The following is a 144,179-nucleotide window of genomic DNA, read 5'->3' on the forward strand; positions in this document are numbered from 1 at the left end:
ACAAAACAAAACCACAACAAAACCACACACACAAAAAAACCCAGCACCCACGAGAAACACGAGGGAACTGTGACACTGATTTCAAACTGTCCGCCCTTGAATTTGTCACCTGTAGCACACCGTTTACCCCGGGGGGCTGCGTCCTTTCTCCGCCGAGCGGGGGGGGACTGGAGGTGCGCGGCTCCGGGATGTTCCTCCCTGCCCCTTCCTCCCCTCCGTGCCCGTCGTCAGCCCCGCACTCTTCGGCACCGCTTTGAGAGTGTTGGCGTTGCAGGCCACCGGTAACAGCCGCGGGACAGGACGCGGGACAGCGGAACCCAGCCCGGCCCCGACGCGGCTGCTCTGGGCTCTGTAAGGGACAGAGAAACAGCCGTGAAAGTGAAAAAGCGGGGAAGGACGGGCCGGGGAGGCGTGTCAAGGGGTGCAGGTGCCTCAGGTCTGCCCGGGACGGCGGGAGCCCTTGACTCGCTCCGGTCTGGTCCCGGAGTGAGGGGGATGCTGGCGTTGGGACCAACAGACCTGGCTTGCGGCCCTGGGCTGCTGCTCCTCCCTCAGGATGAAGCCTCTCACTCATCACCTCTCCCCCTCACCTAGCAGGTGCCCTGCTGCCAGCACTGCAAAAGATGGCGGCTTGCTCTGAAAACAGCAGTCTCCCCTCAGGGATGGCTCACGGCGGTGTCGGCCCAGGCCCCCCTGGGACTCGCCTCCCGGGCCTAGACTGCGTCTTTAGGAGCTCAAATATTGCTCGCCTAAAGATGAAGCCTCAACAAAATGCACCCCCTGGTCACGGAGAGCCTCCTGAGCCGCACGGCCAGGGTGCACCTCTGCCGCAGAGACCCCGGGCAGGTCCTCGCAGGCACGGGGGCTGTAAGGGCAGCCTGTGTCCCTGTGTTCCTGCTTGGACTGATCCGGACCCCGAGAGTCAGAAGAGTTGAGGTGTCGTCGGGCAAAAGTTTGATGCTATTTCCACAACTGCGTTCACTGGGTGCCGGCAGAGATGCTCTTTGTAGCTGTCGCCGAAGGCTGAAACGTTTAAACGGGGCAGATAAATTATTAGGAGTAAAAGACTTGAGCGGCTTAATTGGGAAAAGCAGTCCTGGTTCCAACCAATGTCCGTACAATTGCACACTGCAGTCCACCATTATTCGAGCTTCATCTACTATGCACTATATACCACCGTCTCCAAAGGATTGTTGCCCTAGAAACTTGTTTTAAATCTCCAGCTATATATCAACACCTTGTTTTAGCAGTCCTTGGCTGAATTACAGTTACACAGTTTGGCGCTTCTTTCAAATTTCCTCCCATCAGTTTGGCCAAAGAAAGGAATTTTTCTCCTTTAGAAATGAATTGGCTTAATTAGTAAGTAGATTAATGGCAATTGCTGGTGAGTTGGTTTCCAGCAGAGTTTCACCAGAGAGGGTTAATCGGAGTCAGGTCTGGAATCTTTCCCAGAACTGGCTGCCAGCCATTTCCGTCAACCAATCAACCCCGTAAACAAACGCGCCATCCGCTGAAATAGAGTTTATTTCTTACTGTCCTCCCGCTGGAGTAATTTCCCCAAACAGCCGCCACCTCGCAGTGGGTTTGAAATGGATCGCCCTGAACTCGGGGCTGCTTATTTCCAGGTATTTCCCCAAATAGTTGGAAGCGTTTGCTCCCCCAGGAAAATATTTCTGGGCTGCATCGGCATTCAGTAAACACCTAACCTGCTTTCAGCAGCCTCCGGCTGAGATTTTGCACTTCTAAACAGCTGATAATTCCATGCAAAAAACAATTAACATAACAGGGCTATCCGAGACACTTTTCCAAAGCCTCTGCCTGAAATACGGGGCAAGGGAGAAAAAACTTCAGCATAAACTTTGACATCTTTTTCAGCCTTTCCACTAATTTTTTCTATACCGATAAAACGCATTCATACTTCGACTTGCAGCTGCATTAGTCCTGGAAAAAAAAAAAAAAAAAAAAAAAAGAGAGAAAAAAAAAAAAAAGAGAAAAAAAAAAAAAGTCCCCGCTGAGAAATGCATATAATAGGAAAAACAGATCGGCTGGACAGCAGTGTAATTAATGCCAGAAAGGGCTGAGGCCGGTTTCATAGTTTGTCTTTTGAGGATATCAAGACGAGACCTGGTGAAAAATGACGCATGCTTTAACATTTCAGAAAGCTGGCAACTAGCAGCCCTCCCCCCCTCCGCCCCTCCTTTTTTTTTTAACTTTATGCCTCTGAACAAAGGGGTCGGCAGAACTAGCTAGGTTGTAATGAGTTCTGTGTCCTTAGCACATTAAGTGCATCATGGAAACATATTGTATCGAAATAGTTTGGAGGAGAATACTGGGGATGAAAGAGAAAGGGTGCTTTGATCAGCTCCCTGGGGTCCTGAGTGCGCGCAGACCGACTTGCAAGGACTTATTCAGCTCCAGCGAGACACACTTACAACGCCATTCAAAGAAATTTGCATATCTGTAATTTATCACATTTGTCCCCAACATTTTTGCAAGGTAAATAAAAGATGGTTGAATAAAAAATATCAATCATCACAGAGCGAGGGAGAGCGGGAGAAGCGCGAAGTGTTTGTTTAACCAGACTGCGTTTGGAAAACTTGCTGAACGAGGGATAAAACCCACCCCGAAGCATTTTGCACAGTTTATTTCAAGTCGGCGAGGGCGCGTGTGTCGGCGTCCGGAGCTCTGCGTCCCCGCACGGCCCAGCACGGCCCGGCCCTGCGCTCTAACACTCCGCTCACCCCCCCACCCCACCCCCCCCGGTCAGTACCGCGCAGCGCCCCCCTTCACTCGGGCAGCGTCCCGGTCTCCGCAGGTCCCCGCAGAAACGCCTGACAAAGCCCAAGGGGAGAAGGGGTATGGGGGAAGGTAAAAATGTATCGCTGGGGAGGGCCTTCCCTGAGGGCCCTGCGCCGGGCCTTGCTCGGCTTCAGCCGTCGGTGACCGCACCGCCACCGGCATTTTCAACTTGACCTTGGCGAGGGCTCCGCGCCTTCGCCTCATCTGTCACCCGCGCCGGTGACAGTGATGCATTTCGCAGCAGTGTCGGGGCAGGGCACGGAGAGAGCCATCGGGGAAGGGACGGGATGGGCTGGCTGCGGAGCGGGCGCGGTGTCTCCGGGCGGTGGCGGGGAACAAAAGTTATAGAGAGACGCCTGTGCTACTAATTCCGTGAAAGGCGCGTCCCCGTGCCCCCCGCAGGAAGGTCAGTGTCGCGGGCTGCGCTCCGCCGAGGGGGGCCTGGCGGTTCCGCGCATCCCTTGTCCCTCCAACCGCGCCGTCGGGGCGCTCCCGCTGTCTCTGCCCAAGCCAGCGGGTACGCTCGTTCCTGACACGTCCTGGCTCCATTATTTCTCCCTCTTCCCAAAACTCTGCCGACCCGAGGCCACCGGCGGCGGGCAGACATCAGAGGGGCTGTTCGAGCCGCGTTGGGACCTAGAAAGGCGCTCCCCGCCGGCCCCGTATGCCCCGGGGCACATCTCGCTTCGGCGGCAAGGGTCAGCTCCCCATGGCTTCATTCGGGTGGGGGCCAGGGCCATCAGGGCTATCCGCGGAGGAGCCTCTCAGCCCCAGGGCCGGGAGCCGGCTCTCTCCCGGGACATCGCTCTTCTCGGGGCCGGAGCGCAGAAAGCTGGGGCGATGAGCGGCCGCCCTGTGCTGGCCCCGGCCCCCTGCGCATTCCGGGGGCAGGACAGCCGTCCGGGTGCCCAGTGGAGATGTTTTCCAAGACAGGAACCCGCCTCCGCCCGCCCAGCGGACGCCGAGCTCCACCGCCGAGGCCTCTTCTCTGCCCGGCCCTCTCACCGCACCCCGCCGCGGCGGGGAGCTCGGGGCTCCCGTCTGGGCGCAGGGCAATGGCGGCGGAGTGCCCCCGTCCGTGCGACCCCTCCGGGCTTCCTCCCCTCGGGAAGCGGCAACCTCCGCCCGGCGGGACCAGGAGCTCAGGCCGCGCCGCTCCACCTGGGGGTGCCAAAGCGGCGAGCGTCGGGGGGACCGGTGCGGCCCTGGACCGCCAAAGTCGAGCAGGGCAGAGGCGAGAAGAGTGGCCGGAGCCTCTCTCCGCCCCACGGCTGCCTGGCGGGGAGCCCCGAGCGGGGCGAGCGCGGCAGCACCGTGCCTCCCCTGCCCTCTCCAAGCCGCTCGGCGTAACAAGTTGCGCGGAGCAGGTGCACGGGGGAAGTGGGGGGCCGAGGAGGGCCGGGGCGGCGGGCGGAGGCTGGAGGAGCGGGGGACAAGGTGGGCAGGGGGTCGAGTGCTCCTGTGGGGCCCCACGGGGGCCAGCTCCGCGGTGCCCGGGCGGGCGCCGCGCCCGCCGCCGGAGAGCCGAGCGCTGCCTCCGGAGCCGGCGCCGCAGACCCAGGAGCCGCCCGGGGGGAGCCCCGCTCCTCTCGGTGGGGCCGCCACTAGAAGGTGCACAGCGGCGCGGCCCCATGGCCTCTCGCGGGGCCCCCCCAGAGGCCGCCTTCTACGCCACCGCTGCGCCGGGGCGGCCCTGCCGTCGCCCCCGGGAGCCCCCAGCAGCCGGGACCCCTCTTGGAGACCTCCATGCGCAACGCGGGCCGGCGGGCGGCAGAGTCCCGCCGCCGCCGCCCGCTGCCGCCTGCCGGGGCCCCGACGGCTGCAGGGCAGCGGCGGGGGCCGAAGCCGGGAGCCGCCCCCGGCGCGGGGCCGCCCCTCCCGCCCCCTCGGGGCTGCGGCGGCGGGGCGGGGGACGGCGGGGAGCGGCAGGGCGCACGCGCGCCCGTGCGGAGTCCGTCCCCGCGGCACGGCGCGCGGCGGCGCGGGGCGCGGGACAGGCGCGGGTGCGGGACGCGCGCTGGCGCGGGGCGGTGCGGCAGGGAGGGGGGAGCCGGACACCCCCCGGGGCCTCCGGGGCCGCCCCGGGGCGCGGTTTTGGCGCTCTCGTCCGCGCCGGGAGGTCTCCGGCGAGGCCAGCGGCGGCCGGGCGCGCCTCGCCTGCAGCCGGAGCCATTCATCCCCCGCCCCTTTGTTCGCCCTGAGAGTAACGCTGTGAATTAAAAGAAATGACAATATTTCGTATCTGCTCGCCCGGCCCTGAGAAGGGCCCTTGAGCCTGGCAAAAATCAGGCGGATCATTCATCGTGCCACCCCGCACCTGTGGGCTTGGCATTGAAAACCCCGCGGACCTCTTCCTATTAAACTTAATTATTCCCCCAAGGCGCACAATGGTTGAAATGGAGCAGGTTGGAGTCTGTTTATTGGTCGTAAATGTTTTTCTGAAGATCTTCTGAATCTCATTGTTAGCTCGTTGTTTGAGGCTGCCCTCTTTCTTTCAGACGAGAGTAGCCTTGGACTTTTCAATTTTCAATCGTAACATCTGCTTAATCGTACGGATCAAAATATGGAGACACAAAACATATGTAATGGTTGATTTGTTAAATCCTGGTAATGAGTTATTAACAAGGGAAAACAATAGGGCAGGATGGTGAGAGCCTTATGGTAACAGAGTCACTTTATGTAACGCCTGACGTTTCCCTTCTTGATAAATGGAACTAAGGTCTGAGCGCCAGGTGATAGCAAGAAAATCAATGTCTTTAGGGGCCGGCACTGAGACTTTTTTTCTATGTGAAAAATTAGGAGACATAAAATTTAATTGGCTGATCAGGGGAAAGCAGTGGTCTTAAGTTTAATTGCCAGTAGGCTTAGCGAGGGAGACAAAACAAGATTTGGGCCTGTTTGTTTGCTTGCATCCCAGCACCGAGTCCAAGTGTATCGTTGAAAATGTGTTTTATTATAACACATGTCATGCTTTACAGTTCCCATATTGTGTAAAGACAATAGTTAATGGTACATTAAAGACAAGCAAACCATGCCAACACGTCTTGGACACATTGTAAGGGCCTCTCTCTTTGCTTGCTTTAGGCAGCTGCAGTCCAGGACCCAGAAGCACAAAAAGAACAAGTTTGAAATACCAGGTGCATCCGAGAGAACCACGACAGGGATTGATATGTTATAGCCCAGGACATGAACCTAGCAATAAAGATATCATTGCGATTGTTTGCGGCTTCCACGCCATGTAAAGCCGGAGGCGCCGGAGCAGGCTGCTTTCTGGCAGCGGAGGCTCTGCCTCCCCGGGCTCCCCCGGCGCCCTCCGCCAAACCCGAGCACCTGTTGGCCAGACCCCGGCCCCGTCGTGGGAATCGCCTCCCGCCCACGCTTCCAGGTCTCGGCAGCGCGGTTTGTTGTGGAGTTATTTAGGACCATTCCCACCGGCTGCGGGATGCTTTGGAAAGCGGGAGGTTTACCAGGGGACACTCAACTGGTGTTTGTTCGACCTCGCAGCTGGTACTCGGTGCCAGCTAGAGATGCGTGAATGAAAGAGGGATGAGATCCCGGGCTGGGGAGGCTTCACGCCCCGCGCCTCGCAGGGCGCTGGCCCGACTGCCGGCAGATGAGCGGCCCTGGGAACCGCAGCGGGACGGGTTCACAGTGCCTGCCGCAGCCCCTGCCTGCGCACAGCGCGGCTCGGGAGGCACGCACGCCTTCCCATCCCCTTGCTGGCCGTGCAGGAGAGCGGACTGATGCCTCCTGTCTTTGGGGATTGGGTGGGGCGGTTGGTGTTGTAGCTTTTTTTTTTTTTTTTTTTTTAATGGATAATTGTCCGTTTCGGACAAGTAAATTGTCTTTTTACCTGCAGCATCACCAGTGACGCTGGTCCCGGAAGGACAGCATCAGCTCGCACATCCAGAGCCCTCACCTCCCTCCTGGGAGCCTGGGGGGAGCGACTGCTCGCAGGTGCCTCAAATACACCACACACACACCCCGCACCTCAAGACAGGCTGGGGATTTTACCCACTTTTGTTCTTTCCTGCTCCATTTTGCAGCCCCCACGGGGATTTGTGGCGAGGGGAGGGGGCGGTGGGGACGGACAGGCGGGCCGGTCCCGGGGCTCGGGCGGACCTCCCCCCTTCCCCCGGGGTGCCGTTGGGGCAGTGCGACCGCGGAGGGGCGGGAACCGTTGAGGGGTTTCAGGCAGGTGGCGGGGGCTCTGGGAGCGGGGCAGGGGCGCGAGGGAGGCGGGCAGCCTCCGGCCGGGTTGCGCCGGGGGGCAGTGCTGGAAGATGCAGAGGTGACCGCTACCCCCCCCGCTGACGGCTGGGGCGAGGAGCGGGGGCAGGCGCCTAGGAACGGCGGCTGCGTGGTTGCTGGTCACGCCTGCCCCACACTGCTCCTTACCGAGCCCCGCCATGTTCCCCACCGGCGAACCCCCCAAAGCTGCCGCAAAAGCTGCCAATCGGGCTTGCGGGAGCCGCCGGATCCCGCCGGGTCCCTCCGGCCCGGGGGACCTGCAAAGGCACTTTCCTCCTGCCCTGTGCGGCTGGATCTTGTCGCAGGAGCGCGGCGCTCGGGTGAATGGATGATGAGTCGGTCAAAAGGAGCTGTCAGTCTCTTTGAAGATTGCGTTTAAAGGGACTTGCCAAGTCAAGACGGGAGAGTGACAAGATAGAGACCCTGGTGTTTTACATGCGAAGGCCGGCTCTTCCGCTTCATCTGCACCATACTAAAGGATGTGTTGAAGCATTGAATCACAAAAAAAGTGGCACGCCAAAGAAAAGGTGCCACATAACAATGATTGTAGTGTTTTAATTGTGGGGGACCGCATCACCAAAGCCAATTGAGACGGACGGGGCTATACACAGAAGGAAACGATACAACACTTCCATAACTTATAATTAAGTTGAAGTCCGACTAACATTTGACTTTCTAATGAGTGTAATGAGATTACATGCCTGATGGAAGCATTTGTGCAAAAGCGACTTTCTGTGTTTAATGAGGTCCTAATACAGGACAAGATCGAATTATAGGTCGGCTCTTTTTCTCGCTCAAAGAGCCCCGTTTAAGTTCAATGACACCGGTGCCGCCCGCCTCCCGCCCGCTGCCGGACGGGGCGAGGCTCGCAGCCGGGCAGCCCGGAGTTTGCCCGAAAAATGGGCAAATAAGTAAGTAAAGCCCCCGGCCCCCAGCCCAGCCTCTGCGTGCTTGTGTGGGTAAGTAGCTACTCTAATTGCTATTGGAATAGATCCATGCCATCCGCGCTAGGGAACTAAATGTGTCTAACTAGGTTAATGCAATTAGCATGCATGCAACATATTGCTCCCACTTTGCGTCAGCTTTGGAAGAAAAAAAAAAAAAAAAAAAAAAGACAGAGAGAGAGAGGGAGAGATGTACAGTATATGATGAGTAATAATTATACTTTGGCTCACCCGGGCCGTTCCCATCCGCCTGGGCACCGCACGGGGACAGCTCTGCTCCGACCGCGGGCCGGGCATCTGGGGCTCTCCCGGGGGCCAAGCCGTCGGGGCTGAGCCGCGGGTGCCACGGGAAAATCAGCACCTGCGGCGCCAGGCCGAGCCCCCCGCCCCAGCCCCGGGCAGCCCCCTCCCCCCGGTAGCACTTGCACCCCCCCACCCCTGCCCGGCCAGCCCCTGCCGCCCCCTCCCTTCGCCCCCGGGCAGGTGCAGCCCAGACGCACACCACCCTCCCCCCCCCCAGCAGCCGGGCACGCTGAGCTCGGGCTACCAGAGCGACTTTGCCACCAGTTGCACGATGGCTTTGCAACCCCCGCCTACCGCTCCGAGGGGCGAGACGTACGGGGGCTGTTTCCTAGGTGCGGCAGAAGACGGCAGAGCCCCAGCAAGGGGCCGCGCACCCTCAGGGGCCAAGCTCGCCCGGCCCCCAGCCTGGTCCCCACTCCCCGACCCTTTTGCGAAGAGCTTTGTCCGTCTCTGGGTAGCGCGCCCATCCCCGTGGCCGCTTTGCGGGGGGGACAAGGCAGCGGTGCGGGGGGGGGGGACGACACCCTCGCAAGGTTGGTGTTTCGGGACTGGGGTCTTTCCGCTGGAAATCACAAGCAGAGCAGAGGCACTGAAAGGAGGGGACCTCCTAGAGATAGACAAAGACATCAGTTGGAAGCACATCAGGAGAGGACGTCAAAAGGGGTGGAGAGAAGGAGAAAGTGTCCCCTCGCCCGTCCTCCTCCCGGCTGGATAAGAGCAGCCTAAGCTGGCGATGTGGCAGAGCGGAGCCGGCCCCCGGGCTGAGGGTGCCCGTGGGGCTTTCTGAGGCGCCGCAGCGCCCCGGGGATTACCCCGCCTGCGCGGAGACGGGGTCGACCGTTCATTGCAGGGCTTCCGCGGGATGAGGCGGAGCTCTCGGCAGCCGCTTCCCACAAATACACTTGCTTCACAAGGTACAATCCAGGTTTATTATCAACAAACACAGGAAGAGTCCACGTGCGGCAATAAATTATTTTCACAGGTTCTGGCATTATTATTTTTTTCCCAAAAACAAAGGTGCTGGTGGAATAAAACTATTGCATATCTTAAAAAAAATCAGGATAAATTATATAAATTATATATTCAAAACAGACGATTCTAGTTCATTATTACTACTCCGTAATAAATAGATAAATAAAGTTGATTGCCCGTAGAGTCTGAATCTTAAATTACATTTACAATATAGGTCTCTACATACAGCATGTACAGGCAGGGCGGGGGGACACCTGCGCGGTGCCTCACGCCACGAAGTCGAAGGGGGGCTCGTTCTCGATGTCTTTGAGGCAGGGTTTGTTGTTCACCTTTCGTGGGTCCTCGGGGGTCCACACTTTGGCTGTCCGGATGATGTTTTGTTCCTTGAGCTGCTTTTCATCAGTCCACGACAGCGAGTGACCGGCCAGAGGAGGGAGTCCGTAGTCGGGGTCGCTCGGGGAGGGAGATCCTGGGAGACAGGGGGGAGAAAGGCAGGGGGTTATTGCCAGGGCCGGCATTCCTGCGGAGGCAGGCAGGGCCATACCGGGTCGGGTCGGGCTGCCACTTACTTGTGCCGCGGTGGCAGATGATGATTTTCTTGGGCTGGCTTGGGCTCTCGCTGCTGGTGCTGCGCAGCGGCAGATCGGACTGCACCAGCTCGCTGAGGAAGTTGATGTAGCCGATGGCCAGGCGGAGCGTGTCCACCTTGGAGAGCCGCTTCTCGTAGGGCAGGGTGGGGATGTGCGAGCGCAGCCCCTCGAAGGCGTCGTTGATGGACTGCATCCGCCGCCGCTCCCGCACGTTAGCGGCCTGCCGGAGCTGCTGCAGCTCCGCCTCGGAGCGCACCCGTCGCCGCCGCTTGGCCGAGCCCAGAGCCTGGAGCCGCCCCCCAGGGGACAGCAGCGCCGCGCCCGCCGCCCCGCAGCATTCGTAGGCGAAGGCGGGCGAGGCGGGCGACGGCGGGAAGCTGGAGGCCGGCGGCGGGCAGCGGTAGCCGGCCTCAGGGTCGCCGCCGTCGCGGTAGTACTCCTGCAGCTGCCGGCTGAGGAAGTCCACGTCGGGTTCCAGCAGCCCGTCTGCGGCCAGCGCGTCCCGAGGGGGCGGCTCGGCGAAAAAGTCCTCCTCGTCGAAGTAGGGGGGCGAGGAGAAGGAGTCCAGCCCCCCAGGGAAGTGCTCCAGCAGCACCGTCTCCATGCTGCTCCCGGCCCCGGCGGGGACGGGACGGGACGGGGCGGGAAGGGGCGGGGGGGGCAGTCCTGCCGGGGACGCGCCTGCAGCCGCTCCCGCCGGCCCCGCTCGCCCAGCCGCCCCGGCGGCGGCCTCCCCGCCCCTGCCCTGCCCTGCCCTGCCCTGCCCGCCCCTGGGTGGCCGGGCGGCCGGGCCGCTGCCGCCGCTCTCCGGGAGGAGCCGGAGCCGGCTGGCGCGCCGGGCCGGCACGCGAGGGGTCTTATAACGACATCCCCGGGCGCGTGCCGCTGACCGCCGCCGCCAGCCAATCAGAGCGCGCCGGGGGGGCGGAGGGGCGGGAGGGCCGGGCCCCCCCGGCGGGGACACGGCGGAGATCCCGCGGCACAGGAGGAGGGGCGGGGGGGGCGGCCCCGACGGTGCCCCCGGCCCAGCCCCGCCGCCCAGGGACGGAGCCGCAGCCTGCGAGGCCGCTCGCACCGGCGCTCCCCGCACGTCGAGCGAAGAGCTCCGATCAGCCCCGGCACCTCCTTCCACCGGCCCCTGACCGAAACGCGCGCAGTGGCGGTGGCCGAGCGGTGGGAGGGGACACCCCCGCGCGTCTTCCCCCCGGCACTTTCCTCGCTCCCCCGGCCTCGCCAGCCCCGGCCGGCTGCAAAGCCACTGTCGGAGCAGGCACAGGGTGGGTCGATGGCAAGGGGTTCCTCACGGCGTTTGAAATTAAGGCAATTTTATAGTAACATCACAATAAATCACGTCAGCTCCTTACGCCCGGCCCTGCACCGATTTTGACCGCATAGGGCCCTGTTACGTTATTCCTTTTCCCAGTTCCGTTGCCCTCTCAGGACGAGCTCGTTTGGCGGAGGCTCTGTTAATAATTCCCTAACTGACTCTCACTGATTAAAGCCTTAAAAATTCTCACTGGGGTGAAATGGATTACCCGGCAGATTAGGGGAGGATTATCTCTCTCATTAGCGCTGCAATAGTTTGTCCGGCAGAGTCTGTCGAGGTTTATCGAAAGTGACTTTCCAGTGTGCCACCAGCACGGGCAGAGATCAAACCCCGAGTGGAAACGTACCCCGCTCTATCAGCAGAGCAAGACAGGGCCAGATCCAGGAAAGTAATAAATGACTCGACTTCAAAGCCGCTGACAACGCCGTGATAACGGCAGGGAAACGCGTGAGTCACGGGAGGGAGGGAACAAAGAGCTTTGCAAGAGCAACTTCTTGGAAAGTCTTGCCTGCAGATGGGCCACGCGAAAAAACGAGAAGGAGGAAACCTTCGAGCGAAGCCAGGAACGCGCACACGTGTTGCCGGGGGATCGCTGCCACCGTCCCGGGATGGGGAAACTGAGAGAGTCTCCTCGTCGAGGGGCGATGGCACGGCGAAGCAGCTCCCCGTTCGCGTCCAGCCGGGGAGCGGGACTGGGGACCTCGAGGCTGGGCTGCCGTGAGGCGGGGAGGCGGAGGCTGCGGGCCCAGGGAGCGGTCGTGGGCCGGGATGGTCGGGCGCCCTCAGGCGCGGCTCCCTGCTCTGAGCATCACCTCCCGGTACCCTCCGCTCAGCCGGGCGAGTCCGGCCCGCCCGCCCGCCCGCGGCTGCTCTCCGGCCCCGCACCGCCAATGGCTCTGCAGCGTGAGCGGCCGGAGCCCCGCAGGCCCTGCTGTGCTGCCCGCTCCCCTCTGATTTGGAGTCGGGACCCGGGTTGGGAGAGACCCGAGGAGGGCCCCAGTGCTATCTCCTGCCCACAGCCGGGGCAGCTGCGAGGCCGGACCAGGTTGCTCCGGGCTTTATCCGGTCTGGTCCTGAAAACCTCCACGGATCGTGGCCTGCACAAGCTCCTAGGGCAACCTGGACTGCTGCTTCAGCCTCCTCGGGGTTAAAGGAAGTGTTCCCTTACGGTTATGAAGTTTGAATCTCTTCTGCTTCTCATGGTGCAAAAGGTTTTCCGTGTGCCCAGACTCCTGCTTTCATTCAAGCCTGGCCGCGCTACTTAGATACGGCCTCACCAGTGCCGAGTGCGGGGAATAATCCCTTCCCTTGGTCACCTGGGCTGTGATCGTGTTCATGCAGCGTAGAGATGCTGCTGGCATCCTATGTGGCCAGGGCACCTGGCTGGCTCCTGCTCGCCCCTGGACCGCTCTTCCCGAGCTGCCCTGTCCAGCCCAGCTGAGGGACTCACCTGGGGGAGCAAACACAGCTTCGGCACCGCACGGGATCCACGGTGCTCCCTTTTCCTCGCCTCGCGGCTTCCCGGGGCTCGCCCAACCCACTTACACAGCCAGCATCCCCTGCCCCCCGCTATGTGCACCCCAGAGCTGGGAAGGTAGATGAGTGGCGGCTCTGTGGCAGCGGGTCGTGAGGCGCTGGTGGGAGGGCAGGGACCCGCCGTTCCTAGCCCCTGAGGCTGCTGTGGGGGTGGAAGCGCCGGGCAGCCCGCCCCCCATCCCCACAGCCCCCAGGAACGGCCAGATCAGCCTTAGCCGGTCCTACAGTCGCGCTGCGCAGCCAAAATGCGGGCTCCTGTGCCGTGTCACCCGCCAGCAGCCCGCTCACAGTCCTGTGCAGTCTCCGGGGGACGGGAGCTCTGCCCGCAGCCCCCCTTTGGCCGCGCTGGCTCAGCTGGGGCACACCGGGGGACGTGCCTGATCCTTCCCCACCGCTGCCCCGCGGCCGGGCGGAGCGGACACGCCGAGCCACGTCTGCGGTTGGAGAATCTCATTTTCCAAAAGCAAATTATGTAGCTCTTTCCCTCCCTGCCTGGCACGGCCTTATCTGGGATGAGGGCAGCCGGCGGGTGAACGCTACGAGTGAAGACATCGTAGTTGGAAGCACAAGTATAAATCTAGCACACACTGTACATTAATCTTCTCAGAACCATGTCACTCCTACCCCGAAACACCGAGAAAAAGAATAAAGCAAAACTCTAAATCCTAACATTGCTGAGGTGATTTCAGGGGGATTTCCTGGCCACAGAGCTGGCTCCGTTCCTCTCCTGCATGCCCAAAGACACACGGCGAGTCCTTGCTCCTGCCACACTCCGGCTGGAGCCGGGGAGATCAAAGCCCATGAGCAAACCACGTCGAGTGGCCCCTGTCACCACCGCACCCACTCGAGCCAGTCACACACACAGTCCTACGCTGACTCATGGCCCGCGTCCCAGCACTGACAGAACCAGAGGGGGAGTAACCCCCCGAAACAGGCTCTTTTCTCCCAAACCTTTTGCCACCAACCAGCCTCCTCCCAGAGCGGCTTTTTGACCCAGGTCTCTCCCTGAGAGGGAGACGGGCGCCAGGGCATGTCTCGTTAATATGGTGGTGAAGCATCTCCCCGACGGCCAAGTGTGAAGGCTTTAGGGGGTGATGAAGAAGGAGAAGCAGGGTCTCCGACACTAATCTTAAGGACGTGTGCGCAGAGAGGTTGGGGGAGGCCAGTCCATTTACCACGCCCGGAGTCTCTTTCCCTTCCCCAGAGCCGCCGGTGCCCGCTGTGCCGCAGAGCCGCGGTGAGCCCCACGGCGCTGAGCACCGAATGTCACACTGTGGAGGTGGCACGATACCCGCGGGCCATACAATTCGGGCAGGTGGTCTGGGAGGCAAGTCTGTGCGGTCTGTCCGGCCCTGCGAGGCAGCTCCGTCAGGGCCGACGGGCATTTCGCTGTGCCGTTGGGACAGCGAGTTCCCCACCGCTGCCTGGCAGCTCCCGCTGACGGGAGCGCGCTGCTGTGGGGAGCAGAAGGGAATCCACTGTTACCAAACTGTTGGGGACTCGGAGCCTGTATTGAAACCGTTCAGATCTAGCAGATCTTTGGAAAGCTTGCAAGCAGTGCCCCAGGGGAGGTAAGCGATGCATGGGACGGGTCTCGGTAGGGCTCTTTTCCCTCTCGCTGGGCACGGCCGGTCCCTGCGTGTGCGCTGCGGTGCGAAGGCAACGAACATCCCTGACCCCGGCCCCGCGGCGCTCAGTGCCCGGCGCCACGCCCGGAGCAGGGGTAGAAGCTGTTCCCTCATTGTGCCGAGCTCAGCCCTCGCCCGTACGGCAATGATGGCCCTAAAGGCGAACGGTTCCCGTTTTGTACATCGAGAAATAAGTACGGACCGTCCCCGAAGGAGGAGGCGCGGGAAGGCTCCCCTCGGGTTGCCCAAGACATTACGAAAAGGAAACTTGCGAAAACCAGAAACCGGTAACAGAGCAGCCCAGGACATGGCAAAGCACCTGGGCAAGCACCGTCTGTGTCGCAAACGCCCTTCTTTCAATATTTGCCCTGCGCTGTGTCTTATCCGGCCCTCTCCTGCCCGCCGGGAGGGCTAGCTGGGAGGTCAGGGGAACGACACCTTCCAGCACCACTCTCCAGCAAAGAAAACGTATGACCAGCGCCTAACACTTCCCTATTTCAGTTTCCCGAGGGCAGAAGCCAGGTGGGGGGGACCCCAAGAGGTTCACTGCCTTCCCTCCGGAGTCCATGACCACACGACAAGTCCAGTTGGCATCCACGTTCAAGGGAACCAGGTGTCGCTAAAGGTCCAGAGATTAGGAGGGACACGAAGCTGGGGCAGGGCTGCATGCGGCCCCCACTCCCGACCCGTAGGCCCACGCAGTGCTCCACCCACCTCCCCCTGGGGAATAAGGCAGAGGGCGCACTCCCTGCACCCAGGGCAGCTGGACCACTCAGACTTGTCAGGTCCTCCGGGCCTGCATCTGCTGGGGTGCTCGGAGCTGTACACGGCCCAGCTCGAGAAAACCAAGCCTTCAGTGAGGGATAGGGCCCGACTTTGTCTCGGGAAGTCGATAAAGACCTCCTCTGTGGGCGAAGAGCTCCGCAACACAGTGGTGAATCCACGGCGCCTCTGCTTCCCAAGGGCAAGAAAAGCGCCCGGCCGCCAGCGCACATCCCTTCCCGCTGACAGGTTTCATCTCGAGATCGGAGCGAGGCCGGGCAGTAGGAGCACTCTCCGGCCTCGGCGGGGCTGCAAAGCGCGCACGACCCCCCGCGATGCGCGGATCGTGGAAGGGTACCGGCCCCGCCTTGTTGACTGCCCCAACGGCCGCGGCGCTGAGCACGGCGGGCCATGCCCGAAGGTTCGGCTCCGGCGGCCTTCGCACCTCCCACGGGTCTGCCCCGACTCCCAAAAACACCTTTTCCATCCGCACATACATGCTCCCTCCGAGCACCCGCACAGGAGCAAGAGACGTTGTGCTGCTCCCCAGCCCCTCCGCCGGAGTATGAGCCTGGCGGTGAGAAGCAGCAGCGCTCGTCTCGTTGTCTCTCCGCGACCGCGGAGCCCCCCAGGGATGCTGCGTGGGGAGCGCGGCCTGCCGCTGGCCCCCAGTGGGAAGAGGCAGCCGGGCCCTCCGTCCCCCTGCCCCCAAGCTCCCCCGCCGCCGTTTCTAGTGCCCCCCCCTCCCCCCCAGACATCCCCCGGCTTCTATTTTCTGCTACGTTTTGCCCGTAACAGTTGGGAGATGGAAAGTGGGTAAAAGCTGGAGTTAAGTGAGCAGCTGCGAGATCCGACGTGGAGAGGAGTCACAGGCGACGGGGGCGAGGTCCACAGCAGAGACTTCTGAAGTAGTTCCAAACTTATGGATACTCCAGAATAACGAAGCCAGTTAGCTAAAGCCAGCTCTGTTGAGTTTTCCAGGCCTAATATCCAGCTCTTATGTTACCTGCATTTTTTCTAACTGTCCTTGCTGATCCAATGCCATGAAACCACAGGCATGGAAAGACAAGGCAGGAGAGTTCCCCTTTCCTCCATGATAACACTACACAGTATTATCCTCAAATCTTCATCTCCACCCACTCAGAGTTTGGTTAAACAAGGCATTTCGGGTCCCTAATGCCACAGTGGCACTAATAATGAGTATGGCCATTTCCCCCTCGAGAACAATCAAACTCACCTGCTGACCTATAAGGATTCCTTGGTTTGCTGCACTCTGATTTCAATGCAGCGAGGAAGCAGGCGGCTTTTGAAAAAACGGACCAGAGTTGGCCCACTAGCTGTGCAAAGGATATTTTAGCAGGAAATAATTTAAAAAACCCAAACCCTACTGCAATTGCTGGTTTCAAATGGCACTTCATTTAACTGTAAAATACAGCATCTTCTCAGGACTTTTTACCATTTAAAGCATAATTTAAAATAAGCTTTGCTCTGTGCAGCCTTGGGGGATTGAGTGTGCCCTGGTAATAAACTTCTGTACAACTTTCCTGCTCTGAAGGCGAGGGGAGGAGACCCGCACGCCTGCCTGGGGGTACCAGGATGTCCCACCGCACGCCTGGCACCGGGCAGGTCTACGCGCTGCCCGACTCGGGAGGACGAAAACCGCTTTGCAGAGATGTTTGCGAGAGCTTTTATGCTTACCGCGGGCCAGCAAAGCCCCACCAGCCCTCACCACCTCTGGGCTGTGCCCCGGCCCCCGAACCCAGGTACCCAGGACCCACGCGGCCCCGCGGGCCGGACCCCGGAGCAGGGACAGGCCCAGCGAGGTGCGGCGGCAACGGGACCCGGCGAGCCCTCCCCTTCTTCGCCGCCACGTGGGGCCCATAAATACGGCGGGGAGAAGCGCTCCCCCCTCGTCACCGCTCCCGGGGCGAGCGCGGCGCTGCGGGGCGGCTGCCTCACAAAGGCGGCGGGGCGGCCCCGGCCCTCGCTTGCCCGGCGGAGGAGGAGGCACCTGCAGCCGGGGTCGGCCCTCCCCTCCGAGCTGGTACCTGGGCGCTGCGCGGGTAATGCACCATAAAGAGCCTCCTTTCAGGCTCTTTCAAGACGAGATCGCGGAGGTCACCGTGTCTACAAACCCCCCTCTGTCGGCCGCTCGGGCCGGGGTGCCAGCGCGGCAAGCTGGAGAGCAGGCACAGCCCATGGGAATCCCAACACTTGTGCCGCCCGCTCCCCCGGCCCGCCCTTCTCCCCCGCTCCCCCGCCCCGAGGAGCCGCTGAATGTAACAAATGAGCTGCAATCGATCTGCGGGCACGGGGGAAAATCAAATTATATGGTGCGGCTGGGCGGCCGCGGCCGGCAAAAGGTGCGGGCGAGAGGAGGGCGGCCTGCGGGCTTCGCTCCTCCGGAGCGCTCTGCGCCGAGCGCAGGGGCTGCCGGCCTCGGCCACGGGCCCCCTCCCACCGGGCTCCTCAGGCCCGCTCGGCTTCGCCTCCCGTTCCATGGAGGGGGTCGAAGTGCGCCGGCCGCGGCGAGGCGGGAGGTCGCCGGCCGCGAGTGACTCATCCAGCTAAAGGCGGCCCTGCCGGCCGGTGCCCCTTGCACCGAGGAGACCTACGGCCTCCCGGCCTCGCTGCCGGCCTGCGCGCAGGCTGCGCGGCGTGCGGAGGCGCGAGCAGTAACGGCAAACCACCTGGGATGGGATGGGATGGGATGGGATGGATGAGGGGCACTCCAGCAATGTCGTTCCAGCAAAGGCCTGTCCTCCCCTTCTGGTGCCGCTTTGAGGTCTCCTCCCCGAGATCCTCTCTCGGGCCTGGAGCTGGCAAAAAGAAGCAGCCCCGTTCCTGGCATCGGTGCCGCCTGGCCTGTCCCGCACCTGCGGAGCCCGGGGCTCGCCGCCCGGAGGACTCGCCGCGCCGGCCAGAGGGGAGCCGGGCACCCGCCAGCCGGGACGGGCAGCACCTGCCGGGGCCGCGGGCTGTGAGCAGGGGGGTTCAGACAGTCAGCTCGTACCTGAGCCCTGTTCTCGCCCTCCAGACGTGCGAGTGGGGACGGCTCCGCTTGGGAAAAACCCCGCGCAAGGCCGGCGGTTGTCTGGGGGTCCATGGGAATCTGGCCACTTGTGCCGGCCGCAGCCGGGAGGGGGCTGTGCTTCCTTTACAAAAAGAGACACAATTAAGCAAAATGCTCAATGAACATTATAAATGATGTGCAATCGCCTCGCAGATTGCTTAGCAAATCAAATTATATGGTTGCTCACGGATGATTTCCATGTGCTTCAAAACGCAAACAGGTACTTTCTTGATTTTGGGGTTTTTTTTGGTGGTGGTTTGTTTTTTGTTTTTTTTTCTAAAGGAAAAAAAAAAAAAGCCAGCGCTTTTAACATTGCGGAGCAGTGCCACACGCTGAAAGGCGGCTGTGTGAATATTCACGTTCTCCTTTGTTCGCCTCGGATTTCACAATAGCCCGGGGAGGGCACGTCCACCGCACTCTTGTAAATTTACCAATCCTTGACCAAAACCGCCAGGCACCTGCTTGGCAGAGCACAAAGCTGCCTACGTTTCCACCAACAATTTACTGTTTCATCAGCTCCTAAATTGGCCCGACAATAGAAGGACTCAAAGCTAATATCATTTAAATCAACGGAGATGGCCGAGTTCAAGGCTCCGCCGGCTGCGGAAGCGGCGGGACCGCTGCTCCCGCCCGGCTCCTCCTGCAGGAGCCTTTCAGGTGGGAGCGGGGCGGGCCGTGCCCTGCCTGCGGGGCCGGCAGGATTGACCCGCCGGGCGTGGGGCGAGGGATGGTCGGAGGAAAACGCAGCCCCCATGCGGGGATGCTGGGCGGGTGCCGGTGTTACTGGACGGGAAGGATGCAGGACACCACAGCGGAATGACACGGCGACAAGGCCAACACCACGGCAAAGAACAGGCTCCTAGACCAGCTCAGAAGGCGCGGGCAGCCTGGAGCAGGGGCTGGCTTCCTGGGATGCCCGCTGGCTCCCCCGGGCTGCCCGCAGCCTCCGGCGGCATCCCATGGGCACGGCAGCAGCCAGCCCGGCCCCGCGCCACCGGCAGCGGGGGTCCGGTGGCAGGGTGTCCCTCCCTGCCCCCGCGGGGGGTTTGTCAGCAAGGCCACTGGAGGAAAGCAGTACGCAAAAAACATGTTTAATAAGGAGTCCCTTATTTCCCAATACAGAAAACCACTCATGGGGAGCACAATGGTTCGCTGAGGACAAGGTCCTGACAACACTCTGCTTATTTGAGGATCGCTCATTTGAAAACTATACAAGGGGTATAGAAAGGTTATTAGACAGAAAAACAAAGCAGATGAATGTTGATGAAAATGCTAGTTGCTCTCCGTACAGTTTTTAAAAGGGTGTTAATGCTCCCTAACTGTCAGGAGGCACTATGATTTGGTCCTAATTTTTTCCTCCCTGACAACTTCTGATGACTAAAAGCCCTGACCCAACAACAGGGCACTTTTCCATCCCAGTAAACAACATGTTACACCATCTCTTCCATAAATGTATCCAGCTCTAGATAAAAAAAAATAAAAATCAAAATAAGGTTTTCTGGTCATTGCTCCTTGTTATGGGTCAGAGACACCTTCTGTTTTCTAATATCCTCCCCTGATTTCTTCCTCGCTGGCTCATGTCCATTTGCTCTTGTACCAGTGTGGATTCCCACAAAAGATCTCAATCTCTGTGGGATTTTCCCTCAGGTTTATATACTGCAGTCACATTCCTTCCCAGCTCTCATTCTGCCAGGGCAAGAAAAGGAAGTTCAGGATTAGACTCCCTGTTTCTTTGTCACCCAAATCACCTTTCCCTCCCCCTTTCTCCATATGAATTAATCTGCTGGATAATCAGAACCGTAACTGTACGTAGTCATCCAGGAGAGTACTCATAGCTCCTTGGAGAATGCCGTCAGCATTTGCCTTTCTGCCAAAACCCTCACTTCATAGTGAAGGGCTATATTTACCCTTTTCATGGCCATGTTCCTCCAGCAGCTCATGATCACTTTGTCATTAACTAGTGCGCCAAGGTCTTTTTCCTCCTCTGTCTGGCAAGGACTACTGAGAGCACAGTCATAGCACATGTTCTTACCATACGTCCCAAATGTGTGACCTTCTTAATACTGCATTTCATTCCTATTTACCACTCAGGTACTCACAGTCCTAGGCTTCCTCCTACTGATTTTTCAAGACTCCTCCATGCTGGGATGCTCTTCCTGCTCTGTGGCTTTGTCAGATGTTAGCAGATTCCTTCTTTTGTTCTAAAACTGTTCATGAAAATTTTCCGCTGAGTCCATAAGACCAAAGAGATCCTGGGCCATGGCACAGGGGCATCAAGTTCCCTCACTTGCCTGTGCTAGTGGTAAAAGCCTTGGGACTGCTTTTGCTAGAGATAATTTCTGTGTCTAAGAGCTCTTGACGTATTTGTCTAATAGCTTTTAGAACTCAAGCAGCAAGTAGTTCTATTAAATTGTTTTATTAAAAATTATTATATACTATTTAGTAAAGCTGAGTTTTAAATGAATAATTCCTGTCTTGGAAACTGATGCAATATTTAGCAATGCAGGTAAAACAAGAGGCTTAAAACCATCTTAGGTATTCATGTTCCTCATGCATCTCTCCTCATCTACTGTCCAACCCTACAGGTTTCTCTCCTGATGAGACATCCTACATCCTATTGGTGTTTTGTTGAATAGTCTTGGCTGTAATATGATAAGAAAACTACCCTAATGATTTTTCACTAGGAAGGGCTGACCTGCCATGGTTGTTCGGTTCCAGGACAGGATTTCCAGTGGAGATCCCTCAACCCTCATTTCTAAGTGCAGTTGGGTTTTTCTCCAGCCCAGAGTTAGACATCTTACATTTGCTGGCTCCTTGCTGAGCCTACTGGCTCACTCTTGCATTCTTTGTTGATCACCCACCTCTCACTATACCAGGAGCCTTGGGGCTGGGTGCCCAGCACCTACAATTTCGGCATTGCAAAACCACATCTCTGCATCCATTTAGCCCTGAGGCTTTTATCTTTGTGGAGAATTATTAACCAAGTCAGGGACATGAAAAACATCTATTCAAGGAGATGCTGCATTTTCTTTGGAAGTTGTCCATACATGAGCAGCACTGTTTTACCTAGCCTGGTTATCTCCTCTTCAATGCTCACTATCCAGGAGGCGCGGGAGATTGTTGTCCACTCCACTGTATGAGAACCTTTCTCATAATGAGGACTGTTATCATGTCTCCTCTCAATGACCTCTTCCTGAGACTAAGCAAATCCATTTCCCTTTAATGTGTGCTTTTTAAACACCTTAACATTTTTTGCTGATTTCTGCTAAATTCCCTGTAGCATTTCTTCAAGTGTAATGTCCAAACTCAAACATTGTACAGAGGCTAAGCCTCACCAGTGCCAAGTAGAGCAGAATAATTACCTCAGTGTTTTTACCCATAGCACTGCTGCTAATATATCCCTAAATGACATTTGTTTTTCTGCATAGGTTTTATCTCACTTATAATCCCATGCATTTTATCACGCATGTAATCCCTGGTTTACGTGGTTCACAACAGCCACTCAATCCATTCCTGCACTATTGCTGCCTTATTAGTTATTCTTCATTTCAGAAACTGCACAATTGATCTGTCTTTTGTCCCAAGACTGCGTTTTGTACTTGTTTTTATTACAGTGCAGCTTATTGATTTCAGGCAAGCTCTCCAATCTGTGAAGATCAATGTGAGTCCTGATCCTGTTCTCCAAATCAACCTCTCCCAGCCAGTGCTCTCAGGAGTTGAATTAAGTACTCTCTTTTCCAGTAGCCAGTTCATTACTGAAAACACTGGGGCCACAACAGATGCCTGCAGGTCCCAACTTGGCACGTCCAGCTTTGACATTGAACTGCGGATGTGTTCTCTGGTATGATTCAAACATTATGATTCTGATTTCATTTAGATCTTGTGCCATGATTTTGTTTGTAAGAAGAGTAAGACTTTTGACACCAGCAACATCGACATAAATCACATCTATCCCTTGATGCACTTGGCTAGTTAGTCCTTTAAATAAGGACACTGAATTAATTCAAAGTGATATGTTCTTGATTAATCCATGCTGATATTTTCTACTGCCTTCTTATCATTTATGTCCTTACAAATTGATTAATAATTGACTTTCATTATCATGGTTGCACTGATGGATTAATACTTCCCAGGATCCTCTTCTTTGCTCCTTTTTGGGCTTGTAAACACATGCCTCTGGCATCAGTGTCCTCAGGCAAGTCACTGACAGTGTGAGTCTGCATTGCCTGTAACTTTGGCCAGTCAAAAGCTGGATAATAATTAGGATAGAGATTTCAGTTTGTTGCATACAGGAGCATGACATGCATGGTCTAGTATAATGTTAATACTACTTAGTATCAAATACATTTATTGAGGGTTGCAGATATGACACAGGACCCACAGGAGACCCGCACCTTTCTGGAAGCTCAGTTGGAGCTTCTATGCAGACTATCCATGCAGGAAAACCGCGAGCATCTAGAATGGGATAGGGCATCTACACATATGGTAAAGTAACTGCATCCCTAAATATAAGGTGTTCATTAGTAGTCAAGGGGAAAAGATAGGTGTAACAAACTGTCCTCAGGAGGGAACTGTCTTAAGATGGACTCTGCTGGCCTTTGAAGATGCCACTCCCATTTCACTGGCATTAGAAGGACTAATATTTTGGCAGCTATATGGTTTTCAAGGCATTCTGAAATTTAAATGGTTTAAATGCCTAGCAAGAGTTTTGAAGTACTTAGAGTGCCTTGCTCAGACTGGCCCATCCTTATGCTAGCTGATTTTCAGCACTACCAAAGACACCCAATATAGGAAGTTAATTACTCCAAAGCCTCCCGAAATCTGGAGTACCCTCTTTACATGCTTATAGCTCTCTAATTATCAAGAGAGCCTGCACTGATTAAACCTTAGCTTGGGCATTTGTGTTGATTGAGAGGAATTCAGGGGTTTATAACTCAGCCCTGTCTATCAAGTGCAGAAAACAGCCTTTTGCTCACTCTCAGGATGTTGCAAAGATAACCATGTGAGAGCTTGCAGGGCACTCTGATCTGCCACATACACCCAAGGCAGAAGGTTTTGATGCACCGTTGCAATAATAGAAACTCACCTGAACTGCTCACAACCCTGAGCTGTGTCAAGACCTTCCACCAGACCTACAGACAAGACACTGATGGCAGGGCAAGCCTAACACAACAGCAAATGTAGTAAATAAAGAAAACATCAAAGATCAGATTACAATTACTTCTTGTTTTTTGTTACCAAAATGACCAAGACCTCTTCTGGACATAGTGAGTCTTGAAGGAACTGCAAATCCACAGGTTGAGCTGCATGCATACACTGATGCTCACCTGATGTACAAGATTTTGACAATCAATTATAGCTGAACAAATGAATGACATACAGTACTGGTAAGAGATAGCTGGAGCATTTCCCTCATATGTGCCTTTGTCTGCAAGCTGTCAGAAATCTGTAGAAATAATTCCACTGCCAGTAGCTTCCAGGCTGTTTGATTTAATCCATGCCTCCATCAGCTTCCCCATAAACAGAGCCCGCAAGGAGTTACAACAGAATAGCTCAGATCCAAATGAGCTGCTGCAGTTTCCCGCCCTAGCATGAGGACTGAACCCGACTTACCCTAGGCCACCTGTCCCTGCTCACCACTGCAATGTACAGTAGAGGGATTTAGCCCTTATTTGTAATCTTTTGTCTGCAGCTTTGTTGTTTGGGTGGGGCTGCACCTGTTCTTGGGGAGTGGGAATCCCTTAATTACGGCTGTGGGACTGGGCAGCAAGAGCTGGCCCTGTGCGCTGGCACACAAAGGCTTAGGGGAATGCGTGTGAATTCAGTGCCCTCTTTATGCCAAGCCAAGACTGAATGCAAATCCTCCTCAGGTCTTCATGGCTCAGCTAGTGCATTCCCAGGGTTTCTGCCTTGTATTTCACACGCTGGATTGTCCTTTCTTTAGAGGGCAGAGATGCTGCCTCCCTGTATTTCAGATTCTTGGAGTCTGCAATTGTTTAGGAATAGCAGTTGAGGGATAATAATACGTTTCAAAGTGGACTTTTGGCTATAGCATCAGCAGTTCTTTCTTGTTATCAAACTGAATTTTCTTGCTGAACATGTACCTGGTGCTCTGAAGTGCTATGTTAGTAATGATAGCTTAAGTCACAAAGACACCCAGGTTATCCCCTGTAGTGAATCCTCAGGCATGATGCAATCCCAATCTCTTCTCTCGCTAATCCCAGTTACCTGCTGAAGCCCCTGTCCATGCTGCCTCGCTTCAGCGAACGTCTCATCCCTCCCTCCCCTGCCCTACACTTCCCTCTGCTCTTGAGACTTCATACCCTGGTGCCTGGAATCACCAGGTTTTGCCCCCTCTTCTACCTCCCTATCCAAGCTTTGCCCTTCTGCATTTCAAGCCAAATGTCAAAGGTCTTCCACCAAAATGCCAGCAGAGAAGACAAGGACAGCAGGGCCAGCCTCCACCTTTTAACTCTGGAGGTCCATGCCACAGTGACCTCTCACGACTACAAATTTGTGCCTAGACCTTGCGCTCCCTGGCTGAAGTGCGACCAGTTCATAAGGAAACTAGAGTGTAGCTGGCTGCTAAAACCGACCAAGCCTGAAGGCAGACATCCCCCGCAATCACAACACAACAGTTTATCCCACCCTTTTCCCCAGCTCTAGCCAGTTTCCATGACTCCTCACGCCAAACGCCGGGGGGGCGGCGGGAGCCGTGAGCTCCCGCTCTCGGGGCTCTGCCGCCACCTCGTGGCGCCGCGCGGAACGGCACGGCCAGGAATGGTCCCTGGGATGGCGCTGCCGCCGCTCCCCCGGCTCCCCGGGGGTCTCAGGCGGCGGGGCGGGCACCAAGGCCCCGATACCCCGGCGTGGGGCTCGGGGCCTTCGTGCCCGCCACGCCGCCAAAGCCTCCTCGGGGCTGGGTGGTGCGACCTGCCCTGGACACCCCCGTGCCTTTCCACAGCCCGGTACATCAAAATGGGTTAAACCCCCTCCAAAAAAAAAAACAACAACAGGCTGCCCAAGGCACAGCAACGCCTGAAGCACTGCAATATGACCAAAGTAAGCCCTCCAAATGGTTGAAATTTGCTTTCTTGCTGATAGCGGCCCTTCCCACCTGCTGCGCTGCTGCCTGGGTGGCTCGTGGCCCACAGCGGTGCGGTTTGAAGGCTGGAGCCGGCAGCAGATGATGAGCGCCCAGTCCCACCGTGGAAGACTCCTGTGAAAGGAATGAAAAGGGGGCTTAGCTGCGGCACCCTTCATCTCCCTGCTGCAGAACGCAGAACCCATCCGCCTCTCTCCTCCCCTTGCTCCTCGGCAGCGTGCAGATGGAGACCTGACACGCGCACCTTCTTTGAACAAGTAGTAAGAGCCGCAAGGATAACTGGGGTTGAGAGCCAGCTGTTGTTGAGTTTATATGACAAATTAGATGTTCAGATGTAAGACTGATTGCAATTAGATTGCCACCTGCCATTGCTTTAATCTGCATCCCAGATTTTTAATTGTTCGGGGGGGGGAGGGGTGCTGTTGGCACATGAATGCGTAAGGACTATCTTAAAAGGCTCAAAGCATTAGGGTTGCATCCTAGTCATGACAAGTAGGGCCACCCCGTTTTTTAGTTTTAGCCTGTACTGTGAATTTTGGTCTCATTTTTGAGCAGTTTCTTCGTAGGCTTTCTAGGACTTCTGTACTCTATGCTTCCATCCACAAATTTATTTACTTACTTTAGCAAATGCAGATTATTTAATTTTAGGCTTGGCCAGCTCTCTCCAGTTTGGTTTCTGGAAAACCTTCTGCTGTCAAGTGGCCAGCATTAATTTTCATTCTGTCTGATTTTCAGCAGGTCCCTATCTGAGGCCTATTCTTCCTGGCTGTTACCCAGGTGAGCAGTCCCACTGCAGTCAGAGTGGTAATAGCTGTCAGTAATTGGTACTTCCACGGGCTTGCAGGGTCAGGGCTTGCTTCTTCCCCTCCTTTGGATAGTGCTGATTTGCTTTCAAATCACGCTTCATCAGAGAAAGAGAAAACGAAGATTTTTGAAAGGTTTGCTATCAGGTTCCACAAAGGGATGTGCTTGGGAGAAACATGTTGATTTTGTTGGAGAGACACACAAAATAGGCTATGATTTGCATAAGGAGCTACTGAAAGAGGGGGAACTGAATGAGAGGTCAAGGGAAGTGTTTGCATTGATTTCAAAGAGTATTGGATCAGATCCACATGGAGCATCTGCATCCTTTGATGCACCAGCAAACTGTAGATAACAAGCCTCTCTTCTCCATACATGCTCTACCTACGGCATTATGTGGAGAAAGGCTTTGAGACTGGCAACGGCACAAGCCAGTCTTAAAAGATCAAGCAGGTCTGTATAATCTATTTGAGAGAAGCTGTTTTTTCTAGGTGATCTAAGGTTGCAGCAGGTTTGAAAGTGAACGTACCCTAGAGGTCACTGCAGAGCAGCCATTTGAGCCTCTGTGTTTCTGAGGGAAAGCTGTCAAAATATGCTGGAATATGAAAGTAGATTTAAAAAAAAAAAAAAAAAAAAAAGTAGTTTGACGTGCCTGTGAGTAGTCACTGTCCATTTCTCTTCAAAACCACCAACTATTTGCCACACCTCCACAGAGCAGGATCCCAAAACTGTACCCCGTTACCTTTCTTAGATGGAATGTCACCTCCTTCATGGCACACCCCCCACCTCATATTGCCACCTACTCCCTATACCGCATCTCACCCTGTGAGGTCTTCTTGCTGCAGAGTAGCCCAACTTCCTCATCCTGTCTGCATCACATCTGCTTAGCACCCACAAGCTGACCATGGTCCCAACAAATGGTCTCATTTGTCCTTCTGCAGCCAGAATAACGATTCTGATAGCAGAGAGGTCCTTGCAGCCACTCTTGTGGTTGCCACAAGCTGGGAAATCATCACAAGCACAGCTGAACACCTCTGATCAGCTGTAGTTACCTGTGGAGAGGTGCTTAATGGACTTAGTTAAATACCATGGCATGGGCAGAGTGGAAGAGTTTTACTGTGTCTCCTTAGAGCAGTTAATCTGCTATCTTTGTTCTAAGAAAGGCTTTTTTACTGGCAATTTCTGCCTATTCTTGAGGCAGGTGTAGAGCAAGAAGGTGAAATATTGCAGAAAAGAACTAACTCAAACTTTAAGACAAGGCAATATTTAGAGTCTAGAGCTGGCCAAGCCACTGCCTTACAAAAAAGAGCCATGGATCTTTAACATCCAAGTGGTCAGGCCCTCAGTTTGACGTCTCAGCTGATAAAACAGGAAAGGTGAAAGCAGGGGCAGAACCAATCTTCTAACAGCTGGCTATAGGAGAAGACAAATTTGTAAACTGAAAGAGGGACAAAGAAAAAACATTTACCCCCTGCTTTTAATAGAGATTCATTCATAAAAGTAAAGCGAAGGCTACAAGGTCATTGAAAGTTACATGTGATCTGGTTTTGGAAAATGCCCTTCTTAGAGACCAAGCCCAGAGGCAGAGGCTATTTGGGCTATTGCCAAGGAGAAGTGTCATGTAGGCCCTTTTTTTCCTTCTCTGAGGGCCTAAGGAAACTCCAGCTCGACATATTGTACATAACAAGGTTTAATGACCTTTTTACATAATGGACCTAAGCATGAATACCCAAGTGCATTCAGGAGAGGCCCAGGACTAAGAGGTAACGTAAAGCCTGAAATAGGGAGGGAACATTTTCTGGATTGGGAATAGGGTCATGCCTGGGCCAGTGAATGTGTGAGGGTTCATTTTGCACCTGGTATTCTGATTAACAGTGCGGTCAATCTCCTGAACCTCCCAAGCATGAACACCTGCTTCTCACTCTGCTCAGATCCTAGCCCTTCACAACGCTTGCTCCTTCAGTAATCCAAGAAAATGCATAGGCATCCCATGGCTCTGTCAGCACCGTCCCCAAGAGGCTGTCACACCAGGGAGGACTGATCTCAGCTTCCCCATTCCTGAGAGCTCACAGTCAGCTCTTTAGCTGCCATCCTCTACATGCTTTAAGCCTACCAGCTGTGTCCTCACCCTTCAGTGCCGATTCCTTCTGGAAAGGAAAACATGAATATTTCTTATATCTCTCTGACTCCAGCACCTTCCTCTGTGTTGCCTTTGTCTCAGTCCTAACAGTTGTGCAAAATACTTTGCTATCCTTTCCTGTTCCTTTCTTTGATCATAAAATGTTCATGAATCCATCTTCATATCTTCCAAAAATGACACCTGAGCAAAGATGACCTGGCTACGGGCCATCATTTCTACCTCCAATACATCAGTAATGTGGCAGGGCAGCACAGTCTTTGTTTCCAGAACTAAGCAGGCTACTGTCCCCGGCAAGTTTTTCTGGAAGTCACTTTGTAAATACTCTCAAACTGTGTGCTCAAAGGAGGGGAGCTGGTTGAGCACAGCTGATGCCTGCTCTGGCAACCTCCTGAGAGCCTGCAGGCCAGATCCCCACAGTGACCTCCAGCAGGAGCAGATAGCTGCTGACTCAGATGTGGGCACACTGGGTGATAATCTCTCAGGCACTAAGGGAAATGGATGGAGTGTATGGAGCTAGGAGGGTTCAGGCACAAGGTGAGGGTGAGTGCAGTTAAGAAAGCCAGAGCTTGGGGGATATTACAAAGGGATTTCTGAGGAGGAGAGAGGAAGGATACTACAGAGCGAAGAAAAAAAGAATAAAACAACAACTACAAAAGAGAAGACAGTAAAAGGGAGTGCAATAATGGGCATGAATTTCTCTTTCTTCTGCCCCATGGCAAGCTGCCAATGCCTTCCACACACATTCCTTAGCGCTACTAAAACCAGTCCCCATGGACACACCTGCCTTGAGACAAATTCTTTTCGTCTTGAAAAAATCTGGGCACTTCTTCAATAAAGAGCTTTGCTTTTTAACTACTTTGGCTTTGTGAATTTTGGCAGCAGCTCACACTTGGAGAGCTTTTGAGAACCCTTTCTGCAATCAGATTTCCCTGCCCTGTCCCAGGGGTCTGTGGGCGAGTCACTTCCCACAGCTGTCCCTCAGCTTCCTATTCTGTGACATGTGGCTCACCACTGCCTCAAAGGGCCAGGGCCAGGCATCACTTATGTGTAAAGAGCTGTGAAATCCATGAGGTTGATGGGGAGCTGAGCGTTACATGACATGCTGTGAGGGTAGTGTTACTGCAGCTCACCCCTTGGGTATAACAGGAGGTGGGACGGGCACAGGAGCATGGTTTAAAACACTTCGCTGCCCAGTGCAAAAAGTCATTAGTGAAAGGAAGAGGAGACAGTTCAGTTACGTGGTGACAGGATTCATTTCTTCTACACAGTAGTGCCAAGGTTGAAGACCAGAAAAGAAAAACATGCTTAGGAGTACTAGCTAAGCCCTCACCATCTTGTTCAAAGCCAGAAAACCAGCAAAATCCACACTGAGACTTCTTCAGTTCCTTTTCATGCAGGCTGCCTCCTGAGCCACCACATACTGGAAGTATGCTGGGGTGGCCAAATCCTATTTTTGCTCTGAGAAAAGTCTCTCTTCTCTTGTTCCAAACAAAATCAGAGTAGATGGTCAACAATCTTAAAAGACAATACAAGTTATTTACAGGGTGTTGCAATGGAAAAAAGCATCACTACAGTTCTGTGGATCCATGGCTAAAATAATGGGCATTACAATTTCTAGCAAAAGAAGGGTGAAGCTGCTAGTAACACAAGAGTAACCTGCTTCTTCTTTCCTTTCTTCTCTTTGTGCTCACAAAAAAGCCGTGCCGTGTCCCAGGCAAAGAAGTTACTGTTAGCAAGCTGCCTTGCTTCATTTCTGCCTAAAGCTGTCATGAAAAAAAGAACATCAGTTCATTTTAGAGTCTGCATGGCAATACACAGCACACAGCCAGTGTATGTAGCTGCCTAGTTCCTAACCAAGCCTGTACCACCTTTGCATACAGGAAAGCTGGAGAGAGACTTTTTACACAGGCATGTAAGCATGGATTAGGGGGAATGGTTTTCAACTGAAAGAGGGTACATTTAGATTGGATGTTAAGAAGAAATTCTTTACCATGAGGGTGGTGAGACACTGGAATGGGTTGCCCAGAGGAGTTGTGGATGCCCCCTCCCTGAAGTGTTCAAGGACAGGCTGGATGGGGCTTTTGGGCAACTTGGTCTGTCCCTACCCATGCAGGGGAATAGACCTAGATGAACTTTAAGGTCCCTTCAAGCCCAAACCATTCTATGATGCTATGATTCTTTATGTGCCGAAGTTGTCCTAGTTGTATTAGCTTTGGTTTTAATACCACAGCTGGAAAAACATATGGTAATTTTACCTCCTCTCTTTCAATAATTCATTCCTCCCCCAAACAATCAAGCACCAAACCAAGTTTTAGAAAAAGCAGGGTCTGAAGATCTGGACATTGTTAGGAGCCATGCAGAGTCTAATTCTGGCTTGGCTGCCAATTTAATTTATAGTCTTGAGCAAGTCAATTAAATTCTCATCAAGTCTTCCCTCAGTAAAATTAAGAATAATTACTTGCTTTGTAGAGATGCAGCAGAGACTGAGGAAATCTTTAAATAGTTTATTCAAGATGTTAAAATCTCTTAAGAATTATGTAGAAACCTCAATTAGGATTTATCAAAAGATTATTTAAAAACACAATAGCATAAAAAGTATCCTCATTGAAACTAATTAATGAAATAACAATGTTGAAAAACTTCTAAGATGTGAAGGATGGAACATGTCTGCGGTTGCCTGGCAGAGTACATTCAGCTCAGAGAAGCAACTGTGCTCTATTTGCTATGGTGGAACAAACTCAGTGCAGATACACAAGGAAATTCTTGTAGTCTATGATACTCTTTAATAGTGTCTTCCATTTTACCATTTTTGTTATTCAAGATCTGCCAGCACTTTGGATCTTTAGCTGGGATCTGTCCTGGTGTGGTTGGTACCGCAGACACAGAAGATAATTAAGTCCCCTGCTCCAACGAGCTTATGGTCAAAGGTCCTGAATGTCCAGCAATTTACATAATATAGGGATGAGGCCATAAATATCAACAACTCTGTTTAAAGATATAGAATTAGTTTGTGTAAATGCATCATCACGGGAGATAAGCTCAAATTCATGATGAAAAGTGTCACAGGGATTCCCCTGCGAGATGCATGAAGCACAAAGTAACAATGGAATCATCACAGCTGTGGGTGTACGTCAGTTGCCTGGACGTGCTCTGTGTGCATTCTGAGAGGTGCAAATATCAGGGAGGAGGCCCAGAAGAGGCAGGGTAACTAACTGGCCCTGCAGAGTGTTAGATGGATCTCCTCTGGTTTTGGCAGCCCAAGATAAAGCACAAATGCATTTGAAGAAAACTTGACCTTAAATTTACTGAGGCAGATGTTACTGGCAGAACACAAGCCAGTGCCATCAGCACATCTGAGACAAAACACAATGTGGGGCCATGTTGTCATAGATCTTGAATGTAAAAAGTAGAAATTTGAGCTGATATATAGAGAATGAAAAGCCACAAGAGGGAACACTAAAACCAAAGACACAGCTTGCATTTTTATACATTAAGGTCTTTGCATATCCTCAAAGTTAATTGTTAACCTAATAATAATGCTGTGCTCAAGAGATAATTATCTCATACCAAAATGAACATGGTCCTTCTATCCCATCTTGTACTGTAAGACAAAGAATAGAAAACAAGGCTATCAAATTTGCCATTTTATAAAGCAACATGTCCTGGTTTGAGCCAGGATGAAGCAAATTTTCCTTTTACTGATTTTTTTTCCTTCAGTAAGCTTTCTTTTAACTAGTAGCAGAGTGTCCCAGCTAGGAATGATAACAAATGGTGGAATGTTTTTCTAACTGCTGGGGCTTCAAGGTCACACCTTCACTCTGCCGGCTCAGACACTGCGGAGAGATCTATAACCCCCTGTAGGAGGCTGAGTTAGACAGACAGCAAAATGGGCCAGAGATATTCCATTCCATGTATCTACATAAGCTCAGAGGAAGGAGAGAGATCACAGAAGACAACTTCCTTCCTGCTTCTTCTTCTCTTCTCTTCCGTCCATTGCCGGTGTCCGGGGACGACTCCGTCCATCCAGCACCGTCAACCCCCAGGCTCCAGCTCTCCTGACCCTCATCACTCTGTGCTTTCTCCAGCAGCAGCTCTGGGATTTTTTGGGACTGTTCCAGCTCAGGAGATGCTGTGGGAGTTGCTGGGGGGTGGAGGGAGTCAATAGGGGTTTTGCACATTTCCAGAACATCCTGAACACATTTGTAAATAATTGTGCGTATTTTCTTTTATCATTGGTGTTTAATTAAAGCTGTGTAGTTTAGTTTTCAATCCAGCAAAGTCTCTCTCTTTTTCTCTCTCTCCTTCCCTGCCTGGGTGGGAGGGGGAGGGGATCAAGAGCATTGTTGATTCTGAGTCAGATGGTGACACACCACTGAGGAGTAAACCATTTGACCCATACAATTTTTTCACAAGTGATAATGTAATAAAAAGATGGATCAGGTAAGAACTGCTGCCTTATCCCCACCATACTACTCGAGATTGCTGTGCATCCAGTTCCAGCCACTATCTGATACAGCAAAGAATGTAAGAGGAAGAGTCAGACATTGGCAAAACAAAAGCCTCAGAAGAGCTAATTCAAGCAGTTCATACCCATTTCCTTCAGTCACTCCTCCTTTACCTACCCCTTCCCTTTTCCTCTGCTCAGCCTGCATCATCCATTTGTACAGCTGTGCTTTAACAGAAGAGGGGCAAACTGCCTGCAGTGGGGAGGGCTGGGGGTGGAAAAAGAGCTTCTGTTCATTTGGGGTTTATTCCAAATTTATTACTGGCCATGCTTGCAAAGCAAAATTATTTCCCCTCTCCCCCTACTGATACACACACAGGGGTACATACAGACATCCAAGCACTTTTAGATTTACAGTGAAGCAAAGGGGCAGGATGTTCAAACACCTCTCAGTATAGGTACTCCAAACTGCAGGTTACACAGCCACACTGTGTATTGGTGGCACAAGGGCCATTACTCTGATTTGTCACATGCATTGAAAGCCAAACCTTCCTCTTTTCCCCATTTTCAAATGAAAAAGCAGAACAAGGTTGCTCAGTTCAGTGTCTGTTTTCTCTGGGGCAGCAGAGCTAGGTTTATGCTGATTTTTTGGTGACATATCAGTGCAGGTCAGATGCTGTCCTTGAAGATATGGGTCTGTTTATATATTTACGTATCTGCAATCAACACTGCAAAGCTAAAATGGAGCCTTACAGGACATTTTTCTCAGGTCATCCTGCTGTACCAATGAGGAGGCTGCTCAGCACAATGCCAGGGTGTTTCTGCATGGCAGAGCATGGGGCAGCACAGACACAGCAAGATACACTCTACTGCCTGCAACAGACACCTCCGATGACAACATGACTGTCACCATCTATGAGGCTACACAAAACCAGTAGCAGCAAGTGTCTGTTCCAGTGACACGGCTTCACACCTCCAGTTGCCTTGGTGCCATTCGGGTTTAGGTTGGCTGCAGTGATCGCTGTCTTTGTAAGAAGTTTTTTAAAGTTTTATGAAATGGTAAAGGTCTCTTGTAGAAAGTAAAGACGAATTTAAAACTGCAGAGCTCCAAGACAGAAAGAGCAAAAGTAAATTCAGTGCAACAAAGGTTTGCTTTCTAAAGACATTAAGCAGTTTTAAGACTACACACTAATCTAAGTAAATGAACACACCCTTGTTATTACAGAGGCAACCAAAGTGGGAAGAATGGAAACAGGCTGTTACAGGTAAAGCCAAATGAGATGTTGCTTAGTAACTCTCAGCAGGGAAGCATTTCAACCCAGCCATTTTAGGGAACCTGATGTTCTGACTCAAAGATTATTTTCTCTGGAAAAAAATCTGAAACCAGGAAAGCTCAGTTTAACAAACACACAATTAATTTTCCTGTTACAGCAAACCATGGTGACAATGCTTGGGAGAATACAGATGTATTTATGAACTTGTACAAGGAGGAACAGACAAGGCATGTTTTCAGCAAAAGCATCACTTTACTGAACATGTTTTTTCTTGCTGATTTTTCACCCCAAATACAGTAAACTTCACATTATTTTTTATTTTCAAATTGTGAAATACACAAGTGATAACAGAAGTCTGGAGGTACTAGACAGATCATCCTATTATTATAACATTATTTCTGTAAGATGAAGTTCCTGGAGCAAACCCTACATCAGCTCTGCTGTTGGACACAGGTGGAAAAGAAGAAAAAATTGGTTCCTCCACTTGTTCTGTTGCCTGGAATCATTCTAATTAGGCCCTTCTTCAGGACTTTGCTTTTATGGGTTCATGGAGAATTCATTTGGCTTGGCCAAAGGTCTCTCATATCGAGGGAAAAAAAACCCTCAAACCTTATATGGCGATTCATGTTATTTTTGCTTCCCTTTAGAAAGATATGATGTTTCCTATGAAAGTAAAAGCTCTGGGGTGATCAGGCATATACATCTGTGTTCCTTGCTGCCACAACTACTGTTCAGCATAGGCAAGAGTAAGGTTCAGGACAGCACTTCCTTTCAGCAGCCTCATTACAGATAATGATGATAGATATGAATGTAAGCTATTGCATAGATTTTTTTAAAAAAATATTAAAACATGGAAAAAACAGATAAACATATCACACTATCCATGAAAACACAAACTGCCAAAGAGTTAACACATGAATATGTATTTTATCAACACTGCTAGTAGCTGGAAAGCAAAGCTGTAATAGCATAAGTACTAAAATTTGAGTTCTGTGTTAAAAGTGTGACAGTTTTTCACAAGCCTGTTGTACAAGCAGTGAAAGGATGTTCTGTAAGCCACAGAGATTCATGTCTTACTGTCCAGAGCCTGGTCTGAAGTTTAATGAGACACTGTTGATACAGAACCTCTGCCCAGAAGGTGTGGGACCATCATCAAACACATGGCCTAGATGGGCGTCACACTGCAACAGAAATTATGTACCATTATTACCATTACAACTATGGCCCAACATTATGCTGCTATCTACTGTGCTATCTTCAATGAATAAACTGCTATGATCTCTCTCTTGGGGAGAGATCAGAAATACATCCTGGAGTTATCACCTCTGGCCAGTGGGTGAATCCCAAGATGCAGTGTGTTAAACTAAATTGCATATTCTTATACCTTGACAGCAGTAATAACACAGATTTAGGGTTGGGAAGAAATGGTTAGGGGAGGCAGCTCTTTAGAAAAAGGCCTGGGTGTCACAGCAGGTCCTGATAAAAGCATGGGTCATGGGTTTGGGAAAGGTAAAGGTGCAAGGACAGGAACACTGTCTATAATGCACCTAAAGAGCCTCTAATCTCTCGTGCAGGCCATGCCAGCTGCAACAACATGTCCAGCTTTGCACTGTGCTTTGAGAAGCAAAAGGATCAATCAGAAGGAGTGCAAAATACAGCAACGAGAGGACCAGCACTTTAAAAAACACTGCCTGAAAAGGAACAATTGAAGGAATGGAGCCTTTCTAGTCTAGAACAGAGATGAGGGAGTCAAAATAACTTCCCAAAAAGAGAAGGGTGGCTTCTGTGAAAGAAGAGAACTTATAGAAGATAGCTGTGAAGTTGCAGGCCACCACCATCGCCATGCAGGACAAATAGTAATAAGCTTCAACTGCTGAAAAGCAAACTTAGTGCTTTCTCCAGTGTCTAACCAATAGTAGGAAGACATAAATGTTACAGCTCATTATCTAGTAAGCCTGTGGAGTTGCCATCACTGCATATTTCAAGAACAGCTTCAGCAAACACCTAACAGGACTGAATTAGGAAGAACCAACCCTGTGATGGGGCAAATGGCTAAATCTCAGAGTCCCTTCTACTGTCTGTTGTCACATACTGCATTTCACCTGGGGTCTTCTGAATTAATTTTCTGCCTAAACTCCAGCCCTTGAGTATACATACACAACTACTCTCCTCAGTCACATAATTTGTTGTATCCCATCCTGACTGCCTATATTTGATACTTTACTCATGTGTTTCCTACCAAGAAGTGAGACAGAATGGTTCCAGTGATACCATAACTCTCACTGCTGTAGATAGATTAATTAATGGGCACAAAACCCCCTTATTTATTAAGATTTAGGTCTTTTGGCTATCACCTCCAAAATAAACGTACCTGTTTGCAGACAACTTCAGTTCTAGTTGATCCCAATGAGTTATCTGGTCGTCTCATGATATTGGTGTTACTTTCATCTCTGCCACAAGTACCATAAGCTTCAGAAAATGATGGCCATCCAGTCCCAGAATTGTATTTCTTTTCTGAGCTATAGTGGAAATCAGATCTTCTTGTTAATGAGTAACAGAGATGTTACCAAAAAAAGTCTGGTTTTAGTAAGATCATTGGCGTTTTTCCTCACCCTTGTCTTGTACTACTATTAGTGACATTTGGCACAGTAAAAGTTTTCTCACTGGCATCAAACTGTGCTGGAATCTCTTCTGCAAAGGAAATTCTTGACTAGACCACAACGGGAGCTATTGCCTCACCATGTCCAGTCCACTGACAGTTTGGTATTTTCTAAAGCTTGAAAGAAGGTTTATTCCAATAACTAAGCACATGATTTAGCTGAATTACACCTGTAAACTTGAAGTTTGCAGCCTGGCTCAATACAGCACAACCTTCGAGAAGAGAGTTTACGAGAAGAAACAAAGTATGGAAAATGAGTATGGAAAATGGCTGGGTTGGTCCACCAGACCAGGCTCACATCTGATGATGGCTTTGGCTTGCAATGACCCATCAAAACAGTTTGGTATTCCTGTTGACCGACAGGATTATCAACCCTGTTTAGTTGCAAATTAAAACCTAGAGCATATTGGGGAATATGATCAGAAAATATTTGGGGCACTTAGCATGCAGGCATGAGGTCATGCCTCCTACTTAAAGTTGTGTTGGCAATGAACACTCTTCTCCAGCGAAGAGTGACCTAGTGTGTTAGAGCAAGAAATGAAGGCAGAATCACATACTACTGGGATAAGTGGTCTGGAGACCAACCACAACCGTTTCCTCCCTGCTTCCCGAACCCAATGCTCTTACTGGCACCTCGTGGTGGATGGAGGCAGCAACACCAGCAGCAGCTTTTCTGGGATCAAGGGGATTAGTCCATTAGTCAAAATAGAGTTGAAAGCAAAACCTCTAGTATATATCATTTGTATTTTGGTGGGATATTAATACAGTCCAGAAAAATCTGAAAGTCTGACATGCAATACCTTTTAGAAAGACAAGATAAACAAGCAGGGCAAAAAGCTTAAAACATTCAACCCAAAGAACAGTGCGTGCTGCAGCATTTTATGATTCACTGTACAGAGCTGTCTTTTGGCAATGCAACAGTGGAAATAAAAGAGGATTTTCAAACACAGAATTACCAAAAGCTAGTTAGTGTGTGGGCTATTGCTCAGTCCATTACACCAAGCCACAAAGACCCATGAGAAATGCTCTCCTACCACCTCCATAAAACCAGGGAGAAATCTGGCACAGCACAGAAGCAGGCTGCACCAAAGCAAATGCAGTTTGCAGTCTCTACGTTTATACAAGAAGGTATTCAAGGCTCCAGACCTACTTCTTTCTGGCCAAAGAGGGCACCCTGCCTTCCCTGCTTCTTTTTACAAAAAGCACACTAACACTGTGCCTACTAGCCAGAATCCCAAAGAATAACCTGGGGGAACACAGACATCTGTACATGACCTCTGAGTTTCCCTGACATATACCTGTGTTGTTTCTTTGTATATTTTCAAAATACTTCAATCAGAACGCTTAATTTTTTGGACACAAGGATCTTTCTCCTTATTCATAAACAGATATTGAGTATCTGCTCTGAAACCCTGTAGAGTCAGGGAGTGTCTTGAATACTGTGAGGGTTTTGCATCTGACCCTGACTGACTCCATTCTTTACATGCCGTTCCCAATACTTAAGTTTATTGTAGATGTTTTCCACTGCTAAAGAATCAATCTTTTGAGCTGTTAAACTAGCTCTCCACAGAAATGGTCTCTATGTGGTTTTATTAACAGTAATATCACTTAGATTCTCTAATAGAAACATTTTAGTACCCAAAAATATTGCTACTCAAGATCATATTCATCCTTTGAAGTATTTCACCACTTAATTTATGGATAAATGGACTTTCCCTAAACATATGCATTAGATTAGCCTTCGACGCACCATTCCTCCAGCACATGTCATTTACTTTGATCCCTATTTCAGTCATCCTGGATGGAAGCCAGATAATTCTAAAAAGTGCTTTTTGCTGTATGAATCTCAGCTGTAGGTTTATGGTTGGCTAAAGGTTTGAGATTTCATTAGAGAACCACAATTTGCCATCTATAAAGGTTAGGGGTTTGTTCCATGTATTTTGAGTTCTTTCAAATGAATATTTGGTAGCAGAAGGTAATAAATTTTGGTATAAATGTATACACACACATGTTCTTTGAAAGAAAGGAGGAAATGCTTCATGTTTACCTGTAGCTAATGATCTAATACATTTGAAAAAGAAAGGATGTTTCTAATGCATTAGGAAATAAACATGATGAATTAATCTCTTATCAAATACCATTTTTGCCCCTCATGTCTAGTGCCCTCCAAAACATAAAGCATTCATGCAGAAAAGAGTTTCAGATAATTTTGCACATTCAATAATTTTCAATTTTCTTAAAAGGTTTTTTGTTGTTTTGTTTGTGGATTTTTTTTCTGTAAGTTTGGGGAATTTTTATTTCCCTGTATCAGCTTTAGCATTAGTTTATGCTTTAAACAAAAGTACTTATATTCTCTGAGAACTGGATACTGCAAAAATTAGGATGACTGTTTGGTTATATTGTAGTTTAGTTAACATTTTGCAGCAGAAACAATTCCCTCCGGTGCTCATCTCTCTTCATGTTGGCCTGTCAATATCTATTGTCTAATATAAAGGATGTGTAGATTGAGGGAACATTTGAAGGAACTGAAGGAACTCTTCCACAGCTTAGTAATTTAAAATTTCTCTAATTTTATCTGAATTTTCCAGAGGTATTTTTATTTGTGTTCAGGATATTCTGCAATGCTGCACCAGCTTCTGAAATAATTTTATTCAAACGCATTTATTAGCAAACCTTTACAGAAGAACACACATTTAATAAAATATTTAATTGCATGACAATCATTTTCTTAGCCAAAGGAAAACAAACTATTCACAATTATCAGCCTCCAATGTTAACATTAAATTTCTTAGTTTTGGTTTATTTTTAACATAGCCAGTACATTTTTTCCCCCTCTATCAAGACCTATTGTTCCTCAGCTTCCCATCTGAAGTTTGAATTTGAAGCATCCTTTAAAGTATTCATAAAAATGGGCATATCAGCTGTATTCCATTGAGCTCACAGTTGGGAATATAAGAAGGCTATTTTCTAGATAAAAAATATGAGGAACTGTCCTTTCTGTTTCAGTTACAGAGACCAGAACACCCTCTGCACATCCCACTCTGAGGCACTCTGTTTCCTTTTACTTAGACTTTAATGAAGTTGCAAAATATGTAGTATTGTAAAGAGCACTAAGGTTAATAGTGCAGTCGTTTGCAGTCAGGTTTTTTTAAGTAGATGTAACAAAACCGCAAAAATAGCCAAATTTAATTTAGGGAACAAGAAGGGGTGGGTTGAAGAGGAGATCTCAGCTGCAGTACAAGGGACCTAGCAGTAAGAACACAGCAGCCAGACTAAGGCAGCCCAAAGGTCTCTCTAAGCCCAGTGGCATGAGAGACAGGAGAAGACTATGGAAGAGCACAAGAAGAGAGCGTAAACACATATATTTTGTGGCAAGTTCTGGTTTAGGGAACCTCTTCAGGAGAGAATTATTGTCAACCAAAAAGGACAGTGTGTGTAGCAGGAAGAAAAGGCAGACCCTAATGTAACAACTACTCTCTGCTGGCCTCTGGAGATCCTCATATGCTCAAGAAAAGGGCACACCATGTGCCCGTATCACCACAGGTATTTTGGCAATCTTATACATAGCACTCAAGCACCACAGGATTGCTCTTCTGACCTACAGTTCCCGTTCCTCTCACGAAAAGACACCACCCCTCCTGCCACAGTTGTAGCATTTTACAGATGCTGTGAGGCCTGAAGGGTGTTACCTGAACAGTGGGGCATTGCAGCACACGCAGTAGTATATTCCCGATTCTGTGTTATTCAGATAGATTCCACTGAATGGCTTTTAAAAAAGGAAGAAAAAAAGAGAAGTTAATAATGCAGGTCTTTAAAAGCTCACCATCTGGAACAACCATGTAGGAATCAGATTCAAAACAGGAGAAACACCATAAAAAGAAGGCTTCACAGGGGGGCTTTGAAGAACAAACATTAGCAGCCTAAAGAAATTAAGGGGAGGGTGCCTTTAGATTAATAGTGAAGACTACCCCCTGCCCCCAGAAACTTTGAGACAGTCAGATGCATAAATCATCCAGGTACCAAGGCTGAAGTCATGACCTCTGAGGAACTTGTAAGAAATGCAGGATCCCAAAGACCAGGGCTCTGCTACAAAGTGCCACAACTTCAAAGTTGCTCTACAAAGGGACTCTCCTCCTCTATGCTTGGTCTGGAATTGGGATCCTCGTTTTACAGAAAAGAATTTGGGCACAGTTCACACAATTTAATCCCACAGTACATGCTCTGCAGGCAGAAGCCCCAGCTCTGGGCTAGGGATGCTGGTGCTCCACACACAACACTACATAGCTTCCATCAGAGAAGGAAGAAGAGCACGGGGACAAGGTCCGTGGGTGATATGACACACGAGGAATAACCTGGCTCCTGAACGGAGTGCTATATATAAGATTTCCAGGGTGAATCTACATATGACTAAAAAAATGAGACTGCAGGACAAAAATATTATCTTCTTTCTCCCCTCTGGAGATACCTCCACTAGTGCCACACAGACAGGTAAGCTGGCAGTAAAGTATCCCAGAGAAAAATAAAATATGAAAAGAAAGTGGAATGATTTTTCATCTGCAAACCAGCCTGGGTCAGAACAAAATCCACCTGGTTCAGTATTAATCTAACTTTCATCCACAGAAAGGCAGGAGAAAACCTGTGAAGCGACTGAGTGATGAGAGCTCCCCAAAGCAGGTTTTTCTCTACCCAGCAGGTAGAGGTATTAGCTTAACCTTGAACAGCATTAGTGCTTTTACTTACTGGTTCAGTTCCTTTTTCTCTTGTAACATAGAATTGCTCTGGAGTCAGTTTTTTTTTCCAGTCTGTAGCAACAGTTGCTTCAGCTCGTTTAGTCAGAGAACCTTTGTCTTCAATTAGAAATAGAAAGATAATTTGTATTATTTTACCACTGTTCTAATAACTGTTAAGTTGATCTTTTCCATTACCACCTCAATTCTCCCAAAGTTTCTGTGGGTACAGACAGGAGGGCAATTCAGGGACATAAGAGCAGGGGTGAGAGCAGGACTTTGCATCTGCTTTCCATTTTGTGGGCTACATATGGAGAGCAGCTCCAGCATATCACTTCAGAAGACTCTGAAACGGTCACCTATGAACCAAGACACCACCCACTCATTCAGTTCAGCCTTTGTTCTGGATGCCCTCTACCTGGGAGTGTTCAAGGACAGGTTGGATGAGGCCTTGAGCAACCTGGTGTAGTGGAAAGCATCTCAGCACATGGCAGGGGGTTTGGAACTTGATGATCTTCAAGGTCCCTTCAAACCCAAACCATTCTATGATTCTGCTATAGCTTGAGATAACTGCTGGTCTCCTGGTGCTCCTTCCTCATCCCAGGGTACTGCTGAAAGGTTTGGTAGTTTGCCACTTGGAAACCCTCAGAAACTAGAACTAGTGCTCATTTCCAGGCTATCAAAGACTAGACACTTTCACGGGCATCAGTGGAAAGTGGTGCTAAGAAAGAGTCCAGGAATAAACCAACACCTACAGCACAAGAGAAACAGGGCTACAGTTAAGTGGGACTAGGAGAGCAGCAGTCACTCATTACAGTGTCAACCTCTAGCAGTGCCTGCTGTGATTCTGCACACGCTGTGCAGAACGTCCACGGTGGCGTGAGACTGACAGAGAATTAAGAGATTGGCTGAAAAGCGAGGAGTAAAATAGCTTCATTTCTTCCTCATCAAAAAGTCTGAGGTGGAAAGCCACATCCCTGCTTATCTCCAATCAGCAGAGTATGCGTGAAAAAAAACAGCTCCTGAGTGAGGAACGCTTGCCTGGACTCGCCTCTTGCAGCACGGAGCTGATACTGGGGGTAAAAATGGAATTTGAAAGTTTCAGTTTAGCTACAAAAGCTACAGCTCAGCCTGCCAGCTCAAGAGCAATACCCGCAGCAGGCTGACATCACCCCCATCGCCAGAGGACAGCAGGGCCGGGGATGCCCTTTCCCCCCCTCCCCACCCTCCCGGGGGAAGGTACCTGTGCTCCCAGGGGCGGTGCGGGAGCGGACGGTGCGGGAGCTCTGCGGCGGGGAGCGGAGGAGGAGGCGGGTCCTGAGCACCCTTTGGAGCAGAAGAGCCGCCATTCCTGCGGGGCGGGACTAATCCACACGTTCAGCTTAAAGACCTGCACTTTATAGGAGCAAAGCACCCGCTAAAATACTGGTGCTGCATCTGCAAGGAAAGGTTTCAATCACTTCCTAGCGAGAGGCAAAGAGACCGGCTTACAAGTCGCACGCTTGCTGCAGCCATGGATACGGCAGAATCCTGCCGAGGCAGCTGATGCAGCCGCTCGAGGTGGTTTCGAAGGAGAGCGAGTCTAGTATTTGCATGCACAAGTGCTCTTGCTCTCCTGAGTGAATGCTACAGGCTCTTGATTGAGTAATTGTGAGGGTGATGAGCAAAGTGGCCACGTGTTTACACGGTGTGATTTGCAGTCACAGCTGCGTTGACTTGGTCTATAAATATCCCTGTAATAGGACCTGTGTGTTAGTTTGGCCTCCTGTCCCTAAAAGGTAGACCTAAACATGACTCAGTTTGCTAAGTTAAGCTTTGTTGCCGTTTGTTGTTGTTTTTTTTTTTCCAGAAGTTGCATTTTTTATTTGGAATTAGTTCATCAATGCTGAATGATGTGGAAGGAGCTGTTTTGATTGCATCAGGTAACAAAGCTAGTAATGGTATTTAATACAAAATAGCTTTATTTTTTGTCTGATTATTTTTGAATAATCTTTAAATTAAAGCTAAAAAAAACGGTGTTGTATGCTCAGTCTTGTGTATACACATGCATTTTATTGAACCAACCTCATGTCTAAGCTGGTGAGTTCAACAGAACATCCCGCATAGCGTGTGATTGGTACCGTGGCTGTAATCAAAAACTCTGCTCAGACCCACTAAGCCATGCATGGAAAGGTGGAATGAGGCAAGGCTTGTAGATAATCACATTCTGTCTGCAGTGGCAGGGGAGAAAGGGGCACAGAGTTGATTAATGATTTTGTCCTGTATAATAAGACACAGTGGAGTGAAGCCAGAGTACCTTGATAAAAATCGTGGAGATATGTGCCTGTGGTTCCTCAGGACCATGATTCAGGGTGATAGGGAAGCAGGGCTGCTGGGCACTGAGGAGAGGGCAGGGTCTCTGCTGTAGGCAGAAAGACAATGTTTTTCCATGTTCAGCCATTTCGGGAAGTGAAGATCAGAGAGAGATGTTTCCATGAAGATCAGAGGAAGAGCCTTCCAAGCTCCCTTGTAGCAGTCATTTAGCCACTGTTTAAGAGGGAATTGGAACATGTTAGGAAGCCCTTGGAGAGAAGAGACCAAATTTGGCACTCCCCTGTTCTGGCAGATGACTTGGGGCTGGAAAGCAGTGGCAAGAGATGGTATCACTCGGGGGGCTCACTGCCACTATCTCCCGCTCAACTATGGAAGAGAGGCATTTACCTCCCGTTCCTGGCCTTGGTCTCAGGCAATGTTTGCTGCTGAGTAGGACGGGTAATCAATTGAGTTCTCCCTGAAGTATCTGGGAAATTAAGGAGAGTGAGAGAAAGTGATTACTCCTGAAATTTGCATGTTTTAATGTAATTGACATTGATTTAACTGGATCTTCTTTTAAAGACAAAATTCAATAAAAAAATAAGCCATCAGTCCCTTCCTTGCAGCTCTGTTATTGGTACTGTCCCAAAATGCGCTAATTTCAAGGCAGTGGGAACTGAACCAACACAGCTCCGTTGCTGTGCCATCTTCCCCAGGCTCTGGAGGAGGGGAGTGAGAGCCTGGGCTGTGACCCCAGGGAGCAGAGGAGCAGGAAGCATTAGGCTCAGCAGCCCCAGCCTCCACATCCTCTCTGTTAAGCAGCGTGCTGCAAACCACTGCCTGGTTAAAATGAGCATGGCTGTGGAAGAGGCAGGTGCATTCATCCCAGCGGCCGTGAGCCACACTGGAGGCTGTGCGCTGGCAGGGCGGATCCTCCATTTTTCCCTCCAACAGAAGCCTGACCTTCAGTCCTCCGAACCAGCGTGACAGGTCTTCCTCAAGCAGAAAACACCCCCCCAGCTGGAGGCATTTCATTTTTCAGATCTTCAGTGCTGAAAAACCAAATCATTGTCCTGTCATGCCTGTAATATTGCCTCCCATGGTTACAGCACATACCAAGCTCCGTAGCTAAGCAGAGAACCAGCCTGCATTTCTCCCCATAGACTCTTATAAAAGTCAATTAGGCTGTTACTTAATTTTCCTCCTTTTTTTTCTCCCTTACGCTGAAGGGTAAGCAGTTTAAAGTCTCCCCTAGCTACATTATGTAAATTTTCAAGTAAATTCTCCCTGGTTTGTAATTCAGTGGGTTTATTGTTAATAATGTTGCTTGACTCCAGCACATACACAAGCTGCATCCTGGGAAGGGTCAGAATGCTGTATTAGATGTGTGTGGATGGGGGAGAAACTCCTCATCTCCTGTAGTGTTGCTTTGCGTGGAAGCAGCAGCAGCTTGTGTGTAGGTGGGTGAAGGCAGGAGTAGGAGGGAAGCAGTCACGGTCCAGACTATCCTGCTAATATTTATTAGGGCTCTAACCGTTTCCCAGCCCAGGCTCTGTCTTGACTGACAGCTTTGGGGACAAGCAGAGCACCACACAGTGCCTACGCTGGCAGATACTGAGCAGTCAGGCAGGAAGCAGTGAGGTGCAGAAATCAAATCAACCCCATTCAAAGTCAAACCTCTGCTTAAGCAGCTTTTGTTAATAAAGCCGCTTGACATTACTACCTATAGAAGAAAACACTGGTATTTGTATTTTTGATGCATTTGTATGGAATCAGTCTTCCTCTACATGTTTTTTCATACCTAAGGTATGTCCCATCCTAAGGGATGTTCCTGTTGAAACATATGGGACCTCAGCATACAAGAATTTGGCTTGGACCTGTCATATGTGGTGGTACTGTGAGTCCAGGTCTCTGGTGAATGAAGGAAAGGGAACTGGTATGAGTATTTTGGTGGGTAGGTTGAATCTGTGGCAGGCTCCATTTTCCCCACAGAAACCCTCACTGCTTTTGTAGGAGGTGATCACAGGAACTCCATGTCCTTCCTCAACAGAGCCTTCCCTCTCCTCTAACAGACTGGATAAAATTCCACAGCTATTTTCAAGCCACTCAGATGTGATGAAACTCTGACTCCTGGTATATGGAGATAGGTTTCCACATGGAAACACTATCCAGAGATATGCAGTAACACTGGTGCTGAATTCCAATGATGGAGTGGGATTTCAGCAAGAATTATTAGTAGCAGAAGTGCCAAAGCATCTTGGAAAAGAGTATTGCTGGTTTCCAGAGGCACATAGAGAGCGAACAAAGATCTGAGCCTCTCTGAAGCTGATCCACGGATCCTGCCAAGATTCATTTGTGGAGTAGCCTGATGTGATTCAGATCAAAGACATAATCAGAAATAATGATCACATCGCTTCTTGCCTTGTTTGCTTTATGGTTTAATATGTCTTTTTGGTAATTGTAAGCTAGAGGATACCTAATTATTCTGACCTCTGTCCTTAGAAAAAAATAGGTCATGTTTGTGGACTAGCCTTCTGCTGGAGTTTAAGGATGAGATTTGAGGAGAGGAAGAAGAGGAAAAGAACAGGGGGAGGGGAGGAGAGAAGAGGAGAGAATTTGAGTGGGAAGGGACCTGCAAGTTTTGTCCACTATGACGAATGCTTTCAGTTAGATTAGACCAAATGCCCTCCATGGGTCCTGTCCAGCATAAATTATTCTAGGATTTAAAATACTATGAGAAATTTCTTGCAAAATGAGTGAAGACATGAATTCAAAGTGAAATTAATATTTTGCAATCACTCCTTGATAGAAAACTCCACTCTGCAATCAGGCCACCTGTTCAGCTAAATGTAATCCATTTTGAAAAGTAGACACACTCTGGGATGGACTGAGTGTATCTGCAGGGGCAGCTATGGGAAGGTTACAGACTGTTTCCCTGGGTTGCCCCATGCGTTCCCAATATCATACCATCCAAATTCCTTGAGCCACATGGACAGTAATAAATACATTCCACAAACTTGTGTGTGATTTTTTATCCCTCGTACCTCAAGGTAGTGAGGAACTGGGATGGTTCTTCTTCCACCTAGTGCCAAAAGCATGAACAAAGCGTTGAATGAACAGTTATTTGGCAGCAACTGCTGTAGCAGCAGCTTTCTGCAGGTTATCTTAATGGATTTATCACCCTGAACTAAGCCCTGACCATCTGTTCTATCCTCTAATCACAGATGCAGAAAAAGCTAATTCACGATTGCATCATAAAAAAGTGAAATATAAGTGATTTAAGAGTGGGGTATGTCATGCTTCACACTCTGATTGGAGGAAATTGCTTTCCCTTCAATAAACTGAGTACCCTGGTAACAGAGTTTGTCTCTTTCCCAGCAAATGGGAATTCCTCAGGAGCAGGGCACACCAGAAGTAGGTTTTATTCCCGCTCACTCATAGAATCAAAAAATCATAGAATCAATCATAGAATCACAGAATGGTTTGGGTTGGAAGGGACCTTAAAGATCTCTAGTTCCAACCCCCCTGCATGGACAGGGACACCTCCCACTAGACCAGGTTGCTCAAAGCCCCATCCAACCTGGGTTGGATCATCTTAGATGTATTTTAAAATTTGGGATTCACTGAAGTGCAGTTATGAACCTTTTTTTGTTCTGTCTTAGATGAGCCCCAAAATGTGTATTTTGAATGCATTTTCTAACCAGGAAAAGCACAAACTCATGCTCCTTAAAAATCCCTTATAATTGCATTTCCTCCATCTCACTTTTGCTGTGATGCAGCCATGTCTGGTAGAGTCTCCCGCTCATTTTGTTCTGGTAGCTCATCTTCACTGCATTGTTCTTGGTTTGGAAGACCAGCAGAAAACAGGGTGCTGAGTGCATGCCCTGCTTCTCATGAATGACCTTTAAGTCTTTCCTACTGCCACTGTCCGAGCCATCAGCGGGGAGAATGGTTTAGGTGGGAGTTCAAGTTCTGCTTCACTTGTGTTGTGTGGGTAAGGCCTCCTGGCAGTGTCTGTCCTCTGGAAATCATACTAAAAAATGGATGCAACTGGACAAGTTAAGGGGTCAAGAAGTAGCTTCTTGGTCCTCTGTATTTTTTATGGGGTACATCCTCCTGCCACCAGCACCTCTTCCCAGTGTCACATGGTGTGCCCTGGGTCTGCAGCAGCTTCAGCAGAACTTTCAGCAGCCCTAAAAGGTGTGACCAGCTCGCAGGGGAGTTTGATGGGGCACCAGTGAGGCTGGGCTCACCTCTTGGTTCACTCAGGTAAGAATTGTGGAGTAATGAACGGGACTGTGGGTAAAGTAGATGGATAGTGGAGGGAGGGGAAATACCACAAAAATAATTTGGCATCTGGGGTTTTGGAGGCTTTTCAGTTTTGGTTTGTTTCCCCCCATCCCCCTCAGTTATCTAAAACTAGATTGTGATTTTCTCAAATGCATGTTATTTGAAAATTAAGAAACATGTAGTAGGGTGGAAGCAGTGCAAGACTGCAGCTCCCATTAATGGCAGGTGGATCTAGGTTTAAACTCACTTATATCAGAAGAAGCAAAAATTGGATAATGAAAATACATTAGCACCCACAGCACATGATTCTTCTGTATGATCTACCATAGATCTGTGTCTTAAGAGTCCCCATTTGTCAGAGAATAATTTTCCAACTTGGAAATTAGACATAATTACAAAAATCTCTTAAATCTTAGGACACTGAGCAGACCTCCACCTTTTCATAATTTTTTCCCTGATGCCCATTAAAACTAATGTCTTGACATTTTGAAAAGCCTTTTGTCATTGTAGAGAGGTTGGTGTTGGTCTCTTTTCACAGGTAATCAGTGACAGAACAAGAGGGAATGATTTCAAGCTGCAACAGGGTAGGTTTAGATTGGACATTAGGAAATATTTCTTCACAGAGAGAGTGGTTAGACACTGGAATAGGCTGCCCTATAGGGAGATGGTTGAGTCACCATCCCTGGATGTGTTTAAGAGTTGTTTGGATGTGGTGTTGGTAGATAGGGTTTAGGGTTTAGGGGAGAACTTTGTAGAGTAGGGATGATGGTTTGACTCGGTGATCCCAAAGGTCTTTTCCAACCTGAATAGTTCTATGATTCTATGACTCTTGAATATCTTTTTGACACCTGGCCTTTAAGGAATCTTCTTTCAAACTCTGTTACTAAAAGCATCTTATTTGGAGAAGTTTATATTACAAAGGAATTTAAAATGTGCTGTGGCTTCCCCCCCGCACTCTCCCCCCAAAACCTTCTTACAGCTAGGAAGCACTGCTGATCTGTAGAAGGTTGCAGGTCAGAAAACACAAGAGGTGAATATCAGAAACAGTGACAACCTAGAGGCACCTTCTGGAAACAGCAAGAGAGAGCATTAACAAAGAACAGGGAACACTGAGTCTGTGAGCTATAATTTAGGTGTGGGACCAGTATGTGCTGAGGTGTCTGGTCAGGTAGTTGGCTCAACCTTTCTTGCAACAGAAGGGTGAACTGGTTTTGGAGGAGTTTCTGGTCCATAAGTAGTTAGCATCACATTTTACAGCAAACTTGCACAATGCTGACACCACAAAGGGGAAAGATATTACTCACTATGGAGTCCACTGGAGAGTTTGTTCTTTTTGGCAGTTTTATGCAGCATGGATGAGGGAGTGAGAAACAGCAGTGGTCAGCTGTAAAGCTTTATGTAGACTGGAAAAGGTTTGCTCACAGGTAGATCTCCGCAGAAAACCTAACAGCACTGTACCTTCTAGAAGAGTCTTCTGCTGAAGAGTCTTTTTTGTCTCTTGGTCTAAAATAGGCAACAGACCATGTGTTAGGACTGCTGGAAGACAGGGTTGAAGAAAGGCTGTGCTGTGCTCACTTGCAGGGTAGGACTGGGATGAGGAGAGCTGGTTGTAAGCAATATATGGGTACAGCCTGGGCAAAGGGCTGCATGAGCCACAGGATCTGCTGCCTCCTTTGATACGATTGGTTTTCTCTCTCACTGTATTTCCCCCAACATTCATTCTACTTCAGGCGGGAAGTGGCTTAAATTATGCTTTGCACATAGTTTCCATAGATGACATCTCAGCATGTCAGTGAAACACCAGTGAACTGGAAGAACAAGCTGGTTCATTAGCATGCAAATAAGCTCACTCCTTAATGAGGGAAAAAGCTTTTGCTAGCTAATTTTGTCTCCAATACACTGATTTCTTCCATGTCCTACAATTAACATTTTTATGAGTCCAAGACAGGTATGTGCGTATGTCTTTCCCTCTGTGTTTCTGTGATTCCTGCAGGTGCTCTACCTGTATCTGTAAACTCTGCCTGGGTGATAATGGACAAGAAAGGCCAGAAAAAGTCATTCCAAGATTTCTGATATCTTTCAGTGTCAAAGACAGTGTTTGTATAATAGAAAAATAATTAGCTCATTAAGAGGTCTGAAGAGATGTTAATTTATCTGCAAAGTTCTGCTGTAATAGCTGTATTGGTAAAGAGTGTGGAAAAAAATCCTACTCCGAGTCCCCACAGCTGTGCAGCAAAGCCTGAGGTAAAGTGCTTGAGCTGAATCCTTTGGTTGTTTCCCTCTGTGCTGTCTGGGGAGAGGTGCAGCTGCCTGGGAGGAGAGAAGACACCATGGCCCAGCTGTGGTGGCAGAGGGTTTGCTTTCTGGATGTGCCAGTAGGTGTCTGTCCACATGTTCCTGTGCTGTCCTCTTGTGTTTTCAGCTCTCTGTGGTGCTTCGTGTGTTCTGGATGTGTTGATGGGAACTCAGCAGTTAACACATTTTATCTGAGCACTGATTCTAACCCCCACCATCTGCAGGCACAATTCCTGCCTCCCAGAGCTCACTTCTCAGCAGGGTGGCATCCTCCTGGCCACTACAGCTGCTCATGTCCAGTGCCTCACATAGATCCAATGTACAGCATTGAAATAGGTCTTTTTAAGTTCAGGGGAATAGTTTACACAAACGAGAAAGGTCTTTTGTCAAGGCGTGGTAGGGGTTTGGCCACTGCTGCACTAGCAGGAAAATTTGATTTTGAGAACAAGTGATATGAGAAGCAGCTGGAGTTGTTTAGCCTGGAGGAAAGGAGGCTGAGAGGAGACCTTGTCACTCCTTACAAATACCCAAAAGAAGGTTGTAGTGAGGTGGGTGTTGGCCTCTTCTCCCAAGTAACAAGTGATAGGATGAGAGGAAATGGCCTCAAGTTGTGCCAGAGGAGGTTTAGATGGGAATTAGGAAAAATTTCTTCACTGAAAGGGTTGTCAGGCCCTGGAATAGGCTGCCCATGGAAGTGGTGGAATCACCGTCACTGGAAATACTTAAAAGACATGTAGATGATGTGCTTAGCAACATGGTTTAGTGGGACTTGGCAGTGTTAGGTTAATGGTTGGACTTGATCATCCTAAAGGTCTTTTCCAAACAAAATTATTTGATTATTCTATCCCTGGACATTGCTCTCCCAGTATGGTTTGTTGGATAGATGTATCTTAACAGGCAGACTACAAACACTCAGGATCACAGGGTGACCACACACCCAGCCAACACAGGTCTTTCAGCTCATGTGCTGTCAAGGTTTAATACTGGACCAGCAATTGAACGACTGACAGATGTTCTCTATTAACCCCTCTCTCTTCCCAGAAGGGGAAAGGAGACAGAATAAGGGAGACTTGTGAGTTGGAAACTAAAATACACAGCTTTAATGAAACTGTAATGATGAAAAGGACAATAATTAAATATATAAAAATAAATACAAAGCCACTATCGTGCTTCCCCCCAATACTGCTCACATCACCGCCACGGCTGCTTGACCCTCGTGATCTCTCAAATTTACACCGAGTATGATGCATATGGGATAGAATACTTTGTTGGGTCAATTCTGGTCACCTGTCTCGTCTGCTCCACAGGAGGATGGCAGATGTGACCCCTTTTCTTGCTTTTGTTTCCAGAGCATAAGATGTTTAGCAGAACCAAGCAGTGACCTGGTTCTTCATACCGTTCTCCAGCAGTAACTATCAACTTAGAGTATTAACAGTCCTAGAAGCAGACACTGACCAAAAAACAGGCTGTTAATTTCAGCAGGTGCTGTTACTTAGAAGAGATTTAACTGACAAGTAAAATTATATAAAGAAAATTGTTTCTACCCAGGCTCAAACCAGGACATTGTCAAAAAAAACATCCCATGACATGAAGGGTCATAATTAAGATGATGAGGATAAATACTAATGGGCACACAGGCTGGATGTGGGAATGCTTCTTCCCCTTACTTATGGCTTGATACAAGTAATGTTTCATTGTCTGCAGAGGCTGTCATTTTGATTTGTGCCTGTTCCTCTGGGACTGCTGTCACTGAACAGGCCATGATAGTTACTTAACATTCGTAAGTTGCATGACCGAGGCAGGGGCTGGGCTGAAATTGGGTCCTGGGCTGCAGGTAGGGTGGTGGTCCCAGGCAATTGGGTCAGCGCCATGAAGGCCTGTTGCTTCTCTCAGGGCCCTGAAAATTGATCTTTATCACAGGAATTTTTTATCACATATCTTATAATATTGTACCAAATAGCCCAGGGGCCCAAACCTGCTATTGCTGCCTGAACCATCACCTCCCTGCTGGCTGTAGCTGTTGTGTGGTGGTACCTTGTTATGGAGAAAAAATGGCTTAAGAAGCATGAAAACCTTTGTAGTATAAAATCAATTGATCAACAACTACATCAATAAACATGACTCTGCTGACTGTTCGTTTTCATACATCAAAGAAACCTTTGGGTTTTTAAACGGAGCTGCCACTAAGCCTCTATTTTGCCACTTTAAGCTCTGTAGCACCAAGACCTCTGGCACAGGATTAGAAACCCCATTTTCACAACCAGCCTCTGAGGGCAGAGAAAGAACATTAAATGGAGAACACTTCTGGGAGGTTGTGGAACTCTAGAAACCAAAACAGACAAGATTACCTTGAAAGACACTTTTTTTTCCCCACTTTGGCTAGTTAGTCCTCACACAATGGGAATGAAAGCATGGGAGTGATGGAGTGAAGCTTTGAGGATGTATTCTAGTTAATCAAGAAGGATAACAGAGATATAAGAGCTGTTTATTATTTATTATTTCCTAAGTTTTGAACTCCAGACTTGTCTTTATTGGATACATCCTGTTCTTCAGACTCTTGCTCCGGTGTGTCTTTTTTTATCTTCCTCTAAAATCAGGACTAACAGAGCATATAACATGAAATGGGCTAAGTCCATGGAGTCAAAAAGGCATCTCCTGGAAATGTGGACAGTCTATCTAGTGAGCATAACAGCTGTCATTTACTGTTGTGCTTAGTAACCCAGGATGGCACAAAAACACAGTGGCCAAATCCTTTACTGCGTAAGGAAATAGTGTATCTCAGAGGCTTGGAGGATGAAACACTATGTCATGTCGGACAGACAGTTTCCAGAGACAACTGTTTTACTTTTTCTTTTTTTTTTTTTCATGATGCTGAGTCAATTTGGTATCTCCTGGTTGTTCACCTATTGCACAGCAATGGAATTAAGTGTCCTAGTATCATAAGGAAACCTTAACTCATGTTAGAGTTCAAGAAGACCACAGAGCTATACAGAGCACCCTGAGATCAACATCAATACAGGTTAGGCTTCCCAGTGTAATCCCTGACTTTGCTGCAATCCAGAGAACTTTAAAGACACCTTATTAGACTTTGCATAGTTAGATTATTGAAATGAACTGCACTTGCTACTTCATATCCTTTCATTCTAGGAAATCATGTAGCAAAATGTTCAGTAATTGTCAATTGTAATGGACTATTAGGAGCTATTAGGAAAAAAAAAAAAGGCTACACCACAAACTCTTCTTATGGAGGTCTAGTCTCATCTCTTAAGATACAGTTAACTACGAGACAAGTAAGGAATAGCACAATGACCAAAGATATGGGTGGGAGGCCACCCAAGAGATTATTAAATATACCCTTGCATGTAAGTATACTTAGGGAAGATAGCATGGAGACCCATAAGAACACAAGCCTTATGGTGAAACTAAGTAGGAAATTAATGTCCTGTGTCTCTTCTGCAACAAAAACTAGAGGATATTAACGAAAGTAGCAGATGACAAGTTCAGAATAAATGAAAGGAGATGCTGCTTGGGACAACTGTAAAAGCTATTAAATACATAAGCATATAGCAAGTCCCTGAACTGCAAACTGCTGAATACTACCGAAGTACTCTGGAAGTGTATAAATGTCTTTGTTCAATGTTCTTAACCTTTTCTATATTAACGATTGCTGGAGATGGGCTACTTGGTTGGACAGACTCGTTGCTTGAGCCTGGACATCCATTCTTATGCTTTCTTCTTTGCTGCAATAGCACATGCCATCTGCAGGCTTTGAATTACATGGGGATTTTTTTGCTCATCCTCAGTCTTCTAAAGGAAAAGAGGTATTGCCAATGAGTTGTTGGGGAGAACACTTCTGTCTAACACAGCAAGAGAGCTATGAATACAATAAACATATTAATGCACTTTTCTATCTTAACTAAGTAGGCACTTCAGCTGGTAAATGTCTTCTACCTCTGCACAGTCTCCATTTTGGCACTCTGTGCTGATAATGAGCTGGATTTATGCAGCAATCAATCATGTAGGAGAAGAGGTGCAGATTCATGCAAAGAAGCTATGGATTAAATGGTGTCATGATTCAAACCCCATATTTGCTAACAAAATACTTTTTTATTTGTTTGTTTTTCCCTAAGGCCAAGTTTGATGTCAAAAATAACAGGAGAAAAGTTCCTCTTGGATCTGAAAAGAACACACCTGTTTTGCTCAAAGAGCCTTGGATTCTTCTGAGGATCCAGAGTTAATCAGCAGCAGAGATTTACTGGAGGAAGAGTTCATTTCACTTTCTACTAAGCAAGGGAGTGCACAGTTTGAGGGAATTATGTTCTGCCATTGCTGTAGTTTAGCAGTGGGTAATCAGAAACTACTTGAAATATTTTAATTCTATAAATTACACAGCAGTTGTTACCTGGTAGCATAAAGATAAAACAAGTTGAAGTTAACCTCAGTGCCCCTAGTGCTCAGGGATCGCAGGCAACAGAAGGGAAGCATGGAAGTGCTGGTACCACTGCTGCCAGCAATCTGTACTGCATCTGCACCTGCTTGGGGAACAACATAAGGATTGGTTTCTGCAGTGAGGTGTTTACCAGAAGCATCCCTCAGGAACAGGTCTCAGACAAGAACTGGTCTGAAAAGCCTGGAATTACCACATACAATCCCCTTAGCCACAATGGTTCTGGCACACACAGAAAAAGCAAAGGCAGAGAAGTGAGCAGGGCCAAAGCATTAAAACTCTCTCATACCAAAAGCTCTGTTGCAAGTTGACACTGTCAGTGCCACCAGTTTTGGTCTGCAGCTTTGCTGGTTCATGTTCATTAGAAAGTTAGAAATAACGTCTGACCTTTCAGCAACACAGTCCAGTTTTGTATTTCTTGATATGTAGATGTGTGATATATTAAACATTGTGTTTTTCAATGCCAAATGAAAACAAAAATATCTTTTTTTAATGAAAATGAATGGCAGGTGGGTGTGCATGTGGGTGCATGTGTTGTGTGACAGTTCCAGGTGCCATGGAACAGACCCTGCCGTAAGCAGCAAGTTGAGCAGGTCACTACCTAAGTTCAGCACAGTCAGCATGAAGCTGGGTATGTCCAGTGAACCAAAGAAGCCAAGACCATGGTTATCTTCATGCCAGCTTCTCTCAAAAGCTCAGACATCACAGTAAGGATGACTTAGAGGTAGCTCTTTCAAATCTTGATCTACAGTCCACATCACTGTCCTGTGACAATCATCTGCATGCTCTCATTCAAGAAGTGGAGAACATCTCATTTGGTTTTTGTTCTGCTTAGCTGCTGGCCATGATGCCTACTTCTGCAATTGCTCAGTGGTTACAGCTCTGAAGGAATGAACCTGGTTTCAGTCCCTGACTTTGCTTAAGAGAGCCTTTCACCTTGCAGGAGGGTGCCTAACCAGCAGATGGTTGTTCTAGGTAGGGCAGAGTTTCTATATTTTAATAAGCATTATAATCATTGAAAGTTAACACATACCAAATATTCTTGATCTACCGAATTTTAATCTTTAGTTTTACAGTTTAGTTGTAAAATAGTACAAAAGAATTAACACCATTTCTAAGCATTAAAGTTGGATATCTGACATATAAACCTTTAGGACTACATCCCAGATATGCTTCTGTTTGATAGCTGGACCTGAAACCCCTTATGTTTCATAAATATTAGCACTGCAAGAATCTTTAAAGTAGTTATATTGGTGACATTTGTCAAGATTAATACATTTGTTTGTACTGATCTGCCTGTGCACTTCCCTGTTTTATCAAAGAGCCTGGCTCAAACATTAAATCTACAATATACTCTTGAGGAGGAAGCAGAAGCGCAGCTATTCCTTGAGGAGCGTCACCAACCAATTTCACTTCATTCCAAGCTCTGTTATACTCTCCACGAACTAAACTACAGGGAATGCCAATTCTGTCTGCTATCGCCTAAAAAGGGAAAAAAAAAAGGAGTTAATCACAGTTAATACATGTAGCTTGTGTTATCCAGCAAGGCCATGAAATGCTTAGAAAGAACAAAATACCTGAAAGGCCAAGAGCTCTCTCGAAACAGATTTTATAAATCTCTAAAGTGTTTCAAACTGCAAATCTTTTCTGTTGGTTCTGCTTAGAAAGTGTAGACTTGAAAATGTTATATTCTATGCACAACGTGAAGAATGTTAATTGTTGCTCTTTTCAGACACTGATACATACATGGATGAGGGGATTGAGTGCACCCTCAGTAAGTTTCCAGATGACACCAAACTGGGTGGAAGTGTTCATCTGCTTGAGGGTAGGGGGACTCTGCAGGGGGACCTGGACAGGTTGGATTGGTGGGTCAATTGTGTGAGGTTCAATAAGGCCAAGTGCTGGGTCCTGCATTTCAGTCACAACAACCCCAGGCAACAGTACAGGCTTGGGGAAGAGTGGCTGGAAAGCTGCCCAGAGGAAGAGGACTTGGCGGTGCTGGTTGACAGCTGGATGAACAAGAGCCAGCAATGTGCCCAGATGGCCAAGAAGGCCAATAGCATCCTGGCCTGCATCAGGAATAGTGTGGCCAGCAGGAGAACGGAAGTGATTGTGCCCCTGTACTTGGCCCTGGTCCAGTTCTGGGCCCCTCACTATAAGAAGGACATTGAGGTGCTGGAGCGTGTCCAGAGGAGAGCTGCCAAGCTGGTGAAGGGTCTAGAGAACAAGTCATGTGATGAGCAGCTGAGGGAACTGAGGTTGTTTGGTTTGGAGGAGAGGCTGAGGGGAGACCCCATTGCCCTCTACAACTACCTGAAAGGAAGTTGTAGCAAGGTAGGAGTTGGCCTCTTCTCCCAGGTAAATAATGACGAGACCAGAGGAAATGGCCTGAAGTTGTGACAGGGGAGGTTTAGATTGGATAGTAGGAAAAATTTCTGTATTGAAAGTGTGGTCAGGCACTGGAACAGCCTGCACAGGGAGGTGATTGAGTCACCACCCTTGGAGGTGTTCAAGAAATGTGTAGATGTGGCACTTCAGGGCATGCTGTAGTGGCTGAGGTTGTAGTGGTTTTTTGTGGGTGTTTTTTGGTGGAATGTGTGTGGTTATGTTTGTTTGGTTTGTTTGGGGTTTTTTTGTGATGATGGTTGGACTAGATGATCTCAGACATTCTGACAACTCAGTGATTCTGTGATTTGTTTATCAGCCAGTCCTTCAGATCACGAATGAAGTCAATATCCACCACACTCAGCAATGCTTGTCTCTAGTTGGAAGACTTTTCTGAATAGCACCTTGAAGAACAGTCTATTCAAGCAATGAGGTGTGGGTACATTGCACACACATAGCTAGTATAAAATATTAAGTGTAAAAATGCAGCATTTTTATCAGTGTAAATTTAGGATAGCTGCTTCACACCAAAGCACGCTCCTTGCTCTTCAGCCCTGCGAATGTGGGAAGCAAAGGAATGTGAGGCAAGCGTCTGCTAGATGAAACACCTGCCTGTCCTCTGTGCTGTGCTATCACTGGCAGACATATAATGGTTTCCAGCTACAAAACTGCTTTCTTAGAATGCATCTGCTGTGAAGGAATGACATCCTGAAAGATCTTGAACTTGTTACAAATGGAAAGTAATATCCATTGCTTAGACTGCTGTGGCTTTAAGAAAGATGATCTGTCCCTACAAAGGTTTCTTAGCACAGTAGAGGATAAGTGAACAACAGTGCTGCTTCAGCACAATGAATTCATGCCCTCAAATCTCCATAAAATATGTCAGGAACTTTTTCTCCCTATGGATACCATAAATTTACAATTGTGCTCTTTCTCTTGCCTATTGTTTCCTACGTCCTTCCCACTTTATGTGCTAGGCCTTTGCTCCTCTTTTCCTTTCCATCCAAGAAAGAAAAAAGTCCAGCTACCCAACAGCTAAGGAAAAATGATGGGACAGATAAGCAGGCTGCACAAGTACATCTTCACATGAAGACAGAAGAAATGAATCTTCCTCATCTAAGAAACCAGAACATAAAAGCTGTTATACCCTGATATAGAATACTGGATGGATACCAAACAAAAATTGTCCCAATAAGTTTATATTTGCAGAGTGGGGGAAAAAAAAAAAAAAAAAAAAGGAAGTTGCATAATTAAATATTTTACAGTTCACAGAACATGCAAAATGTTTTGACTCCAAATCAAGTATTTTGGCTTTTTGCCATTTATCAAGTATTCTGCCGATACCACTTAAGACAATTTAATGACAAGAAGAACATTTACAAAAAGAAGCAATGCTGGCTTTCATTCCCTGGGAAATCACCTTTGCAGTGAAAAATTACTTCAGTGTATACAAAAGACTTTACATGAATATAAATATTATTTTATACTGATGCAAGTAGACCTTAGTTTATAATACCCATTTAACACAGTAATGTTATGTTGTAAAATAAATGTTAAAGTACCTTGAAAAGCAAAGCCCTGTGGCAGAATGTCCCTTTTTTGATTTTTCCAATAGGCACAACGTTGCATTTCAATTCAAATTCTATTTCACTTATGTGAAGTTGCCAGTTGAAGTCATGTAGTTTGTCTCTTTCAATCGGACCACCCATCTTGTCTGCAACAAACCTGTTCCAATTTATACTGGGATCAATTAAGTCTATAATTCCTCTTGTTTTTATCACAAAAATATGTAAAAATGAGATGTGTACAGGCAGTAAGAGAATGTAAGACTTTTGCTGTTTGCTTTAATTATTTAATTTAGTAACTTGAATTTTAAATATGCTTGCTGTTAAATGCAGGTAACCATAACTCAAGTAATTCACATTTGTCACAGACCTAAACCAAGGTGAACAGCTATCAGCCGAGAGGTCTAGTATAGGCATGAAGTCCTCAGAGAAAATCACCATTAACAGTGTAATTACTGAGGAAGTAGTTCAGAAGCTAGTGTTCATCTTTACAGCTAATAAATTATGTGAGCTACATATTACAATCCTCAGCCCTAGCATTTGTTTCAAATAGTAATAAAGCCAAGAGAATACGCACACACACACACACACACACACACACACACACACACACACACATATATATATGATAAAAATAAAGCCGCTGGTAATGGTCCCAACTTAGGAAACCAACTACACCCAGAAAGGGCACTTCAACTTCTACATGTGCTTTCTTATTCAGTGTTAGGTTTACAGTTGGACTCAACGATCTTCTGTCTTTTCAACCTAAGTGATTCTATTATTTTGTGATTATATTGATGCCAGTATGTGGGGGTGAGGAGCATGCATTTATCCATTAAAAAGACTGGCTCAGTCAAAGAAACAGAAGATCAGATTCACAGTCTGTGCAGACGCTGCCAAAGCATGTCACTGGGTGATGGTGCACCCACAGGACCAAGCCCCTTCCTCCTCATACACACACCTGCACCTCCCCTATGCATGGCCCCTGCATTTAAAGACCTTGCCCCTCAAAGTGACCTCAGCCGCAGCCACAAGTGTTATCGAGGGCTCTCACTCTGGACAAGGTGTTGCAGAGCTGTCATGGCAATCACAAGCCACTGCTTCAGGCAGGGAGCTAAAACCTGCATCACCTCCCCTGCAGAAACTGTGAGGAGGCTCTGTCCTCACAGCACATGTGAGCTAAACCCAAAGGCTGGATGTGTCAAAACCCAGGGACTGCGGAGGGACTGGCTGCAACAGCATCGGCATGGGGAGTCGTGACCGAGCAGCCTAGACACGGTGTCCTGAAGCTGGGAACTACGGGATGAGCCTGAAGAAGTGGGGGGTTCCAAGCAGTCACTCGCGCTGCTTGTGCCTACAGGCAGCCCTTGGCGAAGAGAGCAAAGCTCCGTGAGCCGCCACACACCCCACTCCTGTGGGTGCCTAAAAGCAGAGGCAGCCCCAGCGGCTGCTCCCCCCGTGCCCGGCTCCCCCGGGCAGCAAGGCAGCTCCTGGGGGCCCTGCAGCAGCTGCTGCCCCCCCCCTTCCTCTGCAACACACGCCATTCGGGCAGCCGCCTCAGATGGAACATACACATAAAAATCCCCACAGAAAACATTCTAGTTAAATTTCCTGTGATTGCTTCGCTGGGTCGTGCGCCTGCAAGTATTTCATTGGCGTGTTTGAAGAGCGGATTTGAAAGAGCATTTTATGGATTCCACCTTGAGGAAAGCAGCATGATTTATACACAGCTGGAGAGTTAAGGATGAATATCTGTCCTGTCAAATTTTGCAATCAACAGAAAAGTCATTCCTCACATCACATTAGACCACTTCATTAAAAATGAGCGTTGGTAGAAGAAACACATTTAGTGAGACTCAGTGGGATCTGACGCCAAACTCTGCAGATTCAGGAGGCAGCCAGGAAACTGCTAAGATAGTGAAGGTTAAACTAAGGAGAAGATGAAAGCAGACACACTGCTTGGTGGTGACAGTGATTGGTGCCCAGGCTGAGTAGTCAGTGTAACCAATGAATCACACATTGATAACAACAGTCTGAACATGCACCATTGCAATATTCCAGCACTGTTAAATCATCGGGATGTTAATTACAGTAGCACCTGAAAACCCCACTAGAAAAATGTCTCATGCTTTTGGCTCTAAAGGAAAAGAAAATACAAGAGAGTTTCCACCCCGAGAGGTTTCCAAACCAACTGGGCAAGAGAGACGGTAAGAACTGACATGATACATATAATTTGCAATAGTCTTAGTATTAGGCTAGGGTTTTAGAACCTGGGTCTCTCCTTGATGATATAGGTGCCATATGCAGCTGATATGTTCATTGGAAAGAATCAGTTCAGATACGTAAGTGTGAAAAAAAACTGAAATTGTCCATATGAATATTTTCAAAACAATAAATTTTATATCCTTTTGTTACAAGTGACATTTTATTTACAATAATTAAACTAACTACAACAAAATTAGAAACAAGAAGCTTAAAATCTAAAATGATGTCAAAATTCTGGACTAAAGCTGATTTCGATTCCAACTGAAAATGGGGAAAAAAATCCTGAAAAAGTTGCCCTTGGATGAGAAAACCAGTGTAACTTATTCACAATATTTGTGGTAATACAATTCCATACTCACTGTGCAAGAGCCACAATCTTCTCCCGGGTAGTAGTTAGTGGCAGAATTGTTTCAAAAGCATCATTAATGTAATCCATTAAAATTAAGTCAGGTGGGGGTAGCCACTGTGAATCTTCTAGCTTTATTTCGTCCTCCATTTGGGATATAATCTCAGCAACTTCTTTGATTTTTTCCTCTTCTTTTGTCTCCTTCCTTTTTCTTACATAGAAAACAATATACACTTATTTAGAATCCTATAATCTAAAGTCCAAATTTTAATTCAGTAGTTCTGCTACAGGACATTTTAGACAAACTGGTTTGGGGGGGAAAGGTAGGGGAAATATTTCCTCTTGATAGTGAATAGTCAAAAATATACAAAGCTGTACAGAATATTTGCGGAACATGCCCATAGAAGATAGTTAGGAACCAAGTGACACTCCATACTTGTATTTCTGTAAATTCTCCTTTTATGTTTTCCTGTGGCTCTGATAAGTTTTTCTCATTTGTGAATTATCTAGGGGAGAAGACACCTACATACAGCTACATAATAATAACAAGTTTTTCGACAGTTACAGTTTGGTTGCATATGGTCATGAATTAAAAATCATGAACTCCCTTGAGTTTTTACTCGATAGAGATCTGGACTTCAAATAAGGGAACAAGTGGTATCAAGAGCTTGGCTGAAGTCTTGACAGGACATGCCAAGCAGCAGTCTCTCTAAGTTGCACAGCCACGCTCTTCAAGCATTGTACAAACTACAACATGGTTTTTCAGACAAAGATTTTATACGAGATCTGGTTTTGCTGACTTTTTCCATTGCATTTCCATGCTATATTTTTCACTAGTGTTCAGAATCTAAAAAGTGACTGTGATCCTGAACAGGCAGCATAAGTGCCCAAGCAGAGGTATAAATAAAATGCTTGTTCTGCTTAGATTGAATACTGTGCTTTTCACAAGTTACACCACAACTATGAAGTCAGTATCTTACCAGAAGTTAAAATCTCTACAATCAGACAGTTTAGGATTTTTAATTTGTGGGAACACATGAAACTTGTGTTTTTTAAGTATTATGTCTTCTCTCAGCATAGGTCCTGAATAATTCTAATATGACAAAATGACAAAATTTATTTCTTTTAACAGTTTTGGCTTATTCTTTAAAATCCATGTTATTTCTGGCATTCTTGGAAGGAAAAAAAATAAGAAATAGAGGACCAATAGAGTATATGTCTCCAGGACACACTATCATTATAGTATTGTTTTCAAATTACTCTTAAAATTTTACAATGAACAGCACTTTTAAAACAGAAGGCATTGGACAAAGCAGAAGGGCATATATCCTTATCAGTAGTCTAATTCAAGCAATCTGTCTTCAGAATACTTTGCAAACTTTTCTTTTACCTTTTGAGATTTATCATATCCACAAAAAGCCCCTTTCATGGATTTCATAAAGCACATTTTTTAGAAGGATAACCAATTAAGATTTAATCTTCAAATTATAGAAAATTCACCATCCTCTTAAATAAACCATTCTGGTTATAAATTACACTTACACTTGAAAAAAGCAGACAAACAGTTTTCTTTATCTAATGTGATTCTATTTAACTACAGCCAGGGGACCTTACAATGCTAGGTTAAACAGCTTCCAACTTTGCCAATTATACACTTATGTTTATGGTTAAGAATACCCTGTTTTAAAAAAAAGCTGAATTATTCCCACCTCTCTGGTGTCTGACTTACAAGATTTTAAAAAACCACAACAACTTCTACAAATGGTATAGTAATTTTCCTTGACCCCTGCCCTTCCTCCCTTCTGTTCTCCCAGTACTTTTCTCCATCAGAAGTGCACTGCTAAATTATAGCACTAAAGCAAGATAATTTGGTCCCTTTTCCTAGCTACTCAATTGACTCTTGAATCATTCTTATTCTCCTTCTTTCTAGTTTCCAGGAAGGAAAGACCAGAGAAGAATGGGTTTCAACAATGGCTTGTTTGTTTTTTGCTGCTTTCTAATTCTCTGAGTCATGACCATGGTGGAACCATTCCCTGGTGGAATGGTTGATAGGAGGTCATCTTCCACACCGATTTTTAACCTACTCCTCAACTCTTCAGTTCACCATGTCTGTGTAACAATTATCACATAAGGAACTATGGGGCTGCTGTCTTACAGCTCCATGCTACCAGTAAGCATTGCAGTAGACTTCTGCTATCATTTTCCTGTCCTCTCATTTATCCCCATTTTACTTACCAATGGGAATTATGAAAGCAGAAAAAAAATTAACGAAATCACTCCCCTTTCCCAAAGCTCTTACTACTCCTGAGACAGACTTGCTGCACATGCAGAGGTACATTGCAAAGAACTCATGGCAGTTACTAGTCTCCAAGCTGCTTCTAATTTCTGTTGCAGCTTCACTACTAAAGTTGAATGGGTCACCAGAAAGACAGTGTGAGACTGAAACATCCTACCACCAAACGAGAGCCACGACATCTATTTTTTTTTCCTTTTTTTCCTTAGCTTAATGCTTTGGCTGTCTTTAGAAAAGGAGTATAGAAGCACGGGAAAGTATTTCCTTAAATGATGTACTGGGGCACAGCAAGGAATAAATGCACATTTATCAGTCTACATTAAACATTATCTTTTATCCCAGTCAATGTGTATATCAGATACGCAACTGTTTGATCAAAAATGTTGCTATCTGCCTATGCAAATATATGTCAAACTATCAGCTAGGCACTTCCTCTACATCTAATTCAAACATTTCCAGCAGACAATTACAACTGCCCTTTCTCTTAGGTTTCAACTACAGTTTATATGAAGTAGTATCACTTTTTCAAAACAATGGCTTTAAACTGTGTTCAGTAGTACTTTGCAAAATAATAAGGAACAGAAACATACGATCAAAGGAAAAAAAATATGTAGGAAACAGTCTAAGCATGTTTGAGACTTGGAGTCAGATACTGACCTTCAAGTAACTCCCATATATCTCACAAATTAATAGTAATAATGATGTATGAATTATGGATTCAAAATGAATGACAATGGGGTTATAAATCATACAACTTGATCATGACATTCAAAAGTAATTATTTCATACTTGAAGAAAGAAGCCTTTGTATCCCTACAAGTTTACTACATGAAATTGAGCCAGGTATTTATTTTTTCTTAAAGAAAAACATCTGCTTTTCTAAAGTGTTTTGGTTGCTAACAGAGCAGTCATTTATGGTGTAATGGACATAAATTACATTAAAAAGCAACTGTCCAAGGGTACCCTCATCACACACTGCAACAAACAAGACATATGATTGTGTCAGAGAAGCTCTCTAAGCTCTGCACAACTTCTTGAGACTATGCAACATGGTCTATGACTCCAGAGAATCTTCTGATATGAAGGAATCTCCCATTAGTGCAGAGCAAAGATAACTGGGGCTCAGTGTCTCCCCTTGCCTGCTGCTCCCTGTGACTAAGCCAGGGTTGGTCATGACCAAAGCATGCTGGGCATTGGGAGGACCTGGTAAATGACCAGAAACTAGAAGAGGCCTGGTAAGACCCTCAAGATGCCATATCTACTCTTTTGCATCCAGAAGCAGGAACCTTCCAAAATGTGATTAATATGATTCATTTCAGATATCTACTACAAAAGGATTTAAACTGAACTCCAGAAGTTCTTGCAGTTCAAATACCTAGTCAAATGTAAATGTCTGCCTTGTAAGTCTTTTGGATAGTCTTATCTCACAGTTTGAGTCCTAATTTAAGTCAGAACCTCAACCCTTCACAGTCAATAGCTATTATCTGTCAACAATTTGCATGTCAGTTCTAAACCAACTGATACACATATAAATCAAAGTACAATACCTTAAGGCTTTTTCTCTAGGGCTTCTTTTGCTCAGTGAAGACCTGTGTCCAGATAACTCCTGCTTTTCGTCCACCAGAGATACCACTGAACTGTTGAGACCACAAAGCAGGTTCCAATTTTCTCTTGATTTCATCTCTCAAGCACACACAAATACAGAGGTACAAAGAAATATACAAGCAGCCTTATGAAATCAACCATTATTGCTATCTATAAAATGCCTGCATAGAAAGTAGCATATCATATTTTATGGATGAGCTTCAAGCTAAAAATTGCAAACACAGTACCTCTGCTCCTACAGCAGACATTCCGTCTCTCCCTTTTTTTTTTAAAAAGCAGCACTTAGCATTTTGTAATGCCCATCACTGACTGGAATGGAGAGCCCTGAGGCATGGCCCAGGCTCTCCATACCATAAAATAAAAAAAAAAAAAACAGGAAGTCAGAACTGGAACACACAGAAACCAGCATAATAAGTGGTCAGCTAAGTTAGCTAACAGAAAAGCTGAGGAGAGTTGTAGCCTACAGAGTTGTAGTTCCTACCAATAACTAGACACTATCTCATGAATGGCAAGAACACTCTATTTGGTCTGGGTTTGGAATCCTGAACGTTCCCTGTGAATTAGACATGTACACTTGCTTTCTCTGAAAGACACTGTTGTGCTTGTGATTGTGCCACTGTTTTACATAAAGCACAGCTGGGAGACCATGGTTCAGTTTTCTTGCCCCAGAACAAGTATCTTGTGATCAGCTATCTGCAGGTGGGAGGGACAGGCTCAAATCCTTTTTCTATAAAAGAAGGAAATTAATTTCACAGTACCAGATTAGAGGGTTTGACATATTTGGTATCAGTAGACATGCCCACCTGATCAGTTCCAGAGAAAGGACTGTGGGACTGCACTTAGAGTATGGCATGGATCAGAGCAAGCTGAGCAATTTTTAGGCTGGTTGCTGTCAAAACCAGGACACACTGAGCACACCATCTATGGAACCTCACTGGAAGAAATTTAATCTAGAAATAAGGATGCATGTAGGCAGAGTAGAAAACTTTATTTTGGGTCTAGGATCTAAACTGAGAAAGAATTCCTAGCCCAATTTCCCTGTGACGTAGTTGTCAAGCTGTAAAATAACATTTCACAGCCTCCAAGGGATATTGAAAAGAAAAACAGCCAAATAAAGAGGAGATGTTAAAATACAGCATGAGGAGGGAGGATGGATAATTACTAAGATAGACAAAGGAAGATAACTGCAATTAGGAGGTGAATCAAAGGCTCCAAAACCACATTTAACATTGTATTTGAGCATTTGTGCTCTGCTAGGAAACTATCACTATTTTCAATCAGAATCCTATTTCTAATGCTAGAACAATAGCAGAACATTGACCACTAGTAAATCTTAAAATCACACCTTCTTTTTCTTCTACTGCCTTTTCTTGAAACAGAAGGTGACAAGACGGTCAGTTCGTTAGATGAATCTTGTGCATTCTCCTGTACTGCAAGACTGAAACAGAACAAGATATTTTTGCATGTTATTTGCAGAATTAGGATTTGCATGTTAAGCTATGGGAATGAAATCCTGATTTTAAAGGACAGTGAAGATATTCACAGGAAGCATATAAATGGAAGAAATAACCTAACTGTTAATAAACCGGATATTAATTCAGGGATCAAACATGAAGTCGAGAATACCAAATTATGGACACGAGTAACTGGGGAGTAAGACTGCTGCCAAGGTACAAAGGCAAGAAGCTGTATCAAAGTCAAAGAAAGAAAACCTGATACTTTAAGACAACTCCAGGGATCAACAAAGAGCGCAGAAGTTTAATTTGTCATAGATATTCTCAGACATCTTTATGGTGTCATATACAAGCTTAAAAGGGAAGCTAATGATACTGTAAAGCAAATATGTGATGTGTTGACAGAGAAGAAGGTTTTGGACTTGCAAAATATTGGTAGAGCATTCTTTGATCTATGAGACTGTTTACAGGAAATGACTCCCAGTTAAACATCTCCAGTACCAACTTCCTGCATTCAGATCTAAGATTGTTAGGCTGGACTCAACTTAAACAGAGAATAAATGGACACAGGTTCTTCATCAAGGCCAAAAGCTTAATCCTTGGCTTTCTGCTGCCTCTTGGAATATTGTGCTTAAAATTCAATGCATTTTTCTGTACAAGATCATAAAATCATAGGTTTCATTGTCATATGTTTACATTCAGCTTAGGTGACATAATTACTATGTCAGATGACAAGCTTTGTTATAACTAATAAAACACTGGGTGTCCCAACATCAGGAAGGGTTTTAAAAGGTGCAACTCAACTTAATAAATCTTTTCTGTCTAGAGGGAGAAAAAGTTATTTTCCAAATCCTTATTTTGTAAATAACATTATTTTGCCTTCTAAGACATGAAGCACAATGCTGAGATCTCCCTATTTTATATATGTATGTGTGTATGCATATACTATGTAGTTTGTACTGGAAACAGCAGATCAGACATGACTCACTCTTGTCGTTTAGCATTAATGAGGATTATGGCCCGACGGTCAGTAAGATCTTGCATACTCAGTTCCTCCAAAGATAAAATTTTCACTCCAGGTTTTAGCTACAAGAAAATTAGAATAAAAGATAAAGTATTCTGCCCAGTTAAAGATGAAAAAAAAAATAAATTTAAAAGATACCTAAAGCGTGACTGAAACTTCCTAATCTTTACAGAAGACTTACATAATAACATCCAAAGCCACTCAAAATATGTAAAATTGGTTTCTCCATCAATTAAAAAAAAAAAAGTTCATAAATAATTTAACTTGTAATTATTGCTACTATGTAATCCCAAACAGTTCTAGAATAAGGAAATGTTCCTGCTTCTGAAGGCTTTACAACATAAGATAGAATTTTCAAAAGCAACCAAGTGCTTTGGGAGCAGGTATTTTGCTGACTTTCAGTAAGACTGCTGTTTCTAATTCATTTGGGCATTCTGAAGAGTCCTTCTCAGATTTAAGCTGAACACAGCACTAACAAGTGATACATAGTGGAGTCATTCTTTATACATAAACAGTGCTTTGTGAGAGAAAGGGTCACAACCAAGGTGAAAACATGAACTCTCTCCTTCGTTATGTAAAACTAAACAAACAGAAAGTCCATAGATAGATCATTCAGCATCACGTTAGTATCAAGTATTTTGCAGCAAAAGAGACCAGAACAACTAAGGTCTGAGAAAGGATCTGGAAAGGAAGCTCACAGGGGATTGGGATGAAATTTGCAACTGGGTTATAGCATGAAGATGATGAGATTTCATCCATGAAAAAAGATAACAAATAAAGCTGGGAAACTTCAGGGAAAAAAAACAAAGTATTTTATGAAGCCAGAGTCTGGCTTTTGCTCTAGTACTCTTTCTAAATTAGAAGAAAATTTTACTCTGAGTATTTTATATAAAGTAGCTTACCTGACCACAATCATAGAATCCATCAGTAATGATGTTACTTGATGATAAATACCCTATCTGGCTGTATTTTTGGGAAAGATTGTTATCAAGTAGCTTTCCCAGAGCAGCTTCACTGAAGTTATTTTTGCGCCCTGTTGATAGATTCATTTCTTCTAGGATGTCTAAAGCACTGTTAAACACAATACAAAGACTAATTAATCATTACATACCAATCAATTGTTATTATACATTTCAGAGTTAGTTTGTAGCGCTGCCGAGGCCAAGAGAGATTTATTTCCAAGTGCTAGGCTGGTGACCTCTGGACCAGCAAAGAGCTGGCTGTGCTGCACAGAATTCTTTTTTTTAGGGGAGGAAAATCACTTGCAGTGCTTAAAAGCAATCCCTTCAGGCAGTTAAACAGTTACATAAAAGAAATGCTGATGGGATGCCACAACCTTTTGCACAGACGGATGTTGGGTACCACAGAGAACCTGAGAAAAAGGAGGATGTAAAAAGAATAATGTTCAGAGCTGACCATATGATACGGGTTGGACAATCTCTCTCTCTCTCCAACTTGTGATGCCATTTGCAGGTGTCATTTTGCAATTAATGAATCCTTCTGGTTTAGGACTGTCACTGTTTGGGGAGGGATAGCTGGCAGAGATTTGCAAAACACAGATGAGCTTGGAAACATAAGGGGTTTTGCAGCACAGACATATATAACATAAAAATAATAATGTGAGGACACAGGAGAACAGGAATTCATTCCTTAGGCTGGTTTTGGTGCTGAAACTCAGATACTGATAACCTCTGACCTGGAAAACTTAGTAGAAGTTCACTAAGAAGAAAAACTAAGCTGAATCAGGAGAACATACTAAAGCGCAATTTTGGAACTGTTTTGGAATGAAAACAACAGGAAAAAAGAGGGAGATATATCCATATGCGTGTATGTGCATGTTCAAATTTATTTGCACATGCAGACATTCTTTGCATCCTAAGGAATCAATTTTATGTATCTATATATAATGAAATGCACATTTAGACTGCCCATTTCTCTCTGTGAACTACACAGGGAGCCTCAGCTGCGGACATTTACAATGTAGACTTCTGAACATACATCAGATGGATTCCAGAGAAAAAGGTTTTCAAGCAAGGCAAATGACAGCCTTCTCTTTTAGAAGAGAGCAATGGCAGAAAATAGTGAAACAGCAGTACAGGCTCTTCATCACACAGCATAACCAGCAAGTAATGCAGGGAAGAATTTTAAAAGGAAAAATGAGCAAGAAAAGCCTAATGAATACAGAAGTGTTGAAGAGAGAGGACATTATGGGCACAACAGCACGTTATCCTTGTGTGGGGGAAAGACAAGCCAAAAAAAAGGACTTCTAGTGGGAGGTGTCCCTGCCTGTGCAGGGGGCTTTGGAACTAGATTATCTGTAAGGTCCCTTCCAACCCAAACCAGTTTATGAGTCTATGATTCTGTGATTTTATGATACAGAAATGGAAACACTGACACTTCAACAGGAAGGAAAAAGTAAGGGAAAAAACCAAAACACCCACAGGCAAAGTGAGATATACCTGTTCAGGGACTGAAACAAAAATAAATGTTTCATATGCTGCAAGTCAGAGAGGAAAATGTAGGACTATTACTAGTGTGTGGGAAGAAAACTTGTAACAGATGGAGCAGAAGACTGAAGTGTCTGATGCCTTTTTTGCTTCAGTTTTCATAAAAAGGTTGCAAGCAGATGCCTGGCAGTAATATTAACAAGGAGGTGGAAACAGTTGGCTTAACATGTCTAGAATAAGTTTGAAGAGACAAAGTCATCAGTGCCTGAGGAGACTTACTGCATACTGCATACTACTCTATGAATTAGTAAAAACAACCTCTGAACTACTTAAGTATATTTGAAAATTTAGGGAGGACAAGCAAGGTGACAGGATAGTGGAGAAGGGCAAAGGTAGTATCTAGATTTGAAAAAAGGAAGAACAAGAAAGTAATAGAGATCATTTAGCCAAATTTCTGTGTCCAAAGGACACCATATCTAATGATTAAACAATCATTTTGCAAGCAACAAGAGACAGGTGGTAAAAAGTAGCCATTATGTATTTGTAAAAAATAAATAATGTAAAAGTAATCTAATCCTTTCTGTGATTAAGGGTAACTGACCTAATGTAAAGGCAGAAGAAGTAAAAGTGAGATATAAGCTGACTTCGAGATAAGTTTTGACTTTAATAGGTCTTATAACGTATTCTTACTTGAATACATACAAGCAAGTCAGGGAAATGTGAACTACGTTAAACTATCATGAAGTAGTGCCTGACTGGCTGAAAAACTATACTTAATGCATTATTATCAACAATATGCTGTCAAACTGGAAGGACACAAAAATTAAGAGTCCCACTCTGATACTGTCAGGAAGAAGCAATTAAATAATAACAGTGCTAGATATACAGATACAGAAAATAGTTACTAAGCTTTATTTTATGGTGATATGACCATAGTTGAAGTACCTTGTCCAGTCTGGGAGACGGCACTTAAATGGCATAAATACATGAGAGAAATTCAGAGATGTGTGTGGCAAAATTATACAAGATTTCAAAACAAAAATAAGTTTAACATTTTTACTTTGTTATGAAAAGGAAGCTGAGAGGGACATGGAACATGAGAAAACTCAGTAAGTTAAGCTTAATTGTTATTAAGAGGTAGTTATTCAATCCCACTGAAATTAGGACATGTAGTTGAACTGATTTGTTTAAGGGATATTTAAAACTCAGAAAGCCCTTCTAATTTTAAGGATACTTCAGCACTGGGTTACCTCAGAAAGCTGTGAAACCCCCTCAGAACTGGAATTTACACTCCACAAGCAAAAATGTCAGTGTGTCTGATTCAGCCTTACAGTGGGCAGATGTATAACACCACCTCCAAGGTCCTTTCCAGACCTAAATTTCGGAGATACTCTGCAGAATCCCCTCATAGATGGATTTTAAGTATATGTGCAGTAATCAGAGAAATGTCCAGCAGAGGGAGCAGAGCAATTACATATATTCAACGACAACTACAAGAGCCACCTCGTTTAAGGAGCCCTGTGCCATAATTCTTACAATCTAAAACAGCTTTTGTCATTCAGATATTAATATATGGATCTTAGAGACTCTACGAAGGAATAAACTAGAGTCTCTTCTACATAACATTTCAGCACACCTGCAGTTAACCGGAGTTTGTAAACCAAATTTAACCTGTGTGTAATAAATACAATTTACTGCATATTGAACTTAGCCTGAAACACTTATTTCAGTTTCATATGTATGATGCACTGTAGTTCCTAATTTTGACTGATAAAATCACATCTTCAACATAAAGCTTTACTCAGTCACAGAAATAATAAATGTTTTTATAATAACAGACAGTTTCCTCTTCAGGCTTGAACTTTTTCTTAAGACTTTTGTTGTTTAAAATCAATACCATTTCATCTGTGACATCTGTGGTGCAAAAGTAGTTTCTGCTTACCAGAAAGTATAGCTTAACTTTGTTACTCTACTATAAATACGTAAAGATCAACTTGATAGACTTCTCTCATCAAAATCTTCCCTCTGCCTCTTGATAGTATGTCTACTCACCCTAGCCTGCATAGTTGAACAGCAGTTTGCTCATCACTTGCACAGACTGTAATAGCCCGGCAGGCATTTCTTCTGACTTCTTCATCCTTGGAGCTCAGCAATGCAACGAGTGGTCGCAGTCCACCTGCATTTCTTAACTATAACAAAAATGAAGACATTGCCACTTAGATCTTTCGTCTGTCCCAGCAAGAACAGCCTGTGAAATTCACCTTTGGAAACATTCAACATTGTAGACAAGCTATAATGGGCTGGTAGAAAGGTAATTCATGGGGATTCTCTGCTTCTGTCAACCCTTTTCCATTCTTAGATTGCAGTGTGGAAACTGAAGAGACTATGCAAGCCAAGACTGCTTTTTCTGTGTTCTCTTGCCTCCTAGCAACTAATTTACAAGACAATATATTTGAATTTGTATCGTATTGTATGTATGACAATCTTATTAACATCCTGTTCTCTTGTGTGCTACAGTATCTTTCCTATACAGACTGAAGGAAATTTTGCTCATTTGGATTTTTGAAGAGAAAGGCATTTAAAGGACACTGAAAGAGGCAGATTAATTATCTATGCCCCTTATTCATGTCCTAATTAACAGCCTTGACCCATGAGAAAACCCCAGCTTAGGATCTGTGAATGCACGTAGCATCCTCCTTGTTTATGAAAAGAAAATAGTGCGACCATTGATAAACAGTTTAAAGTTCAACTTGCTGGATGCCACTGATCAACAGATAAATTATATTTTGAGTTTTGTCTGAATGACATTTACTCCATGCACATCCAGTATCTTATTAATCAAGGTCAGACATAGCCGTTCAGGCCTTGAAAGTGGGCAACAGAATAACACTGAGGGAGAGTTAAAGAGGACAGAACTTCTCATATTCAAAGTTTAGCTGACAGTTGCAATAGAAAGAAATTCTAATGTTTAACACCCATAAACATGGGGATTAAGATATAGCCCTGGTTGAAGCTCATTGAAGCCACTTAATTTGGTGCAAGCAAATACAGCAGTAAAAATACAAATTAAAGAAAACCCCTTCCAAGTTCTCATGACAAACTGAGCCAAATTTAGTTGAACAAGCCAAGGACGAAAGTGAAAAATTAGCGACTACACAGATATCCTGGGACTTTTAGGACAGGCCAAAAAATAGAAAGATTCTAAGTAAGTATAACACCAACCTCAGGATCTAGATGTGTTGTAAATACCCACAAGCTTAAGAGTAGTTTTACCTCTGCTCTTGCCTCAGCATCACAACCAAACACAGCCACAGCAAAGGCTGCTTTGCTTTGCACTTGGCTGTTGGTGGAGCGCAAGGGCTCTGCAAGTGCCCTCAGGATACCCTGGCTCCGGATGTTCACGCACAGCGACACTTGCTCGGCCAGGTTTGTGAGCACCGTGGCAGCACTAGCAATGGTTCCATCTCTCTGAGCACTCAAGGTATTCACTAATGGCTCAATTCCTTCCGCCTCAAGAAAAGCGCTAGCAAAACAAAGGAGAAAAAGGAGAAGTCTTTGTTATGTTATGACCATCTTTTGCTCTTAGTGTGTTATATTTACCAACTTAGTATTGTGTTTCAAGAATATAAAATATTGCTTACCTGCAATAAATTGCAAGGCTAATGTCTATATTCTAAATTATAGTATGAAGTTGGAATTAATAATTGAATGGTGACATCCCTCTTTCTGATGCCTTAACTATATTTGACTCACAGTGTGAAGCTCAAGAGGCAAAACCTAAGTAGAAAATCCAAGTCACAAAATTCTGGATTCCTTAACTTATTAGGACATGGATTCTTTCTTATGTTTCAAACAAGTTAACAAAATGTTGCATCTTTTCAAAGAAAGTAGAGTTTCTGCATCTTTAGCTCCCGGCAAATGCCTCTGCAGAGGTTTTTCACCTCTCCCCCTCATCACTCTAGCACTATTTCTAATGAGGTTTATAGTGCCTGGAGTATCACGTTGTTCTTTTTGCTGTCTGTGTAAATTTCTGTGATGGGATACTTAGGTGGCATAAACATAGTCCAGCAAGCTTCTGCATTCTTACAGAGTAGCTGTAAATGGTGCAGATGAGCGCAATGTTGAAATTATTATGCTGGCTTTATACAAGCTGATTTAGACAGCAGGAGTACAACAGACATATCAGCACCGAGTGCAGGGCTGGCTATGACTATGGTTCCACATCAACTAGTCTATCAGCAGCAGATCCAGTTTAAATACTCTCCCTGTGCTCAGACGATGGTTGCAGCCGTGGCTGGATGTGCTGCCCCCCAGCAGTGCTGGGACAAATGCTGGGGTGGCTAAGGTCTGGGCTAGACCTGCAAAACAACCTGTTTGCAAATAAAATTGGGGAAGACTGCTGGGATTTTTTAAAGGGTGATTTTGTAGATTTAGATTAGACAATGGCCAAGAAAGAACAGTTGAAGAAGCACTATTAGGGAAATAGCAGCTTCAGGCAAGAGACAGCGGAAGGTGCAGGCAGCTGCATTATTAGAGGACACATTTGCCGGTGACTTGAGTCTAATGTGCTGCAAAACTAGTAGTCATGTTGGCCTACATCTCGGTCACAGCAGAATGAACTGGCCTACAAGCACTTTGTCTTAACACTACTGTTCTGCTTCCCTCACTCATCAGCACAGTGCCTTTAAAAAGGAAAAAAAAGTCAACTTCATATTAATATCTGTAATACAGAATACATTTAAAAGCAGCTGGTGACCTGGCTTATAAGGATAGTAAACTCTGACTACAACTGATGCAGACCCTGAAGAAGGAACCTGGCCTGGCTGAGGGGAAACTACCATGCTCTAATGAATCTGAAAAGGCACGTTTTTCTGGGATACCACCTCATTATGCATTCTTTAGTTTCTTTGCCATAGGCAAAAGATATTACTGATACACATGTATTTTACATCCTTCAAATGCCATAAGATATTCCATAACTTCAGATTTCTGTTGACCTTCTTGCCAAACCTGCTTTCTACTGAGCAAAATGAACTTACTTGTCTACATCATCTTATGTTCGTTTCAGTGGTATTTTTTCCAATGTCATTATAAACCAGCACACTATAAAAATTGAATTGTCTTCCTTCTCAGTTTGTATATAAAATTTGATCAAATGATTTGAGGCATATGTCCAATTTACTATCTGCTCTTAGGAATTTTACATTGGGCTCATCTGTTTGTTAAACAAAAGTTGGCAAAATTGTTAGCAATAGAAATGTGCAGATGGCAATTTGAATTTTTGTTGCAACTGCTTTTTATACTCCCTTTTAGTGGATTTTGTCTATATCAAAAACAAACTCTTCCACCTCTATACAAGCATATCTAAGCACTTCAACAACAGAAGCATGTACATTTTTAATAAGTTTTGCTAAATTTCTGTCAAAACATTAGTAAGAGAAATCTGGAAGTGAAAATCTTACTTTTACTGTGACAGCATCTTACCAAAATCTAACCTTTTGGTAACTTACACAGTTACAAAATAAACACAAGCTTACAAGTACTGCATACACAAAAGCAGTTATGCCAAAGACTGTCAAGGCATTAATAAAAATAAAAAACCTCAGGAATCCTGATAGCCACTCTTATGCAAACAGGACAGAAAGCAGAATATGCCAACCCATCACATGGGCGACCAGATGTAGATCTTACTGTGAACTCATCCTAGTGCCTAAGTACCTGCAAACCACATTTTCAGACAGGAGGCTGTGAATCCTCCTGAGCATACCTGGAATGACTAAGCAGAGGCTGACAGGGGTGTTGTCTGATCTCTGCCTCAGCTACAAGGCAATGGCAGAACAGGTAGTGCTGGAGCATGGGTGTAAGGAAGGCTGGCAGGCAAGCAGTAGTTCCCACTTTGGAAAACCAGGGAAAAGGCAGAAATCCAGGGACTGAAGATGAGTAGGGTTATTAGCTTGGATGCAGCATAAAGGAATAGGGCCAGTTCATTGTTGGCTAATTAATCCTCCAGGAGCACCAGTAACTTTAATGCAAGCACTCCAGTTTCTGTTCAGAAGGGAACCCCATGTTTTCAGATGTTCTGCCCTGCACTCCTCAGAGTGTCTTTAATTAGCTGCATATCCCCTTACCTGGGTGTCCTCCCTCCCAAATAAAGAAGAGCTGAAAACGTTTTGTCAGGGTTTTTTTTTTGGTTGGTTGGTTGGTTTTTGATTTGGTTTGGTTTTGGGTTTTTGTTTTATTTCAGTGAGTACAACCTTTTTTTCTAGGTTCTCTAGTTATTATTGTCTTCTCTTCCCCATGGAAATTTTATCCAGATTTCCAGCTTCAGCAGTGCTGTAGCTCTATCCAGGCTGCTGTATGTGGACATGTTGACTGCACATGTAAGGATCAGCCAGACCCCACATATGTACCACAGGTTTACCGGAAAACATCCCATTCACAGCATGTGTAACAATGACATGATGTACCTGCTGGCCAAGTGGGGGAGAGACTCACCATACATGCCCACAGCCATGCACAGTGAGGCATGGCCATGAGCTATCAGATTTACAGCACTACACACTATGCACACACATACCTTATCCAGGAAAAAAAACACCAACAAAACAAAACTAACCAACCAAAACAAAACCAAAACAAACCCCAACACCTCGAAATCAGGGTTTTTTTTTACACAGAAATTCCAGTATTTATGGGACAGGTCCACTACTCATGAAATCACTACATCTCAAAGTATAGTACATCCAATACTCCTGCAATAAGTATAGACCTTACTGTTCCTATACTATGCCCAGTAACACATGCATTTTCCCACAGGAAATCCTAATAAACATGTAGTCCCTAAACAAACTGATTCCAGGATGATACATGGAACTGAATGACGTAGCCAATCACATTATAAGCAGATTTACTAGAATTTCCATAAAGCCAGCAAGTACACAAGTACTTAACAAAAGAGCAAGGTGACAGCTCCTTGTGTGTTCAGAGCTGACCCCGGCAAGGTACAGAGCAGAGCCAATTTTCTCAAGTGCCACTCAACTTCAAAAAGGTTGAGAACCACTGATTTAGATGATCATACATATTTATTTCAATCCTGTGCTCTGCTTCTGTGCAGATTTGTTCTGAATCAGTTTCACGAGTATAGTTTAATCAAGTAGCACAATGGATCACAAGGCAAAAAATAAATCCTGTTAGAAGTGACAACAGCAGGTAATGAGAGTTGAAGGTAACTAATACCTTTCAGAATAAGATTTTTAAAGGGCATGAACACCTGAGGGCAACGCTGTGTCCTGGGAACAGAGATAGTACAGAAGAGGTTATGAGGGAAGAAGGAAGAATAGGGAATTCATAGTTCAACTCACTCCTACCCCATAGCCCTCTTGATAACACAGAAATAGTGCTGTCGCCCAGGGCATGGAGCCCCAGCTGCTTCAGAGACTGACCTCAGAAAGAGCTGAAAGAATGAATATCCTTACCTTTTTAAGGTGCTGAAATATTATAACATAAAGATCTAAGTATGGAGGTCCTTGTTCCCATCCATCTTGGGCAGAGATATGCACTGTGTAGGGTTTCTTATTACAAGGAAACAAAAGTCAGAGGCAGAAGCTTTAACCAGCACTGTCTTGGCCTCCTGTAGACCAGTACTAGCACCTCTCTCTGCCTCGAGAACACAATCTGCCTCAGAAACACCTTAGTGAGGTGGAGCATTTTATCAGTGCTCTCTCTACAGGACTACATCCTCAAGGAAGAAGGGAGCCTTGTGTAGCTGAAAAAAAGTATACAATATTTCATGTGGAAAGGAGTAAATTACATAAATCCAAAGCTTTTTTTCCTTCATGTTGTGTAAAGATTCAAAATACGCCAGCTTCTTTAATCATGAAGATAAAAGATTGGGGAAAAGGAAAGAAGACAGTGACAAGGGGGAAAAAAAAGATGTTGCATTTGCAATATCACCATGTGTTTTTGAAAAGGTGACTATCTGAATTACAAACCAACAAACAAGAAAAAGCAGACAATACAGGAATGGAAATCAGAGAGCTCAAATTCAAGTTAAAAGAATTAAAATGTTATGATTTATAATCACATGGCTATGATCATTAGAGGGCCTTAACCTAACAGGGTATACACAGTTCGGGTGCCCTAATGACCTTAACCATGCTCTGTAGTTAAACAGTAAAATTTTTATTACAATGGAATTTAAATTATTCTATTCAAGAGCTATTCAATAGCTAAAATATTTTTCACAAGTGTCACAGGAAAGGCAAAAATTAAAAGGTCAGTTAATAAAAATTTAAATTATTACTTCTTCTAAATATACATTTTAAGACGTTACTAGGAAATTTTCTTGAAAATTCTCTAAAGGATCACTCAAGGCTCAATGAATAAATGCTTAGTTTGAGAAAAAAAAAAAAATAGAATCATAGAATGGTTTCAGTTGGAAGGGAACTTAAAGATCATTTAGTTCCAACTCCCTTGCATGGACAGAGATACCTCCCACTAGATCAGGTTGCTCAGGGCCCCATCCAACGTGGCCTTGAACACTTCCAGGGATGGGGCTTCCACACCTTCCCTGAGCAACATGGGCCAGTGTCTCAGCACCCTTATACTAATGAATTTCCTCCTAATGTCTGACCTAAATCTCCCTCTTTCAGGTTTGATCCAATAACACTGAACAGCCCAAACTCTTTCAGCCTGTCCTCGTAGGAGAGGTGCTCCAGCCATCTGATAATCTTCGTGGCCCTTCTCTGGACTTTCTCCATGAGCTTCATGTCCTTCTTATGTTGGGGGCTCCAGAATTGGACACAGTACTCCAGGTGGGGTCTCACAAGAGCAAAGGGGGAGAATCATCTCCCTGGCCCTGCTGCGATGCTTCTTTTGGTGCAGCCCTGGACACGGTTGACTTTCTGGGCTGCAAGCAGCATGTTTTATTTACTGTTTTTACTGCAAAAATGAACTAAAAGTTGACAACAAAATGATTACCAGAAGTTTCACAAGATAACCTTTTTTTTAAGGTTAACCTTTTAAACAGTTACTTCAGAGATGCATATGAATTTCACTGAATTGAGTATTTTGCTGCTTTAGGTGTCTGGGGTGCAATAGGAAAGCTCAGACATTGGTAGAACGTTGTGAAAACAACCACCCATAAAAACTGGACCAAAACTTTCTTGTTTTTATATTTTTTTTTTAGGACTGTAAACTCTCTAGGGCAAGATCCACCTCTTTGCTGGCATCACATCAAGCATAATATCTCCAGTCCTTGAACAAGCCGTGACAAGAAAGATAGCAGATTGTTTACTAGTGCATAGGGAATGATCCAGGTAGCTTTTCCTCCTGGGGAGGTCTAGCCCAATGGACAAAGCAACCATCAGTGTTCAAAGAGTTGACAGAAACCACTGAGACTGCCCCCAAACCCCTTACCTAAGCAACCTCCTGTGGAAGGGAGACAGAGGGGAAGAGCAGTGGTGCAGCTTCACACTGTTTACTCTGGACTGTGCTTAATTTACACTAGTGAGATTGAGACTTCATAAAAACAGTAAAGTATGTTTGGTTTTGCTTCTTCTACCACAATTGAACATAAACTGGTTTATATTAAATTATATTTTGACTCACTTTTGTGCTGTTCACTTCCCCATTCTGACTGAGGATTTAACACAATTTCTGCTCAGAAAAAAACCCCAAATTTTTCCTCCTCACAAAGGCCATTGGACTCCTTATGGACTTCATTTTCCAAATGTATTTGCAACTGCATGTTTAATTTCTGTTCAAAATTACTGTGATTGTGTGTGAGGTGCTTAGCTAGCCATTTATGCCTCTGCATATCTCATTTTCATACATAATTGCATGTAAATTATGCATAAGAATTATGCATCTAATTACACACACATTTTTAAAAATCAAGTCTCTCTGTGCTAAATCCCATTACTTCTTTTTCACATAAGGCATTTTTGATCCAGCTTTACTACGTAATTTCTGACTGAGACCAAGTACCATAACCAGAAGTTTGTAAAACCTCAAGAAATATCCTCCTTTTTATGCCTTAAATTATTAGTATTCTTCATTTGTCTTGTTATGTCATCAGAATAATCCCATCCAATAAATGTCTTCTGTATTTACCAAAAATTTCACTTTGCAATGTAATTATTTTCAAAAGCAATTGGCTGTTGTGTACAGTCACTCGTGTTTTATTTAAAGACTAATATTAGTTCTGTTTTCTTCACTATACAAGGGACATTAACCTCAGTATGTTTATTCTGAGTAAGGGAATCTGGCACTAGAGAGACTGATCTACAGTTTGGGGCCTCTTTGTGCTCCAATAAAAATATTGATGTTATCAACAAACCATCTTAATTTTTCATTTCAGGAACTGAACACTGTATTCCTATTTTTTATTTTGCTTGTTAAAACATCAACAAACCAAGAACTCAATAAACCTCACAGTCTAGAAGCAATAAAACCTTAAACTCTCTGGGTTAACTAAGACTGTAATACTTGACTCTCACTTAGTGATACACAGAGATTTTCTAATGTTTGTAATCGAACTCATCTGACAAAGTTACGTAGATCTCAGCTCTAAAAATGTAGTACACCTAATTTAAAATGTTATGGGGGCATTGGTAATGAACTATCTGTTCATGATCTCTGAGCCTTTCAATTACAATATTTTTTGCAACCTTTATTATGAATTTCTGACACTTCCACTACTATGAGAAAAGCTTGAAAGTCAGCTACAGAAACCCTTTTTGCCCCTTAAAGATCCCACGTAGGTTGCCAGAATAAGCTCATGAAAAAGACATTATCCCCCTCTCTATTTTATGATCCAAGAAGTAGTGCATGCAAAAATCAGTAACTCAGCACAAATGCTGAGAGTCTGGAATCCACACTGTTACAAAAGCAAAATAACAGGGAACATTCAGGAGCTGCCAGAGCAGCTTCATTGAGGTGTAAGGGGAAGAAAGAAAAGGCCAAAGAAAGGTACTCACAGCATCCCATCTGAAAAGGGAGTGAGGAGACAGTGACTCCTCCTCGTGTCTGGAAGCACCAGCTGAGGAAGGACAAAAAGCTGTGCCAAGTCAGTCTCTCTACAAACAGTACTCAGACTGTGGAACTTGACCCAGTCTTTCACTTCTGGATAAGCCTTTTCTGGACACTGTGAACTTAAATCTAATGCCAGCAATGTGTTTTGCTTTAATAAAGGTTCAGGCTCTTATGATGATTCAGATTGGAGAAATTAATGCTTTTAGTTTTCTCTCTTAAAATTAAATCTCTAAGAAGGTACACATATACTACCATGTTAAGATAAAGTTACTGAAATTGTAAGCCAAAAAGTTTAAAGTTAATTGTGAAAGCCTATTTTTACCCCTTTGTGTTTACCAGTACACAAGTGAAATTGACAGCAGGGCAGAATTAAGTTTGCATGATCAGCCATAAACCTGCAATTCCCTTAAATAGACTTAAAATAAATGACTTTACACTATACAACAGTTAAACATGTACTTAAATAATTTGTATTTATTTTAGAAATATATTACAAAGAAAATGTGCATGCAAAAGCACCAATACATTTTTCTGAAATGTACTCAAATGTAAATAACCCTTGCTGCTTTTAATTAATTAATAAAAAGTGTAATTCATCTCAGAGCATATCACTGATTGCAGGGATACACACTCCAGAGAAATCATTGTACTTGTGCCACTACACAAAACACAGTTTTCTCTCCCAAGCTGAAGAGTTTCACTCAGGAAGCAAAATGTTTCACCTGTTCCCACAGAAATCTACCATGGGGAGTTACAGGTGACAACACACATGCTCTGAATTAAATTCCAGCCTTCCACAGTGAAAATAAATCATGATCATACTGCAAGGCTAAGATTTTGCTATAAGGGGTAGAACCTCTATATAGTTACCCTTATCCATATTTAGATGTTCTCTGTTTTCAGTCTGAAACTATTTTGGATATAATTAGGTTCTCATGCACTTTAGGATGCTGTGACATGAGATTTTTGTTAGGCAGAGATGAGTGCTCTACACTTGTCTCTGTCTTCAATATAACCAGACAGGCAACAGTGTTTAAAAGCACACAAACAAGAAAATGCATAACACAGTTCTTTTGTGAAAAAGCAGCTGTACTGAGAAGAAAATGCAGTTACAGTGTCTGCATCTATATATAGAGGGACTTTTCCATATAGCCACACCTTCACAAGAGAGAAAACCAACAGATGTCTGATTGAAACACTTTGCACCTGCCAGCAGGGCATGATTTAGGGTACTGTCCATTGGTTGCATGGCAGTCATCTGATGTGATGTTAAAGTCATAGTGGGACCCTATTTCTGAATGATATCCTAGCATTAGGCCTTGATTCAGCTTTTCTGCCAAAGGAGAAATTGATGAGAAAACATTCTGCAGTTTTCAGCTGCAGTCAATACATAACCTGTATGGAAAAGCTTATGAACTCTGGGGTAATGATCATGTTGTCCTTCTTCTTCAGAAAGCACTCATCACACAGAATCACAGAGTATTAGGGGTTGGAAGGGACCTCCGAAGATGATCAAGTCGAACCCTCTGCCAGAGCAGGACCAAAAAAAACTAGAGCAGATCACTCAGAATGACATCCAGGCAGGTCTTGAAAGTCTCCAGAGAAGGAGACTCCACAACCTCTCTGGGCAGCCTGCTCCAGTGCTCTGGAACCCTCACAGTAAAGAAGTTCTTCCCCATGTTGAGGTGGAACTTCCTGTGCTCAAGTACACGCTGGATATGCAGTAAAAGAAAGTCAAACCGGGAATCTGTTCATGGCATAAGTTAAATGTTTGTATTTGCATAAGGCTCGGCAGAATGGGTGCTAATGGAAAAATGACACAAACGACAAAACGTAACAAAATCCCTTTACCTTGCAGCACAGTAACTCAAAAACGTAATTCTGTCACTAGGGGTCAGTATTAAAACATACTGCCTTTACACAACACAGCGAGGGGCATTCTATTGTTGATTCCCTCCTTCAGAAATACAAACTTACGATATAAAGAAGAACTGTAAAACCATAAAAAAGACAAAACCTATATAATGGATTATTACCTATTTCTGTTCTTCAATGTAGCTCTTGTACTAGACATTTTTGTTCCCGTTCTCATGAATTAACACATACAATCATACAAATGTGTTGTCTTATGTAATACTGACCCTTCAATATTGATCTACTTATGTGAATTAGGTTCCATCTACAGTCTTGAAAGAGAAAAGCTATGATTATGTTTGCCATTTCCTAACAGGGAAGATTGCTACCTAGAGATATTACTATCTAATAATAAGAATTACTTCCTAACTATAATAACAAACATCGAGATGTAAGAAAACTGGACATTCTTTAAATTTATTCCTTGAGAACCATACCCATCTTGAAGATAATAAAAATCTGTTGTGGATATTGAAAATCTCTGTTTAAGAAGGTGAAAGACTCTCACTACAGGTGAGCATTATCCACACAGAACAGACTGGGGATTTCTTTTGGGTCATTAGATTAGTATATGAATTTCAGTTTGGAATGCATGGAACACCCTCTGAAGTCAAGGGAACAACTAACCTTCTCCTCACGGGGCACTGCCCATAACCAATGAGTTCCCAACCAATCTTACTGTCCCCAACCTACTCCCAGTTCTTGGGAATCTTGAATCTTGATTTGAGAAAGCACATATTCAGATGCTGTGATAATGGCTGTAATTGCCTATATGGACATAATTTTGCTAATGTAATAGGTCCACTGATTCCTGTGGAGAATTAAAGAATTAGAAAGTTAAATAACAGAGTTTGCTGATTTGGGGATGACACTTCATTATCTTGAATCCAGACATAATACTTAGAAATAAGTAACGTAACACTAGTTATAAACCCCAGGAGAAATATTCTGCCAGATCGTTAAGTCTGTCATGTACCACAATTTCCTGCAGCCCTTAGGAGTACAGCTGAACTAAAAACATCCTTTTCCTTCTTTCCCCAGACCAAACTCTTAACTGAATGCTATAAATTTTGCACTTAAAATAAACAATTTAAGACAAATATTATTTGGGCCGTTAATTAGTTTTCATGTCCAGTACAAAGCTCTAAATTTCAAAGCATATGTTTTTCTTTAGTGGTAACTCCATTAGGTGCCCAGAATTCAGATACTGCAAGATTTATGAAGGCAGCTTTTAGAAGTGCCATTTCTGCTGTGACAATAATGAAGAGAAGACTGGTCAAATAAATGTCTAACTAGTACACTTGAGATCTTATTTCTTCGTTACTTCTAACTAATATCATATCTATATTTAATACAATTAGCTTACTCTGAATACATGAAAAGCAAAAACAACTGATTATAATGTAAATGGGGAAAAACTGGTAGAGGCTGAAGTAAAACGTTTATTCTGTAGTTAATTGTATGGCAGAGAATAATTGACGTTTCTGTCCCATAGATGGCACTGCTGCTTCTTTGTTCGAGTGTAATTTTTCAACTTGTGCATAATGAACGTTCATTGTGGAAGTGATGGTGCCTACATTTCCCGATGCTTGGACACATCAAAAACTGACAGATTTCATAAATTCTATAAATTAGCATTCTGCTGTCCAAATACTTGCATACAGTTTTCAATACAGCAAGTTAGTGTTCTGGATTAAAAAATGTGAAGTGGATGCAAATACTCAGCAGAACATCATTCCCTTCTTCCTAGAGCAGAGCATGGAAACAAATTCTGACACGTATCAAGGATGACCTCAGAGCTATATCCATAGTGACATAACAAAATTTCTTTATTGCAGGTTAGAATAAGTACATGGTGTTAAAACTGCATCATACTTTGCAATTTTATTTTTATTTAACATGGTTATTAAAAGTTTACTAAGAATTTATCCTCAATATACAGCAGCATTAAAATTCTGTCATTAATTTATGATAAAATTCTGATAAAAGCATCATCTGGGGGTGTCAGTCTGCAAACTCATGAGGCACTTGACCACCCTATTTTTTTTCTATGTGCTACTGAACATGACACATCAGCTCTGCAGCAAAAACCTAAATGATTAATTTTTTTACAAGTTACTTATAGTACTTTTTATGTCTTCTGGCATAGATCATCTTGAAAAATCCGTATTTTCCAGTAAACCTGAAAAGTCAAACTGTTTATATGGGACTCATATCCTCTTCTGCTCTACATCTTTGGTTAAAATAATACAGGGGCCAGAGTAATCAATTAATTAATTAATTAATTTTCCCAAAATTGTGGTTGCTTGGGGACTTGTGTGAAATGACAAGCTGGTCTCTGTCCCATTCATCGTGAACAGGTGTTCTAATTACAAAACCTCCACCTTATTTGACACCTTTATTAGCTGTCTCAGTTGAGAAACAAAGGATTGATTGGGCAGGGGTATAGAACTAGCCTTTCATTGCTGTGGGGAAGCACCTAAAGGTCAAGGTTAATATACATGAGTAGGGGGTAGTATTGCCCATTGCCTATGCTGTCCTTGTGCTATTAATCAATGGAAGACTTTATCCTTATGAGCTAGCTATTGTGGGAGCCTTAATTACACAATTTGTTTTCACTGGTAGTTTTTTCCATATTATACAAAAAGCAGACAACACTTCTTGACCAAATATTCCTAACAAGAATAACAAATTTCCAGAAAACATAGCAGTGTCTTGTATGCTGTTTACATTCTGTACAACACTAAATGGCAAGGTACTTGTCCTTCAATCAATATAATACATGCAAAAGTGCTCATTAAATGAAATACGGCAGAACAAATGTATATGAGTTCAACAAGACTGAATTTTTGGCTGGCTGGTAAAAAGTGAAAACATTTATAGTAAATAGTCTTCCCCTTTACTGTAGCCATTTTGTTCTTGCCACATAAGGTCTACCTGCTACCACTAGCTTTACGATTTAATATTCTTGGAGGGTTTATAACAAGAATCTAATATATAACCAATAAAAGGGCACTAGTTTCATTAGTCTCATTTGGGACCAGAATATTGTCACTATAATTACACAGCAAGGTCACATTACTATAAAAGTATATCAGAATTTTCTTTATATATACACTTATTTTCAGTGGTTTACAAGATATATACAAAAATATTCCAGAATGAAATATGATTATGGTGACTCAATCTGGAATCCATTTTCTCCAAACTATTTTTTTCCTATTATGTGAATGTAAAATAAATACGGGCCAGATACTCACTCAGTGAGCTGGAACTATACCAATCAGCAGAGGGTTCAACTCTATTTATTCATTTATAGATCCTAGTCACACTTGGACCTTTCTATGACTTATTAATGGTTTTGATTTTGAAACGAAGCTTTGAAGTAATTATACAGTCACATGGCATTCATCCAATATACATATTTAACGCAAATTATTGCTTCCTGATTTTCACAGAAGACCTGTGATTAGATTATCTGGTGCTTCCATATTGTACTTGGAGCTGGATTGCGAAGAGAGAAAAGTATATGTAAGCCACCCTCACAATTTCCTGACTGCCCAGTGAGAAACAAATACGGACTCCATTATGATGCAGAGGAACAGAGACAGCTATTTCCCTGCCTGAGGTCTCAGAGAATTGTTCTAGCAGTTCAGCTAAACAATGTCCTGACTATCTCCTTGGCAAAAGAAACTGAATGAGCTGGCATAAGCTGCTGTACCAACTCATAACTCTCCAGAGATTTCCTTTTCACAATGTGAAACCTCAAAGGGCTGTGTTACAAAATCCAGCCATAGAGGAGCTGAAAATTTGACCCCTAGACTCCAGTACCGTGCTCTTATGTTCATGTGTGTGACTCCTTCTGACACCAAGTGAAGAGTCGTGCATGAGGAGAGAAGAGTATCAGACTGAAAAACCTACTACATGAATATGAGAACTGAGTATTATTCTCTTGTGTCAAATTATGGCTCCATCTGGTAACATTAAGTGAACACCGGTAACTACAAGAGCTGAATCAATAAATTCAAACAAATAATTTATTTGGTGAGTTATTTTACTTTTTCACTTCAAAGAATGCCTGTGAATGGATTACAACTTCCGTAAGTATATGCCAGGAAACTTTTAAGGAATTTTATTTTATGGTTTGTTAGTTACATGTGATTCCTCATATATGTCAGACTGTTCTGTTTCTTTTCCCTGAACAGAACTTCTAATAGAGTTGGGATAACAGAACTTTGCAACTGACAATAGAATTTAGCTGATACAATTATTTTGGAACTTAGAGTCAGCCAACCATCTTTTGATAATTATTTGGGATACTGAAGTTAGACTTTTCTTTTAGAGAGGGCACTATAAGCATTCTCTGTTAATTGAGAAACAATAAAAAGAGAATGCGAATCTTAAGACTACCCGAGTGCTACGTCCCTCAAAGACTAGAGTTCAAATCAGCCAAAAAGGTTGCATTAACCACTAAATTTTAAAGGATACCTCACTGATTTTTGAATTTTCAAAAACTATCCCACATCAAATGTCTTAGATTACGAATCAAACTTTCCTCATACATTCTCTTCAAATCATGATTTCTATCTCTGCTTTCATTACATCTGCTTCATATCTTCCCTTGATAAAGCAAACATTAGCAGAGAGAAACTCTTGTAACACTGATAAGAACCAACCTAGTTCCAGATGACTCCTAAGAACCAAAAACTGCCATAGAGTCTAATTCAAACACACTTGCCTTGTAGAATAAGGACAAGATGAGGGATTCTTTAAAAAACAAAATATTATCACTTGTGTTCAGATTAGTGTTTTAAGTAATAATGTAATTATTGCAGACTCACCTTGCATTACTAGGACTGGCTGCTGTCAAATTAGCTAATGCTGTTACTGCAGCTTCTTTTACCTCTTCATTGTCACTGTTTAGTAACTGTACTAGCTGGGGAATCCCTTTGAAAGAAATAATTGTACACATGAACCTTTAAATAAACCGTGGCAGTCTGCAAAATTATAATATGCTCCTTAAAAAGGGAAAAGCACAGATTCTCAGTTCATCCCTTCCCACCTTACTTACCCTGGGGTCCAAACGCACGTTTGCTAGCTGAATTCTCACTCATGGCAGAAACAGCTTGGGAAGCAGCAACTTTAACTCCATCGTTATCAATTTCCAAAAGGTTTACGAGATACTTCTCAACCTCCTCCTCATTTAAGATTTTTCTATTTTCAGCTTTAAATGAAAAATAAGAATAGCATTAATCTGCATTCATTCTCCAAATCAGTGAAAGGACATGAATTTGATTTCATATAGTTGTTTCCAACATAAGACTTGCTTTTAATACCATGGAAGTATTTTGGTAACAGAGATAACAGCAATTCAGAAATATGCACCTGATCCAAAACCCATTAGGCTTCAATGAACTCTGAATCAAGCCCAAAAGATGCCTATAAAATAGAGCTTTAAACAAACATACCAAAACAGAATGCAAACTTTGTTCTCTGTAAGACTTAAAACAGCGAGCATCTACCAAATACCTACAGACACATGACAATTACGCTAATAAACTCACTAATCTCAAAATGGTAAGAGCAGAAGTGCAGGTGTTTGTTACAACGAGCCTGCAGTGAAATTTTCTCAGCCAGAAAGGCACTGGCAACATGGATGCTCTACCCTATGAGGAATAAACATTTAACCACATGCAGAATGTAAAGTGGAGTAGCTACATACTTGAAGTTATATCGAAATGGTAAAGTTTTTTAATGTATCAAAGAAATTCAGGAACTGAGAAGTCTATAGGACTTTGACACATTTGGAAATGTTAACAGTGTAATGCTCGGAGAGATCATTCCCTTATTTGGAGTGTCAGCTGTTTCCTCCTCTCTAGCTCAATTTTAAATATTTTTAGAATCAGCAGAGAAACCAAATTAAAATCACAAAGCAAAAGATGCAACAAATAAAATAAAGAGGATTTTGAGTGTCAGCAGAACTGTGGCCACAACCTTGTTACATATCAGCCAGCTCTCCAGAGAAGGCCTTAATTGGGATAACAGACTGTTTTGATAAGTTATCAAGGATGCCGCTGGCCTGTTGCTTGCCAAAGTGGTCCATAGTCCCCAGCAATGATCTCTAGAGGTTCTTCATCCCTCAGTGATTTGATTCTTGTATAGCAAGTTACTTACTATTATATACATTTTCTTAAAAATTACTCTTGCTTTTAAAGGCAGTCATGATGATGAGTAAGCATTTAATTTTAAAGGTAATTTATGCCTATACAAAATAATACTATAATTAATTTGAATGAGCAAAAAGAGTTAATTAAAATATTTTAAATGGAATAAAGAATATTTCAATCGTGAAAGAAGAGGCTTGGGATTTGAATTTTTTTGTAGAGTATGCTCCTATATTTAGCTAGCTGACAAACAGATTAAAATTATTAATATTTTAAGATCCAGGTGCCAATTCTACTTAAGGGATGAACATTTTCTGCTGATCTTCTCTCCATTTCTATAGTGGTTTCATTTGTTTCCTTTACTATAGAAAAGAACGTATATTTGAAAAGCATCCTTTGTACTTAAGCCCTTCTCCTGTCAGTGGCAACACTGTATTTACAGTGATTAATTTCTTTACCCTTACGTAATTTGAATACATTGGTTTAACATAAAGTAAAATACTCAGGCACACCCAACAAAGGGAGTCTGGAGTACTGACACTTCTATCTAGTTTTTCATGCATTGACCCCACCACGAGCCAACCTTTGTTCTTCAGTGTATTTTCCTATATCCCTTTCTTACTCCAAAGTCATGACCAGAGTTTTACTGATTGCCTATTCAGCTCACTGTCATCACCTTATGGAATTATTTGTACCAGTTTCAAATGAAAAAAAATTAAATACTGTTAAATAGTAAAATGGCCTCTCAGTGATCTTGACTGGAGATAACCCAGATAAATAAAAAACTGTAGTATAAAAATGCATACACTGATCAGGCTACAGAGCATGCTTAGTGTGCTCCCTTTTGAAAGGATTTGCATTTAGATACATGTAAAGAATGGGGAGAGCTTCAAACCAGAAGTTTGCAGAGAGAGGCCAAACTCAAGTCAGCATGATCATCACTTTCTCCATATGCACTCCTTAGCATTTTGTTGTTGCTGGTGCATTTGGCATCGTCAGGGGAAAGTCAGACCCTCCTTAATCAACAGTCCAAACAATCCACTCAGAGATATTCAATAATTTATGGCACTAAATTATATTTTGCATTCTGAAATGACTGCCTTATTTGCTGGACATGGAGGGAATCACAGTAAAATTAACTACTGTAATTCTGAGCATACACAAAAAAATAATTAATATATTGTGTTCAAAATTATATTACAGAACAAATTTTCAGGGGCAAAGGGATAATGATTCTGTATAGAAATATGATCAATTTTAATTTACTTAAACAGAGCAGCATCCTAAAGATGCTATTTAAAATTGAATATAGTGTTTGTACCAGGTAGTTCATTTTTGATATTGAGAATAGCTCTTAAGGGATACACCTGTCTTACAACAACAACAACAGGTTACAGGAGTCCCTTTCCAAAGGACTGAAAGGGACATAAAACAAAACTGTTTGCTGTGATCACATCTATCAGGAAAAAAACCAAAACTAAACTCCACCTGTCAACAACAATAATTTCAAAACCAGACACTGCTGTATACTCAGCTGCCAGGATTAAGAAAGCACAGATAGATACACATTCTATAGATACACACTCTATCACAGCAGAAGGAAGTTTTCCATTTCAGTGGAAAGCAGCGTTTGTTTTCTGAAGAAGGTGGGAAATGTTGATAAACTGCAACCGTCATTATCTAACCTAAAGAATGTGGGCTACTATATGGCTATTGCAAATGTAACTAAAAAGTCATTAAAAAAAACTTAGAGCTGTATTTTATTATATTGGCTTTACATCAAGGCAAATATTAGTGTAGTATACATTCGTGTTGCAATCTGGATAGGCTGTTTAGAATATTTATAAGCAGACCCAAACAAACAAACAAGAACTGCAAATATTGCCATTTTCTTTTTTGCACTCAAACTATTTATTTTAATGGCCCTAATGTCACTTTCTTTTCCACTGGAAAGCTGGCTTCAGACCAGTAGCTCTAGGCATCTGAAACAAATCCAGTAGTTCTGGGGGCAATGCTGAGCAGCAAGTTTACTGGACTGTGTTTTCCACTGCACTGGTACAACATGTTGCCCTTTGTCTAACTGGTTGTCAACAAAATTCTATTGCTTGGAAGGAAATGTTTTAAGTCTTCTTTTGATCTATTTTCCCAGCTTGTTGCATCCACACCAACTGTCATAGCCTGAAGAAGAGAGTAAACCTTTATAATGAAACCACATTGACTCCATTTGTAAGAAATATGACAAGAAGATGCATCTTCACTGACGGTTACATCCCATGATATAAGATCATAGGCAGCACTGTAATATATTATGCACAGTTGTTGCCACCATGCTTTAAAAATGTTGTTTTCAGACATGCTACTGCTAACAGCTGCTAAAATATTAGGCCACAAAAACCGAAAAAGGTGTGAAAGAGGAAAAGAAGGCTATGCTTCTTTGAAAATAAATATGAAAAAGGAGTAATATGCAGTAGAAAGTAGTAGGAGCAAATATAAATCTGCTTAGCATACTACTTACAAGCCTGTCACAGGATGATAAAAATTATAGTGACAGTTCTAAGTAACATAATAAAACAACAGTACAGGAAAGTACACAAAGAATATACTGGCATAAGAAGGTTCCTTCCTATCTTTGATACCTAAACAATAATGAAAATAATTTTCAGTGACTTGCAAAGCTTCCAATAGGTAATGAAAAAAGCATACACAAACCCACAGAATACTAGGAAAGGCAGATACCACTCTTTTCATGTGTCATTTGAAATCCAAATAATAATCCAACTATTCAGGGCACCAAACTAAGGAAGGTGAGAGAAGAACTGGAAAGACAGGATGCGGTGAGAAGAAAGCTCTGAAATACTGTAGAAAGAAGAGATTATTTTAGCAATGTATTACATTAGAGAACATATTTGTAAAATACTTTAAAGCCATGATTCAACCACGAGATGATGGAAATATGGATGAAATATTTAAGCTGTACTGTCATCAAAATCCCTTGACAGAATTAAAATCTTCTATAGACAGCAGTGTTATTTCTTACATTGCTTTTTACTACATAGCACTATTAGGCATATGTTGCAACTTAGAAGCCAACGTATGGAAGGAATTTCAAATGCAGATTTAGTTTAAGAGCATCTTTGTGAGCAAAAGTAATGAGCACGCTCTGCCTTATTCAGAATTGAAGTGTAGAAAAAAGAATTACAGGGCAAATAATTATAAAATATGACAACTAAACTCTTTAAATCCACTGGGAATATTAATCTGCAAGCTATCTGAAAGGCTTTTTTTCCTGTCCCCATTAAAGGAATTTGTATTTGAAATTGGCTGACATTTAGATCAGCAGTTCTATAGAAAAGGAAGTAAGGTTGCAATTAAGTCTTAACTGAGAGCAATGAGAAATAGTGCCTGAAAAGGTGGCTTAACATGGAGGTTAACTGGCATCACTACACAAAAAATAAGTATAATATTTTCAGAGCTCCACTTTCCTTTTTGAGGACAACATTCTGCAAGAATATATTATATTTAAAAATAAATTCAGAAAAAATCTTAACATCCAATTGCTGTGTTGACTGCCAAGGTTCATCACTGTAACTCATTCTTGCCAGTGTTTTCCTCAGCACAAGTACTACCTTCAACCAGATCAGACGTCCTTATTCCAAATGACAATGTACTTCATCATGAAATTCACACATATGGATTTTTAAAAAGTGACATACAGTCATAAGCTGCTTTGGTAATTGCCTTTGCTGCCTTCTCCTGAATATCAGGATAAGAAGAGGCTCCTGTAAATTCAAGTAGCTTTTTAAGGCCTCCTGTCTCCTGAATCAGTTGCAAAGTATGCACATCTTCCAGACAATTTCCCAACACGGAAAGAGCTTCCACTTGTACATCGCTGGATTCCTAATAGGGAAAAAAACCCAAGCAAATAACCTTCAAATCAGGATTAAAATATCTTTGTTTTTTAACTTTATACGGTATTTAACTTTATATGATAATAGCTGTAACTTTCTTTTGGACAGTTTATTCATGCTGCATAGTACATCTTTTCATACTCATTTTTTGTCTAATTTCTTTGATGTGCCCTAGGATACAACACAATCTATCAAAAATAGTAAAAAAACCCAAAAGTTTCACATTTGTATCAAAGTGGGTAAGGCAGGTATTCAGAAAGGAACTGTCATCTTTAAATTTAAAAAACTCCACAAATTTCTCTATGCATTATATTTCCCATGGTGACAGCAGAACTCAAATGAGTCTCACGATAACATACAATGAAATTTCCAAAGTAGGAAATTAAAGACCATTGATATGAAAATAAAAAAACAACCAAACAACACAAAAATTAGTGTTCAAACCAGGAAGCAGCATCAGAGTTCAGTATATAATAAAAATTTTTGAGGTAACATGGTATAAAAAGCTATATGGTGATTTTTTTCCTGATACTTAACAACAGTGCGGGAAATGGACAGCAACTGTAGAACAGTATTACTAATAGCAATAAAGCAAGTATAAACATTTTGGTTAATCCCTTTGCTCCCTTTTTTCATAAGCTAGGTATCCTAGCTAATGCTATTTCTATCATAGTTAGCTCCAGATAAGGAGCACTTTCTTTTTTTATCACTCTTCCATAGCATGAATGATATTTCTCATTAGTCATACAACCATTAGCAGCAAGAACAAAACTTTAAAGTAAACTGTACATTGCTTTCCAGGATCTTCATAAGATAATCTAATCCTTTATTTTCTTGCAGTATTTTTCTGTTTTCTCCATCTCTGCTAATTACTTCTAAGGTTTTAAGGGCTAAGGACTGAATAACTGGATATTCAGATTTCAGTAGTTCCAGCAAGGGTGGGATTACATTCGGTGCATGAACTGCAGAACAGCTTTCAAAATCCTGCAGTAAAATATTCAACAAAGAATGTTAGTGACTGAGAATATGTAACACTACATCAAGGCTGGACTTTACAGAAAGAATACCAAAAACCTGATTTCAAACATACAGAAATGAGTCAATAATCCAGAACTTCCAGTTCTGAAGATGTCTTTCTTTTCAGTTAAGAATCAAACTGAACACAATCAAGCCCCACCAACATTAAATTCCATTTTTTTTTCATGACTGAAGTACACGCTACAGAATCTAGTCCTGTCTAAGGAATCCTATTTACTCTCCTTTTTGCCATGGTTGCCCCAACATACACTTTTATTTGAGAAAGTTTTTTAAATTTAGTTCCATCATTTTTATTTACCTCAGTGGAGGGAAAAGAGTTTATGCAGTCTACTGTGGTTGCCTGGTTATATCTTCTTTTGTTTTAGTAACTATACAATTTAAAAATTCGACTTAAACAGTGTATATGCAGCTTAATAAAAAGACAGTGGTAGATTGTATTAAAATAGAAAATAAATAAATAAATTACAATGTGCTTTTAAATAGCTTATTGCACATGTGCAGCATGCAATTATCCTTATCAATATAAGCAAGCACCAGGTGCAGTTATCCAGATATACCCTGCAACAAAGACAGCGAGATAGCAAAAAAGGAGAAAGAGTAAAATGTGATTCTGAATAGACATGCTCTGATGCCCCAAAAGAGATAGAGTTATAAAGTGAATTCATTACTGAATTGATTCGCTTAAGCCGTGGAAGAGAACTGCCACACAAATGCACCATTCTTCTGCTAAGCAGCATATGGATGACATTAGTGCTGAGTGTGAAAGTAGCCAATAACAAATCTATTCCTCCCAGTATGGAAAGTAGCTGTTGACAGCATCCGCCTATCATTAAAAAGATGTTCCAAATAGTGACTATGGACTTGCTGGCCAAAACAAAGCCCAATTTAATTTACAGGATTATTCCAATCTTTTGGATAGACAGGTTAGAAGGCTCATTACTGAGATTAACATTTTTCAACTAAAACAACTAAGAAAGCAAATTTATATGTAATCTGAAAAATCTGAATCTGATCTCACACTGCTGTACAGCGTGAATAACACGAAGCATTAAGTTCATCAGAACTAGAGTCAAATCAGCTATATTCGTAATATAGCTGATTTAATAATATTCATAATATATTCATAATATTCATAATATAACAATCAAGGACTTGGGTGTAATGTTTTCAAATACACTCATGAAGAGTAAAGGAACAAAATATTTTTAAATTATTAACCCCACAGAGAATGGCGGGAGGAGGGTGGGAAGTGCTTCTCTGCCTCTGTAATTTAAAATAACAACAACAAACTTTACCTGCATCAGGAGGTAGATACATTCAACTGAATTCTTCTTAACGTCAGGATCAGGACTGCCTAGCAGTTTGATAAGTGGCTCTAATCCACCTTGCTCAAATATTTGTACTTTAGTAGTATATTCAACAGCCATTTGTGCTAGACACAGAGTAGCAAATTCATGGATAACTACATCTTCCATGGGGAAAAAAGAGAAATATTTTGATCAAGTTATATCCAGGACATGTTCACTAATCCAGTGGTTAAAAAAATTATTTGAAGTCAATAACCTACAGCTATTATCACACCTCACATCTCCATAAACATGTTGCTCCATCTGTACAACATAAAACACTGTTCTGTGAGTAACACAGCTACTCCTATAAAATCAATTACCTATTTAACATTTAGTATGAGAAATCATAACTTAGAAGGAAGATTTTAGTAAATTGTCCAATCAAATGGTAATCATAAATTATTTCTGAGAGCATTTTTGCACAAGGAAAGAATACTGCAAGATACCTTCTGCTGCCAACTGTGATATAAGTGTACTTGTAACATCCAGCTCCCTCAGTACCTTCTTGACATCATCTATAATGAAATAAACACAAATATGAGGTCTTTTGTTTGGCAATCTTGGCTGAGGAAAGAAACAGATTCTGCTTCATGGGGAAATATGGTTACTGCCTAAATGACAAAAGGATCTCACTTAGAATGACATGCAACTGAAACTGTATCAAGACCATAATGGGCTCCAAAAACATACAACAGATTTTCAAGTTCCAAACAACCTGGTACTTCCGTGACATTTGATATATACTAAGTTCCTCAATACTTAATTGAAACTTTATTCTGAACACCTGCATCTAGCAAGTTCTGATGAAATTTTTCAGAATTTTAGTTGTCAAAGAAGTCATATCCAAATAGCTAAAATTATTTGTGGTTAAAATTATCAAACTAAAAGCAATCCTTCCATTATTTAATTTTCAAACCATCTAATTTCTAATTTTATGCTAACACAGCACATGTTGCAAGCTGAAAACATGAACTATATAGGTCTTACTAAAAAAACTTTCAGAATGCATTTTTATTTTTGTGAATGGGAAGCTTGCAAAATGACAACCACTGGATAGAATAACCGAATAACATTCTGAGACAGACTTTGTGTGATCTTACAGGGCTGCGTTGTTACTGTCAACACTTACAGTGCTGAAATATAAGAAAACAGGTATGAGCTGAATATACTTTTAAAGAAAAAACAATTAAGAAGTCAATATAAATGGAAGATCTTCAGTCATTCAAATCCGCATCTGTGCACCAACATTGCAAGTCAAAATCTAAAGGGAGTAACTATATGCAGTGCCAAGTTGAAAGTAAGGTAAAGAGCATAAGGTCCAGAGCAACATGAAAAGAAGGTAACAGTAGATTAAAAGATTTAAATAGTGGTTAAAATACCACTGTGGAAGATAACTGGGTAGAACATCTACCAATATAAGATCTGATTAGTTATATTAATTAGATGTAGGTTTATAAAGGAACGTAAAAATAACAGCCCTTGAAACTCAACCTAACGTCACTTATTCTTTCATCATCAGGTGTGTCTCCCCACCACTCACTGCAGCTAGATCCTTTGGCACTCCGCCCCCCAGCATGGATATAACACATCCATTCTCACCTTATAAAAAGGTAGAAGAAAATCTATACTGTGGTTAAATAATTTAATAATGGTAGGGCTCCAGCAGATACACTACTCTATCATGAATGCAATGTCTCTGAGAGATACTCAAGACTGCTTGAGTACAAGCTCAGATACAGATAACATTTTCAGCAGCTCTGACCTGCCAAAGAAGCTGGGTAGACATGCATGCCAATGCTTGATAGTGCATGGCTTTTTTTCCCATAAATACTTGAGTTAGCTACTTATTTAACTCATTTTCTCCCTTATCACTGTAGTTGCACTCATGCTTCAAGTAACAACTGATATTTAACCATAGCATTTTCTGTAGATGACAAATACTACTTTTTCCTTCTCTTCCAGCTTTTGTAAAAGAGAAGAGTGTGTCTTATGCACATTGGCAGGCATCTTATGTAGTCAGGCTTTCTCTGACAGACATAATTATAGTATTAAACCATTTCAATTTGGCCCTGTCAGAACAAAAATAAGGGTTGTAGGAAAATTAACTTATTTTGCAAATTTTTTTCAAAATCCATGGAGTTCACTCTAGTTGAATTTGTTCCTTTATTCTGGGACATGAATAGATTTTTTTCACATGGGCCACCTATTACTTTGAAGACCACACTCATACACATTGAAAGACATTGAAAAATTGAGACTCTTACTATTTGAAGCCATGATGCCAAATACCATGATGGCATTTCTGCGTACAAAGAGATTTTCATGTGAGATGAGTTTATGCAGATGTTCCACTGCTCCAAGGCCAAGAAGTGTCACTTTGTTTTCATCACCTGAGGAGAAAAAAGGTTAAAAGCTCTGTAAAAAATGCAACAAGCTCAGAGTTCTAATGTAACAAAATAAAATAGCTACCAATCTTCTATCAGACTGTAGAATTAAAGAACAAAGGCCTGGACAGGACCTTGGGAGACTGTCTAATCTATACCCCAAATAAACGGGTCAAATAGTATTAAGGATTAATAGTGTCTAGGATTAATTCACATTTGTAAAGCAAAGGAAGCTTTAAATAACAGCTAATTCATTCTGTTGATCTGCACCATACCTCAATTGAAGCAACTACCAGGATTTGGATCATTAGATCTCACCTGAGAACAGAGCACTTTGTAGCTGAAGAAACTCTGGCCATGCAAAGAACAGAAGTGTTTCGTATGATTGCAGCCCTCTGTTCCTGCTCACTCAAACCACCCAAACCCCAAGAAACAAAATCCAAAACCTACTCCTATTCTCAGCTCCCACAGCAGCTTTATCATTCATTTTCTAATGAACCATGCCTTTTCTTTCTGGCTACAAGTGAGCAATGTGAGAAGAAACCAGAGAACTATGCTCATTCTCAGGCCAAAGTGCAATTAAAAGACAACAACTATTTTTTGTTGAGGGATATGACTTAATTTACTAGTAACATTCAACAAATAAATTAACTGCAAAGTGAAAACAATTCCTTCTCTTGTGCCACAGGGCAGTTGCAGTGTAGTCTTCTGGAAGATTACATGAATATCTACATTAACCATTTAAAGGATTATTCATTTAGTAGAAAAAAGAAAATTATATATCTGTCCTCTTCCAGTGTACCATATGTTACTGGACAGCAGGGAAGGAGCCATCAAATTCATGGTGTGGGGTTCATAGCAGTCTCCCAACAGTCTGAATCCTCTCTTCACATATTCAAAATGTGGTTGCATGCCCCCAGCCAAGCTTGCCATATTAAGCTGAACATAAACATCTTTCAGAACCCCGTGATCCCATGCCAACTGCCAAAGCCTTCAGCTCTTCTCTCACAACTTCAGCAGTATCAATAATTGTCATCAGTACAACAAACAGCATATAAAGGCATGATTTTTAAAGAAAACAAATTATATGGAACTTAATATTAAAACAGATTAATTATACCAAGAATGCTACCAGTGTATACCAATTTGAGTGCCTGGCATGGAATGAGTAGGATGCTACTTAGGAAATCATGTGCTATGTAACTTTGAGCTTTTGTTATACAGTTGTCTTCTGGGTACCTGCAACATGATGCTTAGTTATAGACAATACATGGACCCTTGGAAGATACGGAATCTTGGAGACTTGTTACATTCCCAACACATACAGAAATAAGCTTGATAAAGGAGGCTGAGTAGTCTCCAATAAATCATCTGTCACGGAAGTACTGACACAAGAGATATATGCAAAAATAACACAAATACGCTAAAAAGTAATTTTAATTGAAAACTGAACCTTACAACAACTACACTAGTATAGAAGTTTCAAACTGTAACACGAAAAAAGGGAATTCTTTCCCAGATGCAGGTCTGATGCTCCTAATAAAACAGATCTAGCTTAAATCTAAACCAAGCTCTATTAAACAGAGAATATCAAATTCTACAACAAAATGATAAAAAGTTTCCTTCACAAAAATCACAGGACTTCTTTGTAACTGCAAATACAGGTTTGACAGATATTTCAGAAAATACTCAAAACACTGACAGCCACCTTTGAGATTAAATGAAAATTGCTAGGAAAAGTGCTAGGAAACTAAAAAATTGTGAACTACTAAAAAAATCTAAGCAATGCAAAGGAAAGCTCATTGCAAAAAGACCAACCTTTTGATGCAAATGTATATAGAGCCTCACATGCTGCGGCCAAAACTTTCTCTTCAGGAGAACTAAGCATTAGCACAACTGTTGCTGCTGTTTTGCTTTCAATGAATAAAGGAGCATACTACAAACAAACAAAGAGAAGGGTTAGTTTGTTTTATACCGAGCCTTGCTGTGTGTTACAGCAGACTCCCACATTTCATTAAAAAAATAAAAATCTAGTTTGAGATCTACACTGAGTTAGAAATATGAATGAGTTGCTCCTTTTTGGAGAAATTACATTTTAATAACTATTTGAGACATTCTTAAAAAATAAGAAAGAGTAATTGACTTTCAAATATTTTCTTAATTTCATCCAGTATGAAGATTTTGGAAAAACCTTGACGTTTGTTGTACACCTAGAAGTCTTGAAGGCAACAGACTACGAAGTTCCGTAAACATGTAAAAGCATCCTGTGGCTTCAGAACCAAACACGAGAAGTTACTTTTGAGCAGCTGTGCACAGAGCCTATGAGCCTAGGTGCTGTACAAAGAAGAGTATTCAGTTACTCTGTGGCTTTATGTAGTTGCTTTAAAAAAATATAAGGGGCCTTCCTGTGCCTTCATCCACCCAGTTCACAAGCTCACCATGATCTTGTACTAGCTGAAGTATTTCCGTGATATAATCCCTGCCTTGCCAGCTAGAAACAATACAAGGTGTTCATTTCTATTTCTGACCTCTCTCATTAAGAAAGAAATCTTCCAACAAATCAGGTAGTTTTCATCCTCTTAATAGGGTTTCTATCCTCTTAATAGGGTTTCTACCCTCTTTAGGACTAACATCCCTTGAGAAAGGTAATCTTGTAAAAAAAGCCTTTCATTCTTTGACAAGACTCAAGGATTTCTGAAAATTCTACACATTAAAAAGTTTTAAGCTTCTTTGGATTGAAAATAAATTTTAGCACAGAAAAATGATTTACATGGAAAAGTTTGTCTATGAGGATGTTATGAGAGACAGTGTTGAAAGCCTTACTGAAGTCAAGTCAAATTAGTATTTGGGCATTCACTGCTCAAAAGACAGTGTTTCTATGAAGACTGAATTTCAGGAGTTGACAGTGGCACTTCATATATTCTACCTTTTAAACATCAGTGTTGTGAATTAAACCATTTTTTAAAAATTTAGATAACTATAGCTTTCCCTCAGTGATAATGCCTCAGTATTTTCTCTAGTGGTAATCTGAGGCTTGCCTTTTAATGTCTATGCCCAAGTTGATGGTCAAATGGTACTATTTTCTGCTCCAAATTTAATGAAGATATCATATGAAAAGTTCCTATATTTTATCTGTTTGAATTACTGTTTAAGGTCATCCATACACAGACAGAGGCTCACAGCAACATTTTTCCTGGAGAAGCCCAGTTCTCAGAACAGATAATAAAGACAAATTATGAAAGTCAGGAAAAACACAGTCCTCAGGAATACTTTCTGTAACATACAAGCAGTGGCTAGGCTAAGAGATGTGTTTTCCACCTGTTCCCAGAAATCTATTAAAAACAGTGGTCATCTGCAGTACCATATATTCTCAGAGCATTCCACACACACTTAGGCCCTCTTTTATAAGCCTGTCCACGTTATTTCAAGGCTTCTTTTCTTGGACTTGACATTTTCATAAGCAGATTATCAATCAGAAGATAATAGCTAATACATCTTTTCTTTTGTCTGCATCTCATTTCCTGCCACCTGAAATATCCAGGTGAAATTTAAAGTTCTGAGATTTTATTTTACCTGATCACTATTTACAGTATTTTCATAGCTAGAAGATTATCTGCATTGATAGGTACAACTAACCAGTTATCTATTTTCATATCTAATACTGTTTATTTATGCAACATTCAGTTATTTTTTTCTCCTGATAGGACTGCTACAAGAGATATGCTAGCCTGAAGTACTGAAGTAAGAGTAAAAAGCTAAGCCAAGAACCTCAGATGCCATCTGGAGTTCATTCTTTCTAGTCCTTTTAATAGTTTTACTGACCTTTTCTTAAGTGGTTTGTTTTTTTTTTTTCAATTGTTGAATATCTTTTCTAACATTATTCACAGTTTATTGTAGTAGTTATTAGGCTGTACCATACTTTTCTCCAGAAACTCTAACAGCACCTTTTGGATCTAGAAATTGTGGTGCTACTTTCTGATTTTCTAGATATTTACAGAAAAAGTCAACTTTCATTATTTTGGAGGGGGTTAGCTTAAATCTACTGTCATGCTTTTCAGTTTCTTTTCTTAGACTGCGAAGTTAATTATTTTTAATTCTCCAGGCCTGTTTTAATTAGTCCTATCCACATACATCTTCTTTGTGTCTCCTCCTGGTTTTCTAGGTTATTCCACACAGAAATGGCTTTCGATCAATTTATCCTCTCATGTAGAAGCTCCTTTCACAAAGATTTACTATTGATTTGAGCTTATAAATTATGTTGGGAATATTCATCTTTCCTCAGAACAGTTGGGCAAAACATGCTATCAATTGCTATGCCTGAGTGACATTGTGGCTATCGGATATTACTGTCTCAGTCAAAATTATTTGTTTATTTAATATTAAAATTGTGACATAGCTTTTGCTGATCAACTTATCTTTGACCTTTGAAAAAACTCTTTTGGTACCATCACTCTCTACAGACAAGCCCATTGTTTCTTTAAAACATAGTCCTGAACTTTTCATTTAGTTTCATGGTCCTCTATGGGATTCACAAGGTCCTGATTTTCATTAACTTAGTTATTATCTGGCACAGACTTTCTATTATACTCTTTTCAATGTTTCTGTCTTATTTCCTCTACTTTCTGAATAAACCAATTAAGCTTTAAAAATAACTGTATTTTGAACCCAAATCTTTTGAGGGGTCTCCTTGTACCTTGTGAATTTGTAGATACTCTTAAAAAGCTTGCTAGTGTCAGACCTTTAATCTCCACCTTTTGAAAAAGTCACATTACCACCATTATTCCATATTTGGCTTCAGCTCTTGTACTTCTCACTGTGGCACTTTCAACGACACCAGAAAAAACTGAATTGATGCTAAATAGTGTACACCTTTGCAGAAGATCCAGAATATTGTCATTCAAAATATCTGTAAAACTTTGTATTCAGTAAAAAAAAAAATTCTGCAGATCCATCTAGGCTCTTAATTCTTTGATCCTTAAAGAAAGGGAGAGTCTCTACACAGTTGAAAAGACAGGCAGATTTCAGGTGGCTCTTCTACCTTCTCCTTTGATTTTTACAAACAGAAAGCTAATTCTGCTCTTCAAATTAAAAAAAAAAATCTTGGATTGTTTCATACTTTACTATTTGCAAAGCCTGCCAAAGACAACAGCCTTCACAAAGAAGTACACATGCCCAGTCACTCTGGTTTGTAGGCTGTCCAAGAAAAGCAGAAGCAGAATCATCTCCAGAAGATATTTTTAGAATAATGTGGGTAAACTAGGAGAGTAAGGAACTATGTAAGAATGGTAGAGCTGGGCCTATAATTGTGTAAGGTTGATTTTATAGTACATAGCAGTTTATAAACTTACGTCATCCTTGGGTGGAGGCTCTACTTCCTTCTTTACTTTTTTACCCATTCTAAAACCAAAAACAGACACACAAAAAAAAAAATTAAAGCAGACAAACAAACTCCCTTGTGTGTTTTAGGAATAAGTTTACTAGTGATTTAGGAAAGCTTTTAAAACGGACTTTCTCATTCGACCCACCTAATCAGTTTGAAGATTTCTTCGACATAGTAATTTCTATGCAGAAAGTTGTACCTTATAAACAAAACTGATTTCTAACACTTGAACACATTTGGTAAAATACATCTGTCAATAAAATACGTACATAAAAAGAAAGATCTGAGACATCACAAGCTCAAGTTGTAATGTGGTACACAGGACACGCTTTTCTGTTAGTTTCATCTGCATCTATAAATCATATATGAACTTGAGGTCCTATAGATAAACATGGAGAAGTACCCTAATATGTTCTGCAGAACTGCAGAATGTACAAATAAGTATGAGGTTCAAATCCAGTTTGAGTTATCATATTTCACAGAAAACAAAAATCAGTTCTGCAGGTATTAAAAAGTTCTGCATAGTAGTTTCTGAAGCATACAGATGAAATACCTCACGTGGCCCTAATTTCATAGAATCATAGAATTGTTAAGGTTGGAAAAGGCCTCTAAGATCATCAAGTCCAATCTTCAACCCAACACCACCATGCCAACTAAACCATGGCCTGAAGTGCCACATCTATACATCAAGACATCTCAGGTGACTTGCAAAATTTTAGCACAAGTCTTCCAGTTAAATTACAGGCAAAAGTAAAGAGCAACATGAGTGACTAGTGAACCGTGCACTCTTAGTACCCCTTAGTAACTCTTTTGTTATTTCTCAAAGAGAAACCACACATTCACCCTCAGCCAGGCCTATTTGGACAGCCTCCCTGTGGCATAAGAGGCTGTTACGATCATTTTCTAGTGCAATATGAGCTGTAGCCTCACTAGTTACAAAAATCAGGACTACTGCTTGTTGTGTAAACAAAAATCTGGAGCTCTTACTGAAGCGTTTGAATTTTTTTCAGGTATTGTTCCTCTACCAGCCTCTCAAATAAACTGTAACATATCATTGGTGGAACCAGTTGATAAGCGCATCCTAGAAACAGATTTGAAATTTACAACTTTATAGGCAGGTCACTAATTATAGTTTTGAGAGGGAGACCCACGCGATCAAAAATTCTTCAGCTCCAATCTGCTTTACCCCTGTGCATATATACATACACACATATGAACAAATACACACACTAGAATTCAGTGTTTCAGAAAGCATAGCTTTGGCTAAGGACAAAATTACTTATATCAGAGAATGAACAAGACATTATTGACAGTATATTCAGCAAAAATTATGAACATACTACCTTCTGATTTACACAGTCACTGTAAAAAGAAAGCACCATGCACACACAAAAGAATCAGATTTAAAATCAGTTTCAGGAAATCTGGGTTATTTAAATTGTGTTAAACCCCAGAATAGAGATACTGACACTTATTTAGAATTATTCAGTTCAGCTCAATAATTTTCAGATTTTTATTACGCTAAAGTTATAAAAAGCTATTTTAATTCTGAATTCATTTAGTTAGGTTTAAACCAAACAATTAAAATAGTTAAATAATGTAAAAGTACTTATGATGTTGTATAACTAATGTTCACAGATTCAAATTATACATATTCTAAGACCACGAATAACTAAAGCCTTTAGCTGTAAATAAGCCTTCAAGCTGTATAAATACATCCAACTTCTGAGAATATTTTCAAGAAACCTACACACTTTACTACATGTTCAGCAATATTTGGTTCCTCGGTAATAGTAAAAAAGGAGTATAATCTGTAGCAACAAGCACAGAGAACAGGGCAATTACTTTACTGTGGATTCTGCCCCGCCATCTGCTGCTTTGCTGCAGTGACTATTCTGGATTTCAATGCTTTCTGCTGTCAAATCTTGGTGTTGGTTTGTTCCTATGAAGCTCTCGCTATCCAGCGGTCATTATCTGACTTGAGGCAATCATGCACATGGAGTTCTATGGCTTACTGATAATTAAAAATGTGTCTTCTGCATTGAATTTTAATTATCACAGACAAACAGTGCATACAGGTATTGAAAGGCTACTGACCCATAAAAGAACTTATTAAAATCCATTTCTCTCCATAACTGCATGTTGTCTTTTTCTCCGTAGGTTTACAGTACACATATCTCCATTTCTCAGTTTACTATTCTAAATATTTAGAATTTAGAAATAAATTGTAGCAAGATCTAGATGTTTAAATGTGATTAAAAGCTGTGTCTATGTTGCCTGAAAAACTTACCTTAAAAACTAAAACTCTATCCACTAGCAATTATGTTTAATCAAAGGAATTAATTACTGGGAAACTGGCTGCTTATGCCTTGGACAGGTGTGCTCTTCAGTCAGCAAAAAAGTGGCTGGATGGCCAGGACCAAAGAGTTGTGGTGAATGGAGTTTAATTTAGTTGATGGCTGGCCACAAGTGATGATCTCCAGGGCTCAGTGTTGGGCCCAGCTCTCTTTAATACCTGTATCAATTATCTGGACAAAGGGATCAAGTGCACCCTCAGTAAGTTTGCAAACACCAGGGTGGGCAGAAGTGTTGATCTGCCCAAGGGTAGGAAGGGTCTATAGAGGGACCAGGACAGACTGGGTCAAAGGGCCAAGGCCAGTTGTATGAGGTTCAACAAGGCTCAGCGATGGGTCCTGCACCTGGGTCACAACAACCCCATGCAACACTGCAGGCTTGGGGAAGAGTGGCTGGAGAGCTGCCCAGAGGAAAAGAACCTCGGGTGTTTAGTCAGTAGATGGCTGAATGTGAGCCAGCAGTGTGCCCAGGTGGCCAAGAAGGCAAACAGCATCCTGGCCTGCATCAGGAATAGTGTGGCCAGCAGTAGAGAAGGGAATGTGCCCCTGTACTCAGCACTGGTGAGGTTGCACCTTGAGTACTGTGTTCAGTTTTGAGTCCCTCTTTACAAGAAGCAAAGTGAGCTGATGGAGCATTTCCACTGAAAGGCAACAGAGCTGGTGAAGGGTCTAGAGAACAAGTCTTACAAAGACTGTCTGAGGGAAATGAACAGAAGGGGGGAGGCTGAGAGGAGACCTTATCGTTCTCAACAACTACCTGAAAAGAGGTTGTAGTGAGGTGGTTGTTGTGCTAGAACAAGAGGAAACAGTCTCAGGTTGTGCCAGGGAAGGTTTTGCTTCACCAAAAACATTGTCAGGCACTGGAACAGGCTGCCCAGGGAACTGGTTGAGGCACCATCTTTGGAGGTAATTAAAAGACATGTAGGTGTGGCTCTTAGGGACATGGTTTAGTGGTGGACTTTGCAGTGTTGGGTTAAAGGTTGGACTTGATGATCTTAAAGATCTTTTTCAACCTAAACAATTCTATTATTCTAAATCCTAAAGAATATTCGCATTCAAGTAATACTCTGTACTTCATGTTCTGTAGGTTTCTAGAATCATAGGAGCATGCTTTTTCTTCATGTTTTTTGAGATTAAAGGGTTGACTGTTTTAATTCATGTAGAGCTAGAGGTAATAAAGGACTACAGATATAGCCAATGCACAGTTAAGAAATCTATAAAGTTATCATTTTATGCTACTTCCCATCCTTCACCCAGAATTTATTGCCTTCAGTGGTAGACAAATTAGCTGGCTTTACTTTGCTCCTACCTAGCTTCAGTACAGTCACCCGACAGCAGGACAGTCATTAGTTCTAACTAAATCCTCATTCCAAAACTACAGTCCCCAACACTCTCCCTCAGCTCTGGCTCTTCTTGGTGCTGAAGCTCAGCAGGCACTTCCTGTTTCACTCTGAACTTCATTAGGACCTCCAGTTTCTCCATAGGAACAGAACTACTCCAGTGTGTCTTAAGTGGAATCCAGAAGCTAGGAGTAGGCATCAGTACTTAAGTTAGTCACTCTCCTTGATAATCAATGGCAATCTAGTCAATGTAAGCAATAGCTCTTAAGGCAAATTCATCCTAAAGCAGTTATCTGAAGTTGAATTGCACCTTAAAAATAATTACTTTTTCCTCAGACCAAAAACAGAGTCTAGAGTTGCTGACAACTGGCATTTATACTAACATCCAAAATTACTGAGATAAATGTATTACCCTTTTTCTCCAGAGGATTCCACATGCCAGGCTAGGTCTGGCAGATGCTATCACAGTAGACTGAACACTAGCAAAACCAGGCATATGACAAAACACAGTCAACTTGTATTTTTAACAGTTCCTGAAGGAATAGGCCCATCTCCTGAAGCATCTCTGTGACTTGAACATTTTGCCCGTAAGGGGAAAACCATTTTGAGGAGGGTCACAAACGTAGACTATTTAGTTCAAAAGTGGAACCCTCTAACCTCTTGGCTATTGTACCATGAACTGACATCTCTGCCATGTCAAAAAAAAAAAAAAGAAAAATTTATTTAATTTTTGAAAGGTTTGTTGCAGATGCCTGCCCAAAGGAGCAGATTCAAAGTATTAGGTTGTAAGATATTTATGGCCACAATCCCTGTCTTTATTTCATTTTATTGTCTTGCTTTTAAAAACCTCTCTGCTCAGTGTGAATAGTTTCTTAGATTGTAGATCTGAGATGACCACTTACTTCTAGTCACTATACTTTTTATTTATTTCTTTTAATATGAGATGATGGCTAGCAAGTGAGCTTTAACAAAAAAGAAAAAAAGGGTCTGCAAATCATATTTTGAAATATGAGGAAAGTCTTACTGTTTTTTTCTGTTAAAAATACTGAAATCTTATAAAAATTTCCTTTACAGTACGGCATGTAAACCTACACTAGAGTCCTGTTGCTTACACTTACAGACCACAATATTTTGTAGCTTAAAGTCAGACAATGCATTTAGAAAACGTTACCTGTTCCATTTGTGTCTTCTGTTTGCTAGAATCTTAAATAACTGACAAAACAACCTAAGACCCTGCACATATTGAATGATAGAAAGACACAAGGTGAAGAACAAGAGTAAGTCAAAGACACAGCCACCTTTAGAACTTAGCTCTTACTCATGGAATCAGAAGTCTCTTCTGAGAGCTATTACTCCTATGGAAAACCAGCGCAAAGAGGATTTTAGAGTAGCTTCTAACCAGTTAGTTACTACATGATGCACTTTGCTAATTAACTGTCCCATGCTTTAAGACAGTTTGAAGCTGTGTTACAACAACTTGGACATGATTTTCAGATTATTCCCAAAAACAAGGCACAAGTGAAATTCTTTTTGCCTTCCAAGGGATAATTAAATAATCTCAATTTAGTCTAGCTAGTCTCACAGAAATTAAAATATTTTTTTCTGTGATAACCATGTAAATTGCCTATAAATTGGTCACCTTCACTGATTATTTCAATTGATTTCTGTATGGACACTAGTTATGCTGCCTTACAATGCAATCAAAAGGAAGATACTAAAATTATAATCATAGAATTAGCAGACAATCTCACTCCTTTCTTGAATCCATTAACTAGTGTGTCCTTCATATGTTAGCTTAAATATCCTCTCATCATTGTCAGGTAGCTTTGTCATAACTAAAAGAACAATGTGGAATAGTCTTAAAGCTCCCTTATTTCCTTCTCCCACATTATTCTTCTGGCTTACTCCTTAAATATGGATTGACAGACTCCCCTTGTCCAGTGTTGTAATGCCAGTGCAAACATTAATACATCATTAAAAGTTTGGTTTCATAAAAGAGAGTTAAAAAGAGATACCTGGTCCAATTTAGTATTCAGTTCCTGAAGATGTATGCTGTGCGAAATGGATACGTTACATGAAAGAGAAGTCAAGACCTTTGAACCTGCCCACTGTTTTATTTGTGCCCGTGTGTATATTAGACAAAAAATTATCAGGAATAAATCAAGAATTAGCTACTGTGCAATACACGTTAACTAACCAAACTTAACTAGAATCTGTTCCTAGATACAATGTAATATTTTCTATTTTGTTTCAGATAGACAAAGTTCCTCCCACTGCAGGAAAAAAGAAAAAGACTAGTCATACCCTGATCATTCTGAGAGTTCAGTTAAAGATTACATTTTTTCCAATTATCTGTATGTTTATAAATTATACACACACATAACAAAAAGTCCTTAAAACAATTACTGAGAGATGAGAAGTGGAGTATTCTGAAGACAAATCCTTAAAACCAAAATTGGTTTGTGGAAAGATTCCAAGTTGATTAAACAGATAAGAAAGAGAAAAGATGGAGATTAACTTTTAGCTAAAAAATAATTGCATTATTTCTTTTAAATCTCATAATTTTTAAAATAAATTTATACTTTTAATTTGCATTCTGATATGACATGAATATTCAGCTGAGTGTCAATTTCAAAAGTCCAAGGGTCGATGGTTAGATTTTTTACAAACGCCAAGATTCTCAGGTATTTCATTCCACCAGATGCTGTGAAAATATGTGAGATTCGCAATAAATTTGGCTCATGTGCAGCTTCTGACTGACAGCAACACCTTTTCTCATATTGCCCAAGGACCATACTTTGCTGTTTTCTGAAGCTGAACAGCTTGGTACACCTATTAAGAGGTGTTCTAGGTTAGGGATGTCTCGGTGATGTTAAGATCCTAAGATGTAGAGGCAGAATGTATTTTCCAATTTGTACAGTGTAAAAGATGATGCATGAATGTTAATAAAAAGAAGTAACAACAATTAAAGAACATGATAGCATTCTTTCCAAATAACAAAAGAGGCCTCAGCACAAAAAGATACCTTCAGTGACTAAGAACAGTCTTCCGTGGCAGATTAGTATCCTGTCTCCAGAGTGGTCAGAGCCAAAGGCTTCTGATAAATGCATTAAACCAATCCCAAAACTCAGATTTCCTCCATCTGTTGCAATTCTTTTATTTCCCTAAAGTACAAAGGTTTAGATCTTCTTAAGTTTTCATGTTCTTCCTAACAATAGTAGCTATTTTTACTGCCCACAGAAATGCTTAATCCTTTTATTCTTCATACATTGATATGCTATGGCACAATTCCAATTGTCAAGTGTATAAGGAACTACTATTAAAAAATAGGTAAACAGTTTAAATGTGTTACTCATTTCAGTGCAACATTCCCTTATTCTTGTATTACTTCAGTTGATCTGACCTGATCTTTTCAACTTTCTATTATAACTCGCTGGACATTCTGATTTATCATGTTTCTAAGCTGCCTGCCTTAATTATTCTTTTTCCTTATAGCTTTTCCAGATATACGTGTTTCTTGCCTCAGAGTACCTCTGTGACTGTTGAGTCTCTCTTAGATGTGATGAACCTAACCTGAAATATCATCACCAATTCTGGAACACTACTGATTTATTCCAGTGACATTATAACTTCTGGGGTATTAATTTTAACCCAATTTTCTCAGCAAAGATTTTCACTAAGCTATCCACATAATGGTAATTTCCCCAGTTGATCACAATTCAGGTTCCCTACTGAAAAGTTTATTGTTCCAAATACTCCCAACAGTGTAAATTCCATCACTTTCATCAACAATTAATTTTATCTGTCACAGTGTTACCAGTTCACCTAACTGCAGAACAGCTCCCAGAACTTTCTAGCAGTCTTCTTTAATCTTAACATAAATAATTTTCTCTCATCAGAAAATTTTGATTCCTCCATGTTACTGCTCATTTCCTAATGGTAATGAACATATTAAATAACATCAGACCTAGGATCTATCCTTGGAGAACCCAAGCTGTGACAACCTGAATGAAGGGGATTTTTAGAAATTATGTGTGTGATTTTAAATGTCTCACTGAGACTCATAGTGAAATCCCTCATCCCATGAGAAAGAGACTAAAGAAAAATTGACTTAATCTAAAACAAATGTGAGAAACACTACCTGAGCAATAATAGCAGGGCACTTCCCATACAGAAGTCAAAGCCTTAGAAGAACAACATTTTCAAGACTAGCTAAAAATTAAAAGACACGCTTAAGTTTTTAGCCAGCTGTGCCTATCCAGATGTCTTAAAATGAACACCTCCTTTTGCCAGTTTCACAGGGACATCGGGTGAAAGGGACATTCTGTATGATCAGACTTGCTCCCCTCCCCTGTCACAGCCACCACATCATGTTCATCCCACCAGATACATATCACACTGTATCTTAAAGACCATTAGGTATTCGGTTCCCACCTCTCCTGCTAAAAAGCTGCTCCACAAGCCGATTGCTCAGACAGCCAGGGACCTTTTGCAGTCTACATTTATTCAGGACCAGTTTAACATATTTGTGTCACATTAAAACATAGGTCAATTGCTTTCTTTGCTGGCACGTATAAAAATATATCATTTCTATTAAATATTTACACTATGGAATATATATGCTTACTATATTGTATTCACACTATATAGTATATTACATATACACTAGATATATCTACATATATTGAAACAGAATATATTTTAAGATAACATATCCCAAATCAGCTTTCATTTTGTTAGGTTAAAGAACTCTTCTAATTTCCTCAAAAAAAATGACTCCTCATTCCCCACATTATCCTCATAAGCCTTTTTTAAATGAACCTGCTGAAAACACAGATGACCTCAGCTGAACACAGCATCCCAGATGAAGCCTCTACTGTCTTGTACAAACTTGTACTTCATTGATGCTGGAAATGCTTCAGCTGTGTTACTATCACAATTATGACTTTTATGTTATATCAAACTGCAGGGGCTGTCCTATCATTTAATTGTAACTGCTAATTTATGAGGCTTTAATAAGTTAACAGTTTTTTAAAAAAGTAATAAAGATATTTGTTTCCATTTAGGACAAAAATCCAGGTAGCAGGTTTGCAAGCAAAAGTAGGAAGGATAGGACATATAAGCTCATCTTGGCATTCATCATGTTAGCAGAACACCAGACAACCAGAAAACGGCAGCATGATAAAAATCACAAAAATGAAGTGAAACAACAAAAAAGAGAAATGTTGCCTCTATCAACAAAGGTGAGAAAGTAAGCTTGCTCACAGTCAATGAACTGTTAAGCAGGTTAAGATCATAAAATATCAGACTACTTCATATAATCATTTCAGATTAGCAATAAGATTATAAAAAATATCTACTCTACAGATGATGCCCCTCAAGTCCATACTTTCTTTTGAAATTCCTGTCTGCAGACGCCCACAAACCTTTGAACCGTCAGTAAATGAGGTGATACTTCCTCCCTGTAGCCTAATCACCTGTTAGTGCTCTTCAGGATAAGACTTCTGTATTTAAAATGTTAACCTTTTTCTTCTCTTTTTTTTTTCCTTCTCATCTACTATCTATACAATTTCAGGTCTCCTAACTTTTGTGTTACACTCACACATTCTACATGTCTATCTGTTGTGCACTGTTCATATTACCTATCCAAACTTTAAAAGTATTTCCCTCTACCATGTAAGTTTCCTCTGGGGAGGTCCACTGCAGGTTCTTGCTTCCCAGTTCACATCCCAAAACACTGGTGGCAGTTATCCTCTGCTGAATTAGTCCACCCAGGTCTATCCCTGCTTTCGCTGACACCAGCTCCTAAGATCACAGCTGCTAACAGGAAATAGTGTCAGAAGTGTCAGGATTGGCTCTGCCTGGTTTTTAGAGTTACGTTCACTGTGATACCCTTCAGCTGTTATTAAATCTCACAATTCTATTATAAATCGTGCAACTGTCACTGCTTACCTTGAAGGTGAAGATGCTGTTCCCAAGCAGACAGGAAGTGTTTTGGATTTTGTTGGTTGTGGTTGGAGAAAACTTCAACACATGCCTTTAAAAAGGATAAACATTTTTAAAAATTACTATTCTTTTAAAGCTTTGACTCATCACTTTTGAAAATCCTCAGACACGTGGACCTCAGCCCCCCGACAAAGCCGCAAGAGCCCGATCCGGGCCCGCTGACCCCAACAGCGGCCCCCGCCGCCTCGTCGCTCCCACCGGTGCTGCACAAACCGGGTCACGTCTGCTCACCTCGAGCTGACAGCGCCCGAGCGCCCCGTCCTGCCTCTGACTGCCCCCTCCGCCCGCTCCCCGGGAGCAGCCCCCGCTCCCCGGGAGCAGCCCCCGCTCACCGGGAGCAGCCCCCGCTCCCCGGGAGCAGCCCCCGCCGCCGGGAGCAGCCCCCGCCGCGCAGGACGCGCCTCCCGGGCCGATCCCGCCGCTCGCCCTTGTTTCCCCGGTTGCCGGGAGACGCCTGCGGCGCATGCGCCCGGCGCGGGGCGAGAGGCGGGCGGGAAGGTGGGCCCGGCGGGAAGTGCCCGCCCCAGGGGAAGCTGAGAGGGCGGGTGGGCCCGTCCGCTCCCTGCCCCGCTGCTGGGTGTTCCTGGGCCGGGGCTTCAGGCGTGTTGCTTTCGGTTTCCACAGTCGTTCGAGAGCGGTTTCATTATGACACATGCACGAATCCATTTATTTGCAGTTTATCCCAGCTCCGAAGTGCTGGTAACGCGTCTTGGAGGGAAGCAGTAAGCCATCCATACTGGCGGGCTGGGTTAGTGATGAAAAAATAAATGTTGCTTCTCAAAGCTAAAGGAAAAGTCTGCTCTTTCACCCAACGAACACTGAGCATTTCTGAAAATTAAAATATGTGTGCAGTCTCTTTGAAAAGTTGCCATGTTGATGCGTTCCTTTTGTGTTTCCCCCCCCTCATTTTACTGCTTACCTGTCAACTTCAGATACTTCAGCACATTCATGAAGAAAACACACATTCAGATACGTATTTTAGCTCATTCATTTAAAAAGCAGCTGAAAAGACCGTCCCTTCTTGGGAGCAAAGAGATAAAAACACTTAAGCGCCTCGGCGCAAGGAGCAGGAAAACCTGTCAGAGCATCACCAGTTGTGCCCCCTCCCCGGTAAGACACGGCACAGAGCTTTGTCAGAGGTCCGGGGGAGCTATCTCCTTTCTATTATCAGCTCTGGGTTGATGATGGAGAAAGCTGTGCTGTACGGATAATTGTGCTATTCTCAGAATATTAATTCATTGTACTCTTCTGCCAGCCAGGGCAGAAGCACTAGCCAGGGCTAGTGCTAAGCCAAATTCTGAAATGAAATAACACTTTCGAGCTTGAAATGCTGCTTAATTGCTATCAGTAACTGAAGAAGTAACAGGAAACAGGCAAATGTAATAATTTTGTGGCCTCAAAGTCAGGTAATAATAGGTAAAGAAATGGCAGCTGCTATCAGCTCTCTCCTGTGGTTGCTTTTTATCAGAAATTTCATTGCTTTCCCCCCAGATTGCTTACAGTGCTGCACTGTAAGTAAATTTAGTTGTAGTTTTATAAGCCGTATCAAATCTGTTGAGATCATAGCACAAACAGATCCTGGCCTTCGACTATGATAACTGTGTACCATCATAACAGAAGGGATGGCAGATCATTCTTAGGTGCAAGCAAGCCATATTTGTGAATGTGTCTCATTGCACTTCTAACATCACCACTCCCATAGAAAACTTAAAGACATTTATGATAACCCTCACTGGAAAGCAATTGTGATGACAAGAACCCGTAATACTGACTGGTATCTGAGCAGACAGAAGAAATCACACTGAACTTTTAAGGCCACTTTCTGACTGACACTCCATGAAGTCTGGCCAATAGATCTCTTGTGCTTGCAATGCTGAGTAGAAGCTCAAACCATCAGGGAAGAAAGGGAAAAAATTGCAGTAGCTTGGTAGAGGCAAGCCATCTGCTTTGCAAACTTCTTAATGGATTTTTATTTCTCTAAACAGACTCCACAGTGGTGGGCAGGTGATAGAAATGTAAAAGATGAATGTAAATAGTGACGGCAAACCTTTGTTTTGAACTCTGTGCTGGGTCTGGGTGCTACTTTTCTGGAGGTAGTTTTCTTCCTAGCCGCTTATGTGTTCCTGTGTTGTAGATTTGTGACCAAAACAATGTTGATAGCAGAGCAGTGTTTTAGTTATTGCTAAGCAGTGCTTCCACAATGTCAAGGCCTTCTCCATTTCTCACACTGCCCTGCCAGCGAGTAGTCTGAGGGTGGGCAAGAGGCTGGGAGGGGACTCAGCTGAGAGAGCTGACCCCAACTGACCAAAAGGTTATATTATGCCATATAACATCAGGCTCAGTAATAAAGCTGGGGGTGGTCTTTTCAATGTAGCAGTTGTCTGGGGACTGGCTAGGCACTGGTTTACTTGTGGGAAGTGGGGAGTGATTGCCTTTGCATCGCTTGGGGTTTTTAAAAGTTTTTCTTCATTTATTAAGTAGTTTTTATCTTGACCCACTGTTTTTTCCTCACTTTTGCTTTTTGAATTCTTTCCACTGTTGAGCGGGGGGCCGAGAGGATGGGGGGTAGTGATTGAGCAGCTGGCAGGCGCTTAGTTGCTGATTGGGATCTATTCACCACAAACAAAATTATTTTAATTATTTTTTCTTGTCTTCAAATGCTGGTAGTTCTTGTGGCTATTTCAAATATAATTCTCACCAAACACTAGTTGGTTAGGTCTTTATTTCATATTAATCATAGAATTATAGAATGGTTAAGGTTGGAAGGGACCTTAAAGATCATCAGGTTCCAGCCTCCCTGTCATGAGCAAGGACACTTCCCACTAGACCAGGCTGCACAAAGCCTTAAACACCTCTAGGGAGGAGCTTCCATAACCTCCCTAGGCATTCTATTCCAGTACTTTATGACTCTCATGGTGAAGAACTTCTTCCTGATGTCTAACCTAAATCTACCCTCTTTCAGTTTAAAACCATTACCCCTTGTCCTATCACTACCTCCCCTGGTGAAAAGCCCCTCCCCAGCTTTTCTGTAGGCCCCCTTCAGGTACTGGAAGACCCAGGTCTCCCCGAAGCCTTCTCTTCTCCAGGCTGAATACCCCCAACTCCCTCAATCTGTCTTAATAGCAGAGGTGTTCCAGCCCTTTGATCATCTTCATGACCCTTAATGATCATATAAAAGACATATGATGATGCAGAATCCATGTAAAAAAAAAGTGGAAAATTATAATTAGGTGCATGATCACTGTGTGTCTCAGTACACTCATGGAACAGTGGGTTCAGTTATCCTTGAAGACTACAGTGTCTCATCCAGATAGGATGCAAGTCCCATCTCAGACTCATAAACAGCACTCTCACCAATTTTGTCAAGAGTATGCATCTCTATTGTGAAGTGGACAGGCAGACAGAAAGAAGGACAGTGACAGTTGACCAGGAGAAAGATGAGCACGCTTTTTCCTCCCCAGCTCTGTTCTTTGTGCCATGTTTACATACCTAACCTTCAGGACCCAGAAGCACCTCCAGGTGTGTCTTTTTGTAGCAATGACTCCCCATGAGGTGAGACTTGACGACATCTCTTCTGTGATTCTTAGTCCAGTGTTTTCTGCTCAGTTGAGTGCCTGGGAGTTAAGGACCATGAGCATATTGTGGGCACCTACCTGCTCCGTAGCCTAAATAAATGTGGTATTATCACTCCAGGGAAACAAATTCTGCAGAAATTCAGTTTCCTCTCTTTATTTTAATCTGTGTTTACCACGGGTAGAGGCAATCAAACACTATGTGACAACCATATCATTGCAGTACTTGTGTTATATTTGGCACAATCATCTACTTATATCAAGACAAATACTTTAAAATTTAATTTTTTGAAAATATTCTAAGGGTGTCATTAAGTAACAACACACTAATAAGGAAGCAAAGAAAGAGGGCTAATGAGAATATTTACAAAATGTCATGAGAATTCACAACCCTGAAAAATAGTCACTAATGACAGTAATCGTTTATTGAAATATAATTTATTCGAACACTAAAATATATACAAACCAGAATAATACAACTTGTATTGAAGATAGGGGTTATGAAATCAAAGAGCTTTCTAGAGACTAAATACCTAATAAAGTGAATAAGAAATTAATATTAACTACACATTTTAATGAAATTTCATTACTTAGCTTTTGACAAAGCCATTGTAGAATTTTTATGTTTCCTATGAAGGAACAAGGCCAAATATCCTATAAATTGGATTAAGTTAAGGCTTTGGCAAAAATAAATCAAGTATGGATTTAAAAACATATTTGAAAAAATATTGTGGAATAACATTTTAAATATTTAATTTCTTAGGGGATTTAAAGGCATAAGCTACAGCTAAATCAAAGTATTTGTTGAATTTAAGTGTTGGAAATTTGCATGTTGAGGTGTTTGCAATTATCTTTCTAGTGTTACTGAAAGCACCACTGGGGGAGTAATTTCTCATTTCCTGAAACATCAGAAGTGGAATTATTGTTTGCTGGATTGCTTGTCTGAAATAATTCTTTTTTCTGTTAAAAAAAATAAAATATCAGACATAATTTATGCTTTAAGAAATACCTGATGACATACAGTACAAACAGTCTTGTCATATAACTTGTTTTATATCTGTCTCAAAAGACACTTAAAGGAACTTTCCTTTTCTGACAAGAAGCAGCTGGCTTAGGGAGTGATGAATTTACAACATATCTTCTTGGCATTTCAGTTTGCTGTAGTACTTCACGCATTAAAATACTCAATATCAATGTAAATGGACCTCTTTCTCTAGGAAAAAAATGGAAATCAAAACAAAGAACAGGCCTTTCATTCTTTTGGCTTGCCAGTGAGATTTGTAAATCTTCATTTTTCACAGGCACCCTGCCTTCACCAAGCGTATGGTGTGGGAGTATTGAAGAGTGCCCTCCCGGTGTAGTTGTATATTCTAGTCAATTTTTCTTTGGCATTAAAACTAAATTAATGGATGCTTATTTTTAGATCATAGTTTGTAAATGGCACATTGCATAGTACCGTCATTTAGAAGCCGATGACTTGCAGCCACAGCTTGTACCTGGATCTACAGCTCTGAGTAGTGGTGTATAACATCAGTGCGTGTGTGCACATGACCTTGCTGTCTTCAGAGGCACTCAGAAGAGGACAGGCAGTTCAACAGTGAAAGTTTTAAGCCAGGAGCTGAGACTCTAGGTTTCCTGTATAATCCTAAATGAACTGCATAAAATGAAACCGGTTTGGTTGGTTTTAACTGGAATTACTACATATTGTAGTATTCCTATAACTTGAATTTCTGCCGAAAAGCTGAACAGTGTTTCGAGCTTAAATTCATTAAGGTCCTCAAATATTGTTGCTGGAGCATATAAACGTTACAAAATTAGGAAGGCAATGCTTAAGTGATATCTGGTAAATCAGTAGGTGGCACACTTGTTTCTTAGGGTATATGTATCCTAAGAAAATGAGATTGTGTTTTAAGACACCATGACTATCACATTTTTTTGTTTTTAAAAAACAGTAGGTTACAAGTGACCACAGTCAGCTAACATGAATGAACATGTGTAAGTTTGTTTTTTCTATCTAAAGTGATATTTGAAAACTGTAGATGTTATCAGAGATGTTAAGGGATGACTATAAGGAATGACTGAAGGAAGGGATAACTGAAGAAATTACCTTTTTGACCTCACATCTAACACAGATCAGATGATTCTGCCAAAATATTTTCAGTCTCTTAGCAAATGTATTTTAAAACATGAGCTGTTTTCCCAAGACATAGATCCTTTTTAAGGCTAAAATGAATCTGTTCTCAGTGTTGTCCTGGACATGTTAAGTTTGAAATCAGGTGTTCTCAGAAACCCTAATCTCTTGTGCTGGTGAAGGAATACAAAGATTGTGTTTTAAAAAATAGACAATTTTCTTGTCCCAATTTCAATTTACAACTTCAGTCTTCAAAGACTAAACATTTGGTAGTGTCCTCAGGACAAATCTCGCTGTATCATTTACATTCTTACAACAGCACTGATCCTGGGAAGCCTTGCCAAAGGCTGTGTTTCAACCAGGAATGACAACTCTCTTCTTACAATGGATTTGAAGGCTAGAGTCATGAAATATAGGAGACAGTTTAATGAATATTTTAAAGTTGTTTCTCCACTGTAGTGTTCAAAATGGAAATTTTTCTTGGTCAAAGTCTTTACTCTTTTAATTACAAATTTACAGTTCTCAAAATTTGAGGATTCAGTCCCTTTATTTTCCTCCCTATGTTTCTTTCTGGTTCGGACAGGAAATTGAGCAATTTTTTTCACTTTTCTTCAGTTCCTCTTCATGAATCTGCTCTGTAATTTACATAGCTGTCTCAACTCAGAAAACAGTATTGAGTACAGAATTACTGTTTCGTTTTCCTTTTGCTTACCATGCAGCTTTTAAAAACTTGAGGCAAAATAAGTCTGCAGCTGAAAGAAGAAATCACCCATGGAGCCTTTTTTTTTTTTTTTTTAGTTTGGAAATCAGAAAAGAAACAAACATTTAAAAAATTTAAGTTATACACACAAGTCATACAAATACATTTTCCTGAGAAAAATATTAGTTTGGATGAAAGTCCATTTATTATTGTGATTGTATTTTTTTTTTAAGTGAAAATGCCCTTTACATCTAGAAAATTGGTTCAGAGATGAGAACTTGTATTTAAAAGCTGTTTAAACTATCAGTTGGTATATTGCTTTTAAATATTACTTAATACTTTCCTCAATTTTAGCTGGGTTATCTCTATGTGTTGTGCTTTTTGATGCTTAGCTTTGAAAATATGTACATCGCTTGTTATTACTGAAATATTTTTCAGTCAGATACATGTATTTAGAAATATCTAATTATTTTCACTATTTCCCTCTCTTTCCCTCTCCTGGTCTGTTAGGGGAATTTTTGTAAAAATCAGAGCATCTATTTCTTCCCACACCCTACCAGTTTTTAAGGAAACACTTGTTCTGGAGTGCTTTTGCCAGGCTCAGGCCAGATATGAGAATCCAGCATCTTGCTGGCCAACCACTTAATGAGCCTGTGGGTAACTTGAAAGATGCCAGCAGTGCTGTCTCCAAATCCTGTTTGTGGTGCCAGGCCTTATTGTTAGAATCCACAGCTTTAATTAGATCTAGATATAGATCTAGACCTATCATCCAATCTCTTCTGACATTTTTGCTCCTAGAAATGCTAGATGAAGTGGAAGAGGAGCACAAAAAGCAAGACAAGTGATGCCTTAGATCAGTGACCTTGAAACTGCATGGCAATGAATGAGGTGCTTGTTTTAACTTGAAATGATTTGTAATTTCACACATTTCCTGGCTAGATTAGTATCCAATTCTTTTTTTTGGCATTATTTGTGTTGAAAATTGCCTTGGCATATTGTCAGCCTACCAAAATGTCACCTATTTCTGGGTATTAAGAAATTGGTCATCAGCCCAGTCATTTTGGGTGTTTGGCAGAGTTCATTCAGGAGTGTTTGGTAGGGCATCTGCACAGAATTGCTTCAGAGCTGTGTTTAATTTAGGATGCTGAATAAGATGCTAACTAACATGCTCTGCAACAGAGCCCTCACTTTGTCTTCTGTGTTTCCTACGCTCGGTTCAGGGTGGCTGGATCTTGCACTCCCTTTGACTCCAGAAAAAGTATACTTTTTGTACTTCTGCAGTCCTGATTTCTGAATATATACATACTAATGCACCTTTTTCCATGCTTAAATCAGAATGGGACTAAATGTAGTGTGGTTTTAAAAATCTCTGTTGTCCAGAGTAGCAATAATTTGAGTTTAGTTCCTTTACGTGGTTCATTGATGGACAATATGAGCACAGCCAAAACTTTCCAAATTATTTGGAAAGACTGTGACCTCACGGTGTGGTTTCCAATGCAGATGGTAATGGTATTGAAAGAAGCTCTTAAAGCATATAATTGTGTTCTGGTTATCTTTTTTATAATTAGATAGTCATGCAAAAAAAAAGTACCTTGATGGAATGAGGGCTGCCTTTTGGTACCTTGTGATCTTGTTCTTTACACCATTTGGATTCAGGTACTGTCTGGCAGAAACCAAAGCAAGGGGTGAGAAGGGAGAAGCTGGAGAGCTTATGGGTTTTAGTCCCTGACACAGAACACATACAGCTGAGCACACTCACACCAGGGAGCTCAGAAGCACTCCTGGGCCCCTGGTTTAGGCTAATGCAAGTTTGGTTCTGTACTGATTCCTACGACTTTTGTTCTTGGGAGTCTGGTGTTGTGCAGCATTCTTTTATTGGAATGTAGATCAGGATCTGAAAAGTTACCTGTTAACTACATGTCTCTGTGTTTTGGTGACCATTTAAAATAATTTATTTAAGTGACATGTACTCTTAAGAGATCAACTTTTACAGAAAATCCTTGTGGCTCATTTTTTTGCAAGTGATCTGAAATAGATAAATGCATCAATTTTATATATTTCCCTAATATGCACCTCATGCCTTCACTAACCAATCCATGAAGCCACTGTCAAACACTTCTGTACCTAAAAGCTGTTTTTAGGCCAGTTGATCTAGTCTCCTTTTTCATTGTGGCTACCTTGAAGTAAAAGATGCCATCAGAGCCCATGTAGAATTATTAGCCTGTGTTTAAATACTGCTGGTTTGTATATTGTTTGTATATTTTCTATATTGCCTTCCTGTGACATGTGGAATTGGCTAATATTCCAGTTCTGTATGTCAAAATCAAAATAGTCACACACTTCTAAGGTATAATCTTGTGTGTTTAGAAGCAGTTACTCTTTCCACAACAGTAGAAGTTTATTTGTTCATAGTGCCAAGCCTCTCTCCAAACAGCCCTCTCGAAGAAGCTGTTAATACCTGGGCTCCGTTACTCTTTCCTATATGTTGTATTTTCTGCTACTTTCTGTACCTGCTTTGGATCCTCAATCCATTCCTCCAGTCAATACTCCCTAGTATTGTCACCTACATCTAGTTCCCAGTGCCTGGAATGCATGTAGCTCAGTTGTTGGTAGGATCTAGCTGTGGGGCTAGATATTTTGAGCAGTGGCTCTTAACATTTCTTGGTTTTGGAAAGTCTTATACTCCAAAAAACACACTTGGTGACTTCTTACATATATGGTAATAAGGAACATCTATCATCTCACCTTTGTGCCAGGCAAGATCATGGAGAATATCCTCCTGAAGGCTCTGCTAAGGCACATGGAGAACATGGAAGTGGTTGGTGGCAACCAGCATGGCCTCACCAAGGACAAATCATGCCTGACAAATTTGGTGGCCTTTTATGATAGAGTCACAGCGTCAGTGGACAAGGGAAGAGCAATGGACGTCACCTACCTGGACTTGTGCAAAGCGTTCGACACTGTCCCACATGACATCCTGGTCTCAAAACAGAAAGCATATGGATTTGATGGGTGGACCACTCCGTGGATAAGGGATTGACTGGATGGTTTACACTCAGAGAGTGGTGATCAATGGCTTGATGCCAAATGGAAACCAGTGACGAGTGTTGTTCCTCAGAGGTTGGTGCTGGGACTGGTGCTGTCTAACATCTTTGTCAGTGACGTGGACAGTGGGATCGAGTTCATCCTCAGCAAGTTTACTGATGACACCAAGCTGTATGGTGAGGTTGACATGCTGGAGGGAAGAGATGCCATCCAGAAGGACCTTGCCAGGCTTGAGAGGTGGGCCCATGCCAACCTCATGAAGTTCAACAAGACTAAGTGTGAGTTAGGGCAACCCCAAGCACATTCTGAAACAAACAATACTTGTATTTACAATTGCAATTACTTTTAATCTCTCCCTAAATTATATTCTTTCGTTTTTCATGTGCATTACTACCTCAGAAGACATTGTTTGCATGTAATTTTACTGTTGATTTGTTTAACAGACTTATATTTTACAGCTGTACCTAATTTGCCCTTACAGGAAGTAATTCTGGTGATTGGTTGGGTTGTTTGTTTTTTTTCCCATTCACTATGCCAGGATTTCAGACATGACAGACCCACACTTTATTCTGAGCATTTTTTTATAAAGATGCATGATATGAAGATGTGCTGGTTTTGTGATTATTTGCTTTCTAAACATTTAAATGCATAAACTAGGACTGTGCTTTTTGTTGCTTGCTGGTTGCTTGTGGTTGCATGTTAGACTTGGGCATGGAGGAGAGAAGCTTTCTTTCTTGCAAAGGGAAATCAGATTCTAAAAGCATTTAGAAAATGATTGCTGGTGTCTGCTTGCCGACCATCCACCGTATTTTAGTTTAAACCTATATCAAATACTATTGGATGTCTTCTAGTCTACTGATAGCAAAGTGTGTATTTAATAGTTCTTCACATAAAATTAGGCAAAGATGACTGTGGACATTCTTTTTCTTGATCAGCACAAGTTTTGAGATGTATTTCTGTTGCAATCACTGGTCATGCAGCCCATGGAGTTAAGCAATGGGTTAACTTTCTCTCCTTGTGACAGTTTCTCAGTTGCTACAGATTAGAGGAGCTGACTTCAGAAGAACCAGATCTGTTTCCAACAGCTCAGGATATGATTTCTTGAGCTATATTAGAATTAAACAAACTTGTTCAATTAGCAACAATTACTTTTGACAGTGAAAGGATAACAGGATTTTGCTCACAGGTGTCTGTCTTTGATCTTAGTCCAGTGAAGCATTTTATGATTCTGTTAGGTTTGGTGCTGCAAGCTATCAACTAGACAAAAAGAGTTTTGAAAAAATTAGTTCTGTAATTTTCAAAGGCCCTTGCCATTAAATGTTCATGCCTCAATCTCTTTGCATGTGACTCAGGAGGCAGCAGCAGGAAGAGAAGCTGCAATGAGGAAACAGCTAAAAGAAGAGATGTGAGATTCACAGAGGAGGCTGAAATGGATGGCTTCATGACAAAGTTGAAGCAGTAACAGTCAGAAAAATAAATCAAAATATGATATTGCTTATTCTGTTGGATTCTCCTATATTCATGCAGGATGCAGGGACATATGCTTAGGATTAAAGCTAATGTGCCTTTCAACCAAAAAATAATTCTCTGGGGTGTTTGTTTTCTGTTCTCAGAGCTCTTGAATTCAACACTGAAGTCATTAGCAATTATACAGGAGAAGATAAATCTTCCTTCAGATCTCCCTTACTGGACCTAAAGAATCTGGATGCAACATTTCCCTAGTTTACAGCTTGATACCACTTCTTATGTCTCACTGCCTCAGTTCTGCTGCATAGTGGTACAAGAGAATTCCTCTGTTTTCCTCTCGGAAGTGTTTGTAAATTTATACTAAAAAAGAGGCTCAGAGTAATGTAGGTAATGAAGACTAACATAGACACTGACATGCTTTAGAGCAAGTATTATTTCATGTTTGGCATAACTAAAACTTTTTTTTTTTTTTTCATTTTCAGGAATATTTCATGCCAGGGTCTGTTTGCTTCCTTCACTGTCACAAACAGTAAATCTCAGCACAGTAACTCATAAAGAATCATGGTTATTAATTAATACCTGATAAGAATTCAAGATTACTAGTAAATGGAAATTACTGGTAATGATTTATATATCCATATACATTGCATTTAGAGTGTTATCCATAATATTCAGTCCTGTCTTTTCAGAATAATACAGAAACCCCTATCACAATGATTAACTATATGTATTTCTGTTATTATTCTGACAGATTTATCAGAAGAACATATTTCAGATTTCTGTAAATTTTAACAAGATATGACAGGCAGGCTAGATAAGAAAGGATAAACATCTTAGTGAGGAAAAATCAGAATAATTCTATATTATACTTGGTAAGACAGGGATTGTGTTAGAAAGAAAAATGAGGAAAGAAATTACAACAATTTCAAGGCCATAGACAATTTTAACTGAAGATTCTACTTATTTTTCCACTTGGCAACTATTATATGAGTTCTAGCATAGGCAGATCAAATGGAAATAGAAAACAGGAACCTCTTTCACATTTCAGGCAACGGTAATGGGTATTTTAAACAAAACCTAGCTGTTTTTATTTGTCCCTTTCCCTGTGCTAATGAGACTCTCTTGGTTATAAAGGGTTTCACTTGGCTATTGAGCTTTCTGCCAGTTTAGAAATTGGCTAGTGCTATATAGTTGTATTGTATGTTTTAGCACCTGTTGTTATGGTCATTACTCAGGGATAGTGACAATTGCCCTTTGGTCTTTTGTACATGCTGTTCTTTCCAGCTTCTCTATGGCTTATTGTTTTTCGTGCTCTGAACCTGTCATCTTCCCAGCCTGAATAATTTTCTTGCTGCAGGACAGTCAGTGTCTCATCAGTCAGATACTTCTCTGTGGAAGTGATTTATTCAAAGCCGTGGGGTTTTACAAAACTATTAAGATCATTTTCCTGAATGACACAAATGACAGCATTACTAAATATAATACAGAAGGATTTGTTGCACTGTCTGCTTTAGAATAAGCTGCAAGTTCTGCGCAGTGTATGGTATCAGGTATCAGTGCTCTCAGGTCACATTTATTTCAGTACCTGTGAGAATGCTGTGTTAGGCCAGGGGACAGAAGGAGCACTGAGTGATGGGCTAACGTGGAGCAAAGGAACTGGGCTGCATCCAGAGGACCCCTGTGAGAAGGAGGCTCCATTAGGATGGCGTGCACTTGAGACAGCTTTATTGCTGCTCCATGATCTCATGCACCAGATCAAAGGTTCTGTGTAAATGCTGAATAAATGTGTGTGTTGGATCTGCAGCTGCAAGGGAATGGCAGGCGGGAGCCAATGGCATGAATCCTGGGAGCAGCCTGAAAGGCTTGGCAGCTCTGAAGTCTAAATTCCATGATGCGGTGGATGTGATTGTCATGGACTAGCATCTTGTACAGTCACACCTTTCAGATGAAAAATGCTAGAACCACATTGTGCTTACTGTGCCAGAAGCAACATAGAGCAAAAAAACGAGTTGAACAACATCAGATATTTTCAAAGTCTCTTCTAAGGAAGCAAAGAATATAATAATTTTATTTTATTTTAAAAGACACCTGTTATAACAAGTGATCTAAACCCAGAGAAGAATCCTATACTGTGTAGTAAAGTATGATTTTGAGATAAGCATTATGTCAAATTGCTTTTATAAAGCTGGTCATAGCTGTCAAGTTCAAACTGTAATTAATATAATGTGCTGAATAATTATTATGTGGATGCATTTGAGGGTATTCTGGTGAGTTCAGTAAGCAAATGTTTTGACTGATGTAGACAGTATTATTTAGGATTTTGCTAGTGGTTATATTTGCATGGAGTTAGGCAGATATATATGGTCTAGCACCTTGTAGTCATCTTGTGGGCAAGGCTTTCTATAATTTTGATGAACAGTACATTATTTTTTTCCAAACACCAAGTTCATATTAATATTTCTTCTCCTCTATCTTATTTTGAACTTTCCAGTTTTTAACTTCACAGAGTTTCAAGCAAAAAATTACCAAAGATATAGAAAGTGACTAGTCCTCACTTCCTTTGAAATAAGAATCAAATCCACATCTCCATTCCAGTTAGTGGGTTTGAGTTCGCTTGACTGTTTATTTTGAGGTCCAACCACAAAATTTTCTGGCTTCCTATTATGCAGACAGTCCAATACAAAGCTAATTTATAAGTTAAATTACTAATCTTCCTTTACTGGAGCTGTTGTTTATCAGACCACTTTGAAAATGAGGATTTTTTTTTTCAGTGTTGATGCATCAGCCCTGAATTTATTTCTTCTCTTCTTATTTAGGATAAGATAAACCAAATGTCAGGTTTTAGGCAGCTGATGTTCAGTCCAAAATGGACAGAGGCAGTGCAAAAGGAGATGTCTTTGTAGTTTTTATTCTGAAGACATGAAAAATACAGAGTTGTTCTCTAGTAAGTTCTTCCACTTTCTCTACCAAGGCTGTAGAGAGGCAGTTGAAGACGACTTGCCATTGGTGTCCAGCTTGACATGGTCTAAATGCACTTCAGAAAAACAGAGAAAGCAAGAGAAACAATAAAAATTTACATCTTTCCAGTGAAATATACCTCATATGTCCATTATTTTTATATATTTTTATATATATATATATATATATATATATATGGATTATAACTGATGAACAAGTTTGGCTGCTAGTTGGAAGAGCAGTAGATAATATGTGCTCAAGCACAAAAATTGTGGTTTTGGAGAGAATTATAGTCTGTAGTGCCAATGATGGCAGGGTCTGGACTCATTAAGAGTGGAAGCCCTTTCGACTCCCATATGCCAAGTACTGATTCACTTAACACTTGAAGCTGATACCTGATGGCTTGTTTGTTTGTTTGTTCCTCTGGATTTCTTACAATTTTATTTTAATTATTTCACTGTATTCTATAGGATTAACTCCTTTGATATTGTTATTCTATTATTTTACAAGTAATGTACAAACTAGGAACCAGGGTCTCAGATTTAGTTGCCTGCATATAAAGATACTCCATATCTTTTCAGGCAACTTAGAGGATATCAGACATCCTCAGGTAGCTGCCAAATCCAGTGTGTGATTGTTCTCTTTTTATAGTGGTCAGATAGAGGCCAAGGGGGTAGGCAGGAAGCCAGGACATCTCAAATGGCATCACCAGGGCTTATGTACAAGTATGTGAATCAAACCTTTGCAATGGACTTTAGTTCACAGATTTATCTATCTACATAGAGCACAACATCCTGAGTCCTCTCCAAAAACGCAATCAGCAAAAACCGCAAAGAATACTGGACTGAAAAAACAACTGAAAGACTAATTGTGACACTTTGCAGTTTTTTTATTGTTGCTATTGTCCTGATGTCATGTTAACAAACACATTTTCAAGCCTTGCTTAGCTAAACGTGTAGATTTCTGTGTGGTGAGACTTTGAAAAACACCTAGGCAGGATAAATACACTGCAAGAAGGCACACCTAGCTTGTATTTCTGGAAATGAGACATTTGCCCGTTTTAGGCATTTAGAAAAGAGCATGTCCTGTAGTATCTTAGGGAACCTATCTGCTTTGAAAAACTGCTGTAATCACTTAATTGAAGGGCATACCTGATTAGAAGTACTGGGGAATATGTAGAATATAAAATAGTTTTAAAGAAAGGGACTGACAAACACCATGGCACTTCACATTATACATCATCTGGCAGCTTCTTCAACAAATCACAGCAATTGAACTCTCTGAGAGAATATGGGAGGCTGGAAGGTGTTTATGCACCAGTTCAGAAGGACTGGTCACGGCATGTGATTTGCCATGCAGCTCTGCCCGCGCAGGCAGACCCCAGTGGCAGGATCTGACAAATGGGCAAGCAAATCCCCTGTGCTGTGGGGGGAGATAAGCAATGCTCTGATGGGGCACAAAAAGGCAGCGATTTCAGAACTGTGGTCAGGGAATATCATAGCCCTTGTATTTTTATACACTCAGGTTTTGTTGGGTTTTTTTGGGGGGGAGGGCTATGTATAGCAGATGGCCTGAAAACAGCAGTTTTGAATTAATCAGGGTACAAGATTATGAGGATCTAGAGGATAGATTTAGTGTATGGATGCCAGAAAGCTAGATGAGAGAAGTATTACAGTGGTAGGAGTAGCAACCTATGCACATAGGCTTAGAGTTTAGTTGGAAAGGACTTCCGGGGGTCTTCAAATCCAGCCCCTGGGTCAAAGCAGGACCAACTTTCAATTTAGAGTGGGCAGTCTGGCTGAATTCTGAGTATTTTTAAACATGGATTTCTACTCTGTTTAGGTAACCTGTTCCTGGGCTTCAGTGTCCTCACAGAGGAATTTTTTTTACTGTGTCCACTTTGTTGTAACCTGTTTTCTCATGTCATTTCCCTGTGAACACTGTGAAGAGCCTGGTTTCATCCTTTGTAAGCCAAATTAGGCACTCAAAGCAGCAACTGAATTCCCATGTACCCATCTCCTCTGCAGGCTGAACAAACCCAGATACCTCACCTTTTCCTTGTATGTTATGTTTCTGGTCCCTTAAAAATCCTGGTGGCTATCTGGAGGATGTGGTCTACTATGCCTGTCTTCCTCGTACTGGGGTTGCTAAAACTGGACATGACTGTCAAATTCTGACTGTCAGTTCTGTCAGGCAGCTGGCTGTGCTGTTGCTGGTGCAGCCTGGTGTGGCTTTAGCGTTGCTGCTGCAGTCACTGATGTGCCAAGCCAGAGAACAGAGTCTGCAGAGGAGTGGTCTTTGGAACTCTAGCTTCTAAGAACCATTAAAAAATCCCAGATCCATTAGGACTTTTTTATATCTATCACGATGTTGGATAACTCATTTAAGCAGACAACTGGGAGTTCTTCAAGCACGGAGTGAGTGCCCTAAATTGTATGAAGTGTAACTAAAGTGCTCAAGGATAATATGTGGTTGTTCATACATTATTTTGTTTGTGAACAAACTCCCAAAATAATGAATTCACTGAGGAATACAATGCAAGGACCTTGTGAAATCTGTATAATAGAAGTTCTAAAACCCTGACAACAAAAAGAGTGCATTGATTTAATATGCAGACCATTAATAAAAAGTTGTATTATTTTAAATCCAGTTTATCTGAAGTTTAGTGTATGAAAATTCAGTAGGTCCATCCATTACTAGAAAGAATCAAAGACTTTGTTTATATAAGTTCTCCTTATAGCTGTATAACAGAAATTTATCAGTGAATATTATGACTGTAAATGACAGGACATGCATGTCTAATATGCGAGAAGTGCAGTATACGTAATGGTGATTGTTTTTACAGGATGCAGGAAAGAATCCTGTGTATTAGGCTTGTTTTTCATTTACAATGCTATCATGAAATTGTTGAATGTCTCCTGAAAGATGCTGCGGACCCTCAGTTTCCACTGTAGGGCTTTTTCTTTAATTTCAATATGTATTTTAAAGGAGTATGTGAGCTCCTAAGACCCTTAATATATTGTAATAAACGTGTCTTAAAATATTATTATTTTTCAATACAAAACAGATGGTAAAGATCCCTGATGTATACAGAGAACTTAATCTAAAGCAGTCTTGATCTGTGTCTGTAGTCCTGCCACAAGTTATTTTCTTTTGTAGGTTAATTATATTGCAGTCTGAAATCACAAGTTAGAAATCAGAGATACGTGGAAACCGTCATGTTCACTTTTTAAATTCTAACCAGTAACACTTGGTCAAATCTTTTGTGTTCTCTTTTGACAAGGACCATGGAGGATATGTCTTGGGATTTGCATCAGATTCATTTTAGGCTCTATGCTGGAGTACTAAAATCTGCAATAGCAGAGTTTGCTACACAGGACAACCTTCTGATACTATCTGAGTGCACTAGTACAAATCCTAGCAGTAAATGTAAATTTTATTTATTTATTTATTTATTTTTCAGTTGTTTTAGTTCTGATTAATGCTAGCAGGAAATCAGAATCAGGCTGGCAGACTTATGGTGTATTTGAGTTCACTTATGTATTTATTTATATTCCAGTGACTCTACATTTAATACTAGGTGATATATAGAGATAAAAAAAATACACAAAATTTAATCGGATATAGGGCACATTAATAAAATAAAACTGCACTTGCAGGATTTAAATAAACCATCACTAAAAGCTGTATGGTGGAATTTAAGTCTTACTGAGCAGAGCTATGAAAACTGACAGCTCTTCTCAGCCCATTTCAGAGTCGACATGGTGGCACGTTTCCCACCTCTCCTTAATTGCAGCCTCACTGTCAGGAATGTCATAGAGTTAAAGCAGCAGAGAGATGAAAATAAGTGTTCAGGTATAAAAAATGTGATATAACTGCATGTGTTTTTTCAAAGGGCTACAATACTTGTCCTCTGGTTATCATGACTAAGCATTAGAGGCCACTGCCTAATGACAAAGAGCACTCTGCTCTGTCCATATCAGCAAGTACTTTGGTGTCATAAAAAGAACAGTTAATTAATTAACTAGTACTGAGGCCTGTACATCTACATTACGTAGAGGAGCTTTTTTTTTAATTTGGTCCCCTAAACCACCACAATTGTCATAATCACACAGGTGGTTTGCAGCTATATCCAAGGCTGTGTTTCAGTCAGCAAGCAGTGTGCTGCCAGAAAAGCAGGCCTGCAGCGTGAGGTAGCTGGTGCTGAGGGCCACATTCTGTGTGTTTCAAAGGGTTTACTTCAAATTAGATCTCATCTGGTCTTATGTAGGAATGTCCATTAGTAGCTGCAGCACATTAGGAGAAACTCTTGGAGTAGATTTGCCAGTTCAGTTTCACCTGGTAGGAATCCAGTTCAGGCTCTTTGAGACTCCTCCACAGTATGAATCAAAGGGAAAGCAGGACAGCCAGGAAATCTGCTTCAAATGCAGTTTGATCTGCACTGACTAGCAGTAATGCAGATGTACCCTGAAGCAGCAAACACTGTTCCAGGCTCACGCGTCCCCACTGGGGACCGAAGTGCAATTGGTGGCCATATGGAGCACAGCCATCAGGTTGGTTTTCTCCAAAGGAAACCCAGCTAGTATAAACCCTGTTCTGCAGGCTGCACCAATGTGCAGTAAACGAGGACTGCACTGCCTCAAAGCACAACACCAATAGGGATGCAGTTGTAGCCTTGACTTTGTGGCAGAACATTCCACTCTTCTTGGCATCTGAAACAGAGCTGGAGTAGACCAAGCCTCTGCACGGGGACTCAGGAGTCAAAGATGAGAATTAGAAGAATTTCTGGAGGTGGGTTTAAAAATTAATCTGTGTGCAGACATGACAATCCAGTATCCTTACACAGCCATAGCTATTTAATGAAATCATACACCAAGGAAATTTGCCATCTGGTGAGGATTCCTCTGGAGAATACCACTGGTGGAGGAACTTCCCTGGCTCCTGAGCCAGTGTTCCCCCTTTCAGCCTGGAATATAAGGAGCAGTGCTCCCTGGAAGGGCAGTAGTAGTTCATTCCAGAGTTTTGGGATTGGTTTGAGGTTTTTTTGGTTGGTTGATTTTTTGTTGCTGTTGTTTATTTGTGGGGTTGGGTCATTTTTGATGACACAGATGCCATTAGGTAAAGAGTAATTTTCAAGGATCTTCAGGAGCTTGTGGGAGAAGGTCACAGGTGTTTAATGGCCTACAGCTGTAGTCTAAACAAGTGGGTTTGAGTTTAAGGAAGGATATTATAGCTGTCATTGAGAAGACAAAAGACTTTAATTCTAAATTCTGTTTCTTAGATACTCTTAAAAAGTCTTATTATAAACTAAACTCACTTGGGCTGTTTTTCTAAAATGAGTCTATCATTCTTTACACATTACAGGTTTATTCCAACAAAATATAAATGGCCCCAAGAACAATTATAAGTAAATAAGAGGAGTATTCACCTCACAAGCAAAATTAATGTTTTTTCTGCATCTAGACCAAATATTAAAATTTAATGCATTATACCTTTCAGCTAAGGAAAGCCATTGGTTAATTGGAATGCATTCCTGACCTAGGCCTTGTAAGAGACATCAGGACTATCCAGAGAAAGAACTATGTATAATTATAGAAAGTAATGGGCAGAGACAACCATAGTAGTGCCAGTAATGATTAGTAAGGAGTTTTAGTTTTATCTAATGGCATTATCTTGAATTCCAGGTTGTTTGTTGAAGATCTAGATTTGAAATAACACTAATAAATTCCTTCCTCAGATCATGTTTTCCAGTTATTCCAGTGAAACCAATATACAAAAAATATATTGTTTATTTTACTTGTTAAAATTCTGAAGAGTACTTACATACTCAACTTGCAGTAATTAAGAAGTATTTTAAAAATACATTGGGTTTGATCCATGCTGCTATTTAGAAACCCTTTATTTTACAAACTTGCTGAAGAGAACATAAGAAAAGGTTTTTAACTATAGGAATGTTGTAGTCCAAACAAGATTTTTTGAATAGTTAATGCTATGTTTAGAGGCAATTTGTTTTGTTTTATATTAATTTGCATTTCTGCCCTAATGTTTGCTATTCAATAATGCTGGTTTCTTCTTTAGTAGTACAGATCTGTCCCATTAAACTAAAGTCATTAGACATCATTCACTGTTAGAAATGGAGCAAATTATTTGTTTACAGCTGTTAAGTGGAGACAAAAGTAAGCAGATAACTGCTAAAGCAAGGAACTACATTTGCTTCAAAACAGTAGAATTTACAGAGAACTGATTTGCTCACATAGAGTGCTTTATAAACTATTTTACATAGAGATCCCAATGTTTTTCCTGTGGAAATTAATGGCAATGTGTCCGTTGCTTTATAGAAATTCAGGATTAGATCTAAGTACTCAGGTAATTTTAAAAAAGATACGTAGGCTTAAAGTAAAACAAAGAAAATTCTAATCTGCTGATTGATACACTGTGGCCAGTGTTTAACCAGCTCACTTATTAATCCCTCTCTGCTAATAAACACTGCTTTAATTAGTTTAATGAAATTATTCAGAGTGGTGAGACCTGAAATTGTAAATGTGTTGAGCCAGGTGTTGGGCTTTCCTAGACACCCAGCATATGAGTGTGGTTAGGCCAAACAGATCTCAAAAGTATGAGGTATTTGCTTTATTGTTAATCTCCCCCATCCTCTCAGAGAGTTAAACCTTGCACAATTTATTCATGTACTTGCCTATTAACTTCTTAAAATACTATTTTAAAAAAGAATCATCAGCTTTGTCCTTATAAGAAGGGAAATGCTGATTACGTGCATAGGAAGCAGAGCACAGCTGGTAGGCAAGGCAGACTTTGCAGGAGGGCTGCATGGCTGTACCAAGTGATGTGAGTGCATGTGCTGCACATGCTGGCCTAGCGGTGCAGAAAGCAAGGAAGGAAGGATAATCAGCATTTAAAAAAATGTGTCAGAGACAAAAGTGGACAACATTTGGGATCATCAGCATAGGATGAATTTCAGAAGTTTTATCTTTGATAAAATGGTGCTTTAATTGTTTCTCTTTGAAATGTGTATAACTTCTGATGGCTGTTGTGTGGAGAAGGAAAAATGTTGAGCACTTAATGCAGTGGATGGAGAGATCTGGGATTTCTCTGTCTCTGATTCCCTGTGTGACCTCCAGCTAATCATTTCCTCTCAAGTTCTCTGTTTCCTTATCTGTAAAGTGGAGTTAATAATCCTTTCTATCTCCCAGTATGTAGTGAAGTTAGACAATTCAATTAATAGTTGTAAAACTAATTTAGCTTCTGGGGCATAAAGTGATAAAAAACTGTAAGGAATTATTCATAAATGTGGTAAGCCATCACTGTCCAAATCTGAAGAACAAATGTTCTGCTTTTTTCCTAACTTCTGTTAACTTATTTGAATCACCACTTCTCTTTCTTTTTACCCACCATATGTTTATTAATGTGATATCTTTTCATATGGAATATTATATTAGCTAACTGCTAACATAAAACAAAATTAAAGGTGCGGGCCATATTGTCCCTTGGTAGAACACCACTCATTCCAAGTCTGAAGTTGAGACCTACTGAGCTATTAAGTAAATTTGGCTTGGTAGTTGCTGTGGTTTTATTTAATTATTCAAACCAAAATAAAATATTATCAGTGTTTCATACTGGTAGTAATTTAATATATTTTGGTTTTCCATTGTAATAAACATACGTCCTAAAGAGTGCTAGACTGAATAATTTAAACAAGTCATACATAGTTTGAAGCTTTCAGTTTACTAGCTAGCTGTACAGGCTTCTGTAGAAGTAGGCAAAAATCCATTGTGTCCTAAAATTACTGCTTCTCCACATGCAGTTGTGTGTAGGGCAGAAGGGCTAAAAGCAAGTACAGCATTCTGTTAGCTGCATGGCTTTAATATGCAGGTTACAATCACCAGTAATACAAGGTATATTCTTGGAAACTAACTTTCCTTGAAATTATAAGGCTTTACAAAATCTTAATTCAGCTGCTGCAGTGATGTGAGGGATGAGAACAAGTTAGAAAAAAAATCTTCAGAATGCTGGGATAAATTGAGCTGCAAAATTTGTGATGAAAACCATTATTGAATCTTTTTCCCTGCAGAAAGTATATTGGTTACTAGCTGTGATATTTTTTCAGGATTAATATATTATGCTGCTTCATGACACCCACATAAATACCAGCATACCCTGCCTGTGCCTACCTTTCTCATATATGGTCTAGAAGGCCTTGGTGGTCAAGATTGTCAACACCTGAAGTGTCTTGTGATGCAGAGCAGGGTAACAATGCTGAGGGTTGCTGGACCTGCTGAAGCTCTTTGGTTTCAAGGCTGATTCTTTATCAGCCACAGCTTTGGCAGATGATGCCTTGTAGGAGCACAGACTAAGGTGTAGTCTCATATCCATGAAACACCAACTGAGGTAGCTAGAATGCAAAAATGCGAACAGATGTAAGACATAAGCGTGACTCCTATATCTCAAGCTGAAGGATGGGGTTTGGTACAAGAGCCTTAAGTCCCCAGTGAAAGGAACTTGCATCATTCCTGAGCTTTGAGTGACTAGAAGAGAGGTCACAAGGGGTGGCAGGAGAAAGTCAAGCTGTTGTGTGCATCCAACACTTACAGCATCAAGAGAAGGAAAAGAGTAATCTGTGTTCCTAGTACAGTGGTACAGTGTTGGTTTTGTCTATAGCAAACAGGTATTCAACATTTCAAACACCTAGTTTGATGAGAACATAGAGATTCATTGTGCTACAAGTGTTGTGCCTATAGCTCAGCAGATGATTATGATAAGGGCAGAGAGCAGCGTAGTTATCAGAGTCACTAAGGCTTTCCATTCTAGATATTTTTCCCCAGTTACATGTAGCTTTGCACATCTCCAGCAACTTGAGCTGAAATTGTCCATCTTGCATGGAAAAAAAGATTCAGCCAATCAGTTTCTCTGCTTGTAAGACTTGTAAATTCTTGTAACTTGTAAACTCTTAAAAAATCATAGATTGCTCATTCTCATTAGAGAAGTGTTCATTTTGAAACTAAAAAATGTGAAGATTCTGCTTTCCCTAGCATGCTCAAATATCTGACAGCTTCCAGGATTGCCAAGACTTCACAAGAGCTAACTACCACAAAATAAGTGAGCATATGCTTTCCAACCTGAGGACACAGGGATGAGGCTGAACTTTCTTTGTGATGTTCTACACTTTGGAAGAGGTGAAGCTGAGCTTGAAGCTGATGCTATCCTACATGAAATCCACTAATAACCAATAAATAACAAGACACACAAAATTCTAGGCTGAGAAGTACTGAGAACTGTAAGTATTTTAATGGGAAATTTGTAGGTTGATTGCAAGCTTTCACTGTGCTTCTATGGTTTTCCAGGAATCCACCTCATTGGTGGACAAAGATAATGAGCCAGAAAAGCACAGCAGAATAGAAGAGCATGGAGCAAAAAACTCCAACAGGCAAAGAGAAGACTGGCAGTCTAAACCAATGACATGGGGAAAGAGTCTCAGAAGCCTGTAGAGCAGTGGCTTGTAGAGGAGTATGAGGTGGTGCTGGGCAATGAGAAGTGGAGAAGAGGACTATGGTAAGAACAGGCTGATGGGACTAGCAGAAAAAGTTCAGGCTTGGGAGCAATAGGAAGAATAAACCATTCCAATCAAATGGCACTTCCTTTTCAGAGACTGGGGAAGTACAAGATTTTTAAGTCTTCTTTTGTCACTGCCAGCAAAAATCAACAACATCCATACAAGGATCCATCATACAACATCAGCTTGTTAAGGTAAGAAGTGGTGTCAGAGCTGTGCAGCTGCCGGCAGCACTCGTGGGCTGAGCTGGTGCACTGCCCCATAGCTGGGCAGCCCCCAGCTGAGCAAGGGAGGGTGCGTGGGAAGGACCCTCAATTTGATCTGCTGGTTTAGATGACTCCAGAAAATGTGTGTCCCATCCTATTCCACTCTTCTCTCAGTCCACGTACAGACAAACAATGTAAGATTGCAAATTACTCCACTAACTCATATGGCGGGTGGCTTTGGAGTAGATCTACATTTATTCACCTTCTTCTGATCCATTGAGAGTCTTGGTAAGAAACTGCTGAGTTTTCTGTCTTTTCAGATTACTTCTTGGAGCTTTTTCTTTTAACATTTACAACCTAAATTCTCTTTAACTGACATTGCAAATCTTTGAAAGCTAGGATTAAATCAAATTTACCCTGCCCTTGTCCTCCTCTGTATATACAGTCTTTAATTTCATTATTACATGCTATATTTTTCATTAAAAAACTTTATTTTTCTGGTCCTAGGCTATATAGCATTCAGCTAATGAGCAGTGTTTCAGTCTTCTCTTATGTTCTTTTGTTCTCTTCTTCTGTTGAAGCAGTTCCACCTTTTATAAGTGAAATATTCATTGGGTCAGTGTGGCTCTGTAGCCTGACTGCTACAGTGTTCACCTGAGATGCGGAAGTCAAGGCTCAAGTCCCTGTTTCAATGACTAATTAACTATTTATATAAAATGGACTGACTACAACAGGAGAGGAGAGACACTTTCCTCCATAGCCATTGGACCAGATGATGGGGCAGTCACAAGAGAGGTGTGACTCCAACACAGGTGTTGGACAGCAGTGAGCAGAGTGCAGATGTGGACTTCTGTTTCCTACATTACACCAGAGAACTGTGACTAGTAGTCTTTATTTCCTGGGAGAAGGCCAGGTGGTTTTGCTCAGATACTTCAGTTTTGTCCAAAGTGGTACAAATGTTCCAGAAAAAAAAAAATCCTCTTTTTTTTACTAATAAGTATTTCATGGCAAAATGTATATTCAGAAAAATCTCACTCACCCCTATAAATAACTTTCCGTGTCACGAGGGATTCTGAGCATCTTCTCTTTACTCAAGGACTTCTTTCTCTCTTATTTGGTCACTTGAGGCAGCTGCTGCACCTTTGGGACAAACTTAGGTACAAGAAGAAAAATGGTTAGCTGAAAGCAAGCTACAATTCCAGTATAATAATGCAAATTGTGTTGGGGGTGATGCCCTAAAAAGTCTGTCCTAATATAGACTATTCTGTAGAATGACAACATGAACCAAAAATACCATCTAAACTCTAAGTTTACCAAAATACGGTGAGGTTTGATTGTGTTGGTTTTTTTCCCCTTTGAAAAAAACACTCCAGTGAGGTGACACTCAGGTTGCCAGTCTATATAGGTGCATGATCCCCCACTGAAGTATAAAAATGAAGTCATAAAATGAAAGCATTTGAGACAGAAGTAACTAGAAAGACAGCCAGTACTTCCTGTAAGGAAATTAATTTCCCTTGGTTGTAGCACTGACCTGTCCTTACTGTTCCCTGTAATAGGAACCAAATGCCTGCTGCCTAATAGCATTACTGTTTCTAGGTTGCCTCATCACAAATAAATCTTTCCCCATGTGTTTTTTTAAGCAGGCTGATCTTTCATCATAGCCTGAGCTGACAGTTTCTAGTGGCTCAATTATGGCCTATATACAGATAGGGGCTTTGGAAGGGCTTCATCTCCCCTAACTTTGGATGGCAACAGCAAGAGCTCTCTGTCAGACTAAGCCATCCTGATCTCCTTTTGTATTCAGCAGAGAGGAAACAGGCATTTTCAGCACATGGTCCACCTGTCCTGCTCTAGGATGTGATGACTGGATCTTCAGTGCTTAGAGAGGCATCCAGATGACTAGTTCAGATGAAGAAAACAACTCTTGTGAGTTGAAAATAACCCCTTTTGAGATAAAGATCTCCCAGTTCTTTGCTGTTCTACAGATTTTAGAAACAATGTGCTTCTAAGCACAACAGTGAAGCTTTTAGAGAATTACAATCTCCCAAATTAAAAAGAGAGACAGAAAGAGAAAGAAAAAGAGGAAAGGAGAGAGGAAAGAGACAGAAAGAAAGATGGTGATCTTGGGGTGAGTGCTGAAGAGAGATCAAGTTTATTTGAATTGTTAAAAGCAGCTGCATTTATTTAAAATATTATAATAAAAATTATATATTTAGCTTCCAACACTTCCAAAGGAAAAAAAAAAAGGCATATCTGAATAAACGTATTTAACAGGACTTGAAAAGCCAATGTTAGCCATGCTATAGCAAGAAAAAGAATGAGTGACAGCAATTCATTGCAATGATGTGTTTTAATTTTTCTCATCAGGACATCCTTAAAATGATACTTGCAGATTAACTACTACATTAAGTCATAAAAATAATAGAAAATATATTTGAAATTATATATTTCAGCATATGAAATACAAAGTATTATATGCTTCCAGGAGCATTTATTTTCTATATTCGACAAAAGGTAATAATGCAGAATAATTGGGATAATTTTCTGGATATAATGGAAAATTCTGAAATTGCACCAAAAGTTCCTGCAATGAGAACTAAAGTGATTGGTTTGACACTTCAAAAAAAAAAAAAATTAAACCTTCTTTTTTTGGTATTTTTCTTCAGTATAATTTCATGATAGTTATCCTTTCCATTTCAACCCATCTCTGCAAAATGGCAATTTACTGAATTTCTCATCCAATCTCAAGAAAGCACAATTTAATCTGGGAGCAGAGAAACCACTCAACTTTATTATAAGTTGTTAATAAAATGCCCATGTTGTGAAGAACTAGATACCCCCATTCTGTAAGAAGTGAATTGTTAGGCTAGTTGCATATAGAATCATAGAATATCTTGGGTTGGAAGGGACCTCTAAAGGTCATTTAGTCCATCCCCCCTACAATAAGCAGAGACATCTCACACTAGAACAGATTGCTCAGAGCCCCATCAAGCCTGACCTTGAATGTCTATAGGGATGGGGCCTCTGTCACCTCTCTAGGCAACTCATTCCAGTGATCCACCACCCTCATACATTTTCCTAATGTCCAACCGAAATCTACCCTCCTCTAGCTTGAAACTATTACCCCTTGTCCTATGGTTACAGGCCCTTGTGAACAGCTCTTCCCCAGCCTTCTCATAAGCTCTTTCATGTATTGGACAGTTGCTATAAGATATCCCAAGGAGTCTTCACTTCTTCAAGCTGAATAACCCCATATTGTACAATTATTTAATATTAATTTTCCTGTATAGTTTTTGCTTTTGTGGTATCAATTATCCAGTCAAGATTTAAAGAGATCACAGAATTATTTAGAATATTCAAACCTTCATAGCAATTTGTAACATAAATGTAAGTGCTTCAGATGTTTGAGTTTGATCTCATCTATCTATCAGTTGATTGTTCAGGTTCATTAGTTAGTCAAATTACAGAAATGTCCTGAAGTTACCTTGTAAATGTTAAGTTGATTGTCAGCTGACAGCTGAAATTGTGATGTTACTAAAATGCTTCATATGAGGGTCCTTTTCGTCACAATAAAAATGTTTTCTGTCCACTGAGATGTCTGTGACTCAATGGTACCTAATTTTACAGGTACAGAGGAAACAGAAGGATGGCTTCTTCTTTTAAAGGCTGCAGAGGAAACAGTTTTATGCATTGCATTATGAACATCTTCTGTAAGACCTCTTCAACATTTCCAGCTGCAGACTTAAAAATAAGTACTCCATATGTAACTTAATATTATGTGTGACTTTTGATGAAATGAGAGCAGTATGTTAATGATCCAAACTCAGTGTTTCTTTTTATACAGTAGTACAACCTCTAATCTGGGGACGAGGGGGTTAATTCCACCCTAATTACCTAATCGTCTACCCACACAGGCAGAACAGCAGCACTGCACTTGACTGTAAAGTGGTGGAGTTTTTGATTCTGCTGGCACATTGGAAGGCTTTTGAACCATTGTGCAAATTATAGTATAATGCAATACTCTAGAAGAAATAATTATACCTGGCCTCTGCAAGCCAGGAGTCACACACTAAAACCTTGAGCCTTTTAATTTGGTGACGTATAATGAATGAAATGCAGTTCTTCCAAAGCTAATGGAACCAGAGGGAACATGATGATTACGACTCTCTTAATATATTTTTCCACTTAAAAACTGGGGCCAGACAAGAACAAAGCAAAAGGATGAAGTATGATTTAAGTGCTAGATGCTGGCTTACAGGATAATATGAAGGAAAAACCACAGTCAGCATATGAGAAACTCCTCAGTGCATTGTGTGTCTGAATATCAGCTCCGTAAGTCACTGCTCCAATAGCAACACAGATGTTGCTGGTATGGCAGGTAAAACAGATTAATTCCCTGTTTCTTTGCAGAGCCTTCAGAAAGAGTAAAGCATAATGCTATATTATGGGTGGTGGTGGTGGTGGTGGGGTGTCTTTGTGGTTCTCTTTACCATTTATTTAAAATAAGGCATGAAAAAGCTACTTTGTTTAGTTGCGACTAAGAGGGATTCTGGTTTTTGAGTCTTTTCTTTTGACATCTTTGTAGCCAACACTGCAGAAGGTTCCTATATTGCAAGAAGTGGAGGATATATTCTTATTAATTTAGTAATATTGAGTTGTACCTTATTTAGCCATTAGCTAAAAGTTTTTTAATTTAATAGCAATTTTTGGAGAATGAGGTGCCCCAGTTTGACCTTTTGCACTCAAGCCTCTGAAAGTGCAAAAAAGCAGCAATGCTTCAAAATGTACAAATGGGACATGGAGGCAATGTGACAGGCTGGTCTCTGTAACCATGCAGTATCATCATAGCATGCATGATATATGTCAGATACCAGTAATCCCAAAAGGCAGCCAAAATTTCCACACTGTAAGAACAATTTCGTGATATGTGATTCTCAAAACCAATGACATTGCAGTGAAATATGTCTAAATTTCAATTCTTAAGATAAAAGAGGGAAAGCAACATAACTCTGCATTTCACAGAAGGGGCAGGCTCAAGTAAATTTCAGGTTATTTCATTTCATTCTCACAGATGCCGAGCAATTAATCCACACCTTTAATCACAGTATAATGAGACAGATTAAGAGATAGAGAAATACAGTGTTCCTGGAGAAACAGAGGGTTCTTAAAACATCCATTCATGCTCTCTGCATGTCCAGTGGCAACTGGAAAATGTACAATTTGAATACAATTGTGTAGTGAAAGGGAACCCTGAAGACAGTGTTTTAGAGGTGTAGTGCTGATGGCTCCTGGATACTATGGACAAAAAACACCTCAGAGCATGCCTAAGGCTGTGATTCCCAAATAATTTAATCCTGACTACCTCCTCTCCTCTCTTGGTGCTCATCTGATCCACAACATATCTGTTTTTTGATTTAAACAGGAAGAAAGATTGTTTGTTTCCTGAACTGAGTGACCTCAGGTTGAGACACACCAGTGGTGGCACAAGGGAGGGAAAGGGAAATAGGTAGGTAGGCGTGAAGGGATTGTGATGAAACTGCAGCATAAATGAAAGTTAAAAGATTGATTGTGACATATTTTATACTTGCAATTACAGAATCACAGAATGGCTGAGGTTGGAAGGGATCTCTGGAGGTCATCTGGTCCAATCCCTCTGCTCAAGTAGGGCCCCCTAGAGCCACTTGACCAGGAGCATGTCCAGAAGGCTTCTTAATATTTCCAAGGAAACTTTTATTCTGCAATTATATAAAGAATAAAATTGTGATTTTGATATTAATCTTTCTAGGCATAAGATGAACTCATATCGAGAGGACAGACAGATGGTATATTGCTTCCCTGAAGGAGCTGGTATGGCCAAGTGGTGTTAAGAGAAATGCTTTGAATGCTTGCAAACACAGTGCAGATCTGGAACTCACAGAAATTGGGTTTCCCCTCTCATGGAAAAGTACTGATAAGTGAGCATCATAGAATCATAGAATGGTTTGGGTTGGATGGGATCTTAAAGATAATCTAGTTCCAACCCTCTGGGCCATGGGCAGGGACACCTCTCACTAGATCAGATTGCTCAGAGCTCCATCCAACCTGGATTTGAACATTTCTAGGGGTGGAACTTCCACAACTTCCCTGGACAGCCTGTTCCAGTGTTTCACCACCCTCATAGTGAAGAATATCCTCCTAATATCTAAGTACTCCAATTCCCATTTACAAAAGCTGTTTCCAAGGATGTGGATTTTAATCCAGACATCAGTGCTCAAGAACCCTAAATCAAGTCCTTCTCTGCCACGAGCAATTGCCCCTGTAAGTACAATTAGCCCTGCTGCTGGTTGAGCAAGAATCGAGCCCAAGGGGCTGAGCTTGCAAGATGACATCCCTCCCAGTAAGTAGGGTAAGTGTTGGTGTTGGCATCCATGGATGTCGCTGAAGTGAGCTTCCCCTACAGAGAAGAGGAGTAGTGCATCAGAGAGGGTTTTTTTAAAACTACCTTTAAAGGTTGTGTGTCATCCAGAGAGACATGCAAAATGGATTGTCTGATTGCAGCCTGAAAGGGAAAGACTTGACAGTTTTCAACAAACTGATGGCAAACCAAGTCAGATTATAAACTATTTAAGACGGTTGTATTGAATAGTCATCCATTGTACCTGAGATTCCTTGGCTGAAATTCAGACATCTCAAAAAATTACTAATTCAAATTGTGTAAATAATCTCATAAACTAAATGACTCTCTAATAAGAGATTAAAATGGTTGAGGATTAAAATGCATTAGTGAACCTAGTTGCTGTGGGTCAGGTCAGCAAGGCTTTTGATAATAATGTGAAAAAGAAGCTTGAAGTTAAGCCCACAAAAGTCAAGAGTCACGACTTTTCTGTACATGAAGAACAGTGACCATCACTGAGTAAAGAGAGCCAGGGTAGGGCAGTGGCTTTGGCCAGACCATAGCACATGCCAGGATGAGGACCCTCCTGGCAAGGCATAATGCAGTGCCTCTTGGCAGGAGGCAAACATGGAGACAGTGAGCACATGATACCAGATAAGCACATATTGTCATAGTGGCACAGTTGGCAAAGACTTGTGCCCTGTTTGCCAGAAGATACTGATTCATGTTCCTGACTGCCATTAACTTGTACAGCCAATTTATTCTACCCTCTCGATGTCTGTTTTCCCCATCTGCTGAAAATCAGTTAATTAACAAGTTGACTATAATTTTTTTTCCATGCTTAAAAAAGTTAATATGATATATAAATGTCAAATAATACTAGTAACTTCCTTTGGGATACTTTATAAAACTTTTCCTAAAATAACAGGTTCTGCCTACAAAAGGAAATTTCTCCCTATCAGGAGGCTACGAATGCCCCAAATAGCTGTTTCCAGCATTAGAGGTGGGAGGAACAGGGTTTAGTTTCATTTCAGACATTTAAGGCTGCCTCTTCCCATGGCAGCAGTTTTCCATCTGCTGTGCAGCAAGGTCCAGGTGTACCTGACTCCATACCAGTTCCAGTGCTCCCTTACTCTTGGGCTGTGGCCTTTCCTTTGAAACATTCATTTCCTTTCCAAGGCAAAAGTGTTTTTACCAAGGACAGTATAAGTAGATCTCAAGTCACCCAAAGGGTCTCATGCTTCTTTG

General features: G+C 42.4%; 3 protein-coding genes across 9 annotated transcripts; all 3 read right to left on the reverse strand.

Annotated features, from left to right (window-relative positions):
- Window positions 1–9,535: 9,535 nt before the first annotated feature.
- PTF1A (pancreas associated transcription factor 1a) lies at window positions 9,536–10,463 on the reverse strand. Its single transcript, XM_051611483.1, has 2 exons — window positions 9,839–10,463; window positions 9,536–9,738 (listed from the first exon to the last, which is right to left on the reverse strand). The coding sequence occupies exons 1-2, from the start codon at window positions 10,461–10,463 to the stop codon at window positions 9,536–9,538; spliced, it is 828 nt and encodes a 275-aa protein (XP_051467443.1).
- An 8,797-nt stretch (window positions 10,464–19,260) lies between these two features.
- Window positions 19,261–42,974, reverse strand: MSRB2 (methionine sulfoxide reductase B2). 7 transcript variants are annotated; one of them, XM_051611320.1, is made up of 7 exons: window positions 42,579–42,974; window positions 41,349–41,455; window positions 40,298–40,374; window positions 36,321–36,468; window positions 35,027–35,130; window positions 25,303–25,404; window positions 19,261–19,871 (listed from the first exon to the last, which is right to left on the reverse strand). In XM_051611320.1, the coding sequence occupies exons 1-7, from the start codon at window positions 42,682–42,684 to the stop codon at window positions 19,835–19,837; spliced, it is 681 nt and encodes a 226-aa protein (XP_051467280.1). In that variant the 5' UTR covers window positions 42,685–42,974; the 3' UTR covers window positions 19,261–19,834. The 7 variants fall into 7 exon arrangements, with proteins under 7 accessions (XP_051467280.1, XP_051467284.1, XP_051467287.1 ...); XM_051611324.1 differs by lacking the exons at window positions 19,261–19,871; window positions 25,303–25,404 and adding exons at window positions 29,466–29,984; window positions 32,850–32,943; XM_051611327.1 differs by lacking the exons at window positions 19,261–19,871; window positions 25,303–25,404 and adding an exon at window positions 29,466–29,988.
- A 12,954-nt stretch (window positions 42,975–55,928) lies between these two features.
- ARMC3 (armadillo repeat containing 3) lies at window positions 55,929–103,230 on the reverse strand. The gene is made up of 18 exons (XM_051609130.1): window positions 103,183–103,230; window positions 99,653–99,770; window positions 97,715–97,840; window positions 95,897–95,965; window positions 95,397–95,569; window positions 93,853–94,047; window positions 92,869–93,052; window positions 88,063–88,215; window positions 87,833–87,938; window positions 73,317–73,566; window positions 72,096–72,232; window positions 68,499–68,667; window positions 67,561–67,658; window positions 66,464–66,556; window positions 65,061–65,150; window positions 61,234–61,431; window positions 58,607–58,769; window positions 55,929–56,141 (listed from the first exon to the last, which is right to left on the reverse strand). Exons 1-18 carry the CDS (start codon window positions 103,228–103,230, stop codon window positions 55,929–55,931), a joined length of 2,583 nt encoding a protein of 860 aa, XP_051465090.1.
- Window positions 103,231–144,179: the final 40,949 nt, after the last annotated feature.

This window comes from Apus apus, chromosome 2 (genome assembly GCF_020740795.1).
Source record: "Apus apus isolate bApuApu2 chromosome 2, bApuApu2.pri.cur, whole genome shotgun sequence".
In the NCBI taxonomy this organism is placed as follows: Eukaryota; Metazoa; Chordata; class Aves; order Apodiformes; family Apodidae; genus Apus; species Apus apus.

Excerpts from the sequence above, each read along its gene's own strand:
- PTF1A (XM_051611483.1), bottom strand. The coding sequence starts at position 10,463 with ATGGAGACGGTGCTGCTGGAGCACTTCCCTGGGGGGCTGGACTCCTTC. Across the intron at positions 9,739-9,838 it reads CATCTGCCACCGCGGCACAA|GATCTCCCTCCCCGAGCGAC; the intron begins GTAAGTGGCAGC and ends CCTGTCTCCCAG.
- MSRB2 (XM_051611320.1), bottom strand. The coding sequence starts at position 42,684 with ATGGCGGCTCTTCTGCTCCAAAGGGTGCTCAGGACCCGCCTCCTCCTC. Across the intron at positions 40,375-41,348 it reads GAGAAAAAGGAACTGAACCA|CCATTCAGTGGAATCTATCT; the intron begins GTAAGTAAAAGC and ends CTTTTTTAAAAG. Across the intron at positions 35,131-36,320 it reads CTGAAGTTGTCTGCAAACAG|TGTGACGCCCATCTAGGCCA; the intron begins GTACGTTTATTT and ends TTTCTGTTGCAG.
- ARMC3 (XM_051609130.1), bottom strand. The coding sequence starts at position 103,230 with ATGGGTAAAAAAGTAAAGAAGGAAGTAGAGCCTCCACCCAAGGATGAC. Across the intron at positions 99,771-103,182 it reads AGCCTCCACCCAAGGATGAC|TATGCTCCTTTATTCATTGA; the intron begins GTAAGTTTATAA and ends GTTTGTTTGTAG. Across the intron at positions 73,567-87,832 it reads GCCAGTCCTAGTAATGCAAG|CGCTTTTCTTGAGGCGGAAG; the intron begins GTGAGTCTGCAA and ends TTGTTTTGCTAG.